At 43.4% G+C, this 144179-nt stretch overlaps 5 protein-coding genes and 2 long non-coding RNA genes across 10 annotated transcripts in view; 3 read left to right on the top strand and 4 right to left on the bottom strand.

The window, feature by feature from the left end:
• Positions 1 to 5313, bottom strand: part of LOC139558395 (succinate dehydrogenase assembly factor 3, mitochondrial-like) — a 16231-nt gene extending 10918 nt beyond the window's left edge. The window contains exon 1 of the mRNA XM_071373486.1: positions 4793 to 5313. Within this exon, the coding sequence (XP_071229587.1) occupies positions 4793 to 4969 (177 nt within the window). The 5' untranslated portion in view covers positions 4970 to 5313. The remainder of the gene's footprint in view (positions 1 to 4792) is intronic.
• Positions 5314 to 5967: 654 nt separating this feature from the next.
• LOC139558394 (glycoprotein-N-acetylgalactosamine 3-beta-galactosyltransferase 1-like) lies at positions 5968 to 13968 on the top strand. The gene is made up of 4 exons (XM_071373485.1): positions 5968 to 6070; positions 6377 to 6569; positions 8595 to 9259; positions 11866 to 13968. Exons 2-4 carry the CDS (start codon positions 6401 to 6403, stop codon positions 12040 to 12042), a joined length of 1011 nt encoding a protein of 336 aa, XP_071229586.1. The 5' UTR covers positions 5968 to 6070; positions 6377 to 6400; the 3' UTR covers positions 12043 to 13968.
• Positions 13969 to 21211: 7243 nt separating this feature from the next.
• On the bottom strand, positions 21212 to 23399 carry LOC139558393 (uncharacterized). Its single transcript, XR_011671557.1, has 4 exons — positions 22570 to 23399; positions 21612 to 22403; positions 21439 to 21510; positions 21212 to 21284 (listed from the first exon to the last, which is right to left on the bottom strand). It is a non-coding gene; the product is annotated as an uncharacterized lncRNA (long non-coding RNA).
• Positions 23400 to 51214: 27815 nt separating this feature from the next.
• On the bottom strand, positions 51215 to 54821 carry LOC139558454 (uncharacterized). The gene is made up of 3 exons (XR_011671584.1): positions 51615 to 54821; positions 51442 to 51513; positions 51215 to 51287 (listed from the first exon to the last, which is right to left on the bottom strand). It is a non-coding gene; the product is annotated as an uncharacterized lncRNA (long non-coding RNA).
• A 21336-nt stretch (positions 54822 to 76157) lies between these two features.
• Positions 76158 to 77812, bottom strand: LOC139558392 (replication protein A 14 kDa subunit-like). Its single transcript, XM_071373484.1, has 4 exons — positions 77421 to 77812; positions 77101 to 77175; positions 76780 to 76891; positions 76158 to 76446 (listed from the first exon to the last, which is right to left on the bottom strand). The coding sequence occupies exons 1-4, from the start codon at positions 77592 to 77594 to the stop codon at positions 76364 to 76366; spliced, it is 444 nt and encodes a 147-aa protein (XP_071229585.1). The 5' UTR covers positions 77595 to 77812; the 3' UTR covers positions 76158 to 76363.
• A 43-nt stretch (positions 77813 to 77855) lies between these two features.
• On the top strand, positions 77856 to 106690 carry LOC139558391 (UBAP1-MVB12-associated (UMA)-domain containing protein 1-like). Of its 2 annotated transcripts, none has more exons than XM_071373482.1 (4): positions 77856 to 78009; positions 78313 to 78415; positions 97008 to 97093; positions 101009 to 106690. In XM_071373482.1, exons 2-4 carry the CDS (start codon positions 78331 to 78333, stop codon positions 101312 to 101314), a joined length of 477 nt encoding a protein of 158 aa, XP_071229583.1. In that variant the 5' UTR covers positions 77856 to 78009; positions 78313 to 78330; the 3' UTR covers positions 101315 to 106690. The 2 variants fall into 2 exon arrangements, with proteins under 2 accessions (XP_071229583.1, XP_071229584.1); XM_071373483.1 differs by having other exon boundaries at positions 77868 to 78004.
• Positions 106691 to 107901: 1211 nt separating this feature from the next.
• LOC139558390 (glucocorticoid-induced transcript 1 protein-like) lies at positions 107902 to 137383 on the top strand. 3 transcript variants are annotated; one of them, XM_071373481.1, is made up of 8 exons: positions 107902 to 108748; positions 122427 to 122578; positions 125496 to 125585; positions 131918 to 132055; positions 132288 to 132437; positions 133016 to 133232; positions 133382 to 133502; positions 133674 to 137383. In XM_071373481.1, exons 1-8 carry the CDS (start codon positions 108343 to 108345, stop codon positions 134002 to 134004), a joined length of 1605 nt encoding a protein of 534 aa, XP_071229582.1. In that variant the 5' UTR covers positions 107902 to 108342; the 3' UTR covers positions 134005 to 137383. The 3 variants fall into 3 exon arrangements, with proteins under 3 accessions (XP_071229582.1, XP_071229581.1, XP_071229579.1); XM_071373480.1 differs by having other exon boundaries at positions 122424 to 122578; positions 131921 to 132055; XM_071373478.1 differs by having other exon boundaries at positions 122424 to 122578.
• Positions 137384 to 144179: the final 6796 nt, after the last annotated feature.

Below are 144179 nucleotides of genomic sequence, written 5' to 3'. Positions count from 1 at the left end.
AATTAAGCCCACCACAGAGAAGTTTGTCTAATTTAGCCGGAAGTCTAGTAGTCCTCGTGCTGCTTGGCTATTTACATCCTTTTGTTCACACACCAAGTTATTTTTCAATGTTAGTTTGAGTTTGCTGCATGTGCTAGCGAATAACAGAGATTCAGTCTCATTCAGAGACATGCGAGTTTCACTATTACCACGGCAACCTTAAAGGGACAACTGAACATTGTCTCAACTAAGTGACTAAAATATTTGGGGGTGCATTGTGCCTGATTGAGCATGGACCACGGCAAAAACATTTTATTATTAACATTTTTGTAATTTCTTATCATTAAAACACTCTTCCTCAAATACATTGATTGTACTCCTAAATTTATTTTTATGCTCCTACGTTTTTCAACTTAAGGGCACATGCACCTTGTAAAAAAATTCTGCATACATTCCAAACCACTCTTATCCTGTAACTCCTATTGTCATTGTCCAATGTTCACAGTTAGAAAAAAATTATGTTTTTGCATCTTTCTTTGATCCCATTTCCCTCTGTATCTTTTCACTACAACGTATCTAGGTTGATAGGTACACATACTGGGGCTGTGATGTTACCAGTACCGTAATACTTTTTCCATGGCAAAAATGAAAACACGAAGAAGACCAAACTCTTTGGTTCTTTTAAAAACCTGCTGTATGTAAAATATTGTGTGCTATAGCTTGGAATATGCATACATATGACTCTGGATGACAACATAATGATGGTTATGTACATCACTAGGGCTGTTTTCCTAAAGAAGTTAAATCTGCTTTGTGTTTAGTTTCCTTGCCACGATACTAACGAGCATCGCAATACTGGTATCGTCCCAGCCCTATCACATACCATGTCAAGGAGCAAGACCCGCTGTTCACATTGCTTATGTAGCTAGCTATAAATCAAATTTTGTCACGTGCGCCGAATACAACAAGTATAGATAGACCTTACAGTGAAATACTTACTTACAGACTCTAACCAAGTGCAACAAAGTATTAGGTGAACAATATGTAAGTAAAGAAATAAAACAACAGTTAAGACAGTGAAAAAAACAGTAGCGAGGCTATATACAGACACCGGTTAGTCAGGCTGATTGAGGTAGTATGTACATGTAGATATGGTTAAAGTGACTATGCATATATAATGAACAGAGAGTTCATAGTAGCTTAAAAGAGGGGTTGGCGGGTGGTGGGTGGCGGGACACCACGCAGATAGCCCGGTTAGCCAATGTGTGGGGGCACTGGTTGGTCGGGCTAATTGAGGTAGTATGTACATGAATGTATACATTAATGTATGGAGAGTGGGGAACGTGGTGAGTCATGACTCATGATTTAGCCTAGGCCTAAAGATAAACCATTTAACATAAGCCATTTCCACTGATTTTTAAAAACCTTTTATTTACCAAGGCTACGATCATATGAGAAAAAATATATTCTGCGAGAGCAACTGGACCAAGACAACCGCAAGTGATGAAGATATTTGTATGTAGCCAGGAAAGGATGAGGAGAAGAGAAGAGAAGAGAGGAGGAGAAGAGAGGAGAAGATAAGAAGAGAAGAAGAGAGGAGAAGATGAGAAGAAGAGAGAAGGAGAAGATAAGAAGAGAAGAAGAGAGAGGAGAGAAGATGAGAAGAAGAGAGAAGGAGAAGATAAGAAGAGAAGAAGAGAGAGGAGAGAAGATGAGAAGAAGAGAGAAGGAGAGGAGAAGATAAGAAGAAGAGAGGAAGAGAGAGGAGAAAAGAGGAGGTGACAGACAAAATAACTACATTCTCTGCTCTGGCATCCAGCTGCCATTCCATCACCACTTCATTTGACTCATTAATGCAGGACGATGGACTCCCTTCCTCTCTAATTCATCATTACACTGGAAAAACACTCTGTTGGTACCTCACAGACAGTCATTGTAGTACTGGGCCATATCTGGCTTCAGTTTACCACTATATCATATGAAGCATATTGAACAGCTGGTAGAAAGCACTAGGCTAAATCAATCCTATCAATTATGATTAGTTCATGAATAAGACAAATGAGATACATAATTATTGGTTAGATATATTATACATAAATTAATAAATGGTTTGCTGAACAAATCCTCGGAGGCTATCAGGACACAGGCCTATGCCAGTCTGCCTGTAAGGCAATTTTACAGACAGATACAGACAGAGCCAGTACCTGTCACAAAATACCTGTTGGATGAGTGTGTGTGTGTGTGTGTGTGTCTAACAACATAGACCCAACGTCTTAGAGCAGGGGTCCCCAAACACCGGGCCGCGGACCGATACCGGGCCGCACGGAAAGGATAAATACATTTTTAGCCGAAAGAGGAACCTGTGCTATCATTTTAGCTGCAGCCTCTCCTAAGAGTTCACAGCAAATGTCCTTAGCAGCAGGTAGAATCAACTCCTCGCCAAGAGTGAAAGGCTTCCTGGCCTTAGCAATACAGCTAGCCACTAAGTATGACTCTCTCAGTGCAGCCACGTTTGTTGATGCGTTGGCTTTCAAGACTTGCTTCTGTCCTTCTTGTTCACGTTTTCTTTGCTTTCTTCGCTCAAAGAATTCAACAGGTTTGTCTTTAAGTGCAGGGTGCTTGGATTCGATGTGCCGAAGCAGTTTTGAGGGCTTCATTGCCTCGTTAGATAGCCTATCTCCACATACTACGCACAGGGGGCTTGGAGCATGCGAGTCACCTGTCACAATAAAGACATATTTTAGGTATAACATCATATTTTCCATTGAATAAGGCTCTTTTTTTCCGCAGTCTCGGGCTCCGCTGTCTGCATTATCAACATCGTTGTTGGGCCTTTTATCTCCCTTACACCTCCCGAAGAAGCTCTCCAGCGACGTTTGTTTGTTTTTATTCATGTCAGCTAACATAGCTAGCTAGTACAAAGTTGTCGGGCAACACAGCTCACGCAGACCGAGATGAACTCGCTGCGCACGCATTACTCAAGTTCAAAGTCTGTGAACTGTTGTGGGCCTGACAGAGATATTAGAGTGGTACGAAAGGGACCAACAGACTGCACCAAGTTCAATGTAATTACTGCACAAATAGCCTAAAATTGTATATCATTATTATTTTCTTTTACTGATAAAAATATATATATATTTATCCTTTCCGTGCGGCCCGGTTGGGAATGTCCGCGGCCCGGTGGTTTGGGACCGCTGCTAAGACTACAATATTATGTAAAGCTAGTATTGATGATATTGAACAACATTTCTTTATTGCCGTTTACATTTTGTGCTACTGCACCCTTTAAGCCAGTGGTCACCAACCGGTCGATCTCGATTTCATGTGTCTGAAGGTACAAATCAAGTGCACTATATGCCGACCGCTGGCATATTGGATGGCTCAGATTACCGTGTCTGCATTAACATAGTAGGCGTAAAAGAAAGTTACAGCAAAGTTGATATGGTGAGATTTCAAAACATTTAAAACCACGACCAGAGAGAGACTGTCAACGAACAGAGCAAAGAGCTTCTGTTTTTAAAAGTGAGTTTATGTTTAAGTTCTTACTCAGCACTGTCAACACTTTTTATTCAACACTTTTATAAGCCATAAAATGTGCGTTCTTCCTATTTCCACTCCTGCTACAACCAGCACTGCAGCTGTAATGAAGGAGCAGCAACGTGGATCACGAATTTGTGCATGATGCGACTCGAGTTTCGCCATCAGCTGGAAGACAGTGTCGGTGGAGGAAAGGGAGAGCGGAGGGACGTTGAGGTGGACCCTGTGACTGACCATCAGTATAATGTTTTTAAATGGTCTGAGCAACAATAAATGTGAACGGTAGATCTCGGCTTGCATTTTGACTCAGAAAGGGATTTTGACTCAGAAAGGGATCTTGACTCAGAAAGGGATCTTGACTCAGAAAGGGATCTTGACTCAGAAAGGGATCTTGACTCAGAAAGGGATCTTGACTCAGAAAAGGTTGGTGACCACTGCTTTAAGCTCACCTGAGATAAATGTCAAACTGACAAAAATGGTATCTATGTATAACAATGCAAGGTTCATTTAACAGTAAAATAAGACAAAATGCATTTCAAAATGTAAGCTGTGAATGCCTGAAATCTATTATCTTGTAGTAGTTAACCAAATGATGCTGCTATTGTGTGACTGTGACATACAGGCTCAATAACTAGCATGAAAAATATTTTCAATTGGTAAGAAATAGTAATTAATGCCCATGAAATGTGCTATCCTGTGTATATTTATGCACATTAATATTTTAATTGTACATAAAGTATAATCTGAGAAGATACAAAACATATCTGGAAAATGTGTTTATCTGGGGGTCACCTCAACACCAACGTTTTTTTACAGCTTTGAAATTTGTCACTAGTGGGTACTTACACAGCTGTCAATAACCTAATAATAAAACATCTGAATGGCTTAAAATAAAAACGGTTATGGATATAACAACCAGATAAATTGGTTGAACCCAAAGATTGAAGTGGGCTTATGATGATAGATAACGTATGTTCATTGTGTGTGCTGTGCTAAAATCTTGAATCAGAGATGCAGAGATATTGTCTAGGCTCTGGAATTATGGCAAACACCGCCATCGTGCGGCGAGGGATTAAACGGCACATGTTCTTCTATAAAAGTGACCAACGATATTGGTTAAATTTCCTGTCCCCTCAAATATCCTCTATTCAAGGCAATAACTAGCATGACCATAAATATAAGTACGTGCTTATCAATTTCATTTATTAGCTACACATGTATATGTATCGACCGTGCACATGCAATGACAAGCAGTTCTGTAGTGTTGCCAACTTACCCCCCATTCCCTCATGAAGACAGTGACCTCCTCGGGCGCCGCCGTTTTGTTCCTTCTGAATTCGTCTTTGACATACTGGTCTCCCAGCGCTCTCAAGTCAATGGGCAGGAACCGGTGCAACAGTAGAATCCTCTTGTACAAAGAGAAAACTCTTGATACATGGGAAGGATTCGCCATGAAGTTGTTGGCAAGAGAAACACGCAAAACAAATAAATCTAGTAAGATCACTAGCCAACTATGTGGCTGATTGTATGACAGGTGAATGTTAACTAAGCTAGCTATACTAATCTGTGATTGCTGGCTCGAACTCACAACTTTCAGGTTTCAAGCTAAACGTCGCGTTCACTACTATTTAAGGCAAGTCCTTTCGTGACAAATGTCGCATGACACATTCAGATAAAAGCAAATACCTCTGTAGATGTGCAGTTTTGGCAACTTAGTCACATTAAAACAAGGACAGTTATTCAACAAAACAGCGTGCCCTTGTTTATCCCGGAAGTAGAATTTTCTTTGACCATTCATACTTGGATGGGAAAACCTCAAGATGACTGTTTTCTTATAGTGCCCCCTAGCGGTGAATTCGTATTTGGACGTACCGTTATTAACGTGAATTTCATATGTTCCAGTTATAGGAAATGACTTGCACCAAATGATATATGCATTGCAGCACTAAGCAGTAGCCTAAACGACAAAAACCAAATCAGTCAGGGGATTCTCAATGTCCATCGTAACCTGAGACAAGTATTATAAAGAGTGGTTATGAAAATGTTATAGAACTGTTACAAAGTTGTTATTTATAAAAACAGGACATTTTTATTTGAGCTCCCTCTTCCAAAATAAAGAGAAAAAAAATAAAGGCGACACTGACTAAATCGATTTTTGTTTCCTAGAACATTCTTGTGATTGCAGGTAAATGGATGAAAGCACGATCCGTGTACCGTTCGTTCAATATCGGAATTTAAACAACAAATACGGATACCATTTGGATCCGTGGATATGATCATGCACAGACTGAAAATATGTGAATTATAGCCTACTAGTGTACATACATACTTGCAGTCTCATCATCAGATGTATCAGACAAGGCAAAATCAAGACAAACTGCTTGGTAACATTCCATGCATGAGTATAGGAGGTACCTGATAAACCGTGAGTTAATCTGCCTATAAAACTCACTCCCACCGCGATGTGCTCTTATTCTTGTCACTCCATGCTTCTACTCCGGCGTTATCCACAATCAGAGGAGAATATTTGTTTTAACATTTTTTGTGTGAACAGGTAAGCCCATTTTTCCCCAGTAAAAATTACCAACGATAATATCAAACTATTTTAATATCAAAATGTTGCAAGATGTGTTATTGTAACTTTAAAAGTAACAATAACTTTGATTGAGAGTCATTATGTATTTAAAATCCTTTATTTTAAATACATCCCCCCCTTGTAAACTGATCTTGAACAGGATAGCACAATCAACGTCAGTTGTATACTGTATATAGCATATTTGGTAATTATTTTTTGACAGGTTGGAATTAACAAGTGTTTGTTCACCTGCCCTAACTCACTTTTTTTTTGTATCCCTCACAGGGTTTGGTCTGAAAGAGGGGAATTATGATCACTCTTTCACTTGTACCCTTTGTGTCTGGGCTGTGTATAGGATTTCTGTCTATTCAATACTTAGTTTACTCAGACACCAGCACTGCAAAACGAGCTGTTTTCTCACTGGGTTACTCCAGTGGAGTTCATTATGACAAAAGGGTTCCAAGACACATACACTCAGGTAATTGACTTCTGAATATCCATTCACTGCATTTTATTTGTGGCTTTCTTAATCACAATATTGAAATAAAATGTTATTCATCAAAAACGAATATAAACAAATGCGTTTTGAGGTTTTCTCCACTTCCTATGACGATGTAAGGTCTAAGTCTAAGTAGAAAGCTTTTTTTTTGTGTGTGAGAGAATCTTCTAACATCTGTGATTCAGAAAGATTTCTGGTTCCAAGAGGCCAGTGGATTAGAGCACAGTGCTGGGAACACTACGGTTAGGGGTTTGATTCCTGCACAGGCCACATGTAGTTGTTTCAATGACACAACCAAATACTTTGGATAATAGCATCTGCTAAATCAGAGTTTCCCAAACTTGGTCCTGGCCCCCCAACAAAAAAACGTGGGTGCCCTAGCACTACACAGCTAATTCAAATACAGTGCCTTCAGAAAGTATTCATACCCCTTGACTTTTTCCAAATTTTGTTGTGTTACAGCCTGATTTAAAATTGAATAAATCGAGATTTTGTGTCACTGCCCTACACACAATACCCCATAATGTCAAAGTGGAATTATGCTTTTAGACATTTTTACAAATGTATAAAAAATGAAAAGTTGAAATGTCTTGAAAAGTTGAAATGTGCTTAAGAGGTCACATAATAAATTCATGGACTCACTCTGTGTGCAATAAGTGTTTAACATGATTTTTGCTACCTCAGTCGAGCAGTGAAGTTCAAACATAGATTCAACCACAAAGGCCAGGGAGGTTTTCCAATGCCTATCAAAGAAGGAAAACCCATCTATTGGTAGATGGGTAAAAACTAAAATATGACATTGAATATCCCTTTGAGCATCGAGAAGTTATTCATTACACTTTGGATGGTGTATCAATACACCCAGTCACTACAAAGATACAGGCGTCCTTCCTAACTCAGTTGCCAGAGAGGAAGGAAACGGCGAAATGTCGGAATATTGCTGTGGAGACTTGCTTCCATTAAGCCACAAGAGCATTAGTGAGGTCGGGCACTGATATTGGGCGATTAGGACTGATTCACAGTCGGCGTTCCAATTTATCCCATTGGCGTTAGATGGAGTTTAGGTCAGGGCTCTGTGCAGGCCAGTCAAGTTCTTCCACACCGATCTCGACAAATCATTTCTGTATGGACCTCGCTTTGTTCACAGGGGCAATGTTATGCTGAAACAGGAACGGGCCTTTCCCAAACTGTTGCCACAAAGTTGAAAGCACAGACTCATCTAGATTGTCATTGTACAGAATGTACATATAGGTAAGGATAAAGTGACTAGTCAACAAGATAGATAATAGACACGTAGATCCCCTGAACGCAGCTCACTCTCCAGATCCCAATCACCTGTTCACACACCTGTATGTCATTATCACACACTATTTAGTTCAGTTCTTTGCACCCTATCATTGTGAGGTATTGATTGCTTTCTGGCACACTTCCAGTTGGAGTTCTGGTTTTACTGTAATTTAATCCTCCCATGTATGATAGTTTTGGCCTGCCTCACTAAAAATGCCTTTTGCCTATTCCCTGCCTGTACCTAAGCCTATCGGATTATATTTTTTACAAATAAACACCTGCTGTGCCCTGCGCTTGAAACCAGCTCTCTGTCTCCCATCATGTTCATGACAACAGCAGAGTATGTGAAGCTTTCAACCTGCTCCACTACAGCCCTGTCGATGTGGATGGGTGCGTGCTTAGTCCTTTGTTTCCTGTAGTCCACAATCAGCTCCTTTGTCTTGCTGATGTTGAGGGAGAGGTTGTTGTCCTGGCACCACACTGCTAGGTCTCTGACCTCCTCCCTGTAGGCCGACTCATCGTCATTGGTGATCCGGCCTACCACCGTCGTGTCGTCGGCAAACTTAATGATGGTGTTGAAATTGTGCGCGGCCACGCAGACGTGGGCGGACAGAGAGTACAGGAGGTGTCTAAGCACGCACCCCAGGACCGAGTTTGGGACACCATGTGCTAATTGATCACACTTTTTATTCATTATTTTTAAATGAACTCTTTCAGATGAGGACAGGAGTGTTGCAGCCAACCTGTCCCAAAATGTACGACTACTATGTTGGATCATGACTGGGCCTAAGAACCTGGAGTCCAGAACCAAACACATCCGGGCCACCTGGGGCAAACGATGCAACAAAATCCTCTACATGAGCTCAGTGGAGACAGAATTCCCCACAGTGGGGCTCAACGTAACTGAGGGACGAGACCAGCTCTACTGGAAGACCATCAGAGCCTTCCAGTACATCTACCAACACCACCGCAACGACTACGACTGGGTCCTCAAAGCCGATGATGACACGTTCGTGGTCGTCGAGAACCTCCGACACACATTGTCTAAACAGGACCCGTATAAGCCTGTATACTTTGGGCGAAGGTTCCGCCCGTTCGTCCAGCAGGGTTACATGAGTGGTGGAGCCGGCTATGTCCTCAGTAAAGAAGCCGTCAGAAGGTTCATCAAGGGATTCGACACGGGGAAATGTTCCCACTTCTCCACCATAGAAGACATGGCTCTGGGGAAGTGTATGGAGATGATGGGTGTGGAGCCGGGGGACTCCAGAGATGTGAAGGGAAGGCAGACGTTTCATCCCTACCCACCAGACATGTACCTGATCAAAGAGCCACCCAGAAAACTGCCCTCGCATCTCTTATACGACCACTACAAACCAAGAGAGGTAAGCATAGCCTAACCCTAATGAAGTGGACATTTACATCAAGTATAATCATACATACCATTCTATTCAATTATATTTCAAGCTCTGTGTGCGGGTGGTATACTCCCTCAATCATGTGTAATGTATATTGAGAGGTGTCATAGATGCTTTGGGTTTGGCATTCAAAGTGTTTTATGATTGAGTAGCTACAGTAAATATTTACTCATGGATTTGTACTTATTATAAGTAAGTAGCCAAGCTTGTGCGAGCCGGACAGGCTCACAAGACAAGAGCCTATATCTTGTTACTGTATCGTGAGGCAGCATGATGTACAAGTCTATCGCAGGGCCTTATATAAACACTTGTATAATGTTTTATACAGGCTTAATACAGCATTTGGTATACTACCTAAACCAGCCTTTCTTAAAGTATGGGTCGCGACGTGTCAGTGTAAATGTATAATTATTGATTAGGCCAAGTGCATCTGCGCTCTCTGCTTAGCAGCGGTCTCTGCTCAGTTTGGCAGCTGCGCGAGTGTGAGAGGGAGATGCCCGTGTACTTCGCGGTTTACCAGATCTTTTTTCCGCAGTTTTCTTGAAGATCACTCCGCGACCCACCCGATACAGCGCTGTCGTCCAGGCAGCGGATGATGCGCTGTTAGCCATTGGCTTGTCATTCCCAATCACTCACCGCTGTTATCAAATGGACTCATATCAAATGGACTCATGCTAGCCACAAGTTCTGACTGAGCTCAATTGTCATGAAACGCATATACAGCGATGAGTTTCTCTCTCTTTCATACAAACTTATAACAATGTGTTTTGTGTGTGGAAGTGCTTAGTAATGAGTCTCTCATAACGAACAAATTAATAAAATGACACGTCCTGACCAAACATCCACAGCATGATGGTAAACCCAGGGAGTTCTTTCAGAACAGGACAGAATGCTTCAGGAAATAGTGCTTCGACAGTTGAAGAGTACGTCAGCTAGCAAGGCATTGTTGTCATTTTATACCAGGTGATGAGAAGCAGAAATAAGGGAGTACTAACTCTCATAGTAGTGTTAGTAAAACGTTTATTGGAGACAGGAGAACAAGTGGGGACATAGGACGAGGTGGATAATTTTATAATAAGGCCGTTTTATTCAAGTGTAAAGATATCAGGCAAAAACGTGCACGGCCCCTTTCTGTCAGATTCTTATGAAATCGTCGGAGAAGAGACCGCTCTACACAGTACATACAGATTATATAGACAACTAGCAAAGTAGGTTGATCTTGAAGTCTGGCCTTCCGATTGGTCGATCTGGGTCGTGGGTAATCCTGTTCGGCCTGATGTCGACATTCCATTGGCTTTTCACACAGTTCTTTGTCCTAGTCACATCCCAAGGCATCCTGCATGTGCGTTTGTTTTCACAGGCCCTATTCATGGGGGAGGGGATGTGTGTGTGGGTCTGACAAAGTAGAGGGGATGGGTGCATGTTGTGCCAAGAATAGCTTATGTTGAGAAGTGGTTAAAACAAGTTACCAGTATCTTATACAATTTCTTACAGTAGTAGATGTAAGTTTCTCTTTCAAACAATCCCCTGGCCTTGTACACAGCTAATAGCTAACATTCGCCAAAGCAAGCTAGCTACTGAGAGTGCAACCCTAGTAAAAGTACAGATGAAGATGAAAAATGATCAGGCCTACTGTATATCTTACTGTAGAAATTATTGTTGAAAACTAGTCTAGGTTGGAACTGTTGCTGTTAAAATACAATAATAATTGTTATTCTTAACTGGAATAAACTGATTGAAGCAAGATTATTTTTGAGGCAAACACACTCACACAGTTCTGGGTTGCTCATCTACAGGAAGCGGTCTCCTGCCTGACTGAGAAAGCAGATGATGTTCTGGTCCAGTTTGGGACCACATACCTATGCGAGTCAGGGTTCTCAACTCTGACATACTTAAAAAACAAGTACAGAAACAGGTTGAAGGCTGAGCACGACCTCAGTGTTGTAATGTAAAAAACAGAGCCCAGAATAGACATGCTCATTAGGACTGCTGTGTGTGTTCTGGTCTACATCTGTGTGATGTGATCAATCAGTTTATTCCAGTTCAGAATAAAACATATGTATTGTATTTTAACAGCAACAGTTCCAAACTAGACTTTCTTTCAACAATAATTTCTACAGTAAGATGTACAGTAGGCCTGATCATTAAAAAAAATCTGTAGTTACTTAGGGTTGCACTATCAAAAAGCCTGTGTGTGTTCTGTTATTCATCTGTGTGATGTGATCAATCAGTTTATTCCAGTTCAGAATGAAAATAATTGATTGTATTTTAACAGCAACAGTTCCAACCTAGACAGATATATGAGTGTTTTTAATGGGGGAAATTAACATTAATATATATTTATATGGATATTTAATTTCATTGTTATTTGTTTTTGTCTATATTGCATTTGTTTTAGGCATAAGTGCAATGAAATGTACTGATATTTATATATAGTTGCATATTTTCCTATGCTTGGGTCCCAGGAAAACACAGAATTTCTCACTTGGGTCCCAGGCTGAAAACGTTGAAGAACCCCTGACCTAAACGACTATTAATATACTTAATCAGACTGTCGTTCTTCTTTCCCCCAGGGCCCAGAATGTTGTTCAGATCACATCGTATCATTTCACTACATCTACCCTGTAGAGATGTACACGCTGGAATACTTCACCTATCATCTACGGCCCTATGGATACAAGTACAGGTACAACCCTGATGCTGCAGCAGCTGAAATTGAGAGTAACACCACCACACCTGTCTCTGCTTAACACAGAGACATCACAGACGGACTACTGCACTGAAGAAAGCACTTATTACAGTGTCATGTTTAAATGCTGAAACAACAGCCTGACATTGCCACTTTCTTTGGTAAGCTGAGCAATGATGGAACCACTATCAAATTCATTGGCATGGTAGTTTTAAACATATTTTGAAGCTATACATTGTTTGTTTACATAGACAACAAATACATGAATAATAGAGTAATATAGTTTTTTTGTGACGGGGGAGACAGTTGTACTAAGTTGAGTTCATTCTGTTGATAGAGTTTCACATTTCCTTTGCTTTTGTTGTACAATGTAAACAAATATCTATTTTACAGTCGAGTGTTCATTTTTTACAACTTACAGTAAAACAAAGGTTAACATGATATTTTGTTCAAATGAAAATAGAAGTATGTACTTAATGTGTTCCCCAGATTTCTGGAGGTCTAGTGAAATATTCAATTCAGATTGTTAGCTAAAGATGAAATTTTGACTAAGTTCAGTACACAACAGATCATTTTATGTCATGATACTCCTGACCTGTGAGAATCTGTTCAGTGTTTTTGGTTTGGAAGTTAAGGTGTCTTTTAATGGACAATTATTTGAAGCAACACAATGAGTAAAAACAAGAGTGTGTGAAAATATAAAAAATATAAACAGGTTGAATATTTGTACAGTACAGGGGGTGGTTCACAGACTACATAAAGAACACAATAGAGAAATAGAGTATACAGGTCCTCTCTGGAGCATCAGTGTAGCAGTGCTGTCGTTCACCTGAGCTTTGGTCAAACTGTAACTGATAGAGAGACTGTGTCCCGATTCTCCACCCTTATCCCAAAGTATGGACTTACACACTCCACATCCTTGGGAGAATTGGGATGCAGCCATAGATAGATAGGAGCCCATGTCCTCAGTGCATCCCTCTGACATCAACATTGGGAAATGTGCAGGCTTTGCACACGGCCCAACTCTCTTTAAACAAAGCACAACTGTCTGTTACATGAACTGGTTTTGTAACATTATGACGTAATCTGAACAAGGAAACAGATCTGAGTCTACCATAGACAAAACATTTATAGTGGGTGTATGGAAATGTGTGAAGAAATCCATGTACAGATGAGACAAACAGCAGCTTACTCCAGGGCTGTGCCAAGATACACAGTTTAACAAAGACTGTCATCAACCTCAAGCTAATTTCAAGCTATCAAATTATTAAATAGTCATCCAGGGAGTATCAAAATATAACTTTTTCCCAAATGTAACTTTAAACAGGCCACGCAGTGAGCATAGTTGGGATGTGATGAGACATTATCTATAAAGTTTCAAGAGTTTACAATACTGAAACTATGGTGACTGCTTTACATGCAATGCATTTTCACACTGTTTGTTTAAACTCAAATACTTACATTTTAAATAATCGCTGCTCTCTCACAGACGTCATAAACCAAAGGGTTATATAAAGGTTTTTAACATCATCGAGTTATTGTCAAAGCAATTTTGGCCCTGTTCCATGCCGATCTACAGAAACAAGACATCCACATCACAAACCCCTTAAGGGGCTCTTCATTTGTGTTGTTAGAATAGGTCCCTTGTCTGTTCTTGCCACACTCTGATTGTTTTCACCTGTCTTTGTGCTTGTCTCCACCCCCCTCTAGGTCTTGCCCATCTTCCCCATTATCCCCTGTGCATTTATACCTGTGTTCTCTGTCTGTTTCCAGTTCGTCAGGTCTTGCCAGCATGTTTTCCCGTCTTCCTGTTTTCTCAAGTTTCTGTTAACTAGTTTCCCCGGTTCTGAACTTTCTGCCTGCCCTGACCCCGAGCCTGCCTGCCATTCTGTACCTGCCTGACTCTGACCCGATTACGAACCTCTGCCTGCCCTTGACCTGTCTTTTGCCTGCCCCCTGTTTGGGTCAATAAACATCTGTGATTCTAGCTGTCTGCATCTGGGTCTTATCCTGAGTTCTGATAGTTATTTTATCAATGTATTTAGATAGGCCTATGTTATTTGCATGGATTCCATGTTGTATTGACTGCTATGAGTGTCAGTGTAAATAAAACTTAACTAGAACCATATACTAGGCAGTCTAGCATCTAGACTTGAACTTGATCTAGATTCTTGAACTTGATCTAGAATCACATACTGGGCAGAGTCATGAAGTCGTCGATCAGGTACACGTGCTCCTCATCTGGGCCAGAGGTGATAGCAATCATCTCAGCCTGGAATTCTGCGTACAGCGGGTCTTTCTTATTTACCACTCTGATGACAAACATCTCAATGCCGGCGGCGTCCTCAGGCTGCACTGCATCACGCCGGTGTGCCTGCCCATCGGTTAGTACCACGGCGACTTTATGAACACCGGGCCGCGAGGCCTGGAACAGCTGGTTGGCTCTCAAGATGGCACTACCCATAAAGGTGCCCTCGCCCAGGTATAGCATCTTCCTCACCGCAGTCAGAGAAATTACATAGATTGAGAGAAATTACATAGATAGACAGACAGACAGACAGATATACCAGTGGATGAATGTGTGAGTGTAATTAACATCACTCTGTGGGAGGAAGAAGAAAACGCTATTAAGATATAAAAATATGGTTGAGCGACTTAACAAAAGGTGCCATTATGAAACAGTATGCATGTTGTGCCACACAGGACTGTAACTGCCAAACAAACACACACAGACCGGTTCAATGGCAACATGGACACACACAACCATTTGCTGTTCACTATGAATGTTCTTGTTGATGTGCTTAACAATACTGTCATATTACTGTACACAGGGAGACAGGGAGATTGGTGGAGACTGTGGGAGGAAAGGAGACAAGGGATAATTTGGAGAGCCAGGGTCTATAGGACCCATGGTATGATAGTCTTCTGGTCCCATCATGGTTATAAAATAGCATACAGTTGAAGTTGGAAGTTTACATACACTTAGGTTGGAGTCATTAGAATAAACTTTCTGTCTCATGTAACCATACCAAATATAACATGTCACACTAATTTGAGTGTCCAGGATTTAGATTTACTATGTTATGTCCAGTGGTGACCAGTCATTCAGGCCAGGTGGGGCCCCAAAATATGTTTTGGGGGGGCTTTTCTGTTTTGCATGTTATTTTGGCATTAATTCGTGTCACATATCAGTTTGCAAACAATGTAAAAAATAATATATCATTGAGTTAATAAAGCTGCATAGAAACGTGGTCTCTTTTCTTGAGTAAGGCAGCTCCAAAATGCAGGTGTTTCAGCGTAGCTCAGTGTTTCCTGTGGTGGTTTTGCGCCGTGATTGTCTCAGTGTTCTGTCACTCATGAGGACACTACGTCATCACCAAGTCTAAGGGTAGAGCTAGAACATTCTAGCCTAGAGTTACAATAGAAGTGCCCATCCAAGAAGGCTCAAGGTCATTGGCCACTGATAAAATGATGTCAAATCACATTACATCTACAATAGCTTTGATTGCACTGATCATGTCAACATCATACTTTCAAAATCTTAGCTAACAGTCATCATCACGAATCAAGTCGACAATCTACTGGCAAATCCTTTATAATCCTTGTCATATGAAAAGAAGTAATGAAGAGAAATTATAGATAAAACTTATCGGTGCTCATTGGCCATTGGACATAAACATTACACAACAGGTTGGAAATCGCAAATTCAACAATGAGTGGTTTGGAAGGAATCAGTGTGGCTAGCAATTACTAGCCTGCTATTCAGTGGAGTGGCTGTGTGGTCCAAAGTCTAAGATTAAGGGTCTCTTTTCCTAGTTTAAAATTATAAACATTCAACATTGGCCATGCTGTCAATGAAGCATGATTTGTGCCGTGCTCAAAACAACTGTTAACTCGGAACGGCAAAATCGGACTTTAGTGAGTTCAAGACAACTGGGAACTCGGGAAAAACGAGCTATGACTGGGAAAATACATTTTGAACTTTCATCCAACTTGGAATTGTAAATTCGGAACTCGGGCCTCTTTCTAGAGCTAACACCTGAAGGTCACTGACGTCATCATGATTCAACCTTTTTTTCCCCCAGAGTTCCCAGTTGTCTTGAAGGCACCCTAAATCCAGAGAATGCCAGACTTTGATGACAACATTTTCCCACGAAGGACAGCCGCGCTACCTTCCTGTTCAAGTGAGCACAACAAGGTGAGTCCAAAAAATGTATTGTATGCTGCTGCGTAAATTATGTAATATGCCAGGGAGATATGTATACTGTAGTTAAGAAAGTAAGACAAAGTGTATGTTGTGTAGTAAGCTGTTAGTAGCCCATGTGCCTCACCCTAATAATTTGGTCTATTTACCCCTCTTAATTTTGCCTACTGTTCTGACTTGGTGGTGCACATGTAGCCTATAACCTGTTTTGAGAAATGCAATCATCAAATATTGTAAGAGCTTTCATTGTCTGCTTATATGCCACCTTTATTTATCCTACGGTTCTAACTTGGAGTACAGGGAGAACACTGTAAGAACGGCCCATGTTCTCAATTCTGTTGCTGTACATTTCAAAAGTGCTGAACAAATAGTTATATTGACTATGTCCGTCCTAGCTCACTCATTAATGTCTTAATCGAAGTTACGGATTGCCTCTTATCCGCTTGTCGTCCTCTTATGCCATAGTTTGTACATCTCAATTGTCAGTAGAAACCACATTTGTTTAAGCAAATCAGCCATATCAACTATGTTTTTTAAAAGGCAGTAAATGAGGCTGAATGACCTATTTTGCTGCCAGACAAGGCTCCGCTGATAGCCAGGTGTAGCAGTGGTAAGGTGTTTGGACTGCTCAAATCAAATCAAATTTTATTGGTCACATACACGTGTTTAGCAGATGTTATTGCGGGTGTAGCGAAATGCTTGTGCTTCTAGTTCCGACAGTGCAGCAATATCTAACAAGTAATATCTAACAATTTCACAACATATACCCAATACACACAAATCTAAGTAGAGGAATGGAATTCAGAATATATAAATATATGGACGAGCAATCTCAGAGCGGCATAGACTAAGATACAGTAGAATAGTATAGAATGCAGTATATACTGTACACGAGGAGTAATGCAAGAAATGTAAACATTATTAAAGTGACATTACTAAAGTGACTAGTTTTCCACTTATTAAAGTGGCCAATGATTTCAAGTCTGTGTATATAGGCAGCAGTGCTAGTGATGGCTATTTAACAGTCTGACGGCCTTGAGATAGAAGCTGTCCGTCTCTCTGTCCCCAGGGTGAACAGGTAGTGGCTCGGGTGGTTGCTGTCCTTGATGATCTTTTTGGCCTTCCTGTGACATAAGGTGCTGTAGGTGTCCTGGAGGGAAGGTAGTTGATGCGTTGATGCGTTGCGCAGACCGAACCACCCTCTGGAGAGCTCTGCGGTTGTGGGCGGTACAGTTGCCGTACCAGGCGGTAATACAGCCCGACAGGATGCTCTCAATTGTGCATCTGTAAAAGTTTGTGAAGGTTTTAGGAGACAAGCCAAATTTCTTCAGCCTCCTGAGGTTGAAGAGGCACTGTTGCGCCTTCTTCACCACACTTTCTGTGCGACCATTTCAGTTTGTCAGTGATGTGTACGGCGAGGAACTTAAAACTTTCCACCTTCTCCACTGCTGTCTCGTCGATGTGGATAGGGTGGTGCTCCCTCTGCGTTTTCCTGAAGTCCACAATCATCTCCTTCATTTTGTTGACGTTGAGTGAGAGGTTATTTTACTGGCCCCACACTCCCAGAGCCCTCACCTCCTCCCTGTAGGCTGTCTCGTAGTTGTTGGTAATCAATGCTGTTGGGACAAACTAACAGTTTGTGGGTACCGTTCGTCACCGTTATCGTGCAATTAATGTATTTTTTTGTGTTTTATTGTGTAGTGGCTTTGCTGGCATGCATCCCAGCATAGATTTTTCCCCCACCCAGATTTCCATGCTAAAATCACCACTGGTTATGTCTAGTCTATGATACCAGGCTGTAAAATGCAGTGAAGCAAAACGGCGGTTGCTGGCTTCTTGTCAATGCTTCTGGGAAACCTGGCGGAAACAGTGTACATATTTGGAATATTGGGCAGGCATTTGCATAGAGGGCCTGATTGAAAACGTAGATAGGCACAACTTAGACTTTCTTGATGTCAATGGGAGACTTTCTTAAAAATGTAGTGTGAAGATCTCAAGTCCGAAAACCACTCAGACTGAAAAAGTTGAAGAATTCCAAGTGGCATTCCACACATGTAACTTGAAAGGGAACCTCAGATGACACTCATAACAGCCATATAATCGAACCCTAAACTTAGCCCATAGAATTTCCTTCAAAAAACACTTAAAACCAAACCCAGGCATAAATCCTAATGCCTCCTCTATTAAAGATGACCCACCTTAAACCCTAACATTCTCTAACATCTACAGCAGGGATGGGCAACTTTGATGGGTGTGGGGGCCACTCAAAAACCGAACTCATCATAAGGGGCCTAGTGGCTCGTGTGTCTGTGTACCCACATCCATACCCCTCCAACTTGCGAGCAAAACATTTTAGCAGCCCCCTCGTAATAGCGAAGGGGGGGGGGGGGGGGGGAAATCTGTTTTAAAGTTAGTTTACTGCAATTCTGCACATTTTGCCACGGGGCATAGAGAAAATGTTGCAGTTTTAAAGCCAGTTTGCTACATTTCTAATCATTTTGCCATGGGGCGGAGATAAAATTGTGCAGTTTTACAGCTAATTTCCTGCAATTCTACACATTTTGCCATAGGTTGAAGGCAAATGTTTGCAGTTTTTAATACGATAGCTGATGATCAATGGGCCCCACCCCGGTCGGTAATTCAACCATGCTTACTACAAGTTTAGATAGCTGGCCACTACACTAACTTACCAACCTAAAAAAAAAAAAATGACACGGGCTAGTTGAGTGACTGGTGATGCACAACCAAATTTCGAAATTGCACCTTGTGTATTCTATTATTCTAACTATCAACCGTAAGTTGAGACTCCAAGTTCTTTTGGGGGGGGAATTGGTCTGAGGGCCTATAAAAGGGGACTCCAGTCTATAATTTTCCACAGCAGTTGTGACCAACCAGCCGTTAACCCTAACATTTCCCATATTACCTGCTCAGGTAGATAGCCTATAACTAGGACCTGGACAAATTCCTGACCATTTTGGTCGTCATTGTCAAAGGTTTCACTGCAGAAGTCATAGAAAGGACCCAGTTCCACGAGAGTGCAGTGGACCACACTTTAAGGGTATAAGATGTTATTTGGGACATCCAACCCTGTCTGGATTCTCTGAAAGCACCACTACTGTGTTTAAGCTTCCGTTATCAATACAGGTGCCATTCATAACTTATCATATTTCATTTTCCTGAAGTCCACAATCATCTCCTTCATTTTGTTGACGTTGAGTGAGAGGTTATTTTACTGGCCCCACACTCCCAGAGCCCTCACCTCCTCCCTGTAGGCTGTCTCGTAGTTGTTGGTAATCAATGCTGTTGGGACAAACTATATCCTTCCTGTTTGGCCCTGTCCGGGGGTTTCTTCTGATGGGGCCACAGTGTCTCCTGACCCCTCCTGTCTCAGCCTCCAGTATTTATGCTGCAGTAGTTTATGTGTCGGGGGGCTAGGGTCAGTTGGTTATACCTGGAGTACTTCTCCTATCTTATCCAGTGTCCTGTGTGAATTTAAGTATGCTCTCTCTAATTCTCTTGTTCTCTCTTTCTTTCTCTCTCTCGGAGAACCTGAGCCCTAGGACCATACGTCACGGCAAACCGGGCATGATGACTCCTTGCTGTCCCCAGTCCGCCTGGCCTTGCTGCTATTCCAGTTTCAGCTGTTCTGCCTGCGGTTATGGAACCCCTACCTGTCCCAGACCTGCTGTTTTCAACTCTTAATGATCGGCTATGAAAAGCCAACTGATATTTATTCCTGATTATTATTTGACCATGCTTGTCATTTATGAACATTTTGAAAATCTTGGCTCTCTCTAATTCTCTCCTTCTCTCTTTCTTTCTCTCTCTCGGAGGACCTGAGCCCTAGGACCATACGTCACGGCAAACCGGTTATGATGACTCCTTGCTGTCCCCAGTCCGCCTGGCCTTGCTGCTATTCCAGTTTCAGCTGTTCTGCCTGCGGTTATGGAACCCCTACCTGTCCCAGACCTGCTGTTTTCAACTCTTAATGATCGGCTATGAAAAGCCAACTGATATTTATTCCTGATTATTATTTGACCATGCTTGTCATTTATGAACATTTTGAAAATCTTGGCTCTCTCTAATTCTCTCTTTCTTTCTCTCTCTCGGAGGACCTGAGCCCTAGGACCATACGTCAGGACTACCGGGCATGATGACTCCTTGCTGTCCCCAGTCCACCTGGCCTTGCTGCTATTCCAGTTTCAACTGTTCTGCCTGCGGTTATGGAACCGCCACCTGTCCCAGACCTGCTATTTTCAACTCTTAATGATCGGCTATGAAAAGCCAACTGAAAATTATTCATGATTATTATGTGACCATGCTTGTCACTTATGAATATTTTGAACATCTTGGCATAGTTCTGTTATAATCTCCACCCGGCACAGCCAGAAGAGGACTGGCCACCCCTCATAGCCTGGTTCCTCTCTAGGTTTCTTCCTAGGTTTTGGCCTTTCTAGGGAGTTTTTCCTAGCCACCGTGCTTCTACACCTGCATTGCTTGCTGTTTGGGGTTTTAGGCTGGGTTTCTGTACAGCACTTCGAGATATTAGCTGATGTACGAAGGGCTATATAAAATAAACTTGATTTGATTTGATTTGATTCATTACGACACATAATATTGCTTGGAATTGCCTTTCAAAGGTGACGCACCAGTCAGGGAGTCTAGTTGTAGTGGATAAATATTGACTTTGTGTTCAGGAAATGTTTATTCAGCGAGCCTGACGTATAGGGCGTGTTCAATATTTTGTCACCCAGGAGAGGGTGACTGGTAAACTCACTCAATTAAGTTGTGTAAGGCCCAGCACAATATTTGTCCATCCTGTACTTCAAAGGTTGACTATTCAGGATATCCTCTCTTGTATTGCTTAAGTTTGAGTTAATCAGTATGACTCTTATACTGGAAGCAGACAATGCTGTGTTTAACGTAGGTGTATGCAGGTAGGCCATAACTACCAAAGGTTTCTATAGGACTGTGGGTGGTTGTCTGGGTAAACATTCTAGATCCCCCAAATCTTCAAAAAATAGAACTCTACCTTTTCTCCAGGAATTCCTTTCCCACGCACCCTCTGTCCCTCGCAGTCCTGGCAAACCAATCTCACCCTGTTTCAAGACACAAAGAAAATGCAGACAATAAACAAGTTAACAAGTTATGTAATAACTATTTCAAATGTCTGTGCTCTTTATACTCTATAGTAGATGTACAATGGGGCCTAATGAACTTTGACCTCTAAATTAACTTTGACACCTTGCTTACCTTAGGTTCGACCGCTCCATCTTCCCCAAGTATACCAGGTATCCCAGAGGATCTGTCAGGTCCTGGTTCACCCTGGAGACGACCACAGATCAGACACACACCTCCACATTCAACACCTGCTCATCTCAGCTGTATATTGTATGCTGCATTGGAGACCTTTGCCACACACTCACCTTTGTCCCTGGCTCCACGACTCCTCTCTCTCCCTGTGGTCCGTGCTGCCCTGGGAAGCCCTGGTCACCCTGTGGAGAAGACAACTGAATCAGTCCCTGATTAGAGGACCTGGACCCTCTCTTTCTAAAATTATCTGCCGAAGTTGTTGCAACCCCTATTACTAGCCTGTTCAACCTCTCTTTCATATCGTCTGAAAACCCCAAAGATTGGAAAGCTGCCGCGGTCAGGAAAACCCATCAATCCTGGCAACCCTGGGGCTCCTGTGTTTCCCTGGAGGTCAGAAGTTAGAGGATCAGGGGATAAGAGGTAATCCCTTAGTGCAGGGGTTCCCAAATTTCTTTTTGCATCGGGACCCCATTTATGATAGCAACCTCATGAAGGACCCTGTCATAATATCAGAACACAACTCCTACTACAGTGTGATAAAAATGACATACAAGAGGTTTTACTATGACTTCTGCAGTGCATGGCCGGACTTATCAAGTCTCGGCCCCGGGACTGAACATTTAAAAGGCCCCCCTCTTGGCATCAGAGAGACAATTTTCACCTTTTAAAGCACATTTCCTGCTATTCTACAAATGTAGACTTGGGGCAGAGAGACAATTCTGTCGCCGGACCCCCTGCATTACCCCACTTTGAGAACCCCTGCCTTACTGTACGCCATGTTTTCATGACCATCATCACCATAGACACACAGCACTTCAATACCTCCCATCTTGAGGTGGTTTAGGTTAAGGTCAGGGTTAGGGTCAACATACCTTGTCACCTTTGAACCTTGAACCCATGTCATCCTGAAACACATAAGACACTGAGCCATTATCTAGGTACATACTTCACTGTATGAGTATGAGAGTACTCCAGTACATGTCATATCTCACATACAGCATAGGGTACACATACAGTACATATCCAAGCTAGACTAATCAGTGGGTTGAACAGCTAGTGATGGTGTCTCACCTTAGGCCCTGGTAGACCCTCTCCTGGGAACCCTTGCGTTCCCTGAAGCCCTGGAGGACCAATCAGACCCTAGTAGACATACTAAAGAAGATACAAATAATTTCTATCCATCAGCAAAGAGCAAAGCTCAATTATTTACAATATGTCCCCGCCTAGTGGACATCCTGACACACTGCAGGGTAATTCTACAAGAGGGCTGTCAAGCATTGCCGTAAAATAGATATCTTGTCATAAAATCTAAGGAACGCTGTGAACCTACCGGCAGTCCTGGTTCACTCATACCCATGGGACTGGTGGGTCCAGGTCTTCCCTGGTTTCCTTTATCACCCTAGGTGTTCTGACACAGGATAAGTTAGGGTTAGAGTCTGAGAGATTACTAGAGAGATCACTAGAGATCGTATGATAGAAAAGAGGTAAAAGTCACCCCTAACAACAGATTTAAACTGGCCTTAGGTGTAGGAAACCCAACGCCAGTATCCCCTGGAGGTCCCATCTCTCCACTAGGTCACCCTGGGAAAGAGGGGCATCATTCACCTTTCCCCAACTTTCTCTGTACATTTTAGCTGTATCTTTATCTAGAACATTTCTGGAGGTATAGGAAGTTTAGCATCATCCTTACTTTGGTTCCTACAGGTTCTTCAGGGCCCTGGTCCCCAGGACCTCCACTAAGTGGTGCAGCGGTCTAAGGCACTGCATCTCAGTGCTAGAGGTGTTCCATCAGACCCTGGTTCGATTCCAGGCTGCATCACAATCGGCCGTGATTGGGAGTCCCATAGGGCGGCGCACAATTGGCCTAAAGTCGTTAGGGTTTGGCCGGGTTAGGCAGTCATTGCAAATAATATATTTTTCTTAACTGACTTGCCTAGTTAAATAAAAATGTATTCATTAAAAAAGACCCTGAAAAAGAGAAGACAAACACCTCGGTCAATGCGTGAATATAAATCCTCTGCAGTGGGCTATAATCACAGGGCCTTGAGGTTTTCACAAATATTTTATAATACAAAATAAGAAAACCAATCAGTCAGGGCCTCCCAAGTGGCGCAGCGGTCTAAGGTACTGCATCGCAATGCTATAGGCGTCACTACAGACCCGGGTTAGATCCCTGCAGGCTGACCTCGGTCGTCATTTAACCCTCTAAGTTTATTTAGTTTTAAAAATGTCTCTCTCCTGGAAATGCGTGTGGGTAAGAACAAAGTAAGCTTTAGTGTCACATTCTCTGGTCAATTCTATGGTATGGCAAACAGGTCATGTATATTTTGGAGGGTCAGGGTGTGGTCAATCAAATGATGTTTCCACTCCCCATGGGAACATGGTCTGGACCAGGGCTAAAACTCAAATCTAAAAACCACCAACCATATTCAGACGATGGACTGATGTCGTCATGGCAACACTGGAGGGGCGTGAAAAGCATTTAAGGAGGAATTAAGGGGGGGGGGGGGGGGTGGATAACATGTGCGAAACACTAATCCTGCTGGACAATAGTCTGGTGGGAGATAAAGACAGTGCAGACTTGGAGTGACAGCTTTAGATAGGCTCCATTAGGACTGGGATAAGGACTTAGCCAGGACTCACATTACACAAGTGCAGACTGGGAGAAGAGCTTCATACTCAGTGTGCATGTCCATGAGATACTGATGGTTCCAGTGGAGGGTCAGATGTGGGGGTGTAGACACAGGAATCGTTCCATTTGACCCCTCACTCATTCACACACACTGGTATGAATGGGCAATGTTGTGTGGGGAGTGGGATTTATGGCCTGTGTATAGGTGTTGTGTTGTAATGTCAAAAACAGAGCCCAGAATAGACATGCTCATTAGGACTGCTGTGTGTGTTCTGGTCTACATCTGTGTGATGTGATCAATCAGTTTATTCCAGTTCAGAATAAAACATATGTATTGTATTTTAACAGCAACTTTTCCAAACTAGACTTTCTTTCAACAATAATTTCTACAGTAAGATGTACAGTAGGCCTGATCATTTAAAAAAATCTGTAGTTACTTAGGGTTGCACTATCAAAAAGCCTGTGTGTGTTCTGTTATTCATCTGTGTGATGTGATCAATCAGTTTATTCCAGTTCAGATTGAAAATAATTGACTGTATTTTAACAGCAACAGTTCCAACCTAGACAGATATATGAGTGTTTTTAATGGGGGAAATTAACATTAATATATATTTATATGGATATTTAATTTCATTGTTATTTGTTTTTGTCTATATTGCATTTGTTTTAGGCATAAGTGCAATGAAATGTACTGATATTTATATATAGTTGCATATTTTCCTATGCTTGGAAAACACAGAATTTCTCATTTGGGTCCCAGGCTGAAAACGTTGAAGAACCCCTGACCTAAACGACTATTAATATACTTAATCAGACTGTCGTTCTTCTTTCCCCCAGGGCCCAGAATGTTGTTCAGATCACATCGTATCATTTCACTACATCTACCCTGTAGAGATGTACACGCTGGAATACTTCACCTATCATCTACGGCCCTATGGATACAAGTACAGGTACAACCCTGATGCTGCAGCAGCTGAAATTGAGAGTAACACCACCACACCTGTCTCTGCTTAACACAGAGACATCACAGACGGACTACTGCACTGAAGAAAGCACTTATTACAGTGTCATGTTTAAATGCTGAAACAACAGCCTGACATTGCCACTTTCTTTGGTAAGCTGAGCAATGATGGAACCACTATCAAATTCATTGGCATGGTAGTTTTAAACATATTTTGAAGCTATACATTGTTTGTTTACATAGACAACAAATACATGAATAATAGAGTAATATAGTTTTTTTTGTGACGGGGGAGACAGTCGTACTAAGTTGAGTTCATTCCGCTCTCTCCACTGGCTTCCAGTTGAAGCTCGCATCCGCTACAAGACCATGGTGCTTGCCTACGGAGCTGTGAGGGGAACGGCACCTCCGTACCTTCAGGCTCTGATCAGGCCCTACACCCAAACAAGGGCACTGCGTTCATCCACCTCTGGCCTGCTCGCCTCCCTACCTCTGAGGAAGTACAGTTCCCGCTCAGCCCAGTCAAAACTGTTCGCTGCTCTGGCACCCCAATGGTGGAACAAACTCCCTCACGACGCCAGGTCAGCGGAGTCAATCACCACCTTCCGGAGACACCTGAAACCCCACCTCTTTAAGGAATACCTAGGATAGGATAAAGTAATCCTTCTAACCCCCCCCCCCCCCCTTAAAAGAGTTAGATGCACTATTGTAAAGTGGTTGTTCCACTGGATATCATAAGGTGAATGCACCAATTTGTAAGTCGCTCTGGATAAGAGCGTCTGCTAAATGACTTAAATGTAAATGTAAATTCTGTTGATAGAGTTTCACATTTCCTTTGCTTTTGTTGTACAATGTAAACAAATATCTATTTTACAGTCGGGTGTTCATTTTTTACAACTTACAGTAAAACAAAGGTTAACATGATATTTTGTTCAAATGAAAATAGAAGTATGTACTTAATGTGTTCCCCAGATTTCTGGAGGTCTAGTGAAATATTCAATTCAGATTGTTAGCTAAAGATGAAATTTTGACTAAGTTCAGTACACAACAGATCATTTTATGTCATGATACTCCTGACCTGTGAGAATCTGTTCAGTGTTTTTGGTTTGGAAGTTAAGGTGTATTTTAATGGACAATTATTTGAAGCAACACAATGAGTAAAAACAAGAGTGTGTGAAAATATAAAAAATATAAACAGGTTGAATATTTGTACAGTACAGGGGGTGGTTCACAGACTACATAAAGAACACAATAGAGAAATAGAGTATACAGGTCCTCTCTGGAGCATCAGTGTAGCAGTGCTGTCGTTCACCTGAGCTTTGGTCAAACTGTAACTGATAGAGAGACTGTGTCCCGATTCTCCACCCTTATCCCAAAGTATGGACTTACACACTCCACATCCTTGGGAGAATTGGGATGCAGCCATAGATAGATAGGAGCCCATGTCCTCAGTGCATCCCTCTGACATCAACATTGGGAAATGTGCAGGCTTTGCACACGGCCCAACTCTCTTTAAACAAAGCACAACTGTCTGTTACATGAACTGGTTTTGTAACATTATGACGTAATCTGAACAAGGAAACAGATCTGAGTCTACCATAGACAAAATATTTATAGTGGGTGTATGGAAATGTGTGAAGAAATCCATGTACAGATGAGACAAACAGCAGCTTACTCCAGGGCTGTGCCAAGATACACAGTTTAACAAAGACTGTCATCAACCTCAAGCTAATTTCAAGCTATCAAATTATTAAATAGTCATCCAGGGAGTATCACAATATAACTTTTTCCCAAATGTAACTTTAAACAGGCCACGCAGTGAGCATAGTTGGGATGTGATGAGACATTATCTATAACGTTTAAAGAGTTTACAATACTGAAACTATGGTGACTGCTTTACATGCAATGCATTTTCACACTGTTTGTTTAAACTCAAATACTTACATTTTAAATAATCGCTGCTCTCTCACAGACGTCATAAACCAAAGGGTTATATAAAGGTTTTTAACATCATCGAGTTATTGTCAAAGCAATTTTGGCCCTGTTCCATGCCGATCTACAGAAACAAGACATCCACATCACAAACCCCTTAAGGGGCTCTTCATTTGTGTTGTTAGAATAGGTCCCTTGTCTGTTCTTGCCACACTCTGATTGTTTTCACCTGTCTTTGTGCTTGTCTCCACCCCCCTCTAGGTCTTGCCCATCTTCCCCATTATCCCCTGTGCATTTATACCTGTGTTCTCTGTCTGTTTCCAGTTCGTCAGGTCTTGCCAGCATGTTTTCCCGTCTTCCTGTTTTCTCAAGTTTCTGTTAACTAGTTTCCCCGGTTCTGACCATTCTGCCTGCCCTGACCCCGAGCCTGCCTGCCGTTCTGTACCTGCCTGACTCTGACCCGATTACGAACCTCTGCCTGCCCTTGACCTGTCTTTTGCCTGCCCCCTGTTTGGGTCAATAAACATCTGTCATTCTAGCTGTCTGCATCTGGGTCTTATCCTGAGTTCTGATAGTTATTTTATCAATGTATTTAGATAGGCCTATGTTATTTGCATGGATTCCATGTTGTATTGACTGCTATGAGTGTCAGTGTAAATAAAACTTAACTAGAACCATATACTAGGCAGTCTAGCATCTAGACTTGAACTTGATCTAGATTCTTGAACTTGATCTAGAATCACATACTGGGCAGAGTCATGAAGTCGTCGATCAGGTACACGTGCTCCTCATCTGGGCCAGAGGTGATAGCAATCATCTCAGCCTGGAATTCTGCGTACAGCGGGTCTTTCTTATTTACCACTCTGATGACAAACATCTCAATGCCGGCGGCGTCCTCAGGCTGCACTGCATCACGCCGGTGTGCCTGCCCATCGGTTAGTACCACGGCGACTTTATGAACACCGGGCCGCGAGGCCTGGAACAGCTGGTTGGCTCTCAAGATGGCACTACCCATAAAGGTGCCCTCGCCCAGGTATAGCATCTTCCTCACCGCAGTCAGAGAAATTACATAGATTGAGAGAAATTACATAGATAGACAGACAGACAGATATACCAGTGGATGAATGTGTGAGTGTAATTAACATCACTCTGTGGGAGGAAGAAGAAAACGCTATTAAGATATAAAAATATGGTTGAGCGACTTAACAAAAGGTGCCATTATGAAACAGTATGCATGTTGTGCCACACAGGACTGTAACTGCCAAACAAACACACACAGACCGGTTCAATGGCAACATGGACACACACAACCATTTGCTGTTCACTATGAATGTTCTTGTTGATGTGCTTAACAATACTGTCATATTACTGTACACAGGGAGACAGGGAGATTGGTGGAGACTGTGGGAGGAAAGGAGACAAGGGATAATTTGGAGAGCCAGGGTCTATAGGACCCATGGTATGATAGTCTTCTGGTCCCATCATGGTTATAAAATAGCATACAGTTGAAGTTGGAAGTTTACATACACTTAGGTTGGAGTCATTAGAAGAAACTTTCTGTCTCATGTAACCATACCAAATATAACATGTCACACTAATTTGAGTGTCCAGGATTTAGATTTACTATGTTATGTCCAGTGGTGACCAGTCATTCAGGCCAGGTGGGGCCCCAAAATATGTTTTGGGGGGGCTTTTATGTTTTGCATGTTATTTTGGCATTAATTCGTGTCACATATCAGTTTGCAAACAATGTAAAAAATAATATATCATTGAGTTAATAAAGCTGCATAGAAACGTGGTCTCTTTTCTTGAGTAAGGCAGCTCCAAAATGCAGGTGTTTCAGCGTAGCTCAGTGTTTCCTGTGGTGGTTTTGCGCCGTGATTGTCTCAGTGTTCTGTCACTCATGAGGACACTACGTCATCACCAAGTCTAAGGGTAGAGCTAGAACATTCTAGCCTAGAGTTACAATAGAAGTGCCCATCCAAGAAGGCTCAAGGTCATTGGCCACTGATAAAATGATGTCAAATCACATTACATCTACAATAGCTTTGATTGCACTGATCATGTCAACATCATACTTTCAAAATCTTAGCTAACAGTCATCATCACGAATCAAGTCGACAATCTACTGGCTAATCCTTTATAATCCTTGTCATATGAAAAGAAGTAATGAAGAGAAATTATAGATAAAACTTATCGGTGCTCATCGGCCATTGGACATAAACATTACACAACAAGTTGGAAATCGCAAATTCAACAATGAGTGGTTTGGAAGGAATCAGTGTGGCTAACAATCAATCAGTGTGGCTAGCAATTACTAGCCTGCTATTCAGTGGAGTGGCTGTGTGGTCCAAAGTCTAAGATTAAGGGTCTCTTTTCCTAGTTTAAAATTATAAACATTCAACATTGGCCATGCTGTCAATGAAGCATGATTTGTGCCGTGCTCAAAACAACTGTTAACTCGGAACTGCAAAATCGGACTTTAGTGAGTTCAAGACAACTGGGAACTCGGGAAAAACGAGCTATGACTGGGAAAATACATTTTGAACTTTCATCCAACTTGGAATTGTAAATTCGGAACTCGGGCCTCTTTCTAGAGCTAACACCTGAAGGTCACTGACGTCATCATGATTCAACCTTTTTTTCCCCCAGAGTTCCCAGTTGTCTTGAAGGCACCCTAAATCCAGAGAATGCCAGACTTTGATGACAACATTTTCCCACGAAGGACAGCCGCGCTACCTTCCTGTTCAAGTGAGCACAACAAGGTGAGTCCAAAAAATGTATTGTATGCTGCTGCGTAAATTATGTAATATGCCAGGGAGATATGTATACTGTAGTTAAGAAAGTAAGACAAAGTGTATGTTGTGTAGTAAGCTGTTAGTAGCCCATGTGCCTCACCCTAATAATTTGGTCTATTTACCCCTCTTAATTTTGCCTACTGTTCTGACTTGGTGGTGCACATGTAGCCTATAACCTGTTTTGAGAAATGCAATCATCAAATATTGTAAGAGCTTTCATTGTCTGCTTATATGCCACCTTTATTTATCCTACGGTTCTAACTTGGAGTACAGGGAGAACACTGTAAGAACGGCCCATGTTCTCAATTCTGTTGCTGTACATTTCAAAAGTGCTGAACAAATAGTTATATTGACTATGTCCGTCCTAGCTCACTCATTAATGTCTTAATCGAAGTTACGGATTGCCTCTTATCCGCTTGTCGTCCTCTTATGCCATAGTTTGTACATCTCAATTGTCAGTAGAAACCACATTTGTTTAAGCAAATCAGCCATATCTGCTATGTTTTTTTAAAAGGCAGTAAATGAGGCTGAATGACCTATTTTGCTGCCAGACAAGGCTCCGCTGATAGCCAGGTGTAGCAGTGGTAAGGTGTTTGGACTGCTCAAATCAAATCAAATTTTATTGGTCACATACACGTGTTTAGCAGATGTTATTGCGGGTGTAGCGAAATGCTTGTGCTTCTAGTTCCGACAGTGCAGCAATATCTAACAAGTAATATCTAACAATTTCACAACATATACCCAATACACACAAATCTAAGTAGAGGAATGGAATTCAGAATATATAAATATATGGACGAGCAATCTCAGAGCGGCATAGACTAAGATACAGTAGAATAGTATAGAATGCAGTATATACTGTACACGAGGAGTAATGCAAGAAATGTAAACATTATTAAAGTGACATTACTAAAGTGACTAGTTTTCCACTTATTAAAGTGGCCAATGATTTCAAGTCTGTGTATATAGGCAGCAGTGCTAGTGATGGCTATTTAACAGTCTGACGGCCTTGAGATAGAAGCTGTCCGTCTCTCTGTCCCCAGGGTGAACAGGTAGTGGCTCGGGTGGTTGCTGTCCTTGATGATCTTTTTGGCCTTCCTGTGACATAAGGTGCTGTAGGTGTCCTGGAGGGAAGGTAGTTGATGCGTTGCGCAGACCGAACCACCCTCTGGAGAGCTCTGCGGTTGTGGGCGGTACAGTTGCCGTACCAGGCGGTAATACAGCCCGACAGGATGCTCTCAATTGTGCATCTGTAAAAGTTTGTGAAGGTTTTAGGAGACAAGCCAAATTTCTTCAGCCTCCTGAGGTTGAAGAGGCACTGTTGCGCCTTCTTCACCACACTTTCTGTGCGACCATTTCAGTTTGTCAGTGATGTGTACGGCGAGGAACTTAAAACTTTCCACCTTCTCCACTGCTGTCTCGTCGATGTGGATAGGGTGGTGCTCCCTCTGCGTTTTCCTGAAGTCCACAATCATCTCCTTCATTTTGTTGACGTTGAGTGAGAGGTTATTTTACTGGCCCCACACTCCCAGAGCCCTCACCTCCTCCCTGTAGGCTGTCTCGTAGTTGTTGGTAATCAATGCTGTTGGGACAAACTAACAGTTTGTGGGTACCGTTCGTCACCGTTATCGTGCAATTAATGTATTTTTTTGTTTTATTGTGTAGTGGCTTTGCTGGCATGCATCCCAGCATAGATTTTTTCCCCACCCAGATTTCCATGCTAAAATCACCACTGGTTATGTCTAGTCTATGATACCAGGCTGTAAAATGCAGTGAAGCAAAACGGCGGTTGCTGGCTTCTTGTCAATGCTTCTGGGAAACCTGGCGGAAACAGTGCACATATTTGGAATATTGGGCAGGCATTTGCATAGAGGGCCTGATTGAAAACGTAGATAGGCACAACTTAGACTTTCTTGATGTCAATGGGAGACTTTCTTAAAAATGTAGTGTGAAGATCTCAAGTCCGAAAACCACTCAGACTGAAAAAGTTGAAGACTGAAGAGTTGAAAGTCCTCTCTGGAGCATCAGTGTAGCAGTGCTGTCGTTCACCTGAGCTTTGGTCAAACTGTAACTGATAGAGAGACTGTGTCCCGATTCTCCACCCTTATCCCAAAGTATGGACTTACACACTCCACATCCTTGGGAGAATTGGGATGCAGCCATAGATAGATAGGAGCCCATGTCCTCAGTGCATCCCTCTGACATCAACATTGGGAAATGTGCAGGCTTTGCACACGGCCCAACTCTCTTTAAACAAAGCACAACTGTCTGTTACATGAACTGGTTTTGTAACATTATGACGTAATCTGAACAAGGAAACAGATCTGAGTCTACCATAGACAAAATATTTATAGTGGGTGTATGGAAATGTGTGAAGAAATCCATGTACAGATGAGACAAACAGCAGCTTACTCCAGGGCTGTGCCAAGATACACAGTTTAACAAAGACTGTCATCAACCTCAAGCTAATTTCAAGCTATCAAATTATTAAATAGTCATCCAGGGAGTATCAAAATATAACTTTTTCCCAAATGTAACTTTAAACAGGCCACGCAGTGAGCATAGTTGGGATGTGATGAGACATTATCTATAACGTTTAAAGAGTTTACAATACTGAAACTATGGTGACTGCTTTACATGCAATGCATCTTCACACTGTTTGTTTAAACTCAAATACTTACATTTTAAATAATCGCTGCTCTCTCACAGACGTCATAAACCAAAGGGTTATATAAAGGTTTTTAACATCATCGAGTTATTGTCAAAGCAATTTTGGCCCTGTTCCATGCCGATCTACAGAAACAAGACATCCACATCACAAACCCCTTAAGGGGCTCTTCATTTGTGTTGTTAGAATAGGTCCCTTGTCTGTTCTTGCCACACTCTGATTGTTTTCACCTGTCTTTGTGCTTGTCTCCACCCCCCTCTAGGTCTTGCCCATCTTCCCCATTATCCCCTGTGCATTTATACCTGTGTTCTCTGTCTGTTTCCAGTTCGTCAGGTCTTGCCAGCATGTTTTCCCGTCTTCCTGTTTTCTCAAGTTTCTGTTAACTAGTTTCCCCGGTTCTGACCATTCTGCCTGCCCTGACCCCGAGCCTGCCTGCCGTTCTGTACCTGCCTGACTCTGACCCGATTACGAACCTCTGCCTGCCCTTGACCTGTCTTTTGCCTGCCCCCTGTTTGGGTCAATAAACATCTGTCATTCTAGCTGTCTGCATCTGGGTCTTATCCTGAGTTCTGATAGTTATTTTATCAATGTATTTAGATAGGCCTATGTTATTTGCATGGATTCCATGTTGTATTGACTGCTATGAGTGTCAGTGTAAATAAAACTTAACTAGAACCATATACTAGGCAGTCTAGCATCTAGACTTGAACTTGATCTAGATTCTTGAACTTGATCTAGAATCACATACTGGGCAGAGTCATGAAGTCGTCGATCAGGTACACGTGCTCCTCATCTGGGCCAGAGGTGATAGCAATCATCTCAGCCTGGAATTCTGCGTACAGCGGGTCTTTCTTATTTACCACTCTGATGACAAACATCTCAATGCCGGCGGCGTCCTCAGGCTGCACTGCATCACGCCGGTGTGCCTGCCCATCGGTTAGTACCACGGCGACTTTATGAACACCGGGCCGCGAGGCCTGGAACAGCTGGTTGGCTCTCAAGATGGCACTACCCATAAAGGTGCCCTCGCCCAGGTATAGCATCTTCCTCACCGCAGTCAGAGAAATTACATAGATTGAGAGAAATTACATAGATAGACAGACAGACAGACAGATATACCAGTGGATGAATGTGTGAGTGTAATTAACATCACTCTGTGAGAGGAAGAAGAAAACGCTATTAAGATATAAAAATATGGTTGAGCGACTTAACAAAAGGTGCCATTATGAAACAGTATGCATGTTGTGCCACACAGGACTGTAACTGCCAAACAAACACACACAGACCGGTTCAATGGCAACATGGACACACACAACCATTTGCTGTTCACTATGAATGTTCTTGTTGATGTGCTTAACAATACTGTCATATTACTGTACACAGGGAGACAGGGAGATTGGTGGAGACTGTGGGAGGAAAGGAGACAAGGGATAATTTGGAGAGCCAGGGTCTATAGGACCCATGGTATGATAGTCTTCTGGTCCCATCATGGTTATAAAATAGCATACAGTTGAAGTTGGAAGTTTACATACACTTAGGTTGGAGTCATTAGAAGAAACTTTCTGTCTCATGTAACCATACCAAATATAACATGTCACACTAATTTGAGTGTCCAGGATTTAGATTTACTATGTTATGTCCAGTGGTGACCAGTCATTCAGGCCAGGTGGGGCCCCAAAATATGTTTTGGGGGGGCTTTTCTGTTTTGCATGTTATTTTGGCATTAATCCGTGTCACATATTAGTTTGCAAACAATGTAAAAAATAATATATCATTGAGTTAATAAAGCTGCATAGAAACGTGGTCTCTTTTCTTGAGTAAGGCAGCTCCAAAATGCAGGTGTTTCAGCGTAGCTCAGTGTTTCCTGTGGTGGTTTTGCGCCGTGATTGTCTCAGTGTTCTGTCACTCATGAGGACACTACGTCATCACCAAGTCTAAGGGTAGAGCTAGAACATTCTAGCCTAGAGTTACAATAGAAGTGCCCATCCAAGAAGGCTCAAGGTCATTGGCCACTGATAAAATGATGTCAAATCACATTACATCTACAATAGCTTTGATTGCACTGATCATGTCAACATCATACTTTCAAAATCTTAGCTAACAGTCATCATCACGAATCAAGTCGACAATCTACTGGCAAATCCTTTATAATCCTTGTCATATGAAAAGAAGTAATGAAGAGAAATTATAGATAAAACTTATCGGTGCTCATTGGCCATTGGACATAATCATTACACAACAGGTTGGAAATCGCAAATTCAACAATGAGTGGTTTGGAAGGAATCAGTGTGGCTAACAATCAATCAGTGTGGCTAGCAATTACTAGCCTGCTATTCAGTGGAGTGGCTGTGTGGTCCAAAGTCTAAGATTAAGGGTCTCTTTTCCTAGTTTAAAATTATAAACATTCAACATTGGCCATGCTGTCAATGAAGCATGATTTGTGCCGTGCTCAAAACAACTGTTAACTCGGAACTGCAAGCTCGGACTTTAGTGAGTTCAAGACAACTGGGAACTCGGGAAAAACGAGCTATGACTGGGAAAATACATTTTGAACTTTCATCCAACTTGGAATTGTAAATTCGGAACTCGGGCCTCTTTCTAGAGCTAACACCTGAAGGTCACTGACGTCATCATGATTCAACCTTTTTTCCCCCCAGAGTTCCCAGTTGTCTTGAAAGCACCCTAAATCCAGAGAATGCCAGACTTTGATGACAACATTTTCCCACGAAGGACAGCCGCGCTACCTTCCTGTTCAAGTGAGCACAACAAGGTGAGTCCAAAAAATGTATTGTATGCTGCTGCGTAAATTATGTAATATGCCAGGGAGATATGTATACTGTAGTTAAGAAAGTAAGACAAAGTGTATGTTGTGTAGTAAGCTGTTAGTAGCCCATGTGCCTCACCCTAATAATTTGGTCTATTTACCCCTCTTAATTTTGCCTACTGTTCTGACTTGGTGGTGCACATGTAGCCTATAACCTGTTTTGAGAAATGCAATCATCAAATATTGTAAGAGCTTTCATTGTCTGCTTATATGCCACCTTTATTTATCCTACGGTTCTAACTTGGAGTACAGGGAGAACACTGTAAGAACGGCCCATGTTCTCAATTCTGTTGCTGTACATTTCAAAAGTGCTGAACAAATAGTTATATTGACTATGTCCGTCCTAGCTCACTCATTAATGTCTTAATCGAAGTTACGGATTGCCTCTTATCCGCTTGTCGTCCTCTTATGCCATAGTTTGTACATCTCAATTGTCAGTAGAAACCACATTTGTTTAAGCAAATCAGCCATATCTGCTATGTTTTTTTAAAAGGCAGTAAATGAGGCTGAATGACCTATTTTGCTGCCAGACAAGGCTCCGCTGATAGCCAGGTGTAGCAGTGGTAAGGTGTTTGGACTGCTCAAATCAAATCAAATTTTATTGGTCACATACACGTGTTTAGCAGATGTTATTGCGGGTGTAGCGAAATGCTTGTGCTTCTAGTTCCGACAGTGCAGCAATATCTAACAAGTAATATCTAACAATTTCACAACATATACCCAATACACACAAATCTAAGTAGAGGAATGGAATTCAGAATATATAAATATATGGACGAGCAATCTCAGAGCGGCATAGACTAAGATACAGTAGAATAGTATAGAATGCAGTATATACTGTACACGAGGAGTAATGCAAGAAATGTAAACATTATTAAAGTGACATTACTAAAGTGACTAGTTTTCCACTTATTAAAGTGGCCAATGATTTCAAGTCTGTGTATATAGGCAGCAGTGCTAGTGATGGCTATTTAACAGTCTGACGGCCTTGAGATAGAAGCTGTCCGTCTCTCTGTCCCCAGGGTGAACAGGTAGTGGCTCGGGTGGTTGCTGTCCTTGATGATCTTTTTGGCCTTCCTGTGACATAAGGTGCTGTAGGTGTCCTGGAGGGAAGGTAGTTGATGCGTTGATGCGTTGCGCAGACCGAACCACCCTCTGGAGAGCTCTGCGGTTGTGGGCGGTACAGTTGCCGTACCAGGCGGTAATACAGCCCGACAGGATGCTCTCAATTGTGCATCTGTAAAAGTTTGTGAAGGTTTTAGGAGACAAGCCAAATTTCTTCAGCCTCCTGAGGTTGAAGAGGCACTGTTGCGCCTTCTTCACCACACTTTCTGTGCGACCATTTCAGTTTGTCAGTGATGTGTACGGCGAGGAACTTAAAACTTTCCACCTTCTCCACTGCTGTCTCGTCGATGTGGATAGGGTGGTGCTCCCTCTGCGTTTTCCTGAAGTCCACAATCATCTCCTTCATTTTGTTGACGTTGAGTGAGAGGTTATTTTACTGGCCCCACACTCCCAGAGCCCTCACCTCCTCCCTGTAGGCTGTCTCGTAGTTGTTGGTAATCAATGCTGTTGGGACAAACTAACAGTTTGTGGGTACCGTTCGTCACCGTTATCGTGCAATTAATGTATTTTTTTGTTTTATTGTGTAGTGGCTTTGCTGGCATGCATCCCAGCATAGATTTTTTCCCCACCCAGATTTCCATGCTAAAATCACCACTGGTTATGTCTAGTCTATGATACCAGGCTGTAAAATGCAGTGAAGCAAAACGGCGGTTGCTGGCTTCTTGTCAATGCTTCTGGGAAACCTGGCGGAAACAGTGCACATATTTGGAATATTGGGCAGGCATTTGCATAGAGGGCCTGATTGAAAACGTAGATAGGCACAACTTAGACTTTCTTGATGTCAATGGGAGACTTTCTTAAAAATGTAGTGTGAAGATCTCAAGTCCGAAAACCACTCAGACTGAAAAAGTTGAAGACTGAAGAGTTGAAAGTCCTCTCTGGAGCATCAGTGTAGCAGTGCTGTCGTTCACCTGAGCTTTGGTCAAACTGTAACTGATAGAGAGACTGTGTCCCGATTCTCCACCCTTATCCCAAAGTATGGACTTACACACTCCACATCCTTGGGAGAATTGGGATGCAGCCATAGATAGATAGGAGCCCATGTCCTCAGTGCATCCCTCTGACATCAACATTGGGAAATGTGCAGGCTTTGCACACGGCCCAACTCTCTTTAAACAAAGCACAACTGTCTGTTACATGAACTGGTTTTGTAACATTATGACGTAATCTGAACAAGGAAACAGATCTGAGTCTACCATAGACAAAATATTTATAGTGGGTGTATGGAAATGTGTGAAGAAATCCATGTACAGATGAGACAAACAGCAGCTTACTCCAGGGCTGTGCCAAGATACACAGTTTAACAAAGACTGTCATCAACCTCAAGCTAATTTCAAGCTATCAAATTATTAAATAGTCATCCAGGGAGTATCAAAATATAACTTTTTCCCAAATGTAACTTTAAACAGGCCACGCAGTGAGCATAGTTGGGATGTGATGAGACATTATCTATAACGTTTAAAGAGTTTACAATACTGAAACTATGGTGACTGCTTTACATGCAATGCATCTTCACACTGTTTGTTTAAACTCAAATACTTACATTTTAAATAATCGCTGCTCTCTCACAGACGTCATAAACCAAAGGGTTATATAAAGGTTTTTAACATCATCGAGTTATTGTCAAAGCAATTTTGGCCCTGTTCCATGCCGATCTACAGAAACAAGACATCCACATCACAAACCCCTTAAGGGGCTCTTCATTTGTGTTGTTAGAATAGGTCCCTTGTCTGTTCTTGCCACACTCTGATTGTTTTCACCTGTCTTTGTGCTTGTCTCCACCCCCCTCTAGGTCTTGCCCATCTTCCCCATTATCCCCTGTGCATTTATACCTGTGTTCTCTGTCTGTTTCCAGTTCGTCAGGTCTTGCCAGCATGTTTTCCCGTCTTCCTGTTTTCTCAAGTTTCTGTTAACTAGTTTCCCCGGTTCTGACCATTCTGCCTGCCCTGACCCCGAGCCTGCCTGCCGTTCTGTACCTGCCTGACTCTGACCCGATTACGAACCTCTGCCTGCCCTTGACCTGTCTTTTGCCTGCCCCCTGTTTGGGTCAATAAACATCTGTCATTCTAGCTGTCTGCATCTGGGTCTTATCCTGAGTTCTGATAGTTATTTTATCAATGTATTTAGATAGGCCTATGTTATTTGCATGGATTCCATGTTGTATTGACTGCTATGAGTGTCAGTGTAAATAAAACTTAACTAGAACCATATACTAGGCAGTCTAGCATCTAGACTTGAACTTGATCTAGATTCTTGAACTTGATCTAGAATCACATACTGGGCAGAGTCATGAAGTCGTCGATCAGGTACACGTGCTCCTCATCTGGGCCAGAGGTGATAGCAATCATCTCAGCCTGGAATTCTGCGTACAGCGGGTCTTTCTTATTTACCACTCTGATGACAAACATCTCAATGCCGGCGGCGTCCTCAGGCTGCACTGCATCACGCCGGTGTGCCTGCCCATCGGTTAGTACCACGGCGACTTTATGAACACCGGGCCGCGAGGCCTGGAACAGCTGGTTGGCTCTCAAGATGGCACTACCCATAAAGGTGCCCTCGCCCAGGTATAGCATCTTCCTCACCGCAGTCAGAGAAATTACATAGATTGAGAGAAATTACATAGATAGACAGACAGACAGACAGATATACCAGTGGATGAATGTGTGAGTGTAATTAACATCACTCTGTGAGAGGAAGAAGAAAACGCTATTAAGATATAAAAATATGGTTGAGCGACTTAACAAAAGGTGCCATTATGAAACAGTATGCATGTTGTGCCACACAGGACTGTAACTGCCAAACAAACACACACAGACCGGTTCAATGGCAACATGGACACACACAACCATTTGCTGTTCACTATGAATGTTCTTGTTGATGTGCTTAACAATACTGTCATATTACTGTACACAGGGAGACAGGGAGATTGGTGGAGACTGTGGGAGGAAAGGAGACAAGGGATAATTTGGAGAGCCAGGGTCTATAGGACCCATGGTATGATAGTCTTCTGGTCCCATCATGGTTATAAAATAGCATACAGTTGAAGTTGGAAGTTTACATACACTTAGGTTGGAGTCATTAGAAGAAACTTTCTGTCTCATGTAACCATACCAAATATAACATGTCACACTAATTTGAGTGTCCAGGATTTAGATTTACTATGTTATGTCCAGTGGTGACCAGTCATTCAGGCCAGGTGGGGCCCCAAAATATGTTTTGGGGGGGCTTTTCTGTTTTGCATGTTATTTTGGCATTAATCCGTGTCACATATTAGTTTGCAAACAATGTAAAAAATAATATATCATTGAGTTAATAAAGCTGCATAGAAACGTGGTCTCTTTTCTTGAGTAAGGCAGCTCCAAAATGCAGGTGTTTCAGCGTAGCTCAGTGTTTCCTGTGGTGGTTTTGCGCCGTGATTGTCTCAGTGTTCTGTCACTCATGAGGACACTACGTCATCACCAAGTCTAAGGGTAGAGCTAGAACATTCTAGCCTAGAGTTACAATAGAAGTGCCCATCCAAGAAGGCTCAAGGTCATTGGCCACTGATAAAATGATGTCAAATCACATTACATCTACAATAGCTTTGATTGCACTGATCATGTCAACATCATACTTTCAAAATCTTAGCTAACAGTCATCATCACGAATCAAGTCGACAATCTACTGGCAAATCCTTTATAATCCTTGTCATATGAAAAGAAGTAATGAAGAGAAATTATAGATAAAACTTATCGGTGCTCATTGGCCATTGGACATAATCATTACACAACAGGTTGGAAATCGCAAATTCAACAATGAGTGGTTTGGAAGGAATCAGTGTGGCTAACAATCAATCAGTGTGGCTAGCAATTACTAGCCTGCTATTCAGTGGAGTGGCTGTGTGGTCCAAAGTCTAAGATTAAGGGTCTCTTTTCCTAGTTTAAAATTATAAACATTCAACATTGGCCATGCTGTCAATGAAGCATGATTTGTGCCGTGCTCAAAACAACTGTTAACTCGGAACTGCAAGCTCGGACTTTAGTGAGTTCAAGACAACTGGGAACTCGGGAAAAACGAGCTATGACTGGGAAAATACATTTTGAACTTTCATCCAACTTGGAATTGTAAATTCGGAACTCGGGCCTCTTTCTAGAGCTAACACCTGAAGGTCACTGACGTCATCATGATTCAACCTTTTTTCCCCCCAGAGTTCCCAGTTGTCTTGAAAGCACCCTAAATCCAGAGAATGCCAGACTTTGATGACAACATTTTCCCACGAAGGACAGCCGCGCTACCTTCCTGTTCAAGTGAGCACAACAAGGTGAGTCCAAAAAATGTATTGTATGCTGCTGCGTAAATTATGTAATATGCCAGGGAGATATGTATACTGTAGTTAAGAAAGTAAGACAAAGTGTATGTTGTGTAGTAAGCTGTTAGTAGCCCATGTGCCTCACCCTAATAATTTGGTCTATTTACCCCTCTTAATTTTGCCTACTGTTCTGACTTGGTGGTGCACATGTAGCCTATAACCTGTTTTGAGAAATGCAATCATCAAATATTGTAAGAGCTTTCATTGTCTGCTTATATGCCACCTTTATTTATCCTACGGTTCTAACTTGGAGTACAGGGAGAACACTGTAAGAACGGCCCATGTTCTCAATTCTGTTGCTGTACATTTCAAAAGTGCTGAACAAATAGTTATATTGACTATGTCCGTCCTAGCTCACTCATTAATGTCTTAATCGAAGTTACGGATTGCCTCTTATCCGCTTGTCGTCCTCTTATGCCATAGTTTGTACATCTCAATTGTCAGTAGAAACCACATTTGTTTAAGCAAATCAGCCATATCTGCTATGTTTTTTTAAAAGGCAGTAAATGAGGCTGAATGACCTATTTTGCTGCCAGACAAGGCTCCGCTGATAGCCAGGTGTAGCAGTGGTAAGGTGTTTGGACTGCTCAAATCAAATCAAATTTTATTGGTCACATACACGTGTTTAGCAGATGTTATTGCGGGTGTAGCGAAATGCTTGTGCTTCTAGTTCCGACAGTGCAGCAATATCTAACAAGTAATATCTAACAATTTCACAACATATACCCAATACACACAAATCTAAGTAGAGGAATGGAATTCAGAATATATAAATATATGGACGAGCAATCTCAGAGCGGCATAGACTAAGATACAGTAGAATAGTATAGAATGCAGTATATACTGTACACGAGGAGTAATGCAAGAAATGTAAACATTATTAAAGTGACATTACTAAAGTGACTAGTTTTCCACTTATTAAAGTGGCCAATGATTTCAAGTCTGTGTATATAGGCAGCAGTGCTAGTGATGGCTATTTAACAGTCTGACGGCCTTGAGATAGAAGCTGTCCGTCTCTCTGTCCCCAGGGTGAACAGGTAGTGGCTCGGGTGGTTGCTGTCCTTGATGATCTTTTTGGCCTTCCTGTGACATAAGGTGCTGTAGGTGTCCTGGAGGGAAGGTAGTTGATGCGTTGCGCAGACCGAACCACCCTCTGGAGAGCTCTGCGGTTGTGGGCGGTACAGTTGCCGTACCAGGCGGTAATACAGCCCGACAGGATGCTCTCAATTGTGCATCTGTAAAAGTTTGTGAAGGTTTTAGGAGACAAGCCAAATTTCTTCAGCCTCCTGAGGTTGAAGAGGCACTGTTGCGCCTTCTTCACCACACTTTCTGTGCGACCATTTCAGTTTGTCAGTGATGTGTACGGCGAGGAACTTAAAACTTTCCACCTTCTCCACTGCTGTCTCGTCGATGTGGATAGGGTGGTGCTCCCTCTGCGTTTTCCTGAAGTCCACAATCATCTCCTTCATTTTGTTGACGTTGAGTGAGAGGTTATTTTACTGGCCCCACACTCCCAGAGCCCTCACCTCCTCCCTGTAGGCTGTCTCGTAGTTGTTGGTAATCAATGCTGTTGGGACAAACTAACAGTTTGTGGGTACCGTTCGTCACCGTTATCGTGCAATTAATGTATTTTTTTGTTTTATTGTGTAGTGGCTTTGCTGGCATGCATCCCAGCATAGATTTTTTCCCCACCCAGATTTCCATGCTAAAATCACCACTGGTTATGTCTAGTCTATGATACCAGGCTGTAAAATGCAGTGAAGCAAAACGGCGGTTGCTGGCTTCTTGTCAATGCTTCTGGGAAACCTGGCGGAAACAGTGCACATATTTGGAATATTGGGCAGGCATTTGCATAGAGGGCCTGATTGAAAACGTAGATAGGCACAACTTAGACTTTCTTGATGTCAATGGGAGACTTTCTTAAAAATGTAGTGTGAAGATCTCAAGTCCGAAAACCACTCAGACTGAAAAAGTTGAAGACTGAAGAGTTGAAAGTCCTCTCTGGAGCATCAGTGTAGCAGTGCTGTCGTTCACCTGAGCTTTGGTCAAACTGTAACTGATAGAGAGACTGTGTCCCGATTCTCCACCCTTATCCCAAAGTATGGACTTACACACTCCACATCCTTGGGAGAATTGGGATGCAGCCATAGATAGATAGGAGCCCATGTCCTCAGTGCATCCCTCTGACATCAACATTGGGAAATGTGCAGGCTTTGCACACGGCCCAACTCTCTTTAAACAAAGCACAACTGTCTGTTACATGAACTGGTTTTGTAACATTATGACGTAATCTGAACAAGGAAACAGATCTGAGTCTACCATAGACAAAATATTTATAGTGGGTGTATGGAAATGTGTGAAGAAATCCATGTACAGATGAGACAAACAGCAGCTTACTCCAGGGCTGTGCCAAGATACACAGTTTAACAAAGACTGTCATCAACCTCAAGCTAATTTCAAGCTATCAAATTATTAAATAGTCATCCAGGGAGTATCAAAATATAACTTTTTCCCAAATGTAACTTTAAACAGGCCACGCAGTGAGCATAGTTGGGATGTGATGAGACATTATCTATAACGTTTAAAGAGTTTACAATACTGAAACTATGGTGACTGCTTTACATGCAATGCATCTTCACACTGTTTGTTTAAACTCAAATACTTACATTTTAAATAATCGCTGCTCTCTCACAGACGTCATAAACCAAAGGGTTATATAAAGGTTTTTAACATCATCGAGTTATTGTCAAAGCAATTTTGGCCCTGTTCCATGCCGATCTACAGAAACAAGACATCCACATCACAAACCCCTTAAGGGGCTCTTCATTTGTGTTGTTAGAATAGGTCCCTTGTCTGTTCTTGCCACACTCTGATTGTTTTCACCTGTCTTTGTGCTTGTCTCCACCCCCCTCTAGGTCTTGCCCATCTTCCCCATTATCCCCTGTGCATTTATACCTGTGTTCTCTGTCTGTTTCCAGTTCGTCAGGTCTTGCCAGCATGTTTTCCCGTCTTCCTGTTTTCTCAAGTTTCTGTTAACTAGTTTCCCCGGTTCTGACCATTCTGCCTGCCCTGACCCCGAGCCTGCCTGCCGTTCTGTACCTGCCTGACTCTGACCCGATTACGAACCTCTGCCTGCCCTTGACCTGTCTTTTGCCTGCCCCCTGTTTGGGTCAATAAACATCTGTCATTCTAGCTGTCTGCATCTGGGTCTTATCCTGAGTTCTGATAGTTATTTTATCAATGTATTTAGATAGGCCTATGTTATTTGCATGGATTCCATGTTGTATTGACTGCTATGAGTGTCAGTGTAAATAAAACTTAACTAGAACCATATACTAGGCAGTCTAGCATCTAGACTTGAACTTGATCTAGATTCTTGAACTTGATCTAGAATCACATACTGGGCAGAGTCATGAAGTCGTCGATCAGGTACACGTGCTCCTCATCTGGGCCAGAGGTGATAGCAATCATCTCAGCCTGGAATTCTGCGTACAGCGGGTCTTTCTTATTTACCACTCTGATGACAAACATCTCAATGCCGGCGGCGTCCTCAGGCTGCACTGCATCACGCCGGTGTGCCTGCCCATCGGTTAGTACCACGGCGACTTTATGAACACCGGGCCGCGAGGCCTGGAACAGCTGGTTGGCTCTCAAGATGGCACTACCCATAAAGGTGCCCTCGCCCAGGTATAGCATCTTCCTCACCGCAGTCAGAGAAATTACATAGATTGAGAGAAATTACATAGATAGACAGACAGACAGACAGATATACCAGTGGATGAATGTGTGAGTGTAATTAACATCACTCTGTGAGAGGAAGAAGAAAACGCTATTAAGATATAAAAATATGGTTGAGCGACTTAACAAAAGGTGCCATTATGAAACAGTATGCATGTTGTGCCACACAGGACTGTAACTGCCAAACAAACACACACAGACCGGTTCAATGGCAACATGGACACACACAACCATTTGCTGTTCACTATGAATGTTCTTGTTGATGTGCTTAACAATACTGTCATATTACTGTACACAGGGAGACAGGGAGATTGGTGGAGACTGTGGGAGGAAAGGAGACAAGGGATAATTTGGAGAGCCAGGGTCTATAGGACCCATGGTATGATAGTCTTCTGGTCCCATCATGGTTATAAAATAGCATACAGTTGAAGTTGGAAGTTTACATACACTTAGGTTGGAGTCATTAGAAGAAACTTTCTGTCTCATGTAACCATACCAAATATAACATGTCACACTAATTTGAGTGTCCAGGATTTAGATTTACTATGTTATGTCCAGTGGTGACCAGTCATTCAGGCCAGGTGGGGCCCCAAAATATGTTTTGGGGGGGCTTTTCTGTTTTGCATGTTATTTTGGCATTAATCCGTGTCACATATTAGTTTGCAAACAATGTAAAAAATAATATATCATTGAGTTAATAAAGCTGCATAGAAACGTGGTCTCTTTTCTTGAGTAAGGCAGCTCCAAAATGCAGGTGTTTCAGCGTAGCTCAGTGTTTCCTGTGGTGGTTTTGCGCCGTGATTGTCTCAGTGTTCTGTCACTCATGAGGACACTACGTCATCACCAAGTCTAAGGGTAGAGCTAGAACATTCTAGCCTAGAGTTACAATAGAAGTGCCCATCCAAGAAGGCTCAAGGTCATTGGCCACTGATAAAATGATGTCAAATCACATTACATCTACAATAGCTTTGATTGCACTGATCATGTCAACATCATACTTTCAAAATCTTAGCTAACAGTCATCATCACGAATCAAGTCGACAATCTACTGGCAAATCCTTTATAATCCTTGTCATATGAAAAGAAGTAATGAAGAGAAATTATAGATAAAACTTATCGGTGCTCATTGGCCATTGGACATAATCATTACACAACAGGTTGGAAATCGCAAATTCAACAATGAGTGGTTTGGAAGGAATCAGTGTGGCTAACAATCAATCAGTGTGGCTAGCAATTACTAGCCTGCTATTCAGTGGAGTGGCTGTGTGGTCCAAAGTCTAAGATTAAGGGTCTCTTTTCCTAGTTTAAAATTATAAACATTCAACATTGGCCATGCTGTCAATGAAGCATGATTTGTGCCGTGCTCAAAACAACTGTTAACTCGGAACTGCAAGCTCGGACTTTAGTGAGTTCAAGACAACTGGGAACTCGGGAAAAACGAGCTATGACTGGGAAAATACATTTTGAACTTTCATCCAACTTGGAATTGTAAATTCGGAACTCGGGCCTCTTTCTAGAGCTAACACCTGAAGGTCACTGACGTCATCATGATTCAACCTTTTTTCCCCCCAGAGTTCCCAGTTGTCTTGAAAGCACCCTAAATCCAGAGAATGCCAGACTTTGATGACAACATTTTCCCACGAAGGACAGCCGCGCTACCTTCCTGTTCAAGTGAGCACAACAAGGTGAGTCCAAAAAATGTATTGTATGCTGCTGCGTAAATTATGTAATATGCCAGGGAGATATGTATACTGTAGTTAAGAAAGTAAGACAAAGTGTATGTTGTGTAGTAAGCTGTTAGTAGCCCATGTGCCTCACCCTAATAATTTGGTCTATTTACCCCTCTTAATTTTGCCTACTGTTCTGACTTGGTGGTGCACATGTAGCCTATAACCTGTTTTGAGAAATGCAATCATCAAATATTGTAAGAGCTTTCATTGTCTGCTTATATGCCACCTTTATTTATCCTACGGTTCTAACTTGGAGTACAGGGAGAACACTGTAAGAACGGCCCATGTTCTCAATTCTGTTGCTGTACATTTCAAAAGTGCTGAACAAATAGTTATATTGACTATGTCCGTCCTAGCTCACTCATTAATGTCTTAATCGAAATTACGGATTGCCTCTTATCCGCTTGTCGTCCTCTTATGCCATAGTTTGTACATCTCAATTGTCAGTAGAAACCACATTTGTTTAAGCAAATCAGCCATATCTGCTATGTTTTTTTAAAAGGCAGTAAATGAGGCTGAATGACCTATTTTGCTGCCAGACAAGGCTCCGCTGATAGCCAGGTGTAGCAGTGGTAAGGTGTTTGGACTGCTCAAATCAAATCAAATTTTATTGGTCACATACACGTGTTTAGCAGATGTTATTGCGGGTGTAGCGAAATGCTTGTGCTTCTAGTTCCGACAGTGCAGCAATATCTAACAAGTAATATCTAACAATTTCACAACATATACCCAATACACACAAATCTAAGTAGAGGAATGGAATTCAGAATATATAAATATATGGACGAGCAATCTCAGAGCGGCATAGACTAAGATACAGTAGAATAGTATAGAATGCAGTATATACTGTACACGAGGAGTAATGCAAGAAATGTAAACATTATTAAAGTGACATTACTAAAGTGACTAGTTTTCCACTTATTAAAGTGGCCAATGATTTCAAGTCTGTGTATATAGGCAGCAGTGCTAGTGATGGCTATTTAACAGTCTGACGGCCTTGAGATAGAAGCTGTCCGTCTCTCTGTCCCCAGGGTGAACAGGTAGTGGCTCGGGTGGTTGCTGTCCTTGATGATCTTTTTGGCCTTCCTGTGACATAAGGTGCTGTAGGTGTCCTGGAGGGAAGGTAGTTGATGCGTTGTGCAGACCGAACCACCCTCTGGAGAGCTCTGCGGTTGTGGGCGGTACAGTTGCCGTACCAGGCGGTAATATAGCCCGACAGGATGCTCTCAATTGTGCATCTGTAAAAGTTTGTGAAGGTTTTAGGAGACAAGCCAAATTTCTTCAGCCTCCTGAGGTTGAAGAGGCACTGTTGCGCCTTCTTCACCACACTTTCTGTGCGACCATTTCAGTTTGTCAGTGATGTGTACGGCGAGGAACTTAAAACTTTCCACCTTCTCCACTGCTGTCTCGTCGATGTGGATAGGGTGGTGCTCCCTCTGCGTTTTCCTGAAGTCCACAATCATCTCCTTCATTTTGTTGACGTTGAGTGAGAGGTTATTTTACTGGCCCCACACTCCCAGAGCCCTCACCTCCTCCCTGTAGGCTGTCTCGTAGTTGTTGGTAATCAATGCTGTTGGGACAAACTAACAGTTTGTGGGTACCGTTCGTCACCGTTATCGTGCAATTAATGTATTTTTTTGTGTTTTATTGTGTAGTGGCTTTGCTGGCATGCATCCCAGCATAGATTTTTCCCCCACCCAGATTTCCATGCTAAAATCACCACTGGTTATGTCTAGTCTATGATACCAGGCTGTAAAATGCAGTGAAGCAAAACGGCGGTTGCTGGCTTCTTGTCAATGCTTCTGGGAAACCTGGCGGAAACAGTGTACATATTTGGAATATTGGGCAGGCATTTGCATAGAGGGCCTGATTGAAAACGTAGATAGGCACAACTTAGACTTTCTTGATGTCAATGGGAGACTTTCTTAAAAATGTAGTGTGAAGATCTCAAGTCCGAAAACCACTCAGACTGAAAAAGTTGAAGAATTCCAAGTGGCATTCCACACATGTAACTTGAAAGGGAACCTCAGATGACACTCATAACAGCCATATAATCGAACCCTAAACTTAGCCCATAGAATTTCCTTCAAAAAACACTTAAAACCAAACCCAGGCATAAATCCTAATGCCTCCTCTATTAAAGATGACCCACCTTAAACCCTAACATTCTCTAACATCTACAGCAGGGATGGGCAACTTTGATGGGTGTGGGGGCCACTCAAAAACCGAACTCATCATAAGGGGCCCAGTGGCTCGTGTGTCTGTGTACCCACATCCATACCCCTCCAACTTGCGAGCAAAACATTTTAGCAGCCCCCTCGTAATAGCGAAGGGGGGGGGGGGGGGGGAATCTGTTTTAAAGTTAGTTTACTGCAATTCTGCACATTTTGCCACGGGGCATAGAGAAAATGTTGCAGTTTTAAAGCCAGTTTGCTACATTTCTAATCATTTTGCCATGGGGCGGAGATAAAATTGTGCAGTTTTACAGCTAATTTCCTGCAATTCTACACATTTTGCCATAGGTTGAAGGCAAATGTTTGCAGTTTTTAATACGATAGCTGATGATCAATGGGCCCCACCCCGGTCGGTAATTCAACCATGCTTACTACAAGTTTAGATAGCTGGCCACTACACTAACTTACCAACCTAAAAAAAAAAATGACACGGGCTAGTTGAGTGACTGGTGATGCACAACCAAATTTCGAAATTGCACCTTGTGTATTCTATTATTCTAACTATCAACCGTAAGTTGAGACTCCAAGTTCTTTTGGGGGGGGAATTGGTCTGAGGGCCTATAAAAGGGGACTCCAGTCTATAATTTTCCACAGCAGTTGTGACCAACCAGCCGTTAACCCTAACATTTCCCATATTACCTGCTCAGGTAGATAGCCTATAACTAGGACCTGGACAAATTCCTGACCATTTTGGTCGTCATTGTCAAAGGTTTCACTGCAGAAGTCATAGAAAGGACCCAGTTCCACGAGAGTGCAGTGGACCACACTTTAAGGGTATAAGATGTTATTTGGGATATCCAACCCTGTCTGGATTCTCTGAAAGCACCACTACTGTGTTTAAGCTTCCGTTATCAATACAGGTGCCATTCATAACTTATCATATTTCATTTTCCTGAAGTCCACAATCATCTCCTTCATTTTGTTGACGTTGAGTGAGAGGTTATTTTACTGGCCCCACACTCCCAGAGCCCTCACCTCCTCCCTGTAGGCTGTCTCGTAGTTGTTGGTAATCAATGCTGTTGGGACAAACTATATCCTTCCTGTTTGGCCCTGTCCGGGGGTTTCTTCTGATGGGGCCACAGTGTCTCCTGACCCCTCCTGTCTCAGCCTCCAGTATTTATGCTGCAGTAGTTTATGTGTCGGGGGGCTAGGGTCAGTTGGTTATACCTGGAGTACTTCTCCTATCTTATCCAGTGTCCTGTGTGAATTTAAGTATGCTCTCTCTAATTCTCTCGTTCTCTCTTTCTTTCTCTCTCTCGGAGAACCTGAGCCCTAGGACCATACGTCACGGCAAACCGGGCATGATGACTCCTTGCTGTCCCCAGTCCGCCTGGCCTTGCTGCTATTCCAGTTTCAGCTGTTCTGCCTGCGGTTATGGAACCCCTACCTGTCCCAGACCTGCTGTTTTCAACTCTTAATGATCGGCTATGAAAAGCCAACTGATATTTATTCCTGATTATTATTTGACCATGCTTGTCATTTATGAACATTTTGAAAATCTTGGCTCTCTCTAATTCTCTCCTTCTCTCTTTCTTTCTCTCTCTCGGAGGACCTGAGCCCTAGGACCATACGTCACGGCAAACCGGTTATGATGACTCCTTGCTGTCCCCAGTCCGCCTGGCCTTGCTGCTATTCCAGTTTCAGCTGTTCTGCCTGCGGTTATGGAACCCCTACCTGTCCCAGACCTGCTGTTTTCAACTCTTAATGATCGGCTATGAAAAGCCAACTGATATTTATTCCTGATTATTATTTGACCATGCTTGTCATTTATGAACATTTTGAAAATCTTGGCTCTCTCTAATTCTCTCTTTCTTTCTCTCTCTCGGAGGACCTGAGCCCTAGGACCATACGTCAGGACTACCGGGCATGATGACTCCTTGTTGTCCCCAGTCCACCTGGCCTTGCTGCTATTCCAGTTTCAACTGTTCTGCCTGCGGTTATGGAACCGCCACCTGTCCCAGACCTGCTATTTTCAACTCTTAATGATCGGCTATGAAAAGCCAACTGAAAATTATTCATGATTATTATGTGACCATGCTTGTCACTTATGAATATTTTGAACATCTTGGCATAGTTCTGTTATAATCTCCACCCGGCACAGCCAGAAGAGGACTGGCCACCCCTCATAGCCTGGTTCCTCTCTAGGTTTCTTCCTAGGGAGTTTTTCCTAGCCACCGTGCTTCTACACCTGCATTGCTTGCTGTTTGGGGTTTTAGGCTGGGTTTCTGTACAGCACTTCGAGATATTAGCTGATGTACGAAGGGCTATATAAAATAAACTTGATTTGATTTGATTTGATTCATTACGACACATAATATTGCTTGGAATTGCCTTTCAAAGGTGACGCACCAGTCAGGGAGTCTAGTTGTAGTGGATAAATATTGACTTTGTGTTCAGGAAATGTTTATTCAGCGAGCCTGACGTATAGGGCGTGTTCAATATTTTGTCACCCAGGAGAGGGTGACTGGTAAACTCACTCAATTAAGTTGTGTAAGGCCCAGCACAATATTTGTCCATCCTGTACTTCAAAGGTTGACTATTCAGGATATCCTCTCTTGTATTGCTTAAGTTTGAGTTAATCAGTATGACTCTTATACTGGAAGCAGACAATGCTGTGTTTAACGTAGGTGTATGCAGGTAGGCCATAACTACCAAAGGTTTCTATAGGACTGTGGGTGGTTGTCTGGGTAAACATTCTAGATCCCCCAAATCTTCAAAAAATAGAACTCTACCTTTTCTCCAGGAATTCCTTTCCCACGCACCCTCTGTCCCTCGCAGTCCTGGCAAACCAATCTCACCCTGTTTCAAGACACAAAGAAAATGCAGACAATAAACAAGTTAACAAGTTATGTAATAACTATTTCAAATGTCTGTGCTCTTTATACTCTATAGTAGATGTACAATGGGGCCTAATGAACTTTGACCTCTAAATTAACTTTGACACCTTGCTTACCTTAGGTTCGACCGCTCCATCTTCCCCAAGTATACCAGGTATCCCAGAGGATCTGTCAGGTCCTGGTTCACCCTGGAGACGACCACAGATCAGACACACACCTCCACATTCAACACCTGCTCATCTCAGCTGTATATTGTATGCTGCATTGGAGACCTTTGCCACACACTCACCTTTGTCCCTGGCTCCACGACTCCTCTCTCTCCCTGTGGTCCGTGCTGCCCTGGGAAGCCCTGGTCACCCTGTGGAGAAGACAACTGAATCAGTCCCTGATTAGAGGACCTGGACCCTCTCTTTCTAAAATTATCTGCCGAAGTTGTTGCAACCCCTATTACTAGCCTGTTCAACCTCTCTTTCATATCGTCTGAAAACCCCAAAGATTGGAAAGCTGCCGCGGTCAGGAAAACCCATCAATCCTGGCAACCCTGGGGCTCCTGTGTTTCCCTGGAGGTCAGAAGTTAGAAGATCAGGGGATAAGAGGTAATCCCTTAGTGCAGGGGTTCCCACATTTCTTTTTGCATCGGGACCCCATTTATGATAGCAACCTCATGAAGGACCCTGTCATAATATCAGAACACAACTCCTACTACAGTGTGATAAAAATGGCATACAAGAGGTTTTACTATGACTTCTGCAGTGCATGGCCGGACTTATCAAGTCTCGGCCCCGGGACTGAACATTTAAAAGGCCCCCCTCTTGGCATCAGAGACAATTTTCACCTTTTAAAGCACATTTCCTGCTATTCTACAAATTTAGACTTGGGGCAGAGAGACAATTCTGTCGCCGGACCCCCTGCATTACCCCACTTTGAGAACCCCTGCCTTACTGTACGCCATGTTTTCATGACCATCATCACCATAGACACACAGCACTTCAATACCTCCCATCTTGAGGTGGTTTAGGTTAAGGTCAGGGTTAGGGTCAACATACCTTGTCACCTTTGAACCCATGTCATCCTGAAACACATAAGACACTGAGCCATTATCTAGGTACATACTTCACTGTATGAGTATGAGAGTACTCCAGTACATGTCATATCTCACATACAGCATAGCGTACACATACAGTACATATCCAAGCTAGACTAATCAGTGGGTTGAACAGCTAGTGATGGTGTCTCACCTTAGGCCCTGGTAGACCCTCTCCTGGGAACCCTTGCGTTCCCTGAAGCCCTGGAGGACCAATCAGACCCTAGTAGACATACTAAAGAAGATACAAATAATTTCTATCCATCAGCAAAGAGCAAAGCTCAATTATTTACAATATGTCCCCGCCTAGTGGACATCCTGACACACTGCAGGGTAATTCTACAAGAGGGCTGTCAAGCATTGCCGTAAAATAGATATCTTGTCATAAAATCTAAGGAACGCTGTGAACCTACCGGCAGTCCTGGTTCACTCATACCCATGGGACTGGTGGGTCCAGGTCTTCCCTGGTTTCCTTTATCACCCTAGGTGTTCTGACACAGGATAAGTTAGGGTTAGAGTCTGAGAGATTACTAGAGAGATCACTAGAGATCGTATGATAGAAAAGAGGTAAAAGTCACCCCTAACAACAGATTTAAACTGGCCTTAGGTGTAGGAAACCCAACGCCAGTATCCCCTGGAGGTCCCATCTCTCCACTAGGTCACCCTGGGAAAGAGGGGCATCATTCACCTTTCCCCAACTTTCTCTGTACATTTTAGCTGTATCTTTATCTAGAACATTTCTGGAGGTATAGGAAGTTTAGCATCATCCTTACTTTGGTTCCTACAGGTTCTTCAGGGCCCTGGTCCCCAGGACCTCCACTAAGTGGTGCAGCGGTCTAAGGCACTGCATCTCAGTGCTAGAGGTGTCCCTACAGACCCTGGTTCGATTCCAGGCTGCATCACAATCGGCCGTGATTGGGAGTCCCATAGGGCGGCGCACAATTGGCCTAAAGTCGTTAGGGTTTGGCCGGGTTAGGCAGTCATTGCAAATAATATATTTTTCTTAACTGACTTGCCTAGTTAAATAAAAATGTATTCATTAAAAAAGACCCTGAAAAAGAGAAGACAAACACCTCGGTCAATGCGTGAATATAAATCCTCTGCAGTGGGCTATAATCACAGGGCCTTGAGGTTTTCACAAATATTTTATAATACAAAATAAGAAAACCAATCAGTCAGGGTGTAACGTTCGTTCTCCTCCTCGTCTGAGGAGGAACAAGGATCGGACCAATATGCAGCGAGGTATGAAGACATAATTATTTATTTAAAGAAAGACGAACACGAAGCACACTTGATAAATGACAAAACAACAAAACGACGTAAACAGACCTGAACTTGAGAACATATAACAATGAACGCACGAACAGGAAAGAACGAACGAAACGAAACGAGACAGTACCGTGTGGTGCAACAAACACAGACACAGCAACAATCACCCACAAACAAACAGTGTGAACAGCCTACCTTAATATGGTTCTCAATCAGAGGAAACGTAAAACACCTACCCCTGATTGAGAACCATATCAGGCTAATTGAAAAGAACCCAACATAGAAACACATAACATAGAATGCCCACCCAGCTCACATCCTGACCATACTAAACAAAGACAAAATAAAGGAAATAAGGTCAGGAACGTGACACAGGGCCTCCCAAGTGGCGCAGCGGTCTAAGGTACTGCATCGCAATGCTATAGGCGTCCCTACAGACCCGGGTTAGATCCCTGCAGGCTGACCTCGGTCGTCATTTAACCCTCTAAGTTTATTTAGTTTTAAAAATGTCTCTCTCCTGGAAATGCGTGTGAGAAAGAACAAAGTAAGCTTTAGTGTCACATTCTCTGGTCAATTCTATGGTACGGCAAACTATCAACATTTGATCAAATCTGGCAGCCTTTCCTCTCTTACTTGGACCATTCGGCGCTGTGAATTTGTACTTTTTAACGCACTCTCAATTGTAATATTTTAATCCACCTTTGGGCAGCATGTGCTGGCACCGCCACCCGAGCAGTCGGGAGGGGAACAAGGGGAAGGGATAAAGGGGGGGAAAAAGTGGGGGGTGACACCTACCCTCTTTCTTTCTACCTGTCCTTGTTCTGTATGTCTTGTTTTGTAATATTTGTTTTGTACCCAGAATTCTGGGTCTTTTTGTTTCTGTCTGCTCTTTTATGTTTAGATAAGAATTGTATACCTGTCTTTTATACCTATACACCATTCTTGTGTGTGTTCAATAAAAAATATTTGAACGAAAAAAAAAAAAAAGAAAAAAAAATTCTATGGTACGGCAAACAGGTCATGTATATTTTGGAGGGTCAGGGTGTGGTCAATCAAATTATGTTTCCACTCCCCATGGGAACATGGTCTGGACCAGGGCTAAAACTCAAATCTAAAAACCACCAACCATATTCAGACGATGGACTGCTGTCGTCATGGCAACACTGGAGGGGCGTGAAAAGCATTTAAGGAGGAATTAAGGGGGGGGGGGGGGGGGTGGATAACATGTGCGAAACACTAATCCTGCTGGACAATAGTCTGGTGGGAGATAGGCTCCATTAGGACTGGGATAAGGACTTAGCCAGGACTCACATTACACAAGTGCAGACTGGGAGAAGAGCTTCATACTCAGTGTGCATGTCCATGAGATACTGATGGTTCCAGTGGAGGGTCAGATGTGGGGGTGTAGACACAGGAATCGTTCCATTTGACCCCTCACTCATTCACACACACTGGTATGAATGGGCAATGTTGTGTGGGGAGTGGGATTTATGGCCATTAAAGTTGTATTGTATTATACTGAGTCACCTGCTCTCCTCTGGGTCCCCGAGGGCCTGGACGTCCGTCTGGCCCCTGTGGGAACAGGTCACAGTCAGGAGGGGAAAAGGGACAAAACAGCCTATTGAGGATATGTGCAACTCTCACTCACAGTTACAAGCTTATAGCGTATAGCTATTTCTTCACATCGCAATGTAATTCATCTACAGTCAGAAAGCCAAAAGAATGCACTGAGCAGCAGTTAGCTGTGGGGAGAGCCATTCACAATGAACAGAGCAGAGGCATGGGGAGAGTGGGGAGAGTAATTCATAAAAAACCTACTTGATCTCCCTTCAACCCGGGGGCACCGCACTTGTCTTTCTTCCCCTGGAAAACAGGAAAAAGCTGAGAAACTGCATTTTGACTGCGCTGAGCCTTTTTAAACAGTGGCGTGCCAGAGGATCATGGGCACTGGTTCAGACTGATATTATCTAGCTAGCATGTAGTGTAGAACAATCACTACTGTTTGTTGTCAGGGTAGCATTGGGACCTTGACCAGCTGTTTCTCTATGATTCAGAATCCAACCAAACATGGGTCAGTTTTTTTTGCACATGTACTGTAATGAATTTAAGATCACCAAGTAGTACTGGTATCTCACCTTATCCCCTCTAGTGACCCTAAAACAACGGGAGAGAGCTCAATAAAAATCTTTACATCAGCTATAAGTAAACAATATACCTGTGTAGATTGGTTTAGTCATGCATGCTACAGTACCTCGATACCCTCCATCCCAGGCCTTCCGTTGATGCCAGGTTCCCCCTACAGTGACACCAGAGACCAGACAGTGAATGCATCCGTACAGCCATCAACCTATGTAAAAACACTGCTTCTGTCACTACAGATTATCTCAGGACAAAACAAAGAATTTACACAAAATCCTTTAGGACTTGGAGTACCGTCAGATCCAGACGGGTCTGTTTTCCCTGCAAATTACACAGGAATGGAGAGATCATTCCATCAGAGGACAGATCATTGGACAGAATATATTTTTTGGGGCCCTTTTTCATCCCTGGTTGTTCCCATAACATCTCCATGGTGTTTGTAAATGCGTGTGTGGGTGACTGTGATCGTTCGGGCGTAAATCCCCTGTCTATGCTCTTTCTGTGACCTCTGTATATGATCAGCCTCAAACCCTGAGTAGTAGCCTATCTCAGTCTCAGTCAACTCAATAGTGTCAGAGGGCTCTGTACCGTATAACCTCAGTCAACTCAAGTGTCAGAGGGCTCTGTACCGTATAACCTCAGTCAACTCAATAGTGTCAGAGGGCTCTGTACCGTATAACCTCAGTCAACTCAATAGTGTCAGAGGGCTCTGTACCGTATAACCTCAGTCAACTCAATAGTGTCAGAGGGCTCTGTACCGTATAACCTCAGTCAACTCAATAGTGTCAGAGGGCTCTGTACCGTATAACCTCAGTCAACTCAATAGTGTCAGAGGGCTCTGTACCGTATAACCTCAGTCAACTCAATAGTGTCAGAGGGCTCTGTACCGTATAACCTCAGTCAACTCAATAGTGTCAGAGGGCTCTGTACCGTATAACCTCAGTCAACTCAATAGTGTCAGAGGGCTCTGTACCGTATAACCTCAGTCAACTCAATAGTGTCAGAGGGCTCTGTACCGTATAACCTCAGTCAACTCAATAGTGTCAGAGGGCTCTGTACCGTATAACCTCAGTCAACTCAATAGTGTCAGAGGGCTCTGTACCGTATAACCTCAGTCAACTCAATAGTGTCAGAGGGCTCTGTACCGTATAACCTCAGTCAACTCAATAGTGTCAGAGGGCTCTGTACCGTATAACCTCAGTCAACTCAAGTGTCAAATCAAATCAAATTTTATTGGTCACATACACATGGTTAGCAGATGTTAAAGCGAGTGTTGTGAAATGCTTGTGCATCTAGTTCCGACAGTGCAGTAAAATCTAACAAGTAATCTAAAAATTCTCCAACAACTACCTAATACACACAAATCTAAAGGGGTGAATGAGAATATGTACATATAAATATATGGATGACCGATGGCCGAGCGGCATAGGCAAGGTGCAATAGATGGTATAAAATACAGTTGAAGTCGGAAGTTTACATACACATAGGTTGGAGTATTTCAACCACTCTACAAATTTCTTGTTAACAAACTATAGTTTTGGCAAGTCGGTTAGTATATCTACTTTGTGGCTGACACAAGTCATTTTTCTGTTTACAGACAGGTTATTTCACTTATCATTCACTGTATCACAATTCCAGTGGGTCAGAAGTTTACACTAAGTTGACTGTGCCTTTAAACAGCTTGGAAAATTCTAGAACATGATGTCATGGCTTTAGAAGCTTCTGAGAGGCTAATTGACATAATTTGAGTCATCTGAACGTACCACGTTCATCTTTACAAACAATAGTACGCAAGTATAAACACCATGGGACCACGCATCCGTCATAACGCTCAGGAAGGAGACGCGTTCAGTCTCCTAGAGATGAACGTACTTTGGTGCGAAAAGTCCAAATCAATCCCAGAGCAACAGCAAAGGACCTTGCGAAGATGCTAGAGGAAACAGGTACAAAAGTATCTATATCCACAGTAAAACGAGTCCTATATCAACATAACCTTAAAGGTCACTCAGCAAGGAAGAAGCCACTGCTCCAAAACCGCCATAAAAAAGCCAGAATACGGTTTGCAACTGCACATGGGGACAAAGATCGTACTTTTTGGAGAAATGTCCTCTGGTCTGATGAAACAAAAATAGAACTGTTTGGCCACAATGACCATCGTTATGTTTGGAGGAAAAAGGGGGAGACTTGCAAGCCGAAGAACACCATCCCAACCGTGAAGCACGGGGGTGGCAGCATCATGTTGTGGGGGTGCTTTGCTGCAGGAGGGACTGGTGCACTTCACAAAATAGATGGCATTACGAGGAAGGAAAATTATGTGGATATATTGAAGCAACATCTCAAGACATCAGTCAGGAAGTTAAAGCTTGGTCGCAAATGGGTCTTCCAAATGGACAATGACCCCAAGCATACTTCCAAAGACGTGGCAAAATGGCTTAAGGACAACAAAGTCAAGGTATTGACAACATTAATCGGAATGGCCGATTAATTAGGGCCGATTTCAAGTTTTCATAACAATCGGAAATCTGTATTTTTGGACATCGATTTTTTTATATATTTTTTTTACACCTTTATTTAACTAGGCAAGTCAGTTAAGAACACATTCTTATTTTCAATGACGGCATAGGAACGGTGGGTTAACTGCCTTGTTCAGGGGCAGAACGACAGATTTTTACCTTGTCAGCTCGGGGATTCAATCTTGCAATCTTACGGTTAACTAGTCCAACGCTCTAACCACCTGCCTTACATTGCACTCCACGAGGAGCCTGCCTGTTACGCGAATGCAGTAAGAAGCCAAGGTAAGTTGCTAGCTAGCATTAAACTTAACTGATAAAAAACAATCAATCAATCATAATCACTAGTTATAACTACACATGGTTGATGATATTACTAGTTTATCTAGCGTGTCCTGCGTTGCATATAATCGATGCAGTGCGCATTCGCGAAAAAGGACTGTCGTTGCTCCAACGTGTACCTAACCATAAACATCATGCCTTTCTTAAAATCAATACACAGAAGTACAGTGGGGAGAACAAGTATTTGATACACTGCCGATTTTGCAGGTTTTCCTACTTACAAAGCATGTAGAGGTCTGTAATTTTTATCATAGGTACACTTCAACTGTGAGAGACGGAATCTAAAACAAAAATCCAGAAAATCACATTGTATGATTTTTAAGTAATTCATTTGCATTTTATTGCATGACATAAGTATTTGATCACCTACCAACCAGTAAGAATTCCGGCTCTCACAGACCTGTTAGTTTTTCTTTAAGAAGCCCTCCTGTTCTCCACTCATTACCTGTATTAACTGCACCTGTTTGAACTCGTTACCTGTATAAAAGACACCTGTCCACACACTCAATCAAACAGACTCCAACCTCTCCACAATGGCCAAGACCAGAGAGCTGTGTAAGGACATCAAGGATAAAATTGTAGACCTGCACAAGGCTGGGATGGGCTACAGGACAATAGGCAAGCAGCTTGGTGAGAAGGCAACAACTGTTGGCGCAATTATTAGAAAATAGAAGAAAATAGAAGAAGTTCAAGATGATGGTCAATCACCCTCGGTCTGGGGCTCCATGCAAGATCTCACCTCGTGGGGCATCAATGATCATGAGGAAGGTGAGGGATCAGCCCAGAACTACACGGCAGGACCTGGTCAATGACCTGAAGAGAGCTGGGACCACAGTCTCAAAGAAAACCATTAGTAACACACTACGCCGTCATGGATTAAAATCCTGCAGCGCACACAAGGTCCCCCTGCTCAAGCAGGCGCATGTCCAGGCCCGTCTGAAGTTTGCCAATGACCATCTGGATGATCCAGAGGAGGAATGGGAGGAGGTCATGTGGTCTGATGATTCAAAAATAGAGCTTTTTGGTCTAAACTCCACTCGCCGTGTTTGGAGGAAGAAGAAGGATGAGTACAACCCCAAGAACACCATCCCAACCGTGAAGCATGGAGGTGGAAACATCATTCTTTGGGGATGCTTTTCTGCAAAGGGGACAGGACGACTGCACCGTATTGAGGGGAGGATGGATGGGGCCATGTATTGCGAGATCTTAGCCAACAACCTCCTTCCCTCAGTAAGAGCATTGATGATGGGTCGTGGCTGGGTCTTCCAGCATGACAACGACACGAAGCACACAGCCAGGGCAACTAAGGAGTGGCTCCGTAAGAAGTATCTCAAGGTCCTGGAGTGGCCTAGCCAGTCTCCAGACCTGAACCCAATAGAAAATCTTTGGAGGGAGCCGAAAGTCCGTATTGCCCAGCGACAGCCCCGAAACCTGAAGGATCTGGAGAAGGTCTGTATGGAGGAGTGGGCCAAAATCCCTGCTGCAGTGTGTGCAAACCTGGTCAAGAACTACAGGAAACGTATGATCTCTGTAATTGCAAACAAAGGATTCAGTACCAAATATTAAGTTCTGCTTTTCTGATGTATCAAATACTTATGTCTTGCAATAAAATGCTAATTAATTACTTAAAAATCATACAATGTGATTTTCGGGATTTTTGTTTTAGATTCCGTCTCTCACAGTTGAAGTGTACCTATGATAAAAATTACAGACCTCTACATGCTTTGTAAGTAGGAAAACCTGCAAAATCGGCAGTGTATCAAATACTTGTTCTCCCCACTGTATATATTTTTAAACCTGCATATTTAGTTAATATTGCTTGCTAACATGAATTTATTTTAACTAGGGAAATTGTGTCACTACTCTTGCAACAGAGTCAGGGTATATGCAGCAGTTTGGGGCACCTGGCTCGTTGCGAACTGTGTGAAGACTATTTCTTCCTAAAAAAGACAGCCAACTTCGCCAAATGGGGGATGATTTAACAAAAGCGTATTTGCGAAAAAAGCCTAATCGTTGCACGACTGTACCTAACCATAAACATCAATGCATTTCTTAAAATCAATACACAGAAGTATATATTTTTTAAACCTGCATATTTAGCTAAAAGAAATTCAGGTTAGCAGGCAATATTAACCAGGTGAAATTGTGTCACTTCTCTTGCGTTCATTGCACGCAGAGTCAGTGTATATGCAACAGTTTGAGCTGCCTAATTTGCCAGAATTTTACGTAATTATGACATAACATTGAAGGTTGTGCAATGTAACAGGAATATTTAGACTTATGGATGCCACCCGTTAGATAAAATACGGAACGGTTCCGTATTTCACTGAAAGAATAAACGTCTTGTTTTCGAGATGATAGTTTCCGGATTTGACCAAATTAATGACCTAAGGCTCGTATTTCTGTGTTATTATGTTATAACTAAGTATGATTTGATAGAGCAGTCTGACTGAGCGATGGTAGGCACCAGCAGGCTCGTAAGCATTCATTCAAACAGCACTTTCGTGCGTTTTGCCAGCAGCTCTTCGCAATTCTTCAAGCATTGCGCTGTTTATGACTTCAAGCCTATCAACTCCCGAGATTAGGCTGGTGTAACCAATGTGAAATGGCTAGCTAGTTAGCGGGTGCGCGCTAATAGCGTTTCAAACATGACTCGCTCTGAGACTCGGAGTAGTTGTTCCCCTTGCTCTGCATGGGTAACGCTGCTTCGAGGGTGGCTGTTGTCGATGTGTTCCTGGTTCGAGCCCAGATAGCGGCGAGGAGAGGGACGGAAGCTATACTGTTACACTGGCAATACTAAAGTGCCTATAAGAACATCCAATAGTCAAAGGTATATGAAATACAAATCATAGAGAAAAATAGTCCTATAATAACTACAACCTAAAACTTCTTACCTGGGAATATTGAAGACTCATGTTGAAAGGAACCATCAGCTTCCATATGTTCTCATGTTCTGAGCAAGGAACTTAAACATTAGCTTTCTTACATGGCACATATTGCACTTTTACTTTCTTCTCCAACACTTTGTTTTTGCATTATTTAAACCAAATTGAACATGTTTCATTATTTATTTGAGGCTAAATTGATTTTATTGATGTATTATATTAAGTTAAAATAAGTGTTCAATCAGTATTGTTGTAATTGTCATTATTACAAATAAAAAAATAAAAAACGGCCGATTAATCGGTATCGTCTTTTTTTGGTCCTCCAATAATCGGTATCGGCGTTGAAAAATCATAATCGGTCGACCTCTATATTGGAGTGGCCATCACAAAGCCTTGACCTCAACCATATAGAACATTTGTGGGCAGAACTGAAAAAGGGTGTGCGAGCAAGGAGGCCTACAAACCTGACTCAGTTACACCAGCTCTGTCAGGAGGAATGGGCCAAAATTCAACTTATTGTGGGAAGCTTGTGGAAGGCTACCTGAAACATTTGACCCAAGTTAAACAATTTAAAGGCAATGCTACCAAATACTAATTGAGTGGATGTAAAATTCTGACCCACTGGGAATGTGATGAAAGAAATAAAAGGTGAAATAAATCATTCTCGTTACTATTATTCTGGCATTTCACATTCTTAAAATAAAGTGGTGATCCTAATTGACCTAAGACAGGGAATTTTTACTGTCAGGAATTGTGAAAAACTGAGTTTAAATGTTTTTGGCTAAGGTGTATGTAAACTTCCGACTTCAACTGTACATATGATATGAGTAATGTAAGATATGTAAACATTATTGAAGTGGAAGTATTTAAAGTGGCATTATTTAAAGTGACTAGTGATTCATGTATTAAAGTGACCAGTGATTAGGTCTCAATGTAGGCAGCAGCCTCTCTGAGTTAGTGATTGCTGTTTAGCAGTCTGATGGCCTTAAGATAGAAGCTGTTTTTCAGTCTGTCGGTCCCCGCTTTGATGCACCTGTACTGACCTCACCTTCTGGATGGTAACGGTGTGAACAGGCAGTGGCTTGGGTGGTTGTTGTCCTTGGTGATCTTTTTGGCCTTTGGGTGCTGTAGGTGTCATGGAGGGCAGGTCGTTTGCCCCCGGTGATGCATTGTGCAGACCGCACCACCCTCTGGAGAGCTTTGCGGTTGAGGGCGGAGCAGTTGCTGTACCAGAATGTGATACAGCCCGACAGGATGCTCTCGATTGTGCATCTGTAAAAGTTTGTCAGGGTTGTTGCACCTTCTTCGCCACTCTGTCTGTGTGGGTGGACCATTTTCAGTTTGTCTGTGATGTATCCGCCGAGAAACTTAAAACTTTCCATCTTCTCCACTGCTGTCCCTTCGATGTGGATAGGGGGGTGTTCCCTCTGCTGTTTCCTGAAGTCCACGATTATCTCCTTTTTTTTGTTGAAGTTGAGTGAGAGGTTGTTTTCCTGACACCTCACTCCGAGTGCCCTCACCTCCTCCTTGTAGGCTGTCTCGTCGTTGTTGGTAATCAAGCCCACTACTGTTGTGTCGTCTGCAAAATTGATGATTGAGTTGGAGGCGTGCATGGCCACACAGTCATGGGTGAACAGGGAGTACAGGGGGGGGGCTGAGCATGCACCCTTGTGGGGTCCCAGTGTTGAGGGTCAGCGAAGTGGGGATGTTGTTTTCTACCTTCACCACCTCGGGGCGCCCCGTCAGAAAGTCCAGGACACAATTGTACAGGGCGAGGTTGAGACCCAGGACCTCCAGCTTGATGATGAGCTTGGAGGGTACTATGGTGTTGAATGCTGAGCTGTAGTCAATGAACAGCATTCTTACATAGGTATTCCTTTTGTCCAGATGGAATAGAGCAGTGTGCAGTGGTAAGGTGGAGGTGATATGCTCCTTGACTAGTCTCTCAAAGCACTTCATGATGACAGAAGTGAGTTCTACTGGGCAGTAGTCATTTAGTTAAGTTATATTTGACCTTCTTGGGTACAGGAACAATGGTGGCCATCTTGAAGCATGTGGGGACAGCAGACTGGGATAGGGAGCGACTGAACATGTCTGTAAACACACCAGCCAGCTGGTCTGCACATGCTCTGAGGACGCGGCTGGGGATGCCGTCTGGGCCAGCAGCCTTGCGAGTGTTAACACGGAGAAGGAGAGGGGGCGCAGTCATTGTTAGCAGGCCGCGACGGTGGCACGGTATTATCCTCAAAGCGGGCAAAGAAGGTGTTTAATTAGTCTGACGTCAGTGTTCGTGACGTGTCTGGTTTTCTTTTTGTAGTCTGTGGTTTCCTGTAGACCCTGCCACATACGCCTCGTGTCGTGTCTGAGCCGATGAATTGCGACTCCACTTTGTCCTTGTACCGGCATTTCGCTTGATTGCCTTGCGGAGGGAATAACTACACTGTTTATATTCAGCCATATTCTCAGACCTCTTTCCATGGTTAAATGCAGTGGTTTGCGCTTTCAGTTTTGCGCGAATGCCGCCATCCATCCACGGATTCTGGTTAGGGTAGGTTTTAATAGTCACAGTGGGTACAACATCTCCAATGCACTTCCTTATAAACTCATTCACCGAGTCAACGTATTGATCAATGTTGTTCTCTGAGGCTAACCGGAACATATCCCAGTCCGCGTGATCAAAACAATCTTGAAGCGTGGATTCCGATTGGTCAGACAAGCGTTGAATGGTTCTAGTCACTGGTACATCCTGTTTGAGTTTCTGCCTATAAGACGGTAGGAGCAAGATGGCGTCATGGTTGAATTGCCGAAGGGAGGACGGGGGAGGGCTTGTATGCATCGAGGAAGTTAGAGTAGCAGTGATCGAGTGCATTACCCCCGCAGGTACTGCAATCAATATGCTGATAGAATTTAGGTAGCCTTGTTCTCAAATTTGCTTTGTTCAAATCCCCAGCTACAATAAATGCAGCCTCAGGATATACAGTGGCTTGCAAAAGTATTCACCCATTCTTCAAGGCAAAACTTCTCCAGCTCCTTCAAGTTGGATGGGTTCCGCTGGTGTACAGCAACCTTTAAGTCATACCACAGATTCTCAATTGGATTGAGGTCTGGGCTTTGACAAGGCCATTCCAAGGCATTTAAATGTTTCCCCTTAAACCACTCAAGTGTTGTTTTAGCAGTATGCTTAGGGTCATTGTCCTGCTGGAAGGAACCTCCGTCCCAGTCTCAAATCTCTGGAAGACAAACAGGTTTCCCTCAAGAATCTCCCTGTATTTAGCGCCATCCATCATTCCTTCAATTCTGACCAGTTTCCCAGTCCCTGCCGATGAAAACATCCTCACAGCATGATGCTGCCACCACCATGCTTGACTGTGGGGATGGTGTTCTCAGGGTGATGAGAGGTGTTGGGTTTGCGCCAGACATAGTGTTTTCCTTGATCGCCAAAAAGCAATACATCTGACCAGAGTACTCTCTTCCATATGTTTGGGGAGTCTCCCACATGCCTTTTGGCGAACACCAAGCGTGTTTTCTTTTCTTTTCTTTTTTTTCAAAGCAATGGCTTTTTTCTGGTCACTGTTCCATAAAGCTCAGCTCTGTGGAGTGTACAGCTTAAAGTGGTCCTATGGACAGATACTCCAATCTCCGCTGTGGAGCTTTACAGCTCCTTCATGGTTGTCTTTGGTCTCTTTGTATCCTCTCTGATTAATGCCCTCCTTGCCTGGTACATGAGTCTTGTTGGGCGGCCCTCTCTTGGCAGGTTTTCTGTGGTGCCATACTCTTTCAATTTTTTAATAATGGATTTAAATGGTGCTCTGTGGGATGTTCAAAGTTTCAGATATTTTTTTATAACCCAATCCTGATCTGTAATTCTCCACAACTTTGTCCCTGACCTGTTTGGAGATCTCCTTTGTCTTCATGGTGCCGCCCTTTGCTTCGTGGTGTTGCAGACATGTGACGCTTAAATAAAGTCCACCTGTGTGCAATCTAACTAATTATGTGACTTCTGAGGGTAACTGGTTGCACCAGATCTTATTTAGGGGATTTTAATATTTTTTTACCTTTATTTAACTAGGCAAGTGACATTTTTTATTTTCAATGACGGCCTAGGAACAGTGGGTTATAACTGCCTTGTTCAGGGGCAGAACGACAGATTTGTGCCTTGTCAGCTCGGGGATTAGAACTTGCAGCCTTTCGGTTACTAGCCCAATGCTCTAACCACTAGGCTACCCTGCCGCCCCACTAGGCTACCCTACCGGCTTCATAGCAAAGGGGATGGTATTCATCCCCTTTGCACACATGCACGCACTAATCTTCCGTTTAAATTTTTTTATAATTTTTTGAAACAAGTTATTTTAATTTCACTTCACCAATTTGGACTATTTTGTGTATGTCCATTACATGAAATCCAAATAAAAATCGATTTAAATTACAGGTTGTTGTAATGGGTCCTATTTGTAGCTGGTGTCGAGAGTAAGGTGCAGGACAGCAGATATGAGTAATCAACGTACTTTTACTCAAAATGTAAAATATACAAAGTAACAAATACACGCACACCATGACAGACCGAAAATACAATAAACAATCACTCACAAAAAAACATGGGGGAACAGAGGGTTAAATAATGAACAAGTAATTGTGGGATTGAAATCAGGTGTGTAAAACAAAGACAAAACAAATGGAAAATGAATGGTGGATCGGCGGTGGCTAGAAGGCCGATGACGTCGACAGCCGAACGCCGCCCGAACAAGGAGAGGGACCGACTTCAGCGGAAGTCGTGACAGTTGTAATGCAACAAAATAGGAAAAACGCCAAGGGAGATGAATACTTTTGCAAGGCACGTTATGGTTTCCTGTTTACATATAGTCCAGTGAAGTTCCTTGAGGGACGTCGTGGTGTCTGCTTGAGGGGGAATGTACACAGCTGTGACGATAACTGATGAGAATTCTCTTGGGAGGTAATATGGCCGGCATTTGATTGTAAGGAATTCTAGGTCGGGTGAGCAGAAGGACTTGAGTTCCTGTATGTTGTTATGATTACACGATGAGTCGTTAATCATGAAGCATACACCCCGCCCTTCCACTTCCCAGAGAGGTGTTTATCTCTGTTGGCGCAATGCATGGAGTAGCCCAGTGGCTGACCTGATTCCGACAACATATCCCGAGAGAGCCATGTGTCCGTGAAACAGATAATGTTACAATCTCTGGAAGGCAAACCTTGCTCGAATTTCGTCTACCTTGTTGTCAAGAGACTGGACATTGGCGAGTAGTATACTCTGGAGCGGTGGGCGATGTGCACGTCTACGGAGTCTGACCAGGTGGCCCTTCTGCCGCACCGTTGTTTTGGGTCGGCTTCTCGGAGTAGATCCATTGTCCTGAGTTGTGGTCCAAACAGAGGATCCGCTTCTGGAAAGTCGCATTCCTGGTCGTAATGTTGGTAAGTTGACGTTATATCCAATAGTTCTTCCCGGCTGTATGTAAAAAGACTAAAGATTTCCTGGGGTAACAATGTAAGGAATAATACATAAAAAACTAAATACGGCATAGTTTCCTAAGGACTCGAAGCGAGGCGACCATCTCTGTCGGCGCCATTTTGGGGCCTCTGTGCTATATAGCCTCAGTAAACTCAACAGAATCAGGGGCCTCTGTGCCATATAACCTCTTTCATCTCCCTAATGCCTCAACTCCCTAACACCCCAACTCCCTAAAAGCCTCTTTAAGCCTCTTCAAAAGGCCTGCTAGTCAAAACACACAAAGGCCCTCTACGCTATTATTTCATTTAACTTCGTCCCTCGCACAGTACAGGCCTGCTACACTTGCAGTGGGGGGGTTAGGAATGGGGTGCTAACCCTGGGAGAGCCCCTGGTTGCATTTAGAGGGGTGTGTAGGGGGGTTACAGGATATGGTTGTCCAACTGGTGAACTTGCCAATAATAACACAGACCTGTCTGAGGATTACTGCTCCTCTGTACTGCAGAGTAAACCTCTGTCAACCTGGACACCTCAGACACACCAGATCCGACACACAGACACAACACTGGGAAATATGAAGGGAAGGTTTCAGGTCAATTTCATGTAAATTCAGTCAAACCAGTCATTGCTTTTCAAGAGGAAAATTGGAATTGAAATTTCAGTGTACTTCCTGAACTGACAGTTATAGTGTATAACGTTAACTGGCTACTAGAGGATGCTTTTGATGAATTAAGGCCACTCATTTGTAAATAACTCCTTTCACCTGGTCTTAATTGAAAGGAGAAAACAAAAACCAGCAGACACTAGGATTTCTGTGGAATGAGTTTGACACCATCTAGGTTAGCTGATGAGACAGATAAGGAAGTGGACTCACTAAGCTTCTAGGGGGACCTCTCTCTCCTATATCACACAGACAAGACGTTGGCTGTGGGCACTGAAATCAAGAGAATTATTTTATAGATTTTTTATTTAACCTTTATTTAACTAGTCAGTTAAAAACTAATTCTTATTTAAAATGACGGCCTACCAAGAGGCAAAAGGCCTCCTGTGAGGACAGTGGCTGGGATTGTAAGCATTTCACCTGTTGTATTCGGCGCATGTGACAAATACAATTTGATTTGATTAAAAACACAAATGTAGGACAAAACACACATCACGACAAAAGTGCCACCACAGCACTACATAAAGAGAGACCTAACACAACAACACAGAATGGTAGCAACACAACATGGCAGCAGCACAAACATGGTACAAATATTGTTGGGCACAGACAACAAACAGCACAAAGGGCAAAAAAGTAGAGACAACAATACATCACGCGATGTAAGAGAAGCAACATTTAAATATACACCTCAGAGATAATTATCTTTGCATTCCAAATGGATGATTACAAAAAAAGGCACTTACCCCTGTGTTTACAAGCGCATTCTAAAAAAGAATAGCTCACACTCGATGCTCAGTAATGTATGTTTCAATTTAGCCATTTTAATCCTGTTCAGTCATCTCACTGCATGAGCTCTACTGAACTGGGAATTAGGGTTTGAGGGAAAATATAAACATCTAGAATTGTATAGCAATGTCAAGACATGTTGGTATCCTTGAGGATAGATCACTCCCACCACTCACCAGTTCTTTAAAGAGTTTATCCTCCAGCAGGTTGTCTGTGAGGCTGAGGACGTGCTGCTGTGGTGGGTGCTGGCGATGGAACGTAGCCTGGCGTTGGTGGGCCAGTCCCTGCCTGGGTAGTCCCAACAGCCTGATGGTGAACAGACACACGTTGTGGTTATTGGCCTCGGCCGCAGCACTGGGGCTGTGGGGATGGTCCACGCTGTCGGTCATCAGCAACGTCACTCTCAGGCTGTTAGCCGCTGTCTCACGGCTAAACACCTGGGTTTTATAATAGTTCCATTGGACTTTGGTGTTGGGTCTCATACTTGTTTTTTGGTTTGGAGCAATTTGTTCTACTTTCTTTGAATAGTCCTCTATAGATGGTCAAACTATCAACAGACGTTTGTATGCAACCCTGTTGGCTTGGGGCTAGAGCTTGGGCTAGGTTTAGTGGATAGTTATTTAAAAGTTAGTTGATGGTTAGTTTAACATCCATCAATCATCTGTAGGGGACCAAATAAAGTGTTACAGATAATGATATGCTGACCTGTGTAGCGTTAGTGACGGCGTAGGCTGAGTAGGTTCCTTGTCCGATGTAGGTCATGGACGGCACTCTGCTCTGGAACACATCCTGCCAGTCCCGGAAGTTGTGCTCCAGAGACACAGAGCTAGAAGAAGACGGAGAGCAGTTAGACAGAGAGCAGTTAGACGGAGAGCAGTTAGACGGAGAGCAGTTAGACGGAGAGCAGTTAGACGGAGAGCAGTTAGACGGAGAGCAGTTAGACGGAGAGCAGTTAGACGGAGAGCAGTTAGACGGAGAGCAGTTAGACGGAGAGCAGTTAGACGGAGAGCAGTTAGACGGAGAGCAGTTAGACGGAGAGCAGTTAGACGGAGAGCAGTTAGACGGAGAGCAGTTAGACGGAGAGCAGTTAGACGGAGAGCAGTTAGACGGAGAGCAGTTAGACGGAGAGCAGTTAGACAGAGAGCAGTTAGACAGAGAGCAGTTAAATGGAGAGCAGTTAAATGGAGAGCAGTTAAATAGAGAACAGTTAAATAGAGAACAGTTAAATAGAGAGCAGTTAGATGGAGAGCAGTTAGATGGAGAGCAGTTAGATGGAGAGCAGTTAGATGGAGAGCAGTTAGATGGAGAGCAGTTAGATGGAGAGCAGTTAAATAGAGAGCAGTTAAATAGAGAGCAGTTAAATAGAGAGCAGTTAAATAGAGAACAGTTAAATAGAGAGCAGTTAGATGGAGAGCAGTTAGATGGAGAGCAGTTAGATGGAGAGCAGTTAAATAGAGAGCAGTTAAATAGAGAACAGTTAAAGAGAGAGCAGTTAAATAGAGAGCAGTTAAATAGAGAGCAGTTAAATAGAGAGCAGTTAAATAGAGAGCAGTTAGATGAGAGCAGTCCCGTCTGTCATGGGATAGAACCCTTGACTCTCTGGTTGCTAGCTCATCTCTCTAACCTCTACAGTACCAAACTGCTGTACTGCAGCGCAGCTAGCATCATCCTCAGTCTCCAACCTGCTGCCTGGATCTGCAAGAGCCATGTGCTGAAATGCAAGACAAAGTTTTTCTGCTTCTCAAACAGCAGCACCGTGGCCTTCTCTGAGCTGTCCAGGATGAACATGATCTCCACGGGGCAGATCACAACTATTGGGGAGGGGGAGAGAAAGATGGAGAGAAAAGGGGTGGAAAGAGAGACGGGGTGGAGAGGATGGAAGGATAATGAATACATTAAGGAATTAATGAACGAATGGATGGATGGATGAAGAAAGTCCACTTTCTGGAACCCACTAACTTATTCCTTCATTTTGGAGGACCTGGTTGTCATCTCTCTGGCCCTTCCTCCTCCTGTATATATATATACATATATACACACAGACAGACAGACAGACAGACCGACACACACACACACACACGCAGTCACAGAAAAGTGCTATGACTTATGTACACACTAGAGGCCTGATTCTGATGCCAAGTTATTCCCAGTTACATTTTGCCTCTATAGCAGTAATTTGCAGGATATGGTCAAACACCATTTTTTCTTCTGAAATTTTCCCCATTAATTCCCAAAAAGTTTTACATTTCTTGAATTCCATTTCAATTGATTTATTTCATATCAAAGAATTAATTGTAAATATGTTATTATAAATGTGTAATTCCTGAGAATTATTCTGAGTACTAGTTAATGCTCCCAAATCAATGGATTGATTAATTTAAAAGCACAAACAACCCTGAACTCATCATCAAAATGACAGGGTTACCCATTATCATTAAAAAATATATTTGCATTTCAATCTGCAACACAACATGCAACACATGCGATTGTCATTGGATAGCCTACAACAAATTTCTCTCTGGAAATTACTTGATGTTCAATAGCCTACAGTGCACTTGACACGAATGTTACATAACATAGTTTCAAATCAATTAAACCGTACCTTGATTCTTATTCAAATACAATGAATCACAGTAATAGTCAGCTAATTTGGTCTGAAATACATAGTCCAGTGGGCAACCTTTTTATCCCCGGTTTAGTCCTAAAGCAGGAGAGAGCAACCGTGATCAACCTGCTCGAATCGATTCAAACCTGCACGAGGGGGCTGACTGGGAACACTGAATTTTTATGAAGCGCACCGACAATCACACTGTTGTCAAACGGATTGACGGAAAGAAATATGAGTACAGGTTATTACACATTCTTGATAACATCAATAGTTCATCTGTTTTTTTCACTCTACAACCTTGTTTTCTCAGTCATCATTCATACCAACTAAACCATGTTGTGGCTATCAACGTGCAACATCCCTCCCACCCAACCGCTAATGTTATTAATGTGCTACTTAAATCACCCCGGTACAGAGTGATCAAGTTTCTAGCATGATCACTCTTGAGTCAAATATCAATCCTCACTGACATGCCTGTAAAAGTCGACAGGGGAAATATGGCTCTAAATATGATTTATAGGTAAAACACATGAGTACTGTAGAACTGGAGCAAATGCTTACTGTCAGCCAAATACTTTCAAAACCTGGAGGTGCACTTGATTTAACTTGCCCGGTAGGCTAGCCTACAATAAACCCAATGTAATAATCCCAAAAGTGCAAACACATCCCACCTTGTATGTTGGTCAAACTAATTAAATCAAGTGCAACTCAAGAGTTTGAGTTATAATGTTGACCTAGGTCTGGAGTACATGTAGGTCACCCAACTGCTACATTCTTAGAAAAAAGGGTTTCTAAAGGGTTCTTCGGATGTCCCCACAGGAGAACCGTTTTTGGTTCCATGTAGAACTCTGTGGAAAGGGTTCTATCTGGAACCAAAAAGGGTTCTTTAAAGGGTTCTCCAATGGGGACAGCCGAAGAACTCTTTTAGGTTCTAGATAGCACTTTTTTTCTAAGAGTGTAGGGATGGCGTGAATGATCTGTTAAAGGAAAGGAAAGGATGAACATATTATTGATCAATGACCATTGAGTAACATCTTGGACCCACTCCAAGCAGCAACCCAGCACTGTTCAGGGACTAGCAAGCACCAGACCTCATCTGGATGACTTCAATGTGAAAGAGACATCATCACTGTACCTGTCTCCTTCCTATAACTCACAGCACAGAGACATGGCCGAGAGGGTTGTCATGCCAACTCCTGAGGACGTAAATAAAAAACGTCTGCGAAAGAGGGATTGCTCCAACTGAAAAGGTTAACAATCTTCCCATGAGATGTATCAGGTTTGGTGCAACAGGCCAGAAGGACTACAGATGTTAACACATGTTTTTCTGAGATGTAATGAAGACACCTAGCGACTTCATCAAGGTCACTCACTATCACAAGATCCCAGGTTCACAAACTTGCTCAAATTACAAATCACCAACCTATATTGACAATAGGACACAGGTGTTGTGGCATTAGTAGCCTCATATATTTGTCTTTCACAGTACTTAAAATGTCACCCTGAGGAATCGGCCATAAACTTCCCTAGTTGGAGGGGGCAGTGATCTACATCTACACTGTGACAGGGACCATGCTGCTTCTTCTTCCAGGCATTATAAAGATGTCAAACCACAGAACATGTCTGCCAAAAAGTTATACTTCTGAGAATGTTGAAGGAATGTTGCTTGATAACTGCATGGCTGGAATTGAAGTACTGTGTTGCTCTATTGGTAAGAGCAGGACACTAGCAAAATCCAAGGTTGTGGGTTCAATTCCCACAGGGATTACAAAGGCCTACACAAAATGTAAGAACTGTCCTATGCTGTAAGTCAATTTGGATGAAAGTGTCTGCACAGTGGCATGTAGTGTTATTATTATTATTCAGTGTGGCTGTTGTGAAAGCCATGCTCTGGCACTGTGAGAGTGAGTACTGGGTCGGTAGCTGGGTTCAGGCTGGGTGTCTATCAGAATGTGTCTGATAGAACATGGAACCTTTAGAAAGTTGAAGATAGAACATGGAACCTTTAGAATGTTGAAGATAGAACATGGAACCTTTAGACTGTCTGATGGTACACAGACCTTTAGAAAGTTGCAGATAGAACATGGAACCTTTAGAAAGTTGCAGATAGAACATTGGAACCTTTAGAATGTTGAAGATAGAACATGGAACCTTTAGAATGTGTCTGATTGAACATGAATGTTGCCATATTTATATCTGCAGCAACGCTCTGAACATTGGACTCTGTTGAACAACATGTCTAGTCATGACACTATTTGGTGTTCTTGCCTCTTGGATGACAGACTGTGCAAACTCCCAACTGATGGAGAGACAAGACAACCTGGGTTGGATTCCTCTATTCTCCATCAGAGCCTGCTGTCTATAGTTGTTTCTTTGTTATCTCAGTCTCATGTTTAGTCGCTGCACCCCAAGAGATGGCAGGAAGCCGCCCTTCAAACTCCCTGGCCTGTGGTGGCCAGGCACGACTCCAACACCATCATTAAGTTTGCTGATGACACAACAGTGGTAGGCCTGATCACCGATGTTACGAATCCCTTTGGCCCGACAGTCCAGGGGGGGATGGTAATGGGACCCGTAACACAACTCATGCAAATTATAGTAGTGAAAACGTAACAGTGAGAACAAATAACACAGACAACTTAATTACCGTCAAACACGAAATGTTTATTTATAAACACACGGTAAATGGGGGGGAAGCAGGAAAAGGGGCTGAGCGGGACCCAAGGAATGAAAGAATAATAATTCAAAAACACCCCTAAGCTAGACTAGCCTACTTCACAAACAGCTAACTAACCAACCAAAAATACAGGGGGTGGTCCGCCCAGTTCTAACTAGTGTTTTTAACAATGTTTAACTACGGGTAGTGTAGCCCAAGGGCGACTTGTCTGGTTACCCCCTTTTCCCACCATCACTCAAACACCATAACCAAAACAATACTCACAGGTGGGGACAAAGTGACATGCAGATGCAAAACACACAAGCGATCTACAGACAGAAGGCATGTTACAAAGAGATTGAGCTGGGGAGAAAACAACTGACAGGGGTTTTAAACCAAGGGAAAGGGACTGTGATTGGGTAAGGGAAAAGGAGCAGGTGTCTTCCGATTAGTGACTAATTGATGACTGATTGGGGAATGATTATTGTCACCTGTGAGTAGGGGAGAAGGAGAGAAAAGAAACACACAGGATACACACAGAACACTTGTATCCGTAACAACCGACAACGATGAGACAGCCTATAGGGAGGAGGTCAGAGATCTGACCTCAAAATGTTTTACAGCTGCACCATCGAGAGCATCCTGACAGGTTGCATCACAGCCTGGCATGGCAACTGCTCGGCCTCCGACCGCAAGGCACTACAGAGGGTAGTGCGGTAACGGAGCGCCAAGACTATTTGCATTGCCCCCCCCCCCCCCCCCTCTGGGACGCTGCTGCTACTCTGTCATCTATGCATAGTCACTTGAATAACTCTACAAAATAGCCTCCAACACTCTACTCAACAATTTGGATGCAGTCTATCACAGTGCCATCCGTTTTGTCACCAAAGCCCCATATACTACCCACCACTGCGACCTGTATGTGCTCGTTGGCTGGCCCTCGCTTCATACTCATCGCCAAACCCACTGGCTCCAGGTCATCTACAAATCTCTGCTAGGTAAAGCCCCACCTTCTCAGCTCACTGGTCACCATAGCAGCACCCACCCGTAGCACGCGCTCCAGCAGGTATATGTCACTGGTCACCCCCAAAGCCAATTCTTCCTTTGGCCGCCTCTCCTTCCAGTTTTCTGCTGCCAATGACTGGAACGAACTGCAAAAATCTCTGAAGCTGGAGACTCTTACCTCCCTCACTAGCTTTAAGCACCAGCTGTCAGAGCAGCTCACAGATCACTGCACCTGTACATAGCTTATCTGTAAATAGCCCATCCAATCTACCTCATCCCCATACTGTATTTATTTATCTTGCTCCTTTGCACCCCAGTATCTCTACTTGCACATTCATCTTCTGCACACCCTACCATTCCAGTGTTTAATTGCTATATTGTAATTACTTCGCCACCATGGCCTATTTATTGCCTTAACGCTCTTATCCTACCTCATTTGCACATGCTGTATAAAGATTTTTCTACTGTATTATTGATTGTATGTTTGTTTATTCCATGTGTAACTCTGTGTTGTTGTATGTGTTGAACTGCTTTGCTTTATCTTGGCCAGGTCGCAGTTGCAAATTAGAACTTGTTCGCAACTAGCCTACCTGGTTATATTAAGGATAAGTAATACTGTGATAGTGTTGATGGTTATTTAGTCCCTACCTCACCACCTGGTGGTAAGAAGTGTGGTTCCAGCAGTACAGGAGCTTGTGTTGAACACTTTGTATCAACAGAGGGCGTTACAACACAGCCATGCATGCAGTAGACTAGAAGATGGTGGAAAGCCATTTTCAAGTCAGATTTGAAATACAGTATATATTGCAGAGACCCCTCTAGCTCAGTGACCAACTATATTCAGCCGCGGACCAATTTTTTCTTGAGCGGAGGGTCAGAGGGTTGGAACATAATTACAAATCATTTGTAGACTGCAAACTGACCGCAAGAAGCGGATTTGCTGGTATTTTTAGTCTTGTCAAAAAAACTAAAGTGCTCAGAAAACTTGGAGGGGAAAATATATACATTTTCATTTATTTAGGCAAGTCAGTTAAGAATAACTTCTTATTTACAATGATGACCTACTGCGGCAAAACCCTAACAACGCTGGGCCAAGTGTGCGCCGCCCTATGGGTGAACCAATCACAGCCAGTTGCGATACAGCTTGGAATTGAACCAGGGTCTGTAGTGACACCTCTAGCACTAAGATGCAGTGCCTTAGACCCCTGTGCCACTTGGGAGCCCACCCCCCAAAAATGTTTGACTAGCCAGATGCTTTTACTGTTTAGGGCAGCCCTCATAACCCTCGCTGTTCAAGTTAATTAACTAAGGAGTAGACCCGCTAACGAGAATATTATAAACAGTCGAGGCAGTAACTTGGTTGAGTTAAGATAATAAAGCTTGATTTTAGTCGAGGATGATGATATCAAACAAATTGAGACACGGCTTATTTGGGGTTTATTAATGAATCTTGTTGTAATGACTAACACAGACAGTTATAAAAGCATTCATTTTGATTTTCCATATGAAGAAATATAAGAAACTGTACATATCCATTTAACACTCATATACAAGTATATTTAAAAAATGGCAAACAAGATCATGTTGACAATGATCTTTAGGAAGTAATGAATAAGTGCAAAGTGCTCATCCACTGGTGGCTATTTCAAATGGATAGTGCTGGGGGAAATCGTGGATGACTTTCAGGACATCATTGTACAGCTCCAGGTCTGGAAAGAAAATACAAATTAAAATGAAATGCTATTAGTTAAACCATTATGTGAAGAAAATAGAGATGTCAAACCAGTTGAACACAGTCTTTGCTATGTTTAAAAGTAGACTGCAAGAGGTCAATATCATCAAATACTGTGGGGCGACATCCTAGAAACACCATCATCAACAATAATTAAAATATGCCAAGACCACCATTATTATTACACATTGGGAAGAGAACATATTTTGTTGACTTTGTTGCAGGAAGTCACCCTGCTGTGTATAATGTCATTTAGCAGTCTAACTTTGAGAACACATTCCCTTTTCCACAGGAGAGATTATGTACTTACCGAAAGGAATGCCTTTGTCTTCTCTGAGTATGTTGTATGCAGAGGCCATTATTGTCCCTTTGTTGGACACCATACCAAGCACCTCCACCACCCCGCTCAGCTCCTCATCAAGCTGGGGAAAAATAAACAATGTTACATCAGGCAATATACTAAACTCAAGTACAATGTTCACTTTCAGTTGAGTGTTGTCTTTGTCAGATATTTGTATTCTCAATTCCTAGCAGATAGCTACTTACTGTTCAACCAGTCTACTGTAGCTAGCTAGTTAGTTAAGTCTTGCAACTAACGTTAACGTTATAGAAACGCTGTGACTGTACTTACGGGCTCGTTGAGTTCCACTGATGCAGACTTCCCTTCTCCGTCCGAAAGACTGAATGATTTTCCTGTTGGGTGGATCTGTCATAGACAACAATGAATTTCGATTTCGTAATGCTGTGTCGAATTCCATTGCCATTTCTGGCCGTGTAGTCTGGTGTAACGTTACCACCACGAACCTTTCGTCAAGATAGGACCGCCATCCAAATCAAATTGTATTTGTCACACGCGCGGAATACAACAGGAGTCGACTTTACAGTGACACTTACTAGAAAACCATTTTATAGTGCTGAACTAACGGTGGACCAATAACACTAGCATATTACCTTCTCAACGCGTCCAACGAAGCAAATCGGCCTGCTGATATATCGAGACAGCATATCAGAGTTAATCCTGGCTTTTTGTAACTCGAAAACTGCCATTTCGAAAGATTTTGCTGTGCACAATTTGTAGCTACGATTGTATATCAGACAAGCAGGTTGTAGCGCGGGAAATATCATGTATGACGATGTTTCCGCATTGTTCTATGTTACATTCTTTCCCAGGATACAAGCTCGTATTAATTATCGTCTCTCATATTAATATTGAAATGCCAGCTGAAGGGATACTTTTATATAAATAAAACTTCAGTCATTTAAAAGTTTAGTATAATAACCAAACACCAGAATCCAAGCGATATATTGCGGTATAACCATTGTAAAACGGATCAGAATTAGATCATACTCGACATTGTTTCTACACGGACCATTTATAGGACAGGAATGACCGGAAACACATAAGACACAATAACAACAACACACGGGCCTATGTCTAACTAGCTACACGAAATCGAAGTGAAATTGCATAGATAATCTAACAATAGCAACATTTTATGTTACTTTACTCAACTTTTTAAAGAAACGAAACACTGGTAAGGTAAGTAATTTGCATTTGTTTGATAAAAACCGAGCTAACTAGGCGTTAGAAAGAGCCGCTAACGTTAGCTCGCTGGTCAAACGTGACATTTGATACTTCGGAAGTTACAATGATATCAAACTGAAAGTCACCTTGTATTTAGTTATGATATTACAATCTATGATCAACTTTTAGGCATAGTCCTAGGTTCTACATACATAAAGGTAACACCAGCAGAATGTTTACTGCATTTTATCATTCCAAGTGTCGTGATGATGTTGCCGTATGTGGTCTTACTTACAGTTGTTTTCCTCGCCTTTGCAGACAGCGTAAGGAGTCAGTATGTTCAGTTTTTTCGGACATCGTAATAAAGACTCTTCCAAGAAGTCATCGTCAGAGGGGGATACAGATGGGTTCGTGATAATCGGTGAGAAACACACGAAACTTCATCTTGCTGAATTTGTAAGAGTGAGAAATGTAAATCTGCTATAGGCACTCAACGTCTACATGCTCAACAGAACTTTGAGGTTTCAGGCCATCCTACTGCTCAGTAGGCTCCTGTCAGTTTGTAAACCAACACTCACCATCTAACAAGTTGGGTGGAACACACACACAAAGTAATGCTGTGATTGTCATTCAATCCATGAAATGTGTGGATTCCACAATGCTCTTCTGGTTGTACAAATCTTGTTTCATAAATCAATGTCTCTAAGTGGCGGCTGGGTCTCTCCTGACCACCTACTGATATCACCCAGAACAATGCTTTGGGGGTTGTGTCTCAGATAGTTGCACACAATGTTGTCATTGTGTCCAGTACTACTTTATTATAAAATTGTATTTTAAATGTTTCAAATCGCTGTACACTTTTAGTCAATAACATAGGCCTATATTTTGAGTTTCTTGTTCCTTTTTACATTTTATATGAACCATTTTTTATCACCAAGACTAAACCCTGAACCTCTACTTTGTAACACTAAGCTTCAAAAAGAGTTTCAGTCCACGTAAACTAAAACAAAAATATAAATGCAACATGTAAAGTGTTGATTCCACGTTTCATGAGCTGAAATAAAAGATCCCAGAAATGTTCCATACACACAAAAATCTTATTTTGTGCACAAATTTGTTTACATACCTGTTAGTGCGCATTTATCCTTTGCCAAGATAATCTGGCGTATCAAGAAGCTGATCATTACACAGGTGCACCTGTGGGGACAATAAATGGACACTCTAAAATGTGCAGTTTTGTCACATAACACAATGCCACAGATGTCTCAAGTTTTGAGTTTGAGGGAGCGTACAATTGGCATGCTGACTGCAGGAATGTCCACCAGAGCTGTTGCCAGATCATTTAAGATCTCTACCATATGCCACCTCCAACGTCGTTTTAGAGAATTTGGCAGTACGTCCAACTGGTTTCACAACTCCAGACCAGGACCTCCACATCCGGCTTCTTCAGCTGCGGGATCGTCTGAGACCAGCCACCTGGACAGAGGATGAAACTGTGGGTTTGCACAACCGAAGAATTTCTGCACAAACTGTCTGAAACAGTCTCAGGGAAGCTCATCTGCGTGCTCGTTTTATTGACTGCAGTTCAACGTTATAATTGACTTCAGTGGGAAAATGCTCACCTTCGATGGCCACTGGCAAAGTGTGCTCTTCATGGATGAATCCCGGTTTCAACTGTACCGGGTTGATGGCATTGTGTGAGCGAGCAATTTGCTGATGTCAACTTTGAAGAGTGCCTCATGGTGGGGTTAGGGAAAGTGGGATACCTAGTCAGTTGTACAACTGAATGCCTTCAACTGAAATGTGTCTTCCGCATTTAACCCAACCCCTCTGAATCAGAGAGGTGCTGCCTTCATCAACATCCACGGCACCCGGGGAACAGTGGGTTAACTGCCTTGCTCAGGGGCAGAACGACAGATTTTTACCTTGTCAGCTCAGGGATTTGATCCAGTAACATTTTGGTTACTGGCCCAAAGCTCTAACCACTAGGCTACCTGCTGGTTATGTTTTGGGCAGGCATAAGCTACAGACAACGAACACAATTGCATTTTATCGATGGCAATTTGAATGCAAAGAGATATCATGATGAAATCCTGAGGCCCATTGTCATGCAATTCATCCGCCGACGTAACCTCATGTTTTGGCATGATAATACACGGCCTCATGTCGCAAGGATCTGTACACAATTTCTGGAAGCTGAAAATGTCCCAGTTCTTCCATGGCTTGCATACTCACCAGACATATGTCACCCATTGAGCATGTTTTGGATGTGTACGACAGCGTGTTCCAGTTCCCGCCAATATCTAGTAACTTCACACAGCCATTGAAGAGGAGTGGGACAACATTCCACAGGCCACAATCAACAGCCTGATCAACTCAATGCGAAGGAGATGTCGTGCTGCATGAGGCAAATGGTGGTCACACCAGATACTGACTGGTTTTCTGATCATGACACTACCTTTAGGTATCTGTGACCAACGGATGCATGTGAAATCCATAGATTATTTAAATTGACTGATTTCCGTATGAACTGTAACTCAGTTAAATCTTAAATTATTGCATGATGCGTTTTTATGTTTTTGTTCAGTGCAGTTTTAAGTATGTCACCAGCATTGAATAATGTCTTTCAACACTTCCTTGAGGTTGAGATGAACCTGAAATTAAAGTAAGGCATTGCACAACAGTTTTCTCGTGCTCATGGGCATGGTAATTTTGCATAACAATAAATGGGCATAATATAGGATTGCTACATGCTTTACTGAAAAATGAAGGTAAATCCTGCCAATTTTGAAGGTCCAATGCAACAACCTCCTTTTAGTACCTTTTCAAATAATGAAAATGTTATTGTAAGTCAGGAAGTTCCCTCCCCCTCTTTCCTCTACCAGTAAAGAGCAGTATAATTGGCTCTTTAAAAAACGGTGTTGACTGGGAGCGCTGCTGCTGGACCTGGGTTCAAATACTACTCCGTCATTTCAAATACTTTAGCTGGGCTTGATTGGGCTTGCCTGGTGCAATGGAACCAATAAAGTAGTCACAAAAGTGCAAATGCAACGCATCTGGCACTCCAGACAGGTTAAAGCTAACGCCAAACGTATTTAAAGTGATTTCAAATAGTATTTGAACCCAGCTTTGGCTGTTGGTGGAGCAGTAGACACAGATGGTCAGGAGTTGTATGTTTCTCTTGGCAGACAGAGAGCCAGTCTCAGAGCCAGCGTTTCTTCCCAGATAAAGTAGAAAGAGTCTGACTGAGCTCACAGACGTTCTAGTGTAAACCCAATGACTGTGCTCTGTTTAATCACATTCTCTGTTCAAAGACGCCAATGACTGTGCGTGTGTTTTTGTAAGGAAGGAAGGGCTCAGTCAGATGGCTGATGAGGAAACCAGGGAGTTTGAAAGGTGAATCACCAAAATGGAATTAATAGATTTACTCTGGGTGTAATGAATGTTGATGGGAGTTGTGGTAGTGGATTTCAATTAAAGTACAGTTAGGCTAATTTGTCCAGCTGCATTGAAAATGAACATTCATAGACACTTTTCTGTAGATAAAAAAAACAAAAAACATTTTAAATAGTTTTTACTGAATAAACTTTTATTTTTTAATTATCTGTGAAGGTTAGTTACGTGTTTTCCCTGAAATGTGCCATTCACATTTGCTATTCGCACCACAGCCTCTTTTCACGCTCTTTCCTGGTACTGATGGCTCCAGACCAAAGGGAGCAGATGTTCTTACAAAGCTGATCTGTGGGGCTCTGTCTGGGTCCGTATGGCAGGGGGCATATCATCTGTCTGGGTCCGTATGGCAGGGGGCATATCATCTGTCTGGGTCCGTATGGCAGGGGGCATGACATCTGTCTGGGTCCGTATGGCAGGGGGCATGACATCTGTCTGGGTCCGTATGGCAGGGGGCATGACATCTGTCTGGGTCCGTATGGCAGGGGGCATGACATCTGTCTGGGTCCGTATGGCAGGGGGCATGACATCTGTCTGGGTCCGTATGGCAGGGGGCATATCATCTGTCTGGGTCCGTATGGCAGGGGGCATGACATCTGTCTGGGTCCGTATGGCAGGGGGCATGACATCTGTCTGGGTCCGTATGGCAGGGGGCATGACATCTGTCTGGGTCCGTATGGCAGGGGGCATGACATCTGTCTGGGTCCCTATGGCAGGGGGCATATCATCTGTCTGGGTCCGTATGGCAGGGGGCATATCATCTGTCTGGGTCCGTATTAGAGGTCGACCGATTAATCGGAAAGGCCGATTTCAAATTTTACACCTTTATTTAATCTTTATTTAACTAGGCAAGTCAGTTAAGAACACATTCTTATTTTCAATGACGGCCCTGAACGAGGCAGAACGACAGATTTTTAACCTTGTCAGCTCGGGGGATTCAATCTTGCAACCTTACAGTTAACTAGTCCAACGCTCTAACCACCTGATTACATTGCACTCCACGAGGAGCCTGCCTGTTACGTGAATGCAGTAGAAGCCAAGGTAAGTTGCTATCTAGCATTAAACTTCTCTTATAAAAAAAACGATCAATCAATCATAATCACTAGTTAACTACACATGGTTGATGATATTACTAGTTTATCTAGCGTGTCCTGCGTTGCATATAATCGATGCGGTGCGTATCGTTGCTCCAATGTGTACCTAACCATAAACATCAATGCCTTTCTTAAAATCAATACACAGAAGTATATATTTTTAAACCTGCATATTTAGCTAAAAGAAATCCAGGTTAGCAGGCAATATTAACCAGGTGAAATTGTGTCACTTCTCTTGCGTTCATTGCACGCAGAGTCAGTGTATATGCAACAGTTTGAGCTGCCTAATTTGCCAGAATTGTACGTAATTATGACATAACATTGAAGGTTGTGCAATGTAACAGGAATATTTAGACTTATGGATGCCACCCGTTAGATAAAATACGGAACGGTTCCGTATTTCACTGAAAGAATAAACGTCTTGTTTTCGAGATGATAGTTTCCGGATTTGACCAAATTAATGACCTAAGGATCGTATTTCTGTGTTATTATGTTATAACTAAGTATGATTTGATAGAGCAGTCTGACTGAGCGGTGGTAGGCAGCAGCAGGCTCGTAAGCATTCATTCAAACAGCACTTTCCTGCGTTTTGCCAGAAGCTCTTCGCTGTGCTTCAAGCCGATCAACTCCCGAGATTATGCTGGTGTAACCGATGTGAAATGGCTAGCTAGTTAGCGGGGTGCGCGCTAATAGCGTTTCAAATCTCACTCGCTCTGAGACTTGGAGTAGTTATTCCCCTTGCTCTGCATGGGTAACGCTGCGTCGAGAGTGGCTGTTGTCGTTGTGTTCCTGGTTCGAGCCCAGGTAGGAGCGAGGAGAGGGATGGAAGCTATACTGTTACACTGGCAATACTAAAGTGCCTATAAGAACATCCAGTAGTCAAAGGTATATGAAATACAAATGGTATAGAGAGAAATAGTCCTATAATTCCTATAATAACTACAACCTAAAACTTCTTACCTGGGAATATTGAAGACTCGTGTTAAAAGGAACCACCAACTTTCATATGTTCTCATGTTCTGAGCAAGGAACTTAAACGTTAGCTTTCTTACATGGCACATATTGCGCTTTTACTTTCTTCTCCAACACTTTGTTTTTGCATTATTTAAACCAAATTGAACATGTTTCATTATTTATTTGAGGCTAAATTGATTTTATTGATGTATTATATTAAGTTAAAATAAGTGTTCATTCAGTATTGTTGTAATTGTCATTATTACAAATAAATAAATAAAAATGGCCAATTAATCCGCATTGGCTTTTTTGGTCCTCCAATAATCGGTATCAGCGTTGAAAAATCATAATCGGTCGACCTCTAGTCCGTATGGCAGGGGGCGGTATCATCTGTCTGGGTACTTATGGCAATCAAATTTTATTTGTCACATACACATGGTTACCAGATGTTAATGCGAGTGTAGCGAAATGCTTGTGCTTCTAGTTCCGACAATGCAGTAATAACCAACGAGTAATCTAACCTAACAATTCCACAACTACTACCTTATACATACACAAGTGTAAAGGGATAAAGAATATGTACATAAAGATATATGAATGAGTGATGGTACAGAACGGCATAGGCAAGATGCAGTAGATGGTATAGAGTACAGTATATACATATACATATGAGATGAGTAATGTAGGGTATGTAAACATTATATTAAGTGGCATTGTTTAAAGTGGCTAGCAATTCCCATTATTAAAGTGGCTGGAGTTGAGTCAGTATGTTGGCAGCAGCCACTAAATGTTAGTGGTGGCTTTTTAACAGTCTGATGGCCTTGAGATGGAAGCTGTTTTTCAGTCTCTCGGTCCCTGCTTTGATGCACCTGTACTGACCTCGCCTTCTGGATGATAGCGGGGTGAACAGGCAGTGGCTTGGGTGGTTGTTGTCCTTGATGATCTTTATGGCCTTCCTGTGACATCGGGTGGTGTAGGTGTCCTGGAGGGCAGGTAGTTTGCCCCCGGTGATGCGTTGTGCAGATCTCACTACCCTCTGGAGAGCCTTACGGTTGTGGGCGGAGCAGTTGCCGTACCAGGCGGTGATACAGCCCGACAGGATGCTCTCGATTGTGCATCTGTAGAAGTTTGTGAGTGCTTTTGGTGACAAGCCGAATTTCTTCAGCCTCCTGAGGTTGAAGAGGCGCTGCTGCGCCTTCTTCACAACGCTGTCTGTGTGGGTGGACCAATTCAGTTTGTCCGTGATGTGTACACCGAGGAACTTAAAACTTACTACCCTCTCCACTACTGTCCCGTCGATGTGGATAGGGGGGTGCTCCCTCTGCTGTTTCCTGAAGTCCACAATCATCTCCTTTGTTTTGTTGACGTTGAGTGTGAGGTTATTTTCCTGACACCTCACTCCGAGGACCCTCACCTCCTCCCTGTAGGCCGTCTCGTCGTTGTTGGTAATCAAGCCTACCACTGTAGTGTCGTCCGCAAACTTGATGATTGAGTTGGAGGCGTGCATGGCCACGCAGTCGTGGGTGAACAGGGAGTACAGGAGAGGGCTCAGAACGCACCCTTGTGGGGCCCCAGTGTTGAGGATCAGCGGGGTGGAGATGTTGTTACCTACCCTCACCACCTGGGGGCGGCCCGTCCGGAAGTCCAGTACCCAGTTGCACAGGGTGGGGTCGAGACCCAGGGTCTCGAGCTTGATGACGAGTTTGGAGGGTACTATGGTGTTAAATGCTGAGCTGTAGTCGATGAACAGCATTCTCACATAGCTATTCCTCTTGTCCAGATGGGTTAAGGCAGTGTGGTTGCGATTGCGTCGTCTGTGGACCTATTGGGTCCGTAAGCAAATTGGAGTGGGTCTAGGGTGGAGGTGATATGGTCCTTGACTAGTCTCTCAAAGCACTTCATGATGACGGAAGTGAGTGCTACGGGGCGGTAGTCATTTAGCTCAGTTACCTTAGCTTTCTGGGGAACAGGAACAATGGTGGCCCTCTTGAAGCATGTGGGAACAGCAGACAGGGATAAGGATTGATTGAATATGTCCGTAAACACACCAGCCAGCTGGTCTGCGCATGCTCTGAGGACGTGGCTGAGAATGCCATCTGGGCCTGCAGCCTTGCGAGGGTTAACACGTTTAAATGTTTTACTCACTTCGGCTGCAGTGAAGGAGAGCCCGCAGGTTTTGGTAGCGGGCCGTGTCAGTGTTCAGTATTGTCCTCAAAGCGAGCAAAAAAGTTATTTAGTCTGTCTGCGAGCAAGACATCCTGGTCCGCGACAGGGCTGGTTTTCTTTTTGTAATCCGTGATTAACTGTAGACCCTGCCAGATACCTCTTGTGTCTGAGCTGTTGAATTGCGACTACTTTGTCTCTATACTGGCACTTAGCTTGTTTGATTGCCTTGCGGAGGGAATAGCTACACTGTTTGTATTCGGTCATGTTTCCGGTCACCTTGCCCTGGTTAAAAGCAGTGGTTCGCGCTTTCAGTTTCGCGCGAATGCTGCCATCAATCCACGGGGGATATCATCTGTCTGGGTCCGTATGGCAAGGGGGGGGGGGTATCATCTGTCTGGGTCTGTATGGCAAGCGGGGGGATATCATCTGTCTGGGTCCGTATGGTAGGGGGGGTAATCATCTGTCTGGGTCCTTATGGCAATGGGGGGGGGGGGGTGTATCATCTGTCTGGGTCCGTATGGTAGGGGGGGGTAATCATCTGTCTGGGTCCTTATGGCAGGGGGGGGGGGGGGGTGTTATCATCTGTCTGGTAGGGGGGGGGTATCATCTGTATGGTAGGGGGGGGGTAATCATCTGTCTGGGTCCTTATGGCAAGGGGGGGGGGGTATCATCTGTCTGGGTCCGTATGGTAGGGGGGGTAATCATCTGTCTGTCTGGGTCCTTATGGCAAGGAGGGGGGGGGGGGTTGTTATCATCTGTCTGGGTCCGTAATGGTAGGGTGGGGTAATCATCTGTCTGGGTCCTTATGGCAAGGGGGGGGGGGGGTGTTATCATCTGTCTGGGTCCGTATGGTAGGGGGGGGGTATCATCTGTCTGGGTCCGTATGGTAGGGGGGGGTAATCATCTGTCTGGGTCCTTATGGCAAGGGGGGGGTATCATCTGTCTGGGTCCGTATGGTAGGGGGGGTAATCATCTGTCTGGGTCCTTATGGCAAGGTGGGGGGGGGTATCATCTGTCTGGGTCCGTATGGTAGGGGGGAGTAAATCATCTGTCTGGGTCCTTATGGCAAGGGGGGGGGTATCATCTGTCTGGGTCCGTATGGTAGGGGGGGATATCATCTGCCACTCTGGGTAACCTTTCACTTTCCCAGCCAGCAGCCTGCCAGTTGAGTAGGTTCAGGCTGAGGCTGTGGGAGATATCATCCTGCCTACTGGGATCCTTATGCGCTAAGATTGGGAGGCTGGCAGCATGATCTGTCTGTGGCCCTTCTCGCCTCCATCCACATTTGGTTATTCAGGCGGAGAGAATCATCTGTCTTGGGTCCTTAGTGAGCAAGGGGGGGGGGGCAGTGCATTAAAAAATGCATCTGTCAAATGGGTCCCCCCCCCCACACAATGTATGGTAGGGTTGGCGCCGGGAGTGTGAACATCTGTGCTGGGTCCCCTGTTAGTGAGTGGGGGGGGTTGTTATCATCTGTCTGGGTCCTTATGGCAAGGGGGGGGGGTGGGTGGGTATCATCTGTCTGGGTCCGTATGGTAGGGGGGGTAATCATCTGTCTGGGTCCGTATGGTAAGGGGGGGTAATCATCTGTCTGGGTCCTTATGGCAAGATGGGGGGGATGTATCATCTGTCTGGGTCCGAAATGGTAGGGGGGGGGTAATCATCTGTCTGGGTCCTTATGGTAGGGGGGGGGGGTATCATCTGTCTGGGTCCGTATGGTAGGGGGGGTAATCATCTGTCTGGGTCCTTATGGCAAGGGGGGGGGGGTATCATCTGTCTGGGTCCGTATGGTGGGGGGGGGGAGTATCATCTGTCTGGGTCCGTATGGCAAGGGGGGTATCATCTGTCTGGGTCTGTATGGCAAGCGGGGGGATATCATCTGTCTGGGTCCGTATGGTAGGGGGGGGTAATCATCTGTCTGGGTCCTTATGGCAAGGGGGGTATCATCTGTCTGGGTCTGTATGGCAAGCGGGGGGATATCATCTGTCTGGGTCCTTATGGCAAGGGGGGGGGATATCATCTATCTGGGTCCTTATGGCAAGAGGGGGGGGGGGGGTGTATCATCTGTCTGGGTCCGAAATGGTAGGGGGGGGTAATCATCTGCCTGGGTCCTTATGGCAAGGGGGGGGGGGGGGGTTTATCATCTGTCTGGGTCCTTATGGTAGGGGGGGGGGGGGGTATCATCTGTCTGGGTCCGTAATGGTAGGGTGGGGTAATCATCTGTCTGGGTCCTTATGGCAAGGGGGGGGGGGGGGTATCATCTGTCTGGGTCCGTATGGTAGGGGGGGTAATCATCTGTCTGGGTCCTTATGGCAAGGAGGGGGGGGGGTATCATCTGTCTGGGTCCGTATGGTAGGGGGGAGTAAATATCTGTCTGGGTCCTTATGGCAAGGGGGGGGGGTATCATCTGTCTGGGTCCTTATGACAAGGGGGGGATATCATGTGCCACTCTATTAACCTTTCACTTTCCCAGCCAGCAGCCTGCCAGTTGAGTAGGTTCAGGCTGAGGCTGTGGGAGAGAAACCCTGCCCACTGGGATTTTCCGCTGGGATTGGGAGGCTGGCAGCAGGATCCTCTGTGGCCCTTCTCGCCTCCATCCACATTTGGTTATTCAGGCAGAGAGAAATCGTCTTGGGGAAAGCGAGCGAGGGAGAGAAGGCAGTGCATTAAAAAATGCATTTTTTAAATGATCCCCCCCCCCCCCACAATGTACGGTAGAATTAACACCGAAATTGTGAAAATTATGATAATCCCCTTTTAGTGAAAGAGCTGTTATTTATTTTTATGGCTGGGTTTTCAGCCTCTTTTGGTTTTGGCCCACAGCATGACTTCACAATCTGATTATTCAGACCAATAACCAGTCATCTTTTATTTGCATTTGTATCCTCCTACATTGAAGGGGTAAGCGTGGTAGACTTTAGACTCTCTGCCAGTCATTGCTGTGTATGCAAATATATACAAATTTGTATCAACACATCCACATGATCAGACTGAGCATTTCTACGTCAAAAGGAAGCTCAGGGAAATAAATTACAAACAAATATATTGAGTTAATTTCATGAAATAAACACACACAGTGATTTATTAGACATACAGTGTGATTTAAACATTTTATAAAAAAAGATTGCATGCAGTCTTTTAAGAGAAAAAACTCTGCAGAGTCCACCCCTGACGCTAGATGGGGGGATGGCTCACATTTGTCAGGGGCCATGGAGTTTAATCTCATTTTACCTCAGAAGATTAGCTAATTAGCTATTACAATAACAACGAATCCCTCTTCCCAGTCTAAGCTGTTCATCTGTAACACCACTTTTTTTTGTCCTGTCAGATGGAATAAGATGAGAAAGGATTTGTTTTATTATCTGCCTAGTCATCTCTGTGACGATCCAAGTCGAGGGCCTTCAGTCCCTCAAAGGCAGGATGTGTGTTTGCACATCCCTGTCTGATGCTGACACTCTTGAGGAGTGGGCCTGGTTGACTGCTGAAGTCATGAGCAGCGGCCTGTGCCTTTTCTAGGAGCCCATCTCCCTCTCACAGGCTCTAATCCCAGCCGGTAGACAGACAATAGCCTTACTTGTATTTGGATGGCTGTCAGTGTCTACAGTCTCACGACAGTTGAAGTTGTCTCTTTCACTAACTTCATGTTCAATAAGCCTACACCCACACACCACATTCATTTGAACCTTTGTCCTCAGCTGTTGTGTTTTTGTGTCTAAAGTCTTTATTTATTTAGCTCAGATAGTAGGCCACTCAGTAGCAATTGCCACTGTTTTCCAGGGAGTCCTGAAGTCATTACAGGTAATGCAAGGGTGTGCATCATGCATGTGAGTTCATAAGTGTTTTAGTCATTGATCACTGGTTTCTTAAGAGAAGATTGTGACTTAACCCATCCAGAAAATAAACCTGAGGCTAACAGTGTCTATCAATTAGTAGAGCTAGTTTGTTCTATCCTATCTGGACTGGCAGAGCTGTTTTAAAAGAAGCCTGACAAGCTGCATGTCATTGTCAAGGTCCACACTCTAAGCAGGTCACACAACTCCAGCGCGAATCATGACATAACGTGATGTCATTGACAAGGTCCACACTCTAAGCAGGTCACACAACTCCAGCACGAATCATGACATAACGTGATGTCATTGTCAAGGTCCACACTCTAAGCAGGTCACACAACTCCAGCACGAATCATGACATAACGTGATGTCATTGACAAGGTCCACACTCTAAGCAGGTCACACAACTCCAGCACGAATCATGACATAGCGTGATGTCATTGACAAGGTCCACACTCTAAGCAGGTCACACAACTCCAGCACGAATCATGAAATAACGTGATGTCATTGACAAGGTCCACACTACACAAAGCAGGTCGATGCAGAATGTAACTGTGCTCCTTTTCATTTCTCTTTGCTTGTGTTAAGTTGATCAGCTCATGATCCAAACCAGAAGGTTATAGGCCTCTCTCCTTCCCTGACACTGTTTAGACAAGATTTTCATTTTGACATCTTTAAAAAAAAAAAAATGTTGGCTGGACTGGCAGTTATCCAAACACACAAAGTGAACGTATTTTCCCGATGTTGAATGTGAAAACAACATGCAGCCTTACAATAATGTGAAATCAAGTACAACCGAACTAACCTGTCCTCTGTATCATAAAGCAGAGATTTTGTGAGTGTGTGTGTGTGTATCTACAGTATATATTATTTATTTCAGTGCTTTAGCCTGGTTATCCCTCTCTCCTTCTGAAGGATTTAGTGAATGGTAGAGATAAATTCCTGCACGCTATTGAGCAGACGGATGCATGCTCTGTGTTTTACTGACTGACAGAGAGAGAGAGAGGCCTGTGTCTAACTGACTGAGTCCAGAGACAAGGCCATGCGTGTACAATGCTGATGACACAAAGAGTTGAATATAGGCTAGTCTTACTTTACATGGCATTATTTAGATGCCCTTGTTGTCTTAGGTCTTGCACTATTTGCTGTGAAATAATGAGTGCTTTGTAGGTGAACAATGCTCACCATGCCAAGAATTAATTCACAGATGTGGATGGAAATGTGGGCTTGTCAGGAAATTGAGGGAAGACCTAGGGATATTTTTGTACCTGTAGGCCTGAGGGGGGAAATCAAAGCTATAAATTCAAGGCATAAAAGGCATTAATACTGCATACTTCTATACCTCAAACATGGATGGAAATATGAATATCCATCATAACAATAAATTAAGACAATAGACAGAATATTTGTATTAAAATTTAAATAATCTGAGCTTGATGTTAGTGAAGCTGAGAGACATTGTACTACTAGACTAGAGTGAGCTGATAGATCCCATTGTTCCTGTGCAGAGTAGAGTAACCTTTGTTTTTCCTCTCATGGAGATAATTTCACCCTCTATAGAGAGAGACATTGGTGGACTGGAGACACACTGAGCTCAGATCAAAGGAAGCTGGTGAGATCAGGGAGGATGACTCCATGCTGGAGAGCGAGTTCACTCCCAGAGGAGAGGGGTAGGAGTGGAGATGGTTACAGGGGAAAGGAAAAAGGGAGGGAGGAGAGTTTGAAAAGTGTATCTGTGGACATTGACAACATGCAGTCAATTAGTCTAGTTACTAAGGCCCAGTAGTTGTCCCCCAGATGACATGATGCAAGAGGAATGGGGTTGGGAACACAGGCTACACCAGAGAGAGGGTTGGGAACACAGGCTACACCAGAGAGAGGGTTGGGGACACAGGCTACACCAGAGAGAGTGTTGGGAACACAGGCTACACCAGAGAGAGGGTTGGGAACACAGGCTACACCAGAGAGAGGGTTGGGAACACAGGCTACACCAGAGAGAGGGTTGGGAACACAGGCTACACCAGAGAGAGGGTTGGGAACACAGGCTACACCAGAGAGAGGGTTGGGAACACAGGCTACACCAGAGAGAGGGTTGGGGACACAGGCTACACCAGAGAGAGTGTTGGGAACACAGGCTACACCAGAGAGAGGGTTGGGAACACAGGCTACACCAGAGAGAGGGTTGGGAACACAAGCTACACCAGAGAGAGGGTTGGGAACACGGGCTACACCAGAGAGAGGGTTGGGAACACAGGCTACACCAGAGAGAGGGTTGGGGACACAGGCTACACCAGAGAGAGGGTTGGGAACACAGGCTACACCAGAGAGAGGGTTGGGGACACAGGCTACGCCAGAGAGAGGGTTGGGGACACAGGCTACACCAGAGAGAGGGTTGGGAACATAGGCTAGGCTACACCAGAGAGAAGGTTGGGGACACAGGCTAGGCTACACCAGAGAGAAGGTTGGGGACACAGGCTACACCAGAGAGAGGGTTGGGGACACAGGCTAGGCTACACCAGAGAGAGGGTTGGGGACAGGCTAGGCTACACCAGAGAGAGGGTTGGGGACACAGGCTAGGCTACACCAGAGAGCGGGTTGGGAACACAGGCTAGGCTACACCAGAGAGAAGGTTGGGAACACAGGTTAGGCTACACCAGAGAGAGGGTTGGGGACACAGGTTAGGCTACACCAGAGAGAGGGTTGGGAACACAGGTTAGGCTACACCAGAGAGAGGGTTGGGGACACAGGTTAGGCTACACCAGAGAGAGGGTTGGGGACACAGGTTAGGCTACACCAGAGAGAGGGTTGGGGACACAGGTTAGGCTACACCAGAGAGAGGGTTGGGGACACAGGCTAGGCTACACCAGAGAGAGGGTTGGGGACACAGGTTAGGCTACACCAGAGAGAGGGTTGGGGACACAGGTTAGGCTACACCAGAGAGAGGGTTGGGGACACAGGCTAGGCTACACCAGAGAGAGGGTTGGGGACACAGGCTAGGCTACACCAGAGAGCGGGTTGGGAACACAGGCTAGGCTACACCAGAGAGAAGGTTGGGAACACAGGCTAGGCTACACCAGAGAGAGGGTTGGGGACACAGGCTAGGCTACACCAGAGAGAGGGTTGGGGACACAGGCTAGGCTACACCAGAGAGAGGGTTGGGGACACAGGCTACACCAGAGAGAGTGTTGGGAACACAGGCTACACCAGAGAGAGGGTTGGGGACACAGGTTAGGCTACACCAGAGAGCGGGTTGGGAACACAGGCTAGGCTACACCAGAGAGAGGGTTGGGAACACAGGCTAGGCTACACCAGAGAGAAGGTTGGGAACACAGGTTAGGCTACACCAGAGAGAGGGTTGGGAACACAGGCTAGGCTACACCAGAGAGAAGGTTGGGAACACAGGTTAGGCTACACCAGAGAGAGGGTTGGGAACACAGGCTAGGCTACACCAGAGAGCGGGTTGGGAACACAGGCTAGGCTACACCAGAGAGAAGGTTGGGAACACAGGTTAGGCTACACCAGAGAGAGGGTTGGGGACACAGGCTAGGCTACACCAGAGAGAGGGTTGGGGACACAGGCTACACCAGAGAGAGTGTTGGGAACACAGGCTACACCAGAGAGAGGGTTGGGGACACAGGTTAGGCTACACCAGAGAGCGGGTTGGGAACACAGGCTAGGCTACACCAGAGAGAGGGTTGGGAACACAGGCTAGGCTACACCAGAGAGAAGGTTGGGAACACAGGTTAGGCTACACCAGAGAGAGGGTTGGGAACACAGGCTAGGCTACACCAGAGAGAAGGTTGGGAACACAGGTTAGGCTACACCAGAGAGAGGGTTGGGAACACAGGCTAGGCTACACCAGAGAGAGGGTTGGGAACACAGGCTACACCAGAGAGGGGTTGGGAACACAGGTTAGGCTACACCAGAGAGAGGGTTGGGGACACAGGCTACACCAGAGAGAGGGTTGGGAACACAGGCTACACCAGAGAGATGGTTGGGAACATAGGCTACACCAGAGAGAGGGTTGGGGACACAGGCTACACCAGAGAGAGGGTTGGGGACACAGGCTACACCAGAGAGAGGGTTGGGAACACAGGCTAGGCTACACCAGAGAGAGGGTTGGGGACACAGGCTACACCAGAGAGAGTGTTGGAAACACAGGCTACACCAGAGAGAGGGTTGGGGACACAGGCTACACCAGAGAGAGTGTTGGGAAACAGGCAGGCTACACCAGAGAGAGGGTTGGGGACACAGGCTAGGCTACACCAGAGAGAGTGTTGGGAACACAGGCTAGGCTACACCAGAGAGAGTGTTGGGAACACAGGCTAGGCTACACCAGAGAGAGGGTTGGGGACACAGGCTAGGCTACACCAGAGAGAGGGTTGGGGACAGGCTAGGCTACACCAGAGAGAGGGTTGGGGACACAGGCTAGGCTACACCAGAGAGCGGGTTGGGAACACAGGCTAGGCTACACCAGAGAGAAGGTTGGGAACACAGGTTAGGCTACACCAGAGAGAGGGTTGGGGACACAGGCTAGGCTACACCAGAGAGAGGGTTGGGGACACAGGCTAGGCTACACCAGAGAGCGGGTTGGGAACACAGGCTACACCAGAGAGAGTGTTGGGAACACAGGTTAGGCTACACCAGAGAGAGGGTTGGGGACACAGGTTAGGCTACACCAGAGAGAGGGTTGGGGACACAGGTTAGGCTACACCAGAGAGAGGGTTGGGGACACAGGTTAGGCTACACCAGAGAGAGGGTTGGGGACACAGGCTAGGCTACACCAGAGAGAGGGTTGGGGACACAGGTTAGGCTACACCAGAGAGAGGGTTGGGGACACAGGCTAGGCTACACCAGAGAGAGGGTTGGGAACACAGGTTAGGCTACACCAGAGAGAGGGTTGGGGACACAGGCTAGGCTACACCAGAGAGAGGGTTGGGAACACAGGCTAGGCTACACCAGAGAGCGGGTTGGGAACACAGGCTAGCTACACTAGAGAGAAGGTTGGGAACACAGGTTAGGCTACACCAGAGAGAGGGTTGGGGACACAGGCTAGGCTGCACAGGGAGAGGTGTTGTGGACACGAGGCTACACCAGAGGAGTGTGGGAACACAGGCTGCACCAGAGAGAGGGTTGGGGACACAGGTTAGGCTACACCAGAGAGAGGGTTGGGAACACAGGCTACACCAGAGAGAGGGTTGGGAACACAGGCTAGGCTACACCAGAGAGAGGGTTGGGAACACAGGCTAGGCTACACCAGAGAGAGGGTTGGGAACACAGGCTAGGCTACACCAGAGAGAGGGTTGGGAACACAGGCTACACCAGAGAGAGGGTTGGGAACACAGGCTACACCAGAGAGAGGGTTGGGGACACAGGCTACACCAGAGAGAGGGTTGGGAACACAGGCTACACCAGAGAGAGGGTTGGGGACACAGGCTACACCAGAGAGAGGGTTGGGAACACAGGCTAGGCTACACCAGAGAGAGGGTTGGGGACACAGGCTACACCAGAGAGAGTGTTGGAAACACAGGCTACACCAGAGAGAGGGTTGGGAACACAGGCTAGGCTACACCAGAGAGAGGGTTGGGAACACAGGCTAGGCTACACCAGAGAGAGGGTTGGGAACACAGGCTAGGCTACACCAGAGAGAGGGTTGGGAACACAGGCTAGTTTACACCAGAGAGAGGGTTGGGGACACAGGCTAGGCTACACCAGAGAGAGGGTTGGGGACACAGGCTAGGCTACACCAGAGAGCGGGTTGGGAACACAGGCTACACCAGAGAGAGGGTTGGGAACACAGGTTAGGCTACACCAGAGAGAAGGTTGGGAACACAGGTTAGGCTACACCAGAGAGAGGGTTGGGAACACAGGCTAGGCTACACCAGAGAGAGGGTTGGGAACACAGGCTAGGCTACACCAGAGAGAGGGTTGGGGACACAGGCTACACCAGAGAGAGGGTTGGGAACACAGGCTACACCAGAGAGAGGGTTGGGGACACAGGCTACACCAGAGAGAGGGTTGGGGACACAGGCTACACCAGAGAGAGGGTTGGGAACACAGGTTAGGCTACACCAGAGAGAGGGTTGGGGACACAGGCTACACCAGAGAGAGTGTTGGGAACACAGGCTACACCAGAGAGAGTGTTGGAAACACAGGCTACACCAGAGAGAGGGTTGGGGACACCGGCTACACCGGAGAGAGGGTTGGGGACACAGGCTAGGCTACACCAGAGAGAGTGTTGGGAACACAGGCTAGGCTACACCAGAGAGAGGGTTGGGAACACAGGCTACACCAGAGAGAGGGTTGGGAACATAGGTTAGGCTACACCAGAGAGAGGGTTGGGAACACAGGCTAGGCTACACCAGAGAGAGGGTTGGGAACACAGGCTAGGCTACACCAGAGAGAGGGTTGGGAACACAGGCTAGGCTACACCAGAGAGAGGGTTGGGAACACAGGCTAGGCTACACCAGAGAGAGGGTTGGGAACACAGGCTAGGCTACACCAGAGAGAGGGTTGGGAACACAGGCTAGGCTACACCAGAGAGAGGGTTGGGAACACAGGCTAGGCTACACCAGAGAGAGGGTTGGGAACACAGGCTAGGCTACACCAGAGAGAGGGTTGGGAACACAGGCTAGGCTACACCAGAGAGAGGGTTGGGAACACAGGCTAGGCTACACCAGAGAGAGGGTTGGGAACACAGGCTACACCAGAGAGAGGGTTGGGAACACAGGCTACACCAGAGAGAGGGTTGGGGACACAGGCTACACCAGAGAGAGGGTTGGGAACACAGGTTAGGCTACACCAGAGAGAGGGTTGGGGACACAGGCTACACCAGAGAGAGGGTTGGGGACACAGGCTACACCAGAGAGAGGGTTGGGGACACAGGCTAGGCTACACCAGAGAGAAGGTTGGGGACAGGCTAGGCTACACCAGAGGGAGGGTTGGGGACAGGCTAGGCTACACCAGAGAGAGCTGCAGGCGTGCTCTGGTCCACGTAGTGCTCTGTGGAACTGTATTGCTAACTGTGTTAATTCTGTGTAATCCATTAATGTGATCAGAAGGCCACTCTACTCGTTAAACCACATCTAATCACTCAATTGACCTGGTTCTCCCAATGAAGGAAAAAATACACCAGGCAAGCTAATAACTTCTGTTACAAAGACCACTAGGAAAGTAGGACTTGGAGAGGGGTCTAGTAGTGGGACTCATGCACATGTGTAACGGATGTGAAATGGCTAGCTAGTTAGCGGGTACGCGCTAATAGCGTTTCAATCGGTTACGTCACTTGCTCTGAGACTTGAAGTAGGGTTTCCCCTTGCTCTGCAAGGGCCGCGGCTTTTGTGGAGCGATGGGTAACGACGCTTCGTGGGTGACCTGTTGTGTGCAGAGGGTCCCAGGTTCGCGCCCGGATTGGGGCGAGGGGATGCCGTAAAGTTATACATGTATGTTGATGAAGAATCTAGGCCTAAGCCCACAGTGTATAATGACACAATGACTCTTGTTTGTTTTTTCTCTCCAGGAGAAACTGTTGAGGAACAGAGGCAGAAGATCCAAAACGTGAACATCAGCAAACCATCATGTAACGTCATTGTGCAACCATCAAAGGTGATTGTCTTTATAACCAGGGGGCGGCGCTATGCAGAACATACAGTATAACATTCCCTATGGGATCTGGTCGAAAATAGCACAACATATAGAGGATAGGCCGATGGGCTGTCATTTAGGACGCAACCTGGGTTGCGTTACTCAAAACTGCCAAGATGTCCGTCTTGCATGTGCTGTACCAGGAAACACAACTGTTGTAGACTTAAACAGACAGCAGTGAGACTGACTGACTTCAAGGACTGTGAGTTTGCTTTCTTCTTCTCTGTCTGGTCTAGCTCATCCTGCCTGCATACATACTGCCTACAGTCTGCTGCTGCTGTGTTGGTGACAGATGCTGAATGGTATGGGTGTGATCCTGTACACACACACAGAGAAAGAGAGAGCACGCTCCATACCTGCTACACTGGGTCTGGACATATGGTGGCTGTAGAAAAGCTCTATTATGTTGCTGCTAGTTGTCTGTATGATCTGGTTAGGGCTACTAGTCCTTGAAGCCATTTATTATGGGTTTAATCAATGGAAGCTGTGTGTGTGTTGAAGATTCATATGGTGACATTGCACTGCAGCTTGGCTCCCGTTGTTCAATGAGTGAGATGTGTGTGCCCTGCCCTTTAATGTTGTGCACACAGGAAGTTACAGAACCTTGACCTTCATACAGTACAGACACCTACCTACAACACTATAAACCTGTCTCGTTCATACTGTACAGACGCCTACCTACAACACTATAAACCTGTCTCGTTCATACTGTACAGACGCCTACCTACAACACTATAAACCTGTCCTCGTTCATACTGTACAGACGCCTACCTACAACACTATAAACCTGTCCTCGTTCATACTGTACAGACGCCTACCTACAACACTATAAACCTGTCCTCGTTGATACTGTACAGACGCCTACCTACAACACTATAAACCTGTCCTCGTTGATACTGTACAGACGCCTACCTACAACACTATAAACCTGTCCTCGTTGATACTGTACAGACGCCTACCTACAACACTATAAACCTGTCCTCGTTCATACTGTACAGACGCCTACCTACAACACTATAAACCTGTCCTCGTTCATACTGTACAGACGCCTACCTACAACACTATAAACCTGTCCTCGTTGATACTGTACAGACGCCTACCTACAACACTATAAACCTGTCCTCGTTGATACTGTACAGACGCCTACCTACAACACTATAAACCTGTCCTCGTTGATACTGTACAGACGCCTACCTACAACACTATAAACCTGTCCTCGTTCATACTGTACAGACGCCTACCTACAACACTATAAACCTGTCCTCGTTCATACTGTACAGACGCCTACCTACAACACTATAAACCTGTCCTCGTTCATACTGTACAGACGCCTACCTACAACACTATAAACCTGTCCTGCTTCAGGATGGGCTATATATGACAAATCGAGAGGGACAGATGGTGGGACACTATCTGCAGTGTTCTGTATTGGTTGTTACAGAGGTTATATTAAGCTATAGTGGTTAAGGTTTAAAAGTGTAAGCTTACTTTATATGTGAAGTTGTAGAAGTTATGAAAAATAAGGAAAAGACCCTCACACTGCTGTTCATGCTCCCAGGTGAGTCCTCGTCATCATCGTGTTTGAGAGCACAAACACTCATTAAAGGATGTTTCCGTGGTTACGTCCCAACTGAATGTTATGTTAATTGCAGAGGAATAAGCCATTTCCTGTGACATCTTCTCTGCATTTAGGCTTTCATTCGGTCTTACAAGGCCCAAAGCACAGCTTAAGTCTCCAATCTAGCACTTGGTGTGTACACCAAATTCTTTTGAATTAACGAAGTCAATTGAAGAGTAAAAACAGTAGGCCTATAATATCATGGAAGACACAGGCTAAAATCATTTTGTGTGGTGTTTGCTTGTGTTTTGTGGTACACTCACTAGTACGCTAGCTGAGTTGTAATGTCACATGCACAAGTACAGTGAAATGCCTTTCTTGCAAACTCAAAACCCAACAATGCAATAACAATGTATTACTAGAAGGGGGGAAAAGAGGAATAAGAAAGTAAGTAACTAAGCGTAATAATAAGTAATAACTAACTAAACTAATAAGTAACTAAGCGTACTATATACAGACAATATTTAATTAGTCCGTTCCAATACCATATTTACATGTGCAGGAATACTGAAATGACGGAGGTAGATATGTAAAGGGTAAGGTGACTAGGCAACAGGATATAAGATAAACAGAGTAGCAGCAGCTTGTATGTGAGTGGGTGTGTAGAGTCAATGTATGTACAAATTGTGTGAGTGAGCGAATGATGGTGTGTTGGTGTGGGTGAGTGTGTAGGGCCCTGTGTGTGTGTGTGTGTGTGTGTTGGAGTGACGGTGTGGGTGAGTGTGTAGGGCCCTGTGTGTTGGAGTGACGGTGTGGGTGAGTGTGTAGGGCCCTGTGTGTGTGTGTGTGTTGGAGTGACGGTGTGGGTGAGTGTGTAGGGCCCTGTGTGTGTGTGTGTGTTGGAGTGACGGTGTGGGTGAGTGTGTAGGGCCCTGTGTGTGTGTGTGTGTTGGAGTGACGGTGTGGGTGAGTGTGTTCGGCCCTGTGTGTGTGTGTGTGTGTTGGAGTGACGGTGTGGGTGAGTGTGTAGGGCCCTGTGTGTGTGTGTGTGTGTTGGAGTGACGGTGTGGGTGAGTGTGTAGGGCCCTGTGTGTGTGTGTGTGTTGGAGTGACGGTGTGGGTGAGTGTGTTCGGCCCTGTGTGTGTGTGTGTGTGTGTGTGTGTGTGTGTTGGAGTGACGGTGTGGGTGAGTGTGTAGGGCCCTGTGTGTGTGTGTGTGTGTTGGAGTGACGGCGTGGGTGAGTGTGTAGGGCCCTGTGTGTGTGTGTGTGTGTGTTGGAGTGATGGTGTGGGTGAGTGTGTAGGGCCCTGTGTGTGTGTGTGTGTGTTGGAGTGACGGTGTGGGTGAGTGTGTAGGGCCCTGTGTGTTGGAGTGACGGTGTGGGTATTTTGTTAGCTATTTATCCGTCGTATTTCTTGGGGATAGAAGTTGTTCAGGAGCCTGTTGGTGTCAGACTTGATGCACCGGCACCTCTTGCCGTGCGGCAGCAGAGAAAATAGTCTATGGCTTGGGTGGTTGGAGTCTTTGATGATTTTCTGGACCTTCTTTTCTCACTGCCTGATATAGAGTTTCTGGATGGCAGGGAGCTCGTCCCCAGTGATTTACTGGGCTGTCCACACAACCTTCTGTAGCGCCATGCGATCGAGGTTGGAGCTATTGCCATACCAAACAGTGACACAGCCAGTCAAGTCAATATGCTCTCAATGGTACCGCTGTAAAATCTTTTCAGGATTTGAAGGCCCATGCCAAACCTTTTCAACCTCCTGAGGGGGAAGAGGCACTGTCGCGCCTTCGTCATGACTGTGCAAAACACTGTGTTTTGGACCATTTTTAAGTCTTTAGTGATTTGGACACTGAGGAACTTGAAGCTGTCTACCTGCTCTATTGCCCCCCCCCCCCAATTCATATAGTCCACAATCAGCTCCTTGGTCTTGCTTGTGTTGAGGGAGAGGTTGTTGTTCCGACACCATATTGCCAGGTCACTGACCTCTTCCCTGTAGGCTGACTCATCGTCGCCGGTGATCAGGCCTACCACCATTGTCAGCGAACTTGAAAATGTTGTTGGAGTCGTGTGTGGCCACACCTTGTGACTTCCTTCCTTAGGACTTTGCAGGGATCTGAAACGTCATCTTGACCGTGTCATGACACTGTTTTGTGTTCGATTACTAGTGTTTAAGTTGCAACCTACCCACCCTTAAAAATCTGTTTTCATGTTTGCCAAAAATGTGCCACATTAGTGTTCCTTGTCATGTGTAGCCTACACTTGTTTCTAAATGTAATGCCTGAAGGTGGACATTTTCTCTCCTCTTCTCCCCAGTCTTCCAGTGCGACACCTTCCCAGGCCCACCACTCTCCAGCCCCCGCTCCACCTTCCATGATCGCCCCATCACCAGGGCCCATGTGGAAGCCCCCTGTGCCCATCGTGGAGGCCCCACCGTCTCTCCCAGAGCTACTAGGAGATGTCCCGTTCACCCTGGCCCCCCATGTCCTGGCCATGCAGACAGGGGGTCCCGGGTTCCCCCTCTCTTCTGAGATGCTGATGTCCCCCCGAGACATCAACCACAATCTGGCCTCCTTCACTTATGACTTCACCCTGGAGAACTCTGTGCTCTGTGACCATTGACCTATCTACTTTCTGACTGTATGACCTCTGACCTTTTTAATCTGTCAACCTCTCCTCCAATACCAACCCTTTGTCAACCCTGGGTCGTGATCATTGGGCAGCAAACAGAAGAAAACGTACTGAAACAGGGCAGGACAACCTGGGCTTGCCTAGTAATAAAGGCACATTTTTGTTTAGAGTTTAGCTACATGTGCTCTACTGAACACAACCTTGGACTGTCTTGTCTCGTTACCACTCAGGTTTAGTTTCAGTTCCATGGGGCTCTGTCTGAGAATGGCAGTACTATAATTAATAATAAACCTGGTTCTGGTGATGATCAGCATTAGGTGGGGTCAAAACTGCATCTGCCTGCAGTGATGTAGGTACAAACAGTATGTAGGTAGATGGGTACACAGAGTTCCACCTTTTTAAGATTGCGGACTAGGAATACTAGTTAAGCATGTTAATCACTTGCTGATGCATGTCATAGTAGTGCTGGTTCACTGTTTTAAGTGTGTGTGTGTCAGAAGAGCGTTAGCTTCATGTCTGATGATAGGAATGCTTGACCATAGCTGAGGCTTGCATTGAAGAGCAGAGTCAGGGTCTAGAATCACCTGCTGTTGTTGTTGGTTTAGGAATCACTGATTTACCTTTTGGGTTTGCACTAATGTACGTACCAGACAGATTTCAAATCGAATCTTAGGAAGGAAATTACTTCTTTATCTGGTTACGTTTTTTACCCCGGTGTCCTCACCTTTGCCAATGAAGACATTTCCAAAAAGGTTTGTGTAGCATAAGCATTTCTACAATGGAAATTTTGTAGCTTTTTGATAATGTATTTAAAATGTAAGAATATATATCCCCTAATTTTCAACAGTTATTATCAGGAGTGGCCTTCTCTTTTGATCATCCTCAGCATGGTATCATCATGTGTTGTAACCTCCCAAACATTGTATTTGCTATTTATTCTGTTTTAGTCTGTTTTTTTAACAGACCAAGTTTCCTCCAGTTCTCATGGCACAGTTCAGATTTGACAGTGTTTCAAGGAATCCTGTAATATACAGTGCCTTCGGAAAGCATTCAGCCGTCCTTGATTTTTTCCCCCACATTTTGTTACGTTACAGTCTTATTCTAAGATGGATTAAATAAAACATTTTCTCAACAATCTACACACAATAACCCATAATGACAAATTGAAAACAGGTTTTTAGATATTTTTGCAAATGTATTACAAAAAATAAAAACTACGTATTTACATAAGTATTCAGACCCTTTGCTATGAGACTTATTGAGCTCCGGTGCATCCTGTTTCCATTAATCATCCTTAGATGTTTCTACAACTTGATTGGAGTCCACCTGTGGTAAATTTAGTTGATTGGACATGATTTGGAAAGGCACACACCTGTCTATAAGGTCCCACAGTTGACAGTTCATGTCAGAGCAAAAACCCAGCCATGAGGTCAAAGGAATTGTCCATAGAGCTCCGAGGCAGGATTGTGTCGAGGCACAGATCTGGGGATGGGTACCAAAATATTTCTGCAGCATTTGAAGGACCCCAAGAACACAGTTACCTCCATCATTCTTAAATGGAAGAAGTTTGGAACCACCAACACTCTCCATAGAGCTGGCTGCCCGGCCAAACTGCGCAATCGGGGGAGAAGGGCCTTGGTCAGGGAGGTGACCAAGAACCCAGTGGTCACTCTGACAGAGCTCCAGAGTTCCTCTGTGAAGATGGGAGAACCTTCCAGAATGACAACCATCTCTGCAGCACTCAGGCCTTTATGGTAGTGGCCAGACGGACGCCACTCCTCATTAAAAGGCACATGACAGTCCGCTTGGAGTTTGCCAAAAGATACCTAAAGACTCTCAGACCATGAGAAACAAGGTTCTCTGGTCTGATGAAACTAAGATTGAACTCTTTGGCCTGAATGCCAAGCGCCACATCTGGAGGAAACCAGGCACCATCTCTACGGTGAAGCATGGTGGTGGCAGCATCATGCTGTGGGGATGTTTTTCTGCGGCAGGGACTGGGAGACTAGTCAGGATCGAGGCAAAGATGAACGAAGCAAAGTACAGAGAGATCCATGATGAAAACCTGCTCCAGAGCGCTCAGGACCTCAGACTGGGGTGAAGGTTCACCTTCCAACAGGACAACGACCCTAATTACACAGCCAAGACAATGCAGGAGTGGCTTTGGGACAAGTCTCTAAATGTCCTTGAGTGGAACAGCCAGATCCCGGACTTGAACCCGATCGAACATCTCTGGAGAGACCTGAAAATAGCTGTGCAGCGACGCTCCCCATCCAACCTGACAGAGCTTGAGAGAATCTGCAGAGAGGCATGAGAGAAACTCCCCAAGGTGTGCCAAGCAGGTGTGTACAGGTGTGCCAAGCTTGTAGTGTCATATCCAAGAAGACTTGAGGCTGTAATCGCTGCCAAAGGTTCTTCAACAAAGTGCTGAGTAAAGGGTCTGAATACTTATGTAAATGTAATATTTCAGTTTTTTTTTATAAATTTGCAAAAATGTATAACCTGTTTTTGCTTTGTGCGTTGTGTGTAGATAAGGATTTTTTTTTAAATCAATTTAGAATAAGGTAACAAAAAAAGGTGGAAAAAGTCAAGGTTCTGAATACTTTCTGAATTCACTATCTATATACTGCATTGCACACAAACAAATGATCTTGTGAACAATTACACATTGTTAACTCTCAATCTCATCTTTTGGACTGCTGTACAAATGGCCAAGAGAAGCCAAATCATAATAAACTGTTTATTTTTATAACAATTATTTTGAAGTTAACTAATTATGAGTAGTTAACTCATAATACAACCACTCAAGAATCTGAAAAGATGGCTCATAAGTTGCACTGGTATTTTCAGTGCAATGTTGTGGTATTCCACATCATGTGAAATCATCCACAGATGCTGCGTGTGTACAGGCAGCTCAATTCAAATGTTTTATTTGATTTTACGAATCAGATCAGCTCTTTTTGACAACAAAAAAATCTGAATTTGGCCGCCTGTGTAAAGTTACTTTCTACTGTATACATTAGGAAATGTTTGGTATTGACCTTCTCTGGACAATCCTTTGCTATGCATAGCTGGAAACCAAGTGTATTCTGTCTGTCTGTGTTAAACGACACTGTGGATTTTCCCAGGCCTCTTCCTCTCTTTGTAAGTCAATCACTGACCTAACCTTGCATGTTGATTTTGTTTCACAGGCGTGGAAATATACACTTGTTTTCTTTTGTATTTTGGGGAGATTTGAGTTTGAGTAACTTTAGTTTGTTTGGTTTACTTGGATGTATTTTGGGGGTTTACTTACAAAGTGGTTCATTTTATGTGGTTGTGCATGTTTGCTATTAACAAGACATAGTTTTTTTTAAATTAAATTTTCTTGTCCTGCTGTTTATTTTTTTGTCATTTAACTGAGGTTTCTCTAAAAGTGGTCGACCTGTAAAAGCATGAGTACTGTATTTTTATTAGTTTTTTTATTTTTATTAGGAAATATGTTGTTATTGGGTTAGAATATGTTTTACATGCTCTAACCCAATGACAATATATCCTCTATCTGCCCTACTTACCTGCTTCTGTTTTCATAATGGCCGTACCTGAGCATCAGCCAAGTATTTGCACATTATCATGTACCAAGTACTCAGTGTTGGGGAAGCTACTCTGAAAATATTGTTACCAATTACTTCACACTGGAAGAAAGTAAGCTACACTAAAGCTACCCTTAAAAATATATACAGTTTACTTCACTAGTTATTTTGAAATGGTAGTCCACTACATCCAAATGTAAATCTGAAATGTCATAGTTGAAAAATGTCAAGAACAGATCCCTCTGTTGTCCGATGTTAACAGAATGTAATTTGTCCTATTAATCAAACTATTTTTCAAGTGAGAATTGGACAGGTCTGATGCTGATTTCACCCATATTTTATTTTTGCAAAAAGAGTAGTAGAGTTTAGTTCTAGTAGTTAGCTACACCACTACATGGCAAAAAAGTATTTAACTACTGAAAATACTACCTTGATTTGAATTTAGTTCAACTACCAGCAAGCTACTTCAAAATGTAGGTAAATTACTAGTTGAACTACATGAAGTTCACTACTCCCCAACACTGCAACTTCAAATTGATATTAAGAGTTTATGAAGGATGTTACATGCAATAGTACATCCGGTAAATCTCAACATTCAGTTGTGGGTTCTTTGAAAATGTAGCCTACCTGTGAAGAAGTTTGAATGGCACTTTAAAATCGAACTATTTTACATTGTGGTATATCTGGAAAGTTTACACCCCCTTATTCTGAACCTGGTCTTCAGCTTCACTTCTTTTTCAGTCCTTGTCCAATGCTTTTTAAATGTGCAATATGCAGAAATGGCTCTGCATATTGTGATGATGTCACCTCTGCTAAAAATCGAATCGTTTGCAAAATATTGTATTTTCAGCTGTTTGAAGCTGCTGTACAAAACCAAAAGTAAAAGATGCAAAAGACAACTTATAGCACACATGGACCAGATCTACCACTTCTTCTTAGACTTGCTTTCAATGAGAGTGACATACTGTATCTATGACTTATATTTCTATGTGAATTTGGTCGGTCGCCCAAAAAGTTACATATTTGCAGCCAGTGGTGGAAAAAGTTAACCTTAATAGAAAATGACTCGAGTGAAAGTCACCTGGTAAAATTCTACTTGAGTAAAAGTATTTGGTTTGAAATATACTTAAGTATCAAAAGTAAATGTAATTGCTAAAATATTCTTAAATATCAAAATCAAAGTATAAATAATTTAAAACTCCTTATCTAAAGCAAACTAGATGGCATTATTTACTTGTTTTTATTTATTTATGAAAAGCCAGGGGCATGCTCCAACAGTCAGACAATATTTACAAACTAAGCATGTGTTTAGTGAGTGTGCCAGATCAGAGGCAATAGGGATGACAAGGGATGTTCTCTTGATAAGTGTGTGAATTAGACAATTTTCCTGTCCTGCTAATAAGCATTGAAAATGTAATGAGTACTTTTGTATGGAGGAAAAAGTACATACTTTTTCTTATGTAGTGAAGTAAAATTTGTCAAAAATATAAATAGTAAAGTACAGATACCCCAAAAAAACGACTTAAGTAAAAATACTTGAAAGTACTACTTTACACAACCGATAGCAACTGTAACATTTTGGTTCTGTATCTGCTTTGTTTTTCAATCGTATATGCATTTGATTGTGAATCAGCTATACATATATCTTTTTTTGTATGTGGGTGTAAGAACTTGATCAAATTTGTACAAAAGCAGGCTATTAAAACATGTAAAAAAATATTGGGATTATTATTGTCTTGTTGGTAGTGAAAATACATATGGTGTTTATAAAGCTGTAATAAATGTAACAGTATTGCTTCTGTCTGTTTTATTAGTAAAGCAGTATGTGGATTTTTAGGAGGGATCTAGCTACAGTATTTTAATATTTCAACTGTGCAGTGGTTGTTTCAATTTACGATGACTGGTATAAGAATAACATTGCAGTTGTCAACAACAGAAACCCAGACGACCTTTATTTTTCTGAAGATTGTGCACCACCCATTTCTCTGAGATTTAACTCTCAATTTGATGGGCTTATGTCTGTTAAATTGTCTGTCCTTAATGGTGTGCCCCAAGGCTCTGTACTTGGTCCTTTCTTATTCACTATTTATATAAATGATTTAGACAAAAATGTCCAAAATGCACAACTTCATTTTTATGCTGATGATACTGTTATTTACTGTTGTGCATCGTCTCTTACAAAAGCTTTCCAGAACTTGCAAACTGCTTTTTATACTTTACCATGGCACTTTGAGATTTATTTTAAACTGAAAATCCCTTACGCACCACTGCACTTTGTATACATGGGTTGGCTGGCCTTCTCTAATCACTCGTAGGCTCAGTCACTGGTATACTTTTATTTACAAAGCCATTTTGGGTTTACTACCTTTTTATTTGGGCATTTTTATTGTTCAGAAATGTGGTGGGTACTCTCTTCGTTCGCTGGACTTTATCCTGCTAACTGTTCCAAATGTCCGAACTGAATTTGGTAAAAGGTCTTTTATGTACTCTGCGCCATCGTCTTGGAACACCTTACAAAATACTTTTAAACTGGAAGAACTTGTCCCGATTGGTGTTTTTAAATCACTGATTAAGAATTTTGAGGCTGATTCCCAGACCTGTCAATGTTTTTAATTTGCTGTTTTTGATTTTGTTATACTCTTGTGAATTCAATGGTTTTTACTAGATTACTTGTAGTTTTTCATGTCTGTCTGTAATTTTTGTAATGACTTGGTGCTGCCTATCTTGGCCAGGACGCTCTTGAAAAAGAGATTTTAAATATCAACGAGCCCTTCCTGGTTAAAAAAAAATATATATATATATAAAAATAAAAAAAACTCTGCAACCAATTGCTTGCTCGAGAGCGGTCTATCTTCAGCCAACTTCAATGAATCGATTGGTGGATGCTTAGAGTGTGCCTGATGACCTCGTCCTTCTAGTATTATATTAACCAATCAGAAGTTTACAGTGACTTATTTTGTCCCGCCCTGGTCTGTCAGCCAGTAGTTTGCCAGAGGAGGGACACAGGAAAGGGATTGCGCGTTGGAAGACAGACGACACAGAGACATAGCTAACTAGCTAGCTATGTTATAGAGCTTTTATAAGTGAACGTCGTGATTTAAATAGTTTTGTTCGATATGAAAATGTTTAATTGAGAGTTTTTCGAGAATGCATACTTGTTGAAACACTTCAACATGGACAAGTAGAAAAAAAGTGAGAAAATGTAGCTAGTAACTCTGGGCAGCTTATTAATAACTAACGTTAAACTCAACTGGACATTTACAAGAACAAATGTTCCAGCTTTTTTGGGAAAGTTACCAACTTGCTTTATCATGTCACATTGATTATATCTAAGTAAACAAACGAAAGTACTCGCAAGTAACTTGAGGCTTATTCAAGATTTAACTTAGTATTTTTGTTTTTGCCAAGTTTGTGAACTGGAAGAGTTGCACTGTGGCAATCAACATAATGTCAACAGCATCATCAGCAACCAACTCAACCCAACAGCAGCAACAGCGGGTCAAGCGAAGCGGTGACAGCGGGGGCTCCCCAACCATCTCTCCAGCCGGCTGCAGCAACGGCAGCACCACCACGATCCGGTTGCAGCCTATTCGTGCCACGGTGCCATACCAGCTCTTGCGTGGAAGTCAGCACAGCCCAACCCGCTCCTGCTCCTCTTCCTTCACAGTCGCGAGCAATACAGAACCGACATTGACGTCCCCTTGCAACAGCCCCTCCAGCCCGACGCAGCTGCTGCTCGCGAACCCGGGTGGAAACGGCTCGGTGGAGGGCAGGCTGGTCGCAAGGCAGAGACGCTCGCCGCTGGACAGCAAAAGCTCACCTGAGCGGTGTCCGATCTCGCCTGTTTTCAAAGGTGCAGTAGTGCCGTTTGTCCACCATTTATTGCATCCAACGCTAGACAGGCTAGCTGTTGCTATAGCTAGCAAGCTAATTGGGTCAGATCGGGGGTCTCTGCTAGACGCATCAGCATCACTAGCACGCAAACACATATTGTTTTGCCCCACATTTGTGTGTTTATAAGCCAATCCAGATATAGCAAATAACAAACCTAGCTAACCCTGAAAATGCAGAAATTTATTGCGTATGTCGTATGAATTATTATGGACCCAGTAGCCAAATGTTGTCATGTTCAAATAATGAATTGGCATCGAGGCGATGCTTTGAAACCAGATATGTACTATGTTGTTTAATTTGCAAACTACTGCTTTGGGCTTTCGATTTATGTATCCGTGGCTATTATGGTGACGATGCAGTTACTGTACCTCCAGGCCAGCGCGCGACAGTTGGATAAACACGACTGGTTCGTCGTATTAAAATAAATGAATAACTGCAACCACATCAGCGGACATGTTAAAAGTATTCAATCAATACCATTCATGATTAGAGTGACATGGAAATGTATTTAGGTATTTTCTCTGAAATGGACGCTTGTTTACCAGCGCGAAGGAATGGAAATAATTACGTCGTTGACTTGAGAAGGTCGCGCGCTTATGGCAACACTGGGGCCTAGTAGGAGCGAGAGCATCTCGAGACGTAAACACGATAATTCTATTGCAAATATGAGTGCTGCTCTTGCTCGTTGCAAATAAGTTTTTCTAAAGCTGTAGTGTTATTTGACACCTTACAGGAGAGTGCAATTGACTCTATTTGACAGGTAGGTAAATACATCCATCTAAGAGGTGAAATGCTATTAGGGAGTGCTATTCTTTCCCAGAACTTATGATGGTATGGATTCTAGAAGAGGTAGAGAGTGTATTCCAATCCATTTATTTAGCTACCCGTCCCACAATATGCTGTCTCTGTGCACCCTCTCTCAAAATAGGAGACCTCAGTAGCCTAGGTGTGCAATGCGGATTCTGCAGGTTTAGTAGAACTGTCTGCTGGTAGTAGTACTGATTTAACAGTGGGATACCACTGCCCAGACCCCTAGAAAGCCTTGACCTCTCTCCATGTCAAGCCAGATATTATGGATGCAATATGGTGAGGTCACTGATCACCACAGAGGTTCTGTACTTTTTAGGTCGGGGGCATTGGACAGGGGGCACCACGACTGGGTTTGAATGGAATGGAAAAGGAGGCCTTAACATGTCTTATCATACAATCTCTTAAAAAGCATATGATATTCAAAGGGCTAGATTTCTCAGCTTTAACAGTTTGTCATTTGTACTGTAGTAATTATGAATTTGAGCTCAGGTCAATGTAGGGTCTAGTCTCCAAAGAATGACAAGTGACAACCACATGATATTACAAGTAATTTGATAATATTGATAGTGATACCCTCTGTGTTAGTATGCCATGCGTATGCAGTCATTGTTGATGGCCCTATGTGCTATTTAGTCATTAGAACTCATCTATTAACACTATTTAGTTCCTACATTAGCATTAAGGACTCCCTGAAAAACAGTGGCCATTGTTACTGAGTGGACTATCCTGGTTAAATAAATGAAATGAGGTAGTGCTTTGGGCCCAGTCTGTGTTGGTTATGCAACATGCACAAGTCTGTGCGTAAGTAGGTGTTGTTTGTTTGATAATGGGTGACAAGCAGGTGTGTGAGACAGGCTGTGCTTTCCTTCCAGCTCACACTCTGGTTTGTCACTGCTGAAAGCGTTCCTTGGTTCAGTGTGGCATGTTCTGACATTCCATCACATTACCGTTTTTAAGGTTCTGAGAGATGACATCATCATGCTTAAAGACCAGGAAGACCCCTGGAGAGACACTCCCACAACATTGTCATTCATCTTGACTCAAAAGGCCCTTTTAACACATCACCTTTAGCTGAAACTAGCTTATATGAACCAAAAATAAGGTGTTTAAAACCATCTGTTTAAAGTTGACTGACACTCGGTCAGTTCTGTGTCGGAGGTAGGCCTATATCCTATCTATGGCTTTCTGCAGAGACAGGCCTAACTCATTGCTACAGGGTTATGTTGAGGCAATGATTACGCACTGCTTCAACCTAACAGATATATGTTAGAGACATGAGTTGCTTGCATTTCCATAGCATATTGTATCTGGGCTCATATTCCACCATGTATAGAATAATCAATACCTTGTTGTATAAAAAGGGGGGATGTTATGGTTACAGGTCTTTAAGTGTATAGCTTGTAAAGCAGGCTTATAGAGGACTGCAGGCTGGGAGGGATTTAGAATACATTACTCTGGCATGAACAGCTTTAATGGAAAAATGTAGCCGTTTTATCATCAAACCTTTTATCTTCAGGTAGTAAGTTGTGGGCAGTTAAACTTTCTAGCAATTTCTTGTAGTCGCCCCTTTATGGCCGGTTTCCTGGACACAGATTAAGCCGAAGTCTGGTCCAGGACTAAAAAGCATATTCAGTGGATATTCTGCATTGAAAGTGTTTCTGTGCCTGAGAAAATGGCCCCTCGTGTCAAGTTATGAACAAATGGCACAGTGAATATGTTGACGTAGGCGTTATATAATCTAGTCTATGTTCCTTTTGACACCTAAAGTCATTACCTACAAGGGACTTGTGAATTCTCTCCAGGTATAACTTCAGAGAGAGCGAGGGTTGTAAACTACGCTGAAAAGTGTGTGTGTGACGCAACAGTTAATGAGCCAGTTCACTACGCTCTCGTGAAGCTGTAAAACAAAGACATGGCAGCTTCCTGTAATAGGCTTGGCATTAAAGGAACACAACACAACAACAACCACCTACTTCCTGATGAAAGGATCCATACTGCAGATCTGTGAGCTACGTCCTATATTAAGCTAGTGCACTACTTTTGACCAGAGCCACAGCCTTTCAAAATGGCACGTAGTGCACTACTTTTGGACAAATCTATAGGGCTCTGTCATGCTCAGGGCCTATTCTGCTAGTGACAGTCCTTGTGCGACCCTGTGCTGAACTGTCAGCCACACTTAAAGTGAGAGAGGGATTATGAGTGATTAACACATGACATCATCACCTTGAACCGAGAACACAACCTGTCTCTCTTCCAAACTCCAATATGGGTCAATGTTGCCTTTAAATAGTAAGGGGTTGAATGAATGAGTTAGTCATGCAGATAGAGAGGGATTGTGTATCTTGCATGAATGCTGCGCATTCAACCTCTGGAAACACCAGGATTGTGGGTTCAATTCCCGCATGGATCACATAGCCTACACACACTCAAAACATATGGATGCGCTAACTAGTGTAAGTGGCTTTGGATAACAGTGTCTGCTAAGTAGCATGTGTTATTGTATTATTAACCCCCTTTGTAAACCGTTTAACACTGTACGGATACGCAGTGAGAGTGATTTCATCTACACCTTTATTTAAGAACTATCATTTTGAATCATCACATACTTTTCTGTCACCAATGTCAAATAAATGTCCCATAGCTTCTACATAAAAGGCTTTCATCTTGGCTAGAGAAGCTTGTATCTGCGACCAGACCCAAATGTTAGGCTATTTCAACTTATTTATTCCGTTGCTTACATCTCTATTATTGGTCTGGCTGAATAATCATAAATTTTTCCGGAAAGCACACAGGGCATCATTCCAAAGTGGGAATATGTGTTTTTCTTTCATTCTTGTTTCATGGTATGATGACGGGTGCTCTCAATGTAGAGGCCTGGTTGGACTGACACCCCAAGGCTAACATTTTTTAAAGATAAATACAAAATGTATAACTAAAATGTAGTTGCATAAGTATTCACTCCCTTTGTTTAGGCAAGCCTACATTAGTTGAGGAGTACAATTTGGCTTAACAAATCAAATAATGAGTTACAAGGACTAATAATAGATGTTGACATGATTTTTTGAATGACTAACCCTTCCTCTGTCCCCCATACATACAACATCTGTATGGTCCCTCAGTCAAGTATTGAATTTCAAGCACAGATTTAACTACAAAAGACCAGGGATCTTTTCAAAAGCCTCATAAAAAAGGGCAGTGATTGGTAGATGGGTAACAATAACAAATCAGACATGGAATATCTCTTTAAGCATGGTATAGTTAATAATTATGCTGTGGATTATGTATTAAACCACCCTTACACATCAAAGATACAGTCGTCCTTCTGAACTGAGCTGCAGGACAGGAATGAAACTGCTCAGGAATGTTAACATGACGCTATTGGTGATTTTAAAACAGAGTTTAATGGCTGCGATGAGAGAACTGAGGATGGATCAATAACATTGTAGTGACTCAAACATTAATGACTTACATGACAGAGTGAAAATAAGAATACAAATATTCCAAAACATGCAACAAGGCACTAAAGTAATACTGCAATTAAAGGAAAATAAATACACTTTTTGGCTTAAATGCAAAGCCTTCTGTTCTTAACTGCCTCCTTATTTTCAAGCATGGTGGTGGCTGCACCATGGTATGGGTATTCTTTATTTAACTAGGCAAGTCAGTTAAGAACAAATTCTTATTTACAATGACGGCCTACTCCGGGCCAAACCCGGACACCGCTGGGCCAATTGTGCGCCGCCCTATGGGACTCCCAATCACAGCCGGATGTGATGCAGCCTGGATTCTAACCAGGTAACCAGGCCTCTTGCACTGAGATGCAGTGTCTTAGACCACTGCGCCACTCGGGAGCCCACTCTGGAGCCCACTCGGGGTATGCTTGACAGCGTCAAAGACTGGAGAGTTTTTCAGGATGCAAAGAAACAGGATGGAGCTAAGCACATTCAAAATTCTAGAGGAAAACCTGCTTATATCTGCCTTACACCAGACACTGGGAGAGGAATTCACAAATCTCTTATGAAACTTCCCCAAGAAGACTCATAGCTTTAATCGCTGCCAAATGTGTTTTTTTCATATGTTATTTACTCAGGGGGGTGAATACTTATGTAACCAAGGTATATTAGTGTTTTATTTTTCATTCATATTTAAAAAATGTTTAAATATTTCTTCCACTTTGACATTACAGAGTATGTTTGAGAAGATTTTTGACAAAAAATTACAATTAAATACATTTTAGTTAAAGGTTGTAACAGTAAAATGTGGAAAAGTCTAAGGGAGTGAATACTTATGCAAGCCGCTGTAAGTAGCCACATAAACCGGTGCATTTTTCCCCTGGTATGATAGGTTGGTGAGAGATATGCTATAGCAATGGTTACGTTATAGTCAATATGCTTTTGTAATGGGGGCTATAACCATATTAGGGTTATTGAATGACTTGAGACTGATGGTTATTGCATGTTTTAGCTGTTGTTTCTGTCACATATGTAACCTAGGCTTAAACCTGTGACATTGTCCTGTTAGGATAGGTTTTCCATGTGTACGCCTGTGTTCCCTTAAACATTGTTCTGGTGTGATGTGGGAGAGTTTCTCTGTCAGTTAACACCATTCCTTTCTCTCTGTTCGTTCCCCCAGTAATTGCCATCTATCATCTTAATCTAAATCATTGTGGGTGTATTTGGTACATAGTTGGTCCTTGCCTCACCAATGTTCAGCAGTAGGTCTTAGCCTATGACCTGAGGAGAAAGTATGTAGGTTTAGAAGAGTCTTTCTAACTGCCATGACGCGTCTTCATTAGTAGTAGGCCCTGAATAGTACTGTATTGTTGTAACTGTCATGTGGCTTTATTTAACAGGCTTACTTATAGTAGGCCTATTCCATATAGTATCGTATTCTATATTTTCCAGCTCTGTTTAACTATTATTTTTTTAAACTGACTGCAGGTTGGCCCTAGCCTGGCATCCAAACAGATTACGTTTTCATCGTGAAAGCAGCCTTCCGTCTGGTTATATCCAGGCTAGGTTGGCTCTTTTTCTTTCATTGAAGTCTCCACTTTAGGCTAAACCTTGTGAAACCTGACCTTAACTGTTGGATGTTATTTTGATAAGGCACTTTGAAGAGCTCAGCTTGAATGTTTATTCTTTGTTATCTGACTGTTGCCGTTGTTTTTGTAACCTTCCTTGTGACAGTGTGTCACATTACCTAGCTTTGAAGAAGACATCGTAATGTCTGTTTTGAATGTTTGCATATTTATCTATTCCCTTACAGTTTTCCCCCTCGTGTGATAGGGATTTACGCATTGTTGCAACAGATATAATCAAACTGATCTTTGTTTTTCTTGTTCCCTTATGTTGATATTAATGCTTGTATTGACAACTAGACCTATGGCGACATCTGTGTAGGTTCTCTATCGCTTTTTCCCTATACTATGTCACTTTTGGAAAAAGTCTAACACATAACTTGTTCTGAGCTGCACTAAAAGAACTCCCCTAAGGTTGTTGGTGCAGTTTGTTAGTCATTGAATACCTACGTAACCCAAATGATTAGGCATGAGGAGGCACATGTTTACACACACACACGCAACACGCACATGCAAGCACAGTGCTGTGATGGTGCCATTGGACTGCTCTGTGACAGCTCCTGGCAGTCTTGCTCCTCTCTCTCTCTCCATCTGCTCTCAGAAAACTGGAAAAAACTGAGGGGAAACATGTCTGTACCAGGAGGCAGACACCTAATGCTGTAGGCCTATAGGACTGAGAGGCCTGTCCAGTAGACCTAATGGGGCTACTAGGTCCTAGGAGAAGCCTGCACATCTCGGTGGAACACTTGACCCGTTTGGAGTTCAGACCGGTTCCACCTAGCCTCATTATGAGCAATAATCTCCTATGTGTCACTTCCTAGTGTAACTAGGCTAACCATTACAGGCACAGAGCTGGTGTGAGGAAGGCCTACACTCATAAGGTGTCCACATGCTTCAGTTCGGCTGACACCTAGCTGAGCTTGTATACTCCCTTAAAAGACTGCTTGAAAAATTAAAGAAATGTGGCAATAGTACTGTTTGTCAATTTTGAGACTCCATAGCCAGGATACACTTCCTCAAAATAGTCAGAGGTAATTCAAGAAATATCTAATTAATTTTGGCGTTTTTTGCCGAACAAAAGTTTGTCCCGCAGTTTTTTATCTGACTAGGATGTTTGGTGCAGTATATCCCTAGTGAAAAGAATTTGCATGAGGACGAGTCGTCTCTCATTTAATGACAACAGGCACTTCATTGACGAATCCCTACTGTTGACCAATCGCTGAGGAGGAGGTGTAGACTTATGCTCTTGACTTTGGCTTGCCTTGAGAATTTTGTGTGTGTGCCCGAACAGCCGAAAAACCTTTGCTGAAGTCAAAAACTAACAAAATGTCGTCATAATATATGCTCGAACTGTTTCGCCTGGGAAGCATGCGGACGCCTTTAGAAAAAGGGTTCCAAAATCCATTTTGTTTCCAGGTATGTAGAACCCTCTGTCGAAAGGGTTCTATCTGGAAAGAAAAATGATGCTACTTGGAACCAAAAGGGTTATACCAGGAACCAACCAGGGTTCTAGATAGGGTTCTGCTATGGGGACTGCCGCAGAACCCTTTAAGGTTCTAGATAGCACTGTTTTTTTCTAAGATTGTAGTAGAAATGATGAGAAGCCCAATAAGTTTGAAGAGGAGTGTCTTAATGATTTGATCTGCGATATAGATCAAAACTTTTGGGTGAACTGTTGGAATCATAGAAATAACATGATTTATATTAAGAAGCAAAGTGGAAAGCAGCATAATTTTTGTTTGGAACAGTCTGTTGACTGCATTTGACCTAACATAACAGCATGCAACTGTTCCTCAAGATGAGAAAAAAATGGAATAAACTATAAAAACGGACATTGCACGTGGCTGAGTGGCATTTGAAAATATTCCATGTGATATGGAGTTCTTGCTATATGGATATTGCACATGTCAATATTTTGTGATTTTGAATGTGAATTAGATGATAGTGTGACAATTCTAAAGTATCCCAGAGCTTTTGTGTTTAGTCAGAAAAAGACTTCAAGACAGTCAACCAGACATGCTGTTTTAGCTTCCTGAGAAGAAACACAAGTAACATCTTTCAAGAAGAGCTCAGCGTATTATTTCCTCTTTCTTACTTCCTGTTACTTCTTACTTCTTCTGACCTCTGCTTCCCTGATACAGCTAACTGCTGCTTGACATAGTGTGTCAGAACACAGCCAAGGCCTTACTATAAGTTCCCTCAGAATGCACTAGTATTTACCTGTAATCCAGTGGATTTTCCCCAGGTGACCCTGCCCTGTGCCTTTCTCAGTGGGATCTGATCCCACTAAGGCCTACAGGACCTGTCAGTCAGCGCAGGGGCAGGTTAAGGGGGCCAGCCGCCCTAAGCCCACCTAGTACACTTGAGGGCAAAACACTGCTGTGCTAATGTTTTCTGAAAAACATGTCAACTGCTTCCCTCAAAACCTCCGATCTTAGCCGTACATTGAGGTTTTGCAACACAACAAAATACCAACATTTACTCAATACTTCCTAATTATGAGAAACTTCAGCGTAGGTCAAGTCCTCCATAAATCAGAGGTGTTACTGTACACTTCACTGGTCTGTTTCATGTCATACTGGAATGTTGTTTTTAGAAACCTGGCCTGTTTGGTCAACTTTGCTAAAGGGCTATATATACGCTAGCTAGCACCGTGTGAGTTGAAGGTTTTTGTTTTTGAATATTCTAGTCCCATACAAGGCCACAGGGTTAGGATGGTGTAAATATTGTTGTTTCTATCACACATACACACACACACCAACCAGAGAGTGTTGCTAGAACAAACACACAGCCCGTGACCCAGATCCTCAGGTCCCAGGGAGCCTGGAAAGAGCCTTTGGGGGGTGTGTGAGGTATTTTTTATCAGGTGTAGGGTTACCTCACCATGAAGGCTTGGCCGTGAGGGAGGACGGGCTGGGCTGCTCCAACGGTAACCAAGTCAACCTGCAGTCTCTGACAACAACACTGTGACATTGTTGTTTCAGTCTGCATCCTCACATATTGCCTCTAGAAAATATATTGTGAGGATTCTAAAAAGTGCTTCTGACTGTACAAAATGTGGTGGATTGGCATAGTAATCTGATCCGTTTTTAATAGATTATAAGGGCAAAAGTAATGGACTGGGTCAGGCAGCAGACCTATCAGCTTCCTGCCAGCTCTTACCAAACTGTTGGAAAAAATTGTGTTTGACCAAATACAATGCAATTTCTCTGTAAACAAATTAACAACAGACTTTCAGCATGCTTACAGAGAAGTGCACTCAACATGTACTGCACTGACACAAATAGCTGATGATTGGTTGAAAGAAATTGAAAATAAGAAGAATGTGGGAGCTGTACTGTTAGATTTCTGTGCAGCCTTTGATATTATTGACCATAACCTGTTGTTGAGAAAACGTAGAGTCCCAGTCAAACGTTTCTACACACCTACTCATCCAGGGTTTATTTTGTACTATTTTCTACATAATAGAATAATTGTGAAGACATCAAAACTATGAAATAACACATATGGAATCGTATAGTAACCAAAAAAGTGTTAAACATATTTATATTTGAGATTCTTCATGACAACTTTGCACACTTAGCATTCTCTCAACCAGCGTCATGAGGTAGTCACCTGGAATGAGTTTCAATTAACAGGTGTGCCTTGTTAATTTGTGGAATTTCTTTCCTTAATGCGTTTGCGCCAATCAGTTGTGTTGTGACATGGTAGGGGTGGTATACAGAAGACGGTCCTATTTGGTAAAAGACCAAGTCCATATTATGGCAAGAACAACTCAAATAAGCAAAGAGAAACGACAGTCCATCATTACTTTAAGATATGAAGGTTGGTCAATCCAGATAATGTCAAGAACTTTGAAAGTTTCTTTAAGTGTAGTTGCAAAAACCATGAAACTGGCTCTCATGAGGACCGCCACAGGAAAGGAAGACCCAGAGTTACCTCTGCTGCAGAGAATACGTTCATTAGAGTTGACTGCATCTCAGATTGCAGCCCAAATAAATGCTTCACAGAGTTCAAGTAACAGACACATCTCAACATCAACTGTTCAGAGGAGACTGCGTGAATCAGGCCTTCATGGTCGAATTGCTGCAAAGAAACCACTATTAAAGCACACTTGCCTAGTTAAATAAAGGTGAAAAATGTTCAAAATAAGAAGACACTTGCTTGGGCCAAGAAACACGAGCAATGGCCATTAGACCGGTGGAAATCTGTCCTTTGGTCTGATGAGCCCAAATTTGCGACTTTTGGTTCCAACCGCTGTGTCTTTGTGAGATGCAGAGTAGGTGAACGAAGGATCTCCGCATGTGTGGTTCCCACCGTGAAGCATGGAGGAGGAGGTGTGATGGTTTGGGGAGGCTTTGTTGGTGACACTGTCAGTGTGATTTATTTAGCATTCAAGGCACACTTAACCAGCATGGCTACCACAGCATTCTGCAGCAATAAGCCATCCCATCTGGTTTGCGCTTAGTGGGACTGTCATTTGTTTTTTAACAGGACAATGACCCAACACACCTCCAGGCTGTGTAAGGGCTATTTGACCAAGAAGGAGAGTGAAGGAGTGCTGCATCAGATGACCTGGCCTCCAAAATCACCCAACCTCATCCCAATTGAGATGGTCTGGGATGAGTTAGACCGCAGAGTGAAGAAATAGCAGCCAACAAGTGCTCAGCATATGTCGGAACTCCTTCAAGAATGTTGGAAAAGCATTCCAGGTGAAGCTGGTTGAGAGAATACCAAGATTGTGCAAAGCTGCCATCAAGGCAAAGGGTGGCTACTTTGAAGAATCTCAAAACCCTTGAATGAGTAGGTGTGTCAACTTTTGACTGGTACTGTATGTGTTATGGCTTTTCAACCTCTGACATATCGTGGATTCAGAGCTATCTATCTAATAGAACTCAGATTGTTTTCTTTAATGGGCGCTTCTCTAATGTCAAACATGTTAATAGTGGTATACCGCAGGGCAGCTCTCAAGGCCTTCTACTCATTAAACAAAGCATGTGTGTCCATGTATGCTGATGATTCATCCATATACGCATTTCGAACCACCACTAATTAAGTCACTAAAACCCTTATCAAAGAGTTGCAGTCAGTTTTAAAATGCATGGCCAGTAATAAACTGGTCCTGAACATCTCTAAAACTAAGAGCATTATATTTGGTACAAATAATTCCTGAAGTTCTAGATCTCTTCTAGAATCTGGTAATGAATGATGTGGCTGTTGAAAAAGTTGAGGAGACTAAATTACTTGATGTTACCTTAGATTGTAAACTGTCATTGTCAAAAAATATAGATTCAGTGGTTGTAAAAATGGTGAGAGTTCTGTCCGTAATAAAGAGATGCTCTGCTTTTTTGACACCACACTCCACAATGCAAGTCCTGCAGGCTCTAGTTTTATCATATCTTGATTATTGTCCAGTCATATGGTCAAGTGCTGCAGCTGGCCCAGAACAGAGTGACATGTCTTGCTCTTCATTGTAATCAGAGGGCTAATATTAATACTATTCATGCCAGTCTCTCTTGGCTAAGAGTTGAGGAAGACTGACTGCATCACTTCTTGTTTTTGAAAGAAACATGAATATGTTGGAAATTCCACATTGTTTACATAGTGAACTTGCACACAGCACTGACACACATGCTTACCCCATTGAACATTCCACCAGGGTTCTTTTCACACTCCCCAGGGCCAGAACAAATTCAAGGAAACGTACAGTATTATACATGGAAGTCCCTTCCATCTCATGTAGCGCATGTGAAACCTGGTTAAAACAACGCCTCTCCACCATGTGACCTACTTGTTGTGTGTATGTACTGACATGTATGTGGAACTGTTAGATGCACACTACATGTTAATGTTTTTAAGTGTACATTATATATACAAAAGTATTTGGACACCCCTTCAAATGAGTGGATTCGGCTATTTCATCCACACCCGTTGCTGACAGGTGTATAAAATTGAGCACACAGCCAGCCATGCAATCTCCATAGACAAACCTTTGCAGTGGAATTGCCTTACTGAAGAGCTCAGTGACTTTCAACATGGCACAGTCATAGGATGCCACCTTTCCAACAAGTCAGTTTGTCAAATCTCTGCCCTGCTAGATCTGCCCTAGTCAATCGTAAGGGCTGTTAGTGTGAATTGGAAATGTCTAGGAGCAACAACGGCTCAGCCGCGAAGTAGTTAGCCACAAAAGCTCACAGAACGGGACCGCCGAGTGCTGAAGCGCAGCGCATAAAAATCGTCTGTCCTCGGTTGCAACACTCACTATCGAGTTCCAAACTGCCTCTGGAAGCTATGTCAGCACAAGAGCTGTTCGTCGGGAGCTTCATGAAATGGGTTTCCATGGCAAAGCTGCCGCACACATGCCTAAGATCACCATGCGCAACGCCAAGCGTTGGTTGGAGTGGTGTAAAGCTCAGCGCCATTGGACTCTGAAACAGTGGAAACGCGTTCTCTGAAATGATGAATAACGCTTCACCATCTGGCAGTCCGACAGACGAATCTGGGTTTGGCGGATGCCAGGAGAACGCGGCCTGCCCCAATGCATAGTGCCAACTGTAAAGTTTGGTGGAGGAGGAATAATGGTCTGGGGCTGTTTTTCATGGTTCGGTATAGCCCCTTAGTTCCAGTGAAGGGAAATCTTAACGCTACAGCATACAATTACATTTTAGAAGATTCTGTGCATCCAACTTTGTGGTAACAGTTTGGTGAAGGCACTTTTCTGTTTCAGCATGACAATGCCCCCGTGCACAAAGCGAGGTTCATACAGGTTTGTTGAGATCGGTGTGGAAGAACTTGACTGACCTGCACAGAGCCCTGACCTCAACAGGGTCTCTAAGACCTTTGGGATAAATTGGAACGCCGACTGTGAGCCAGGCCTAATCGCCCTACATCAGTGCACGACCTCACTGATGCTTCGATTCAGCCACAGGAGCAAGTCCCTGCAGCAATGCCCTAACACCTAATGGAAAGCCTTTCCAGAAGAGTAGAGACTGTTATAACAGTAAAGGGGAGACCGACTCCATATTAATGCTCATGATTTTGGGATGAGATGTTCGACGAGCTTTTGGTCATGTAGTGTATGTAAATTGTAAAGTATTTTGTCTAATATTTTTTTATTACATTTTTTTCCCCTTTTTTCTCCCCAATTTCATGGTATCCAAATGGTAGTAGTTAGTCTTGTCTCATCACTGCAACTCCCGTACGGACTCGGGAGAGGCGAAGGTCAAGAGCCATGCGTCCTCCGAAACACAACCCAACCAAGCCGCACTGCTTCTTGACAGAATGCCCATCCATCCAGCTGCACCAATGTGTCGGAGGAAACACCGTACACCTGGCGACCTGGTCAGCGTGCACTGCGCCCGTCCCGCCACAGGAGTCGCTAGTGCGCGATGAGACAAGGATATCCCTGCCGGCCAAACCTTCCCTAACCCGGACGACGCTGGGCCAATTGTGCGCCGCCCCATGGGCCTCCCAGTCACAGCCGGCTGCGACAGCCTGGACTCGAACCCAGAATCTATGGTGGGTCACTGCGATGCAGTGCTTTAGACCACTGCGCCACCCGGGAGGCCACTGTCTGTAATGTTTTTATCGTTACGTGTCAGACCTCAGTAAGGCTAGCTGTCGCCATTGGCGTTGTCTAATGGGGATTCTAATAAATCGTTGCCTGTGAGAGCCTCCTCAATTAATTAAAATGTCTCATCCCCCTCTCTTGCTCACCCTCTCTCTCTCTCTCGTTCTTTCTCTCCAGTAGAGAGGTCCAAGCCCCAGCAGCAGGTGCGTAACTTGGGAGCCATTCGGCGGACTTCATCCCTGGGTACCATCACCGGCCCCTACCTTACCGGCCAGTGGCCTCGTGACCACCACGTGCACTACCCCTCATGCATGAAAGATAAATCCACTCAGGTAGGTCCCCCCTCACTTCCTGTCCCCCCTATGTGTCACGTTTTATCTGGTTCCCCCACTGAGATGAATGAATGACTGTACACTATGCTTCGTGCATTAAAGATAAATCCACTCAGGTAGGTGCCTCCCCACTTCCTGTCCCCCTAACCTATCCTTCATGTGTCACGCTTTGTTCAGTCCCCCTACTGAGATGAATGCATGTGGCATTTAATTCAACAACAAAGACCTAACGATATTCCAGCTAGAAGAAACTAGGTTTATTGATATCTCTGGTTTGCTGATCTGCACAGTTTGATCAGCAAAACGTGCTAGTTTTCAACTAGCATACTGAGGTGAAGGACAGGAAACTACTACAGATGTAGGATCTTAATTTTACCTATATTGTCACAGCAAAATAATCCAGCAGCAACAGGATTTTAACATTTGCTCCATAATGGTTCTTGATTGGTGGTTAGGCTATTAGCTGGTCAAAAGTAGGCTACATTAAAAGTGCAAAACTGTTAATATAACTGTGTGTTAGTGTGAGTTTTCTGTGAAATTATGTAAATGGAAAAGCTCATCTGTAGGAACATTCTCAGCAACAAAAGAGTGATTAAAAAAAGTGATAAAATTAAGATCCTACATCTGTAAGCAGAAGTGGCTGAGTACTGAGCTGCATCGCTATAAGGAAGTGGGCTCTTTCAACTGACTAGTGGCAGTCAAGTTTGTACAGTACTCAGTCACTGATTCACCTGCACACACAGATATTAGTTAGCCGCTGTTGACCTCTTTCACAGGTCTATACACCCTGTTTCCGTCAGTCACATTGAGATTTACCAAACGCATCTATACGCATCTGTGGGCCTCTCTAGACTTACAATAGATTAACCAGCCTGGCTCTCTGTATTAACCTGCCTGGCCTTCTGTGCTTTGAACAAGTAGGCACTGGGTGTCACTGCAGCACAAAGGTGTCATTGTGGAGAATATGCAAGCTCCTGTCTGTCTGTGTGACACATGGCTTCTGCTTGTCAGATGAAGTCAGCTGTTTGCACAGAGCCATGTTGCTGCCAGTCCTGCTGCGGCTGGAATTTTCCCCTCCTGCTCCTCTTTCTCCTTCTTCCACTCTTCACCTTTTCCTTGTAATTTTCTGTCTTTCTCAGCCATTGGGTCTGTGACCTGGAATGTTCTCCTCCTCCCCCTCTTCTTCCTCCTCTTCCTCGCTCTATTCTGTACCTGTGACCTGCAACACCCACACCATCCTTCCAAGTTATGACAGACAGGCCCAAACACATAGCACTAAGATTATGCTAAGAGAGAAAGAAGTATTTGTGTGTGGAAGATTGATTGTGCAGGCTAGTGAGTGTACTGGGCCAGTTTCACTAACCTAGGTTAAACCTATTCCTCCTTTTAATGGACATTCTGCTTTCTGCGTTGAACAGGATTTTACAGTGTCAGCCCAATATTCTGGATCCCTCAAACTGGTCATTAAAGGGGTAGATTAGGCCTTTAGTTTTTTATTTCTCTTCTCTGGGTCTAGTGTGGGAGCCAGTCTCAGTGAGAGTGAACTAGCAGGGTTATGACACCACCGGAGCCAGAGATGACATCCCATAATGACATCCTACATCCTGTTTTTACTGTACTGCTCGGCAACCAGAGCCCAATAAGCTCCTCAGGCCACCCAAACGCCATATTGCTAGATCATCCCAGAAACCATATTACTGTGGACTCAACCTGGCAGCCGGTTTACTGTATGAATCAACCCGTCCATTCCACTTTTCCTTCACTTCAGCTCTTTGTCCAGATGCATGGAAAAATCTGCCACATCTACACGTAGGGAAGGTGGACCAAACATTGTCCACTGAAAGAGGAGAGGAGATGGTGTGTGGCTGTGTGCGCATGTGTGTCTCAGTTTGTGTGTGTGTGTGTGTGTGAGTGTGTGTGTGCTCCCCCTCCTCTTCCCTTAAATAGGAGATGAAAAAGACAATGTTCAAAGCTTTCTCTCTCTGTTTCCTGCCTGGCTTGGTGATGGTGTTGAGCGGGTTACAGAGGACAACCTTTGAAATGTGAAGTCTCCACAGATGAATAGAATAACTCAACTCACCACTTTACAATATCTACTACCGCTTCTGGCTATAGCACTGGCCTAGCACTTCCATTGGCCCTTACAGTGTACATTCTCGGATGCTCTGATGAAAGCATAACCGCCGAAACGCTTTTCACAATAAAAAGGTGAAATGTCTTTGTTTAAAAAAAACTTTTTGGAGTGCCACTGTTTCCCAATGTTCTTGAACTTGGGATTTAATTCGAAGTGTACATTCTCTCTCTCTCGTCTCTCTCCTCTCTCTCTCTCTCTCTGCCCTCTTGAAAGCAGAGACACAGAGCTAGGACTATTCTATATCACAGCACCCACTCTATTTAATCCCTGTCTGATGACTGCCATGTGTGGAGAGCCCTTCTTCTCTCTTTTTCTCCTGTTTACACTTGTCTTCCTCCTCCTCTCTTCCTCCTCCTCTCTTCCTCCTCCTTGCCTCTCTCAGCTCCAGGAGCAGGTCAGACCAGGGGTAACCAAGGGGACGAAGCAAGGGCTTCTCTCCGTCCAGTTGACATAATAACTTCTTCATCATAGTAGCTGTACCTGAGGCTGTGGCGTTTAGAGACCTCTCCTTGTTCTGATGTCAACTGACACACACAACTCACAACTAGTTATGCTCCATTTTAGATCTCGTTATACATGATGTACACACATCAAGGTTTCCATGTCAAACCTAACACTTCGCAAAGGGCAAATCTGAAATGGCAAAGTAGAGCTCTGTTTAGGCTTAGGGCAAAAGGCCTTTTATTCCCGACCATGATGATCATGATGATTGACGTGGCTAATGAGGATAAGAGGTTGATAATTAGGTCATGATATCATCGGTTGTTTCCTTGTTGTGTCCAGACACCTGGATGTTGGAGTGAAGAAGCAGGAGAGAGGAGGAGCACACACCAGCGCTCGGCGTCTTGGGGCAGCGCCGACCAGCTCAAAGAGGTACACACTCGCACACCACACTTAAACATGTCACAAGAAACCCTATTTAAGAAACTACAACTTGCAGCACTTTCCTAATGACCGTTGGGCCGAGGGGGTTCTCAAATCAACAATGACAACATACTGTACAGTAGGCCTCCCTGTAAAACTGATGAAATCTGCTATCCTAGCACACTGTGTATCCGTATCATTGCTGTCATCCTCCTTTAATCCAGACGTAGATTCTGCCATGTTGAGATGGCTTGAAGTTGACAAGACAATACTAGAATGTTATCAGTGTCTATAGGAAACTGCCTACCCACCTGCCATCCGTCTCTCTTTCTCTCTCTCGCTCTCCACATGGTACCACCTTCTATATATAACTTCCTGTCTGACCTCAGACTTCCGCATGCTCAGGGCTTGGTCTGTTCTAATGCTGGGTGTCAGAGACGGAGCGTCGCGCCGGGCGGTCGTTGTCTTATCATCCCCTCTCAGCTCCACCCTGGTGCTATAATGCCACAGGCAGGGAGGAGGCAGATAACACTATCTATCTCCCTCGTTAACTAACCAGACACATAACCCAACAGGCAATTTATGGACAGGAAAGACAGCCAGGCAGGCCTCGGATTCCTCTTTCTCTTTTAACCTCTTTCTTTTATTCTTTATCTCCCCTTTCTGTCTCCATCTCTCTGTTTGTCTCTCTCTCTCTCTCTCTCTCTGTTTTCTCTCGCCGTCCTAGTTTAGCAGCCGGAGAACAGCTAAATAGTAGGGTTGAGGCATGTTCCTTAGTACTAGTAGTGGAGCTTGGGGCTGTAGTGGAGCTGCAGTGCAGAGGGGTTGAGTTGAAGTCTCCTTCAGTTAGGGCTATATAACCTCGAGATCCCAGCGGGATTAAGCGACCGTAATCCACAGTAATCCTAACCTCATAGACCTCATTATTTACAAACACTTCCTGTCACTTAACTCTTGTTGTGATCTTAGTTCCTCAGCGTTATATAGGATGTACTCGCTCCACTTTCAACCCTGTGTAAAGTGCTGCCCGGGCCAGCTTAATGTCTTACAACTCACACGTACACGTACCCGTGCACGCACACACACACACACGCACACACACACGCACACACACACAGCAATGTTGCAGGGACAACATGTTTGTTGACTTGCCATGTAACGCTGCCGGACAACGAACACATTCATACTTTGTCACAGCTGCTGACTGGGTTTTCAGTTAGCTACTGTGCACTACCTGTACTAGTGGTATGTATTTTTAGTGAATCGCTGGAAAGTGCAGGGAAGGGAGGAGTAAGAATATAAGGCGCTTGAGTGAGTTTGCAGTATGTGTGTTTGAGTTTGTTTATTTTGGTGCTGGAATAAAGCAGTTGAGCAACAATGTTATAATACATGTAGGCTTTTTTTCTTTTCTTTACTGTCTTTATTTTGGACCCAGCATCATATGAGAGATTTGGCCTATTATCACCTACTGATTCTTTATATCTGGAAAGCTGACTAACTGTTGAGTGCACCAGGTTCATGATGGCTAAATAAAGTGGATCACATATCAGCCTGTACATTCAGACAGAGCCTCCTGTTAGGCTGGGTGTTTGTGTTTTGTTTCTATAGTAAAAAGACTTGGTGGAATGTTTCACATTGCATTTACACAAACCATCCTTTATCTTCTTCCACCATAGCATGTCTTGCTGGTGTAAAAGGTGACCTGTGTTGTGCTACTATGGTAAAATGACTGAGTCTACAATGACTTCTGTGTAAAGGCGCAAGGAAAATAACATGTCTGGGCTTGTCCTGGCTGGTAGTGAGATGCTGCATACATAATAAGAATAAGATGGCTACCATGTGGCAAGCAACTGTTTATCTGATTTGCCATTAACTGTACTGTGCTTCTATCTGATATAGAAAGGCCCCCACTTGTCTGAGAGTTCAAAAGGCTATTTTGGCAATTGGAACTTTCCTCTGTGGATGCAGAATTATAAAGACAAAGATTTGGGTCAAATATATACCTAGAGCCACACAGGACAGGAGTTCTAGCCCTTTGTCCTTATTGGTCAGAGCACAGGGGATTCTCAAACCAGATAAGGAAGCCAATACACTGTCATATCTTCTGTTATATCTAGTTTAGCACCGTCTGTGGGGCTTTCAAAGGTGTGAACGGCACCATGCAAATGAACTATATTATCTACATCGTAAATGGCCTTTTAAGATGTGTTTGCATACTCAAATTGACACAGTCTGTGTGCTCGTTTTACGTTTTATGGATTCTTCCTTTAGCTATTAGATCAATGACTAGCCTGCCAGCTAGTCGCCTTCCTTCCACACTCCTTTTAGATGTACACTACCATTCAAAAGTTTGGGGTTATTTAACTTCACTAGGGTAGGGGGCAGCATTCGGAATTTTGGATGAAATGCATGCCCAAATTAAACTGCCTGGCTCTCGGGCCCAGAAGATATGATATGCATATAACTGGTAGATCTGGGTAGAAAACACAAAAGTTTCCAAAACTGTTAAAATAGTGTCTGTGAGTATAACAGAACTGATTTGGCAGGCGAAAACCTGAGAAAAATCCATTCAGGAAGTAGTTTTTTGGGGTTTTCTAGTTTTCTATTCAATGCCATTACAGTATCCATTGACTTAGGACTCAAATTGCAGTTTCTATGCCTTCCACTAGATGTCAACAGTCTTTAGAAATTGTTTCAGGCTTGTATTCTGAAAAATGAAGAAGTAAGAGCAGTCTGAATGAGTGGACCCTAAAGTGTCAGAGCTTTTTCATGCGCACAACCGAGAGAGTGCGTTTCTTGTTTACCTTTTAAATTGACGACGTTATTGTCCGGTTGAAATATTATCGATTATTTAAGCTAAAAACAACCTGAGGTTTGAATATAAACATCGTTTGACATGTTTCTATGAACTTTACAGATACAATTTGGATTTTTTTGTCTTCCTGTTTTGACTGCGTTTGAGCCTGTGGATTACTGAAGAAAACGCACGAACAAAACAGAGGTTTTTGGATATAAAGAGACTTTATCGAACAAAAGGAACATTTATTGAGTAAATGAATGTCTGCTGAGTGCAACCATATGAAGATCATCAAAGGTAAGGGATTAATTTTATCTCTATTTCTGACATGTGTAACTGTTCTACTTGGCTGGTTACTGTTTGTAATGAATTGTCTAGTGGGCTATGTTCTCAAATAATTGTAAGGTATGCTTTCGCCGTAAAGCATTTTTTAAATCTGACACCGTGGTTGCATTCACAAGAAGTTAATCTTTAAACCTATGTAAAATATGTTTTGTTTTCTGAAATTTTATAATGAGTATTTCTGTATTTGAATTTGGCACCCAGCAGTTTCACTGGCTGTTGAAGAGGTGGGACACTACCGTCTCACGTGCCCAAGAGAGGTTAAAAATGTCCTTGTTTTCCATGAAAACATACATTAAATGAGTGGCAAAATTAATAGGAAATATAGTCATGACGTTGACAAGGTTTTAAATAATGATTTTTATTTGAAATAATAATTGTGTTCTCCAAACTTTGCTTTCGTCAAAGAATCCTCCATTTGCAGTAATTACAGCCTTGCAGACCTTTGGCATTCTAGTTGTCAATTTGTTGAGGTAATCTGAAGAGATTTCACCCCATGCTTCCTGAAGCACCTCCCACAAGTTGGATTGGCTTGATGGGCACTTCTTACTAACCTACGGTCAAGCTGCTCCCACAACAGCTCAATAGGGTTGAGATCTGGTGACTGTGCTGGCCACTCCATTATAGACAATACCAGCTGACTGCTTCTTCCCTAAATAGTTCTTGCATAGTTTGGAGCTGTGCTTTGGGTCATTGTCCTGTTGTAGGACGAAATTGGCCCCAATTCAGCGCCGTCCACAGGGTATGGCATGGCGTTGCAAAATGGAGTGATAGCCTTCCTTCTTCAAGATCCCTTTTACCCTGTATAAATCTCCCACTTTACCACCACCAAAGCGCCCCCAGACCATCACATTGCCTCCACCATGCTTGACAGATGGCGTCAAGCACTCATCCAGCATCTTTTTATTTTTTCTGCGTCTCACGAATGTTCTTCTTTGTGATCCGAACTAGAGGTCGACCGATTAATCGGCATGGCCGATTAATTAGGGCCGTTTTCATATTAATCGGGAATCGGCCTTTTTGGACGCCGATTATGGCCGATTACATTGCAATCCACGAGTAGACTACGTGGCAGGCTTGACCACCTGTTACGCGAGTGCAGCATCAAAAGGACCTTGTGGCTGCAAGGAGCCAAGGTAAGTTGCTAGCTAGCATTAAACTTATCTTATAAAAACAATCAATCTTCACATAATCACTAGTTAACTACACGTGGTTGATGATACTACTAGTTTATCTAGCTTGTCCTGCGTTGCATATAATCAATGCGGTGCCTGTTAATTTATCATCGAATCACAGCCTACTTCAACTTCGCCAAACAGGTGATGATTTAACAAAAAAGCGCATTCGCAAAAAAAGCACAATCGTTGCACAAATGTACCTAACCATAAACATCAATGTCTTTCCTAAAATCAATACACAGAAGTATATATTTTTAAACCTGCGTATTTAGTTAAAAGAAATTCATGTTAGCAGGCAATATTAACTAGAGAAATTGTGTCACTTCTCTTGCGTTCAGTGCACGCAGAGTCAGGGTATATGCAACCATTTCTTCCTAACAAGGACTGTAATTAATTTGCCAGAATTGTGCGGTTTCCTTTTTCCTTCACACAATTATGACATAACATTGAAGGTTGTGCAATGTAACAGCAATATTTAGACTTAGGGTTGCCACCCAGTCAATAAAATACAGAACAGTGCCGTATTTCACTGAAAGAATAAACGTTTTGTTTTCAAAATGATAGTTTCCGTATTTGACCATATTAATGACCAAAGGCTCGTATTTCTGTGTTTATTATAATTAAGTCTATGATTTGATATTTGATAGAGCAGTCTGACTGAGCGGTGGTAGGCAGCAGCAGGCTCGTAAGCATTCATTCAAACAGCACTTTACTGCGTTTGGCAGCAGCTCTTAGCAATGTTTGAGCACAACGCTGTTTATGACTTCAAGCCTATCAACTCCCGAAATTAGGCTGGCAATACTAAATTGCCTATAAGAACATCCAATAGTCAACGGTATATGAAATACAAATGGTATAGAGAGAAATAGTCGACTCGTCAATTCCTATGATAACTACAACCTAAAACTTCTTAACTGGGAGTATTAAAGAACAGGGAATATTGAACCACCAGCTTTCTCATGTTCTGAGCAAGGAATTTAAACGTTAGCTTTTTTACATGGCACATATTGCACTTTTACTTTCTTCTCCAACACTGTGTTTTTGCATTATTTAAACCAAATTGAACATGTTTCATTATTTATTTGAGACTAATTAGATTTAATTTATGTATTATATTAAGTTAAAATAAAAGTGTTCATTGTTCATTCAGTGTTGTTGTAATTTTAATTATTACAAATATATATATAAAAATTGTCCGGTTTAATCGGTATTGGCTTTTTTTGGTACTCCAATAATCGGTAATAATTGAAATAATTGAAAAATCATAATCGGTCGACCTCTAATCCAAACACCTCAAACTTAGATTCGTCTGTCCATAACACTTTTTTCTAATCCGCCTCTGTCCAGTGTCTGTGTTCTTTTGCCCATCTTAATCTTTCCTTTTTATTGGCCAGTTTGAGATATGGCTTTTTCTTTACAACTCAAAAACAAGGACATTTCTAAGTGACCCCAAACTTTTGAACAGTGTATGTAGGGACTGCACAACTCCCGAGGGGCGCAGCGGTCTAAGGCACTGCTTCTCAGTGCTAGAGGCGTCACTATAGAGACCCTGGTTCGATTCCAGGCTGTATCACAACCGGCCGTGATTGGGAGTCCCATAGGGCGGCGCACAATTGGCCCAGTGTCGTCCGGGTTTGGCCGGTGTAGGCCGTCATTTCAAAAAATAATTTGTTCTTAACTGACTTGCCTAGTTAAAGAAAATACATTTACAGCTCTACATGTGATCTAATGTATTAATTACTGGAGCTGCCTGCCTAGGGGCTTTTCTCTGAGCTATGGCGACCCCTGGTGGATATATTGGTGTCAAAAACGTGATAAGATGAAATAGGCTACATTACACGAGACAAAGTTCAGCTGTTAACATGCTACTATTCCTTTCTCTCTCTTTCCCCATGTTTATTTTCTCACTTTGTCTCTGTCTTTCTCCCTCTCCTCTCCTCCTCTTCCTCTCCACTTACCCCTCCTCCCTTCCTCTCCTCCTCCTCCTCCTCCTCCTCCTCCTCCTCCTCCTCTGTTCTCCTCAGCAGATAGCCAAGCTCCGGCAGCAGCTGCGTGGCGGTAGTAAGCAGCAGCAGGGAGGTCGTCAGTCTCAGTGTCAAAGAGACAAAGACAGCCTGTCTCCTTTACAGGGACCTATCAACACCACCGCCAACCAAGCACAGGTGAGGCACAATACTGCCATCCAAACCTGAGTTAAAATAAAACGGTGTGTGTTTAGCTTGTTTGGCAGAGTGGAACCAATCCAATCGGCCCAGAAGTTCAAACTCTGCGCCCTCGCCAACCCAACATGCCAGTGAAGCTTAATCACAGAAACTGTGCTTCTTATAATATGTGTAAGTTGGAGGTTTCATTTTTGAATGTCTCTCTCTGCGGTTGTGTCCCTGGTCCCTGCAGTGGTCCTGCATGTCTAAGTCATCTCAGATGTCCAACATGACGGTGCCCAAGCCCTCCATCACCAGAGTGCCCAGCAGCATGGAGGGAATCAACCACGAGCTGGAGAAGGTCTTCATCAGAGACAACAACGGAGAGAAGGAAGAGCTCAAGGTGGGGGAACGGACTGTTAGACATATACGATCACATATTTCAACCTGGACTCAGAGCATTTTATATTATTCTGTACGTAAATCAGAGACAATCCATTTCATATGATATGTTACGAATTACAATTTGTATGATATGTTATGAATTGCAATTTGTTGTTGCTAACGCTAGCTAGGTGGCTAACGCTAACTTGAGATTTGAACACACAACCTTTGGGTCGCTAGACGTTTGCGTTATACGCCCAGACCAACCACTCTCATTTCGTTTTTTGCCTTTATTAAGTAACCTGTCTTATGTAACCATACCAAACGTAACATATCATACTCATTTGAGTGTCCCGGATTTACAATTACTATTTTACATCTAGTCTATGAGACAAGGCTGCATATTTACACTCCCAGTCAAGGGTGACTTCAGTCAGGCTCATGTGTCTGGAGGTGACAGAGGAGTAGACACGCACACAAACGCAACCATTCATTCACCTGTTGTGTCACTGTCAATCCTATTACTTGCAAATATTTACTGACCAACATCTTGCTCTCTCTCCCCCTCCTCCCTCCTCATCCCCCTGCCCTCCCCAGGTGTTGGAGGTACCAGATGGGCGGCGAGCCCCCTTTCCCCCCCAGCAGCGTAGCAGCAGTACCCGCAGTGTGGACACACAGACTCCCTCTGCCCCCGGCCGCTCCAGCAGTAGTTCCAGCCTGTCCCCCTGTCCCTCTCCTGCCTGTCCCCCGGGGTCCGGCTCACATGGGGGCAGCCCTTACTCCACTGACGATCTGCTCTACGACAGGGATAAAGGTAGGACTGTCAGAATTCCATCTCAGACCAAGGGCAAGGCCTCCATTGTCCATCCTGCTGTTGTGCCCATGAGCACGGCTCTGAACTCCCACCTTGGACTGTGTTTGTGTCTGACCGTTTCTGACCATTGTCTCTGTCTCTGTCTACAGACAGTGGCAGTAGCTCTCCGCTGCCTAAGTTTGCCTCGTCTCCTAAACCCAACAACAGCTACATGTTCAAGAGAGAACCTCCAGAGGGCTGTGAGAAGATCAAGGTGTTTGAGGAAGTGAGGTAAGTACAGCAAGAGACCAGGGACCTGGTCCAGAAGGGTTTGATTTGATTTTTTAGGATCTCTTTTATCGCACCACATTTTCCAAGTCGTTGATACTGAAGGTCAATTACTCATACATGTCATGAAAAGAGTTAACACGCCGTCTCTTACTTTTCCCTTTGTCTGTCCAGCTCCAGGCAGTCAGCGTCCGTTCCTCTCTTCTCCTGCCCCGACAAGAACAAGGTCAACTTCATCTCCACCGGCTCCGCCTTCTGCCCCGTCAGACTGACCCCCGGTGCCCTGCACCTCTCTGTGACCTCTCACCCCGATGATGACCCCGAGGCCGGCCCCAGCTCAATGATGTCAGCATTCTGCCGTGTCCTCCCCTCTCAGGTCCACACCTCCACCAGCACAGACGACGCTCCCACCCCCGAGGAAGCTGCCCCTGCAACGCTCAACTCTCCCCAGCAGGGGGAGACACCAGAGACTGCCCTTCAGGCAGACAGCCTGGCCATCAGCTAGACCTGGGCAGAGCTGGCCTCTGTCACATGGTTCTGTTTCTTATTGTTATTAATCATTTGATTATTACGCCCCCACCATCACCACCATCATCATCATCATCATCACTGAAGTCTGGTCTCCTTTCTCTAAATGACCTCCCCCTCCTTCTCTCTGTCTCTGCTGAACTCTACACACTCTGCATGGCGTAGTGCTAGCAACAATGTACCTGACGACAACACCAAACAACTGAGAAAACAAAGACAAGTGTCCCACATGTTCCTAGCCTATTCCTAAAGCACTGTTCCTGTCAGAGATAGACATGATGTTCTTTAACAGCACGTAATAAGTAGAGATATTGGACGCTGGCATGGGATGGATGGGAAGAAAATGTGACACTTTGGATAAGGGGCATGCGTTTTAAACTGGCAGTGTGTTTAAGATTAAAGACATGCTCCGGTACTTTGCCAACTAAAAAAGTATATTTTAAACCTTCCGCTTTGGGCTGGATGTGTCAATGTGTAGATCATACATGCATAATCTATGATCAGAATTACTGTCTTACCTCAATTAGCCAAGAAATTCCTAGTTTGAAAGCCACTATTTTCTTGAAGATGTGCTGTGCCATTTTCTTCTACATTTCCCCCTACATAGGCCAGCCAGCCCCCTAGCAATTCGAGTTCTAGCCAATGAGCTTCAGCCCCTGGCATTTGAACGACAGCTAGCGTTATCCAATGAGGTTGCAGGGTGGACCTAATGGCTCAGCGAGAGAGAGAGCAATCGCATATGTGAAGTAGAACGCAATTTTCAGGGACTACTTTTGGCTCGTGTGTGCTACTTTCAGAACTACTGGCTAAAAATGATACAAAAGTACCGGAGAATCTCTTTAACTTATGTGTTATTGTGTTCTGTTGTGACATTCTCCACAGTATGAATAAGCTCTATACAACATATTACACATTATATATCTTATGAAAAGAAAGAAACAATGCTTGTTTAAATAGAAAACTGTGTATTGCTGTGTTATGTTATGTACAGTAACAGAGAAAGGAGAAAAAAATATTCAGGATTTATGTTTACACAATCCAGGTTATGTTTCCAAACCTCCTTTGAAACATGCAAAGAATAATCAAAAAAGTGGGAAAAAAGACATAAAGAAGAAAATTCTAAATGGCCACAACAATCCGTTGCACAGTCTCCATTGCGTCTGGCCTTGCTTCAGGTATATATCACAAACGGAGTCTAAACTCAGGAAATTTGGAATGTATGCCCATATTCCATGACACAGATTGACTCAGCTCCGACTGCATTTCTTTGTTGAAGCTTTGCTTTCTGTCATTCCAGATTCCATTCCAGAAATTCTGAACCTTTTATTCGCCCTAGACATTCCATGGTGTTATGATGTGCTGTCCCAAGACTTGACCTGTGCTTGGTTGACATGAAAGGTTGACTGTATTGTTAGCAGTGGTGGAAAAAGTCCCCAATGTCATACTTGAGTAAAATTATAGATACCTTAATAGAAAGTTACTCAAGTAAAACTCACCCAGTAAAATCCTAATTGAGTAAAAGTCTAAAAGTATTTGGTTCTAAATATACCTTAGTATCAAAAGTAAAAGTATAAATAATTTCAAATTCCTTCTATTAAGCAAAGCAGGCAGCACAGTTTTCTTGTTTTTAAATTGTATGGATAGCCAGGGGCATACTCCAACACTCAGACATCATTTCCAAAAGATGCCTTTGTGAGTCCGCCAGATCAGAGGCAGAAGGGATGACCATCGTTGTCTTGATAAGTGCGGGAATTGGACCATTTTCCTGTCCTGCTAAGCAGTCAACATGTAACAAGTACTTTTGGGTGTCAGGTAAAATGTGTGGAGTAAAAAGTACATTATTTTCTTTAGGAATGTAGTGAAGTAAAAGTAGTCAAAAATATAAATAGTAAAGTACAGATACCCCCAAAAATGACTTAAGTAGTACTTTAAAGTATTTTTACTGAAGTACTTTACACCACTGGTTGTTAGGTGTCTTGGTTGTCTTTGAGTGACTAGTAACAGACCAAGACCACTGTGAGAGATAATGGCTGTGCATGTTTGAGAGAAGTCTATCAATGCCTGACAATTCTCTGTGGTCGAACCCTCTGCAGCTGTTGTGCTGTGGTCAAGGTCAGGTAGCAACTTCAGTGTTCAACTTCAGGTCAGTCTGGGTTGACTGGTCCTAGTCAAGTCATGGCCTGCAGTAACATCACATAAAATAAGCATTTGATTGGTTACATTCAGGTGATGTCCAGTCTGAGACTGTTTTAATATCACATAGACAACATAATTATGCTTTACTATTGATTCATAAGACATTCCATGAGATTCTAGCTGGTTAGGGGTCGAGAAGACTCATCAAGTCATGTCCAAACATTGATCTTTAGGCCCTCCAGTGCGCTGAGTTTAAGGTTTGATTAGAGAGGACCTAGTAGGTTTATTGCACCTGCAGAATTGGTAGATGTTTCATCTTTGGATTTCTAAGGGAAGGAGTAAACTGTCCCGATCCTTATCCAGTCCATGTCTTTGTAAAGCATTACACATCAGAATGTCATAACTCATGAGTAATTATTGACATCATCTTCCTCAAAGGAAGCAATTCTCCTATGAGCGTCCCGTATTTGATTCTGTGCACAATAATTTCCTCTGCAGATTTGTCTGTAACATCATTCTCACATGGAACACAACAACACACCTGTACATGATTCCTTCAATAAGACATTCAAGTCAAAGATAAACCATAATCAGAAACATTATTTATTTTGATATGCTAATGTATGCTTGTGGAATTCCTGTCTGCATTTATACTCTTGCTCGTTGTTAGATATACTATATGGCTTTTAAAAATATCAATGCAATGTTGATGTTGTTTTTAATCATTTAGCACCTTATTATCAAGCGATATAGCTTATCCAATGACTTACATACATGAACTATGTGGCATTGGTTAACTAGATGTGTGCAATAATAGACAAGGTGTTGGTGTCCGTTGGGTCGGATATGTTTCGCTTCTTCTTCACCACTCCATTTCCTTTCTCATTCCTTTGGTTTGGAGGATAGAGCCAAATCAGCACTTAAGCCAGATTCACACTATAGGACTGTACTGTGCTGGCTCTGATCATTTCTTTTCCAGCACGGTTCCAGCAACTAAGGTGGCTCGGTATGGCTCAGTAGTGTGAAAAGCCTAACAGCCTGTTGAGAAAGTCATTACTCGACACATAAACCAGTACTGGATATGATGTCACCAGAGCACATAGCTATTGGCTAGCAGGTCATCAGTGTTCATCAGCTCACCCAATCAGCTCGCTCCTCATTGGATCTGTGGGGCAAAAGGTCATGCACAAACACAATAAAAGGATTGGTTGTTGATGTGATTAACCAGTTTGTGTGTTGTTTTGACCATCACTGAGTGTGTGCAAGTATAGAAGGAGGGGAGTTTGTGAAAGTTATAGGAGGGGAGTGTGTGAAAGTTATAGGAGGAGGAGAGTGTGAAAGTTATAGGAGGAGGAGAGTGTGAAAGTTATAGGAGGAGGAGACTGAAAGTTATAGGAGGAAAGTGTGTGAAAGTTATAGGAGGAAAGTGTGTGAAAGTTATAGGAGGAGGAGAGTGTGAAAGTTATAGGAGGAGGAGAGTGAAAGTTATAGGAGGAGGAGAGTGAAAGTTATAGGAGGAGGAGACTGAAAGTTATAGGAGGAGGAGACTGAAAGTTATAGGAGGAGGAGGAGACTGAAAGTTATAGGAGGAGGAGGAGACTGAAAGTTATAGGAGGAGGAGTGTGAAAGATATAGGAGGAGAGTGTGAAATTTACAGGAGGATGAGACAAAGTTATAGGATAGTGTGTGAAAGATATAGGAGAGTGAAAGTTATAGGAGAAGAGTGTCTGAAAATTATAGGAGGAGGAGAGTGTGAAAGTTATAGGAGGAGGAGAGTGAAAGTTATAGGAAGGGAGAGTGAAAGTTATAGGAGAGTGAAAGTGTGAAAGTTATAGGAGGAGGAGAGTGTGAAAGTTATAGGAGGGGAGCGTGAAAGTTATAGGAGGAGGAGCCTGAAAGTTATAGGAGGAGGAGAGTGTGAAAGTTATAGGAGCCTGAAAGTGTGTGAAAGTTATAGGAGGAGAGTGTGAAAGTTATAGGAGGAGAGTGTGTGAAAGTTATAGGAGGAAAGTGTGTGAAAGTTATAGGAGGAAAGTGTGTGAAAGTTATAGGAGGAAGGTGTGTGAAAGTTATAGGAGGAAAGTGTGTGAAAGTTGTAGGAGGGGAGAGTGAAAGTTTTAGGAGGAAAGTGTGTGAAAGTTATAGGAGGAGCAAAGTGTGAAAGTTATAGGAGGAAAGTTTGAGGGGAGAGTGTGAAAGTTATAGGAGGAAAGTGTGTGAAAGTTATAGGAGGAGGAAAGTGTGTGAAAGTTTTTAAATGCATACACTATCAAACACGTATTTCTTTTCACAGCCAGGTTGGGCCTTTTCATGTACAGTGTATTATCTAGCCATCTTTGAGGGGTCGCTATGAAATAGTAGAGTGTCAGTAGAGCGCTCTCTAGTGATAGAAAGGGGCCACTACAGAATAGATTCTACTTGATCTCAAACACATTACTCTCAATACACCATACCTGGTGCCTGTGCTCCAGTAAATACCTTTCTGACACTGATGGTGAGTGTCTGGAAATGAAAGCGATACACTAATTGTTTTAATTCTCTGAATGATATCCACCCCACCACGTCATCGACTGTGTCATCAACTGACAGATTGCTATAACATGATGTGGTTAGCTGATACTTCAAATACCGATCCAGGCGTTGTAAGGTCCCGTGTGGCTCAGTTGGTAGAGCATGGCGCTTGCAACGCCAGGGTTGTGGGTTCATTCCCCACGGGGGGACCAGGATGAATGTGTATGAACTTTCCAATTTGTAAGTCGCTCTGAATAAGAGCGTCTGCTAAATGACTTAAATGTTAAATGTAAGATCTGGCATGCGTCAGCAACGCCTGGGCAGAGGAACACGACCGGTGTGTTTGTTTGTGTGTTTGTTTGTGTGTGGTAGACCTCGATATCATAAACTACAAGGACAATCAAAAGACATGCTTCAGGGTAGATTCTGGGATCTCAATGGAGACATACTGCATCAATGATGCAACATCTTCCTTATTGAGGATGATTGATTTATTGATAGAGGGTGCATGTGAATGTGTGGCTAAAGTGTTGAGTAAAAAAGGGTGGGGGGGAACAAATATCGGTAGATGTTTTACACAACCCTGAACAGACAGTTAACCCACTGTTCCTAGGCCGTCATTGAAAATAAGAATTTCTTCTTAACTGACTTGCCTAGTTAAAGGTCAAATTAAAAAAATGAACTTTGAATGTATCTCATGTACAGGTGTAGTAAGTCACCCGCCCTATATTTGCCAAGAGCCTCTATGGTGAAAAGTGCAACAAGATAAATGTTGCCCCACGGCCGTTAGTTAGTGGGTGACAATCGCTAAGCTGATAGTGATGGGAGAGGCGGGGAGGTTACTGTCTCTCTCTTCTCCACCTGGGAACACAGTGGCAACAAGTACACCCCGCCCCATCCCGGCGTCCTCCCTACCCCTTTCCTCCAATCTCACCTTGCGTCTCCCCTTTGAGGAACATAAACTCTTTTTTTAACCACTCTACAAATTTCTTGTTAACAAACTATAGTTTTGGCAAGTTGGTTAGGACATCTAATTTGTGCATGACACAAGTAATTTTTCCAACAATTGTTTACAAACAGATTATTTAATTTATAATTCACTGTATCACAATTCCAGTGGGTCAGAAGTTTACATACACGAAGTTGCATGTGCCTTTAAACAGCTTGGAAAATTCCATAAAATGATGTCATGGCTTTAGAAGCTTCTGATAGGCTAATTGAGTCAACTGGAGGTGTACCTGTTGATGTATTTCAAGGCCTACCTTCAAACTCAGTGCCTCTATGCTTGACATCATGGGAAAATCAAAAGAAATCAGCCAAGACCTCAGAAAAAGAATTGTAGACCTCCACAAGTATGTTTCATCCTTGGGAGCAATTTCCAAACGCCTGAAGGTACCACATTCATCTGTACAAACAATAGTCCGCAAGTATAAACACCATGGGACCACGCAGCTGTCACACCGCTCAGGAAGGAGACGTATTCTGTCTCCTCGAGATGAACATACTTTGGTGCAAAAAGTGAAAATCAATTCCAGAACAACAACAAAGGACCTTGTGAAGATGCTGGAGAAAACAGGTACAAAAGTATCTATATACAGAGTAAAACGAGTCATATATCGACATAACCTGAAAGGCCGCTCAGCAAGGAAGAAGCCACTGCTCCAAAACCGCCATAAAAAAGCCAGACTACGGTTTGCAACTGCACATGGGGACAAAGATTGTACTTTTTGGAGAAATGTCCTCTGGTCTGATGAAACAAACATAGAACTGTTTGGCTATAATGACCATCGTTATGTTTGGAGGAAAAAGGGGGAGGCTTGCAAGCCGAAGAACACCATCCCAACCGTGAAGCACGGGGGTGGCAGCATCATGTTGTGGGGTGCTTGCTGTAGGAGGGACTGGTGCACTTCACAAACTAGATGGCATCATAAGGGAGGAAAATTATGTGGATATATTGAAGCAACATCTCAAGACATCAGTCAGGAAGTTAAAGCTTGGTCGCAAATGGGTCTTCCAAATGGACAATGACCCGAAGCATACTTCCAAAGTTGTGGAAAAATGGCTTAAGGACAACAAAGCCAAGGTATTGGAGTGGCCATCACAATGCCCTGACCTCAATCCCATAGAAAATGTGTGAGCAGAACTGAAAAAGCGTGTGCGAGGCCTACAAACCTGACTCAGTTACACCAGTTCTATCAGGGGGAATGGGCCAAAATTCACCCAACTTATTGTGGGAAGCTTGTGGAAGGCTACCAGAAACGTTTGACCCAAGTTAAACAATTTAAAGGCAATGCTACCAAATACTAATTGAGTGTATGTACACTTCTGACCCACTGGGAATGTGATGAAAGAAATAAAAGCTGAAATAAATCATTCTCTACTATTATTCTGACATGTCACATTCTTAAAATAAAGTGGCGATCCTAACTGACCTAAGACAGGGCATTTTTACTAGGATTAAATGTCAGGAATTGTGAAAAACTGAGTTGAAATGTATTTGGCTAAGGTGTATGTAAACTTCTGACTTCAACTGTAGCTATTTCATAGCTGTGGCCTTGAGGAGGAGAGGAGTGACAGACAGTCTGTCAGATAACACTGCTGTTAGCTAGTTTATACAGTGACTGAGGAGTAGGGTACCATACAATACAGTACAGGCTACAGAAAAGCACTGTCACATGGACTGTAAATAGCCTCAAACTAACACATTACGCAGGCTGAAACATGCATAATGTTAAGTGGATGAGAGTGGGTCACGGCTTGGTTAAATTTGGATATATCCTGTCACACCCTGATCAGTTTCACCTGTTCTTGTTATTGTCTCCACCCCCTCCGTGTGTCGCTTGTTTTCCCCAGTGTATTTATCCCTGTGTTTCCTGTCTCTCTGGGCCAGTGTATTTATCCCTGTGTTTCCTGTCTCTCTGTGTCAGTTTGTAATTTATGTCCAAGTCAACCAGCGGTTTTTCCCATTCTCCTGCTTTTGCTATTTCTCCTTTTTCTAGTCCTCCTGGTTTTGACCCGTGCCTGTTTCTGGACTTTGTACCCGCCTGCCTGACCATTCTGCCTGCCTTGACCTTGAACCTGTCTTCCACTCTGTACCTCGTGGACTCTGATCTGGTTTTGACCTTTTGCCTGTCCGCGACCATTCTCTTACCTACTCCTTTTTGGATTATTAAACATCTAAGACTCCAACCATCTGCCTCCTCTGTCTGCATCTGGGTCTCGCCTTGAGTTATGATACATATATCCAAACTTCAAAAAGCCTGTCGATTTAGTCTGAAGTATTCAAATGAAGACACTCAGGAATGAAGTCTTATATCATTACTTGAAAAATGTAATGTTGGCCGACATGCATATATTTACCAGCTGACTTCATATTTATGGGACATTAAATGACACAGATTATGGGACATTAAATGGAAACTTTAACGTTAAACTTGAGACATATCGATTTGGAAATCCCAGTTTCACATATCCATTTGTCAATCATATGCAGTCTCAAAAGTCAAGCAGAATGTGAGTTTTGATCCTTTGCGTACAGGAAGCTGGCTTCTTTTAAAGCTTTGCATCTTGAACCATATACCTCTTAGGCCTATCATAACTACACTTTCAGGTTTAGGCACACCATTCAATGGACGCATTGGAGGGGAATTTATTTAGGTCTTACAATTTCCAACATTTGAAATTAGAATTTGTGTTTTAAAAGCAGTGAAAGGGATTTTGGGTGACATAAAAAAATATTTTTAAAACAATTCAAAAGGAACAATGATATGTACTATTTGTATCCATTAGGTGGCAATATAGGAACAAAAGAGAGTCAACTAAAGCTATGTGGTGTTTAGAGCTATCTAGAGCAGTGGTTCCCAACCTTTTTTGGTTACCGTACCACCAACTGAATTTGCCTCTGCCCGGAGTACCCATGAAGTACACCTCACGTGCATTTTACCAGTAACCCTATGGACCCATGAGTCTTTTTAAGTACCCCCTGTGGATAGGCCAAGTACCCCCAGGGGTCCTAGTACCCCTGGTTGGGAACCACTGATCTAGAGGACATAATAATAGATCCTATGAGATTTAAATGAAATTCAAATGCAGAAGATGGGCTATTTAAAATGCCTCTGAGAATATAATGCAGTCATAATATATAATGGAATGGTACAAATATGCTTGTTCAAAAATATGTTAATTTTAAGGACGCAATTTATATTATGACAACACGTCTCGGTCTACCTGCTAATATTCAATGTAATGCATGTCATCTAGGCATTAAAATAACATAAGATCCCAAAGTAGAAATGGCATTCATTATGATATGAATAATTTCTCAGAGTTCTTACTTTTGACTGAACACACAGCAAGTAGCCTTTTTTTTAACAGAGAGAAAACTCAATTTGGCCTTGTTTCAATTCTGGCTAATCGGCTTTCAGACAAACTCCATTCTCTGAGCTAATCTCCACCTCCCACCAGCCATACTGGGAAACATGGAACAAAGGTAAGACTCTTTCTTTTCAAATCACATTATGGAGCAAAAAGCCTCTTGTAATCCTCTGTTTTCTCTGTTTTAGTAGTGTTCCTGTCCCATATTATTCAAAGCCAATATTTCATGCATAATAATAATACTAATCTGTCCTTCTATTAAAGAAGCAATGGAACAAAGCCAAACCAGAGAATTTCTATCAAATCAATGACTACCAACGGCAGTCATACAGTATGTGGCAGGCCTATGTGGCATGATCAATTGATGTACTCAATCTACTTGCATTACAAAAACACAAAAATGCTACGGTCAGAGATTCAACTGGCAACAACACCCTCCTCACATCCATTTACAGAACTGTAACATTTTACTTAAAGCCAACAGGTAAAAATGCATTATGATGCTGTTATAATGCATTATAATGCCTTATACATGGTTGTAACAAGTTATAAAGCATTGTACCTACACAAAGTGTTGCAGACTAAACTTGGCAGAGATGAGCAGAGACAGGCAGACAGGTTAGTTTCCCCTTCACCTTAATTCACACCCAGAACAATCAGCTCCTCAATTACTGGCTAGTTAGTGAGAGCTGGCCCCAATCAGAGCCCTCTTCACCCGACCAATCAGCACTCAGGACACAGAGTCCAAGCTCAGAGGTTAAACCCACACTTCCTCACTTGAGTTTCTGTCTCTTCTCACACTGAGATAGTCCAGTAGATAAGCTCAAACATGGATCACTTTGGTATAGAAGTGTGAAAATTATACAAGTTTTCTTGCTTCGATTGCAAATGGAAGAATATGATCTTATTTTGGGCTTATCTACAGGACTTAGAGTAGGAAATACTGAATACTGACAAAGTACTTATGTTAGTATGCTATGCTTTAGTATTTGCATTTATTATGGATCCCTATAAACTGCTGCCAAGGCAGCAGCTATTCTTCCTGGGGTCCAGCAAAATTAAAGCAGTTATATACAATAACATTACAATACATTTCATAACAGATTTCACAACACATTAAGCACGACTCTA

Source organism: Salvelinus alpinus, chromosome 29 (genome assembly GCF_045679555.1).
Source record: "Salvelinus alpinus chromosome 29, SLU_Salpinus.1, whole genome shotgun sequence".
Classification (NCBI taxonomy): domain Eukaryota; kingdom Metazoa; phylum Chordata; class Actinopteri; order Salmoniformes; family Salmonidae; genus Salvelinus; species Salvelinus alpinus.
Note: the sequence above shows the minus strand (reverse complement) of the source record. Positions and strands in the feature narration are given on the sequence as shown.

Bases quoted from the DNA above. Each gene is read 5' to 3' on its own strand.
- LOC139558394 (XM_071373485.1), top strand. From the start codon at position 6,401: ATGATCACTCTTTCACTTGTACCCTTTGTGTCTGGGCTGTGTATAGGA. The intron at 6,570-8,594 runs GTAATTGACTTC...GAACTCTTTCAG, and splicing joins TCCAAGACACATACACTCAG to ATGAGGACAGGAGTGTTGCA. The intron at 9,260-11,865 runs GTAAGCATAGCC...TCTTTCCCCCAG, and splicing joins ACCACTACAAACCAAGAGAG to GGCCCAGAATGTTGTTCAGA.
- LOC139558392 (XM_071373484.1), bottom strand. From the start codon at position 77,594: ATGATATTTCCCGCGCTACAACCTGCTTGTCTGATATACAATCGTAGC. The intron at 76,892-77,100 runs GTAAGTACAGTC...ATTTTTCCCCAG, and splicing joins CAGTGGAACTCAACGAGCCC to CTTGATGAGGAGCTGAGCGG. The intron at 76,447-76,779 runs GTAAGTACATAA...TTTTCTTTCCAG, and splicing joins AGACAAAGGCATTCCTTTCG to ACCTGGAGCTGTACAATGAT.
- LOC139558391 (XM_071373482.1), top strand. From the start codon at position 78,331: ATGTTCAGTTTTTTCGGACATCGTAATAAAGACTCTTCCAAGAAGTCA. The intron at 78,416-97,007 runs GTGAGAAACACA...TTTTCTCTCCAG, and splicing joins AGATGGGTTCGTGATAATCG to GAGAAACTGTTGAGGAACAG. The intron at 97,094-101,008 runs GTGATTGTCTTT...TCTTCTCCCCAG, and splicing joins TCATTGTGCAACCATCAAAG to TCTTCCAGTGCGACACCTTC.
- LOC139558390 (XM_071373478.1), top strand. From the start codon at position 108,343: ATGTCAACAGCATCATCAGCAACCAACTCAACCCAACAGCAGCAACAG. The intron at 132,438-133,015 runs GTGGGGGAACGG...TGCCCTCCCCAG, and splicing joins GAGAGAAGGAAGAGCTCAAG to GTGTTGGAGGTACCAGATGG. The intron at 133,503-133,673 runs GTAAGTACAGCA...TTGTCTGTCCAG, and splicing joins AAGGTGTTTGAGGAAGTGAG to CTCCAGGCAGTCAGCGTCCG.